The sequence below is a fragment of the Schistocerca nitens genome, chromosome 6 (assembly GCF_023898315.1).
Source record: "Schistocerca nitens isolate TAMUIC-IGC-003100 chromosome 6, iqSchNite1.1, whole genome shotgun sequence".
Taxonomy (NCBI): Eukaryota; Metazoa; Arthropoda; class Insecta; order Orthoptera; family Acrididae; genus Schistocerca; species Schistocerca nitens.
The window spans coordinates 600656225-600800403 of NC_064619.1; the positions used below are offsets into that span (position 1 = coordinate 600656225).

Sequence of the window (144179 nt, forward strand, 5' to 3'; positions counted from 1 at the left end):
ATCCATTGAGAAGAAATAAAAACTTTGAGGTTCGCCAATGACATTGTAATTTTGTCAGAGACAGCAAAGGACTTTGAAGAGCAGCTGAACGGAATGGACAGTGTCTTGAAAGGAGGGTATAAGATGAACATCAACAAAAGCAAAACGAGGATAATGGAATGTAGTCGAATTAAGTCGGGTGATGCTGAGGGAATTAGATTAGAAAATGAGGCACTTAAAGTAGTAAAGGAGATTTGCTATTTGGGGAGCAAAATAACTGATGATGGTCAAAGTAGAGAGGATATAAAATGTAGAATGGCAATGGCAAGGAAAGCGTTTCTGAAGAAGAGAAATTTGTTAACATCGAGTATAGATTTAAATGTCAGGAAGTCGTTTCTGAAATTATTTGTATGGAGTGTGGCTATGTATGGAAGTGAAACATGGACAATAAATAGTTTCGACAAGAAGAGAATAGAAGCTTTCGAAATGTGGTGCTACAGAAGAATGCTGAAGATTAGATGGGTAGATCACATAACTAATGAGGAGGTATTGAACAGAATTGCGGAGAAGAGGAGCTTGTGGCACAACTTGACTAGAAGAAGGGATCGGTTGGCAATGTTCTGAGACATCGAGGGATCACCAATTTAGTGTTGGAGGGTAGCGTGGAGGGTAAAAATCATTGAGGGAGACCAAGAGATGAATACACTAAGCAGATTCAGAAAGATGTAGGCTGCAGTAGGTACTGGGAGATGAAGCTTGCACAGGATAGAGTAGTATGGAGAGCTGCATCAAACCAGTCTCAGGACTGAAGACCACAACAACAACCCCTATCCTGTAAATGTTGATACAGAATCATCGTTTGACAATTTACAGATTCGTCTAGTACGAACACACATAGGTTTGTCAATAAAGAAATTTGTGGATTGGTCTGTCCTCGTAGCTGCCCAGGTCTGGTTGGTCATAAAGGTGCGGTAGGCGATTACGTCATGGGGTGGAAAGTTAAAATCCCTTTCGTAATCCGAATAAGTGAAATGTATTGAGCAGACATGAGCATTTTCAACTCAAAACAAATCTGCACGTTCACAACCATTTATTTATTTTCGTTTCGTCTCATTGTTTTTAGGAAATTATGAAACTTAATTCCTAAATTACCTAGTTGTCTACTGTGGCTAGTGCAACTGGCAATCGCGCAGCAAACCATTATTCGTCACTGAAAAACTTACTCTAAAAAATCCCTCAGCACACTGATAATTATGGCATAACTCTGAATTCAATTGGCAGTCAGTAACAAACTGGTAACTTCTGAGCACCGCCGGCTGTATTGCCTTTTCTTATTGGTGTTTGGTTGTGTATTTTAATGGCTTATATCCGATGGTTTGAATTTGTATGCTTGTAGTTGGGTTTTAAATAATGGGCCTTCAGCCTTTTTAAAATTTAAAATTTCTTACTTGTTAAATCTTGCATTGTTTGGGCCTTCAACCACATTTGAATTTTTTTCTGGATAAAGCTTTGGGCCTTCTGCCTTTGAAAATTTATAGCAGTTGTGTCTTCAGTCATGGGCTTTCAGCCATCTTAAAATTAAAATTCCTTACTTGTTAAGCCATAGAATGCATGGCCTTCAGCCATTTTAAAAGTAAAATTTCTTACTGTTAAGTCTTAGATTGTTTGGGCCTTCAGCCTCATTTGAAACATTATTTAAGGATAAAACCTTGCACTTTCTGCCTTTTGAAAATTTGTTGTAGTTGTGTTTAAAATCATGGGCTTCCAGCCGCTTTAAAAATTAAAGAGGTTGTGCCCTTAAGTCATAAGATTGTGTGACATATTCAGTCCATAGTTAAGCTTGGAAATTTGCGCTGTAATGTTTGGGCAACTAAATAAAGTTATATGTGTTCGAGTGTAACTGACAGCCGATCATTTTTGGCCCCTTTCCACAATTCCAATTACCTGTTCTGGCCTGCGGATTTAACCAGGCGTTTTAACCAGTTCACTGTCTAAGTAAGATGTTAATAACTGCTTATCTTCTCCACAAGGCAGAAACACTCTCCTAGCCTTCTTGACTGATTTATTAACTTTCGTAATTATAGTTGCTATAATGACATCATGATCACTAATACCCGTTTCTATGCGGACATTGTCGGTAAGGTCCAGCCTATTTGTAGCTAAAAGGTCTAAGATATCTCCATTGTGTGTCGGCTGTGAGCTAGCTGCTCAACACAATTTTCAGGAAATGCGTTCAAAAGTATTTCGCATGGCTGTCCGTCTGTACTCCACACAATGAATCCATAGACACTCCAGTCTATACGCTGCAGGTTAAAGTTGCCTCCAACTAGAACTGCATGGTCTGAGTATTTACGAGCTAATGACCGTAGACTTTCTTTGAATGACTCTAGAACTGCCACAGTGGAATCGGGTGGCCGGTAAAAACATCCAGCAATTAACTTAGTTTCACCCACACCTGTTATACGCGACCAGAGGACTTCACTGTCACTCAACTTCGACCTCGATAGAGACTTTTTTTTGTGACCTGCAACGACATCTCTCTCTCCTATGGCCTTTAATCTGTCTATCCGATATACGTTCCACAACTCGCTAAATATCTCATAGCTTTCCACTTCGGGTTTCAGCCAGTTCTCAGTCCGAAGAATAATTTGAGCGCGAGAATTTTCCTGGACGCCAGTAAATTCGGGAACTTTATTACGAATACTTCGACAGTTTACTGATAAAATTGTGGCAGTCTCTGTTCTGAATGCCGTTTGATTTCCCATGCTGTGAAACGACTGGCGAGTGCTCATCAGAGCACTTCAAACTACCGCCTACTCTAAAAAACCTCCATGTGCACTCAAAAAGTACTCTGGTACCCGAGAAGCTACATCCTTTGTGTAGTGCACCCCTGACCTATCAAGAGGAGTAATATTTAGTAGACCATTCTGAGAAGCAAAATTTTTCTAACAAACACTTTTGTTCAATCTACTATTGATACAGATTCCTGTGAAACCACGCAATACGTCACCATTCCGGTTATCTCTTTCAAACCAGATACGTATAATCATGACAACCTACAGTCAGAACCCAAAATTAACAGCTACAAGAAGACGATGTCTATTACTACAGAAAATAAAACACAGCAACTTCATGGAAGTCTCATTAAGAATTCCAGCACAGATGCAGATATTTTGAGCAAACAGAGTTTTATTATCGACGATAAACCAGCCCAGTCTGATGTCACAGCCCGTAAGAATGATGGTCACAACATTTCGAATTTATTTCAACAGCCTGCTTCTAATCACAACGAACAGCATATTCACTCTGATTACGTCAGAGAACTACAATTGACAGCAGCTTTCAAAAGAAAAATTATCTTCTGGCACAGTTGACCTTACACTGTCAAGCAACATTTCTGATATTTCGGATAAAATTTGTCAAACCACTCAGAGTAATACTTTTAGCACCTCTACAGAAAAGCCTAAGCCACAAAAAAAAAAAAAAAAAACTTATGGGACTTCACTGCTAAGGTCATCAGTCCCTAAGCGTACACACTACTTAACCTAAATTATCCTAAGGACAAACACACACACCCATGCCCGAGGGAGGACTCGAACCTCCACCGGGCTCAGCCGCACAGTCCATGACTGCAGCGCCTGAGACCGCTCGGCTAATCCCGCGCGGCTAAGCCACAAAAGCAACGTCGTAGGAAGCATGTTCAGAAGAGCAGTATAATTGCAGATGTCATTTAGTATGAACAGGATTTTATTGTCTATGATCAATCATTTCTATCTAACGAGGCAGCCCGTCAGCATAATGCCAAAAACAGTTCCAAATTATTTTCGCAACAGACTACCAAGAAGAAGAGAATATTTTATATTCATTTCACCGTTTATTTAATAAACACGAACACACAGATTCCGATACACCGACCCCGCACAGTTATCCTATGCAAACTGAAAACAGCTGTGATAAAACTGAGATTCCTCCAATGTCACAAAATTATTCAAGGTCAAGTTCAATCGGTAGTACAGCCTATTTTGAAGTAGAGAGGCCGTGGACAGAGTGTGATATCTGCAACAGTAAATGCCATGCCGTCCTTCAAAACAGCATCAGCGCCGTCAACAATACCATCGGGCCACACAGCTGTACGCCACAGCTTACTTCAAAGCAATGTAGCGCTACGCCGAAAAAAACAAAACTCTGTTCCGCATATATCAAGTCCACTGACGTCAAAGTTACTTCCTTTTACTCGCAAAGCCAAGGTGATTTAACAGCAGTGTACAGATCCTATGAAATTAATCGCAAAGTCATCAACAACGAATCAGTCCACAATAAAATAACCAGAGCTGAATATCACCAGCGCCAAACTGTCAAGCACATTTATTGGAAAACGTCGATTTCCAAAACTAGGAACATTTACATTCATCTCAAAAATATTATGCAAAGCCAAACATAGAACTGGATCACTTTCACTGCGCTATGTAAATACAACTTAGCAGATTCTGCCATCACATAAATTACTTTTTATACGATTCTGCTTTCCCGGACTGCAACGTCACACACGATTTTGACACCGATTCACCGAATTTGTCCATTTTTTTACGTCTTTTGTCGCTATGCAACACCTGAATGATATACACTGAACTTCCATTTCCATCGTATAGCAATGATGAGAAATTACTGAAATACAATAAGGTAAGTTTTAGTGCCAAGAATACGACTGCTATTATGAACGAAATTATACGCACGATTAGTTCAGCAGCAAGAGTTTGAAAAGAAAATTTTATGGCATTTATTCTACGAAATTTTTATGTAACCAGCTACTTTATTTACACTACCGATATGCACCAATCTTGTCGACATAAATTATTTCATCATTTCGACGTCTTGTATTCTGAAGACATTACACTACTGCTATTCATTTATTTTTTCGACTTTTAGCTTTGTATAAATTTCTTGCTGTTTTTCAGGAACGATGCTAATTTCCAATTTTTTTTACAGATGTATGTATTTATATTGCCAGCTTTTATATATGCTTATTCTGATTTACATACTGTATGAGCGTTCATAATAATATGACAAAACACAGATCATTTTACCAGATGCATTTCCCATGCTTATGCAAATTCTATTGGTACCTTGTTTTCACGGTCCCTTGATTATGCAGCTGTAAATAAAGACAACAACTGAAAGAGACAACATTTATTTTTACACGTGTCCAACGGATCAACTACCTTGAACGTGGTGTTATAGTTGGCGCACGAGCGATGGACACAGCATCTCCTAGGTAACGATGGAGCTGGGATTTTCCCATACGACCATTACACGACTATACCATGAACATCAGGAATCCGGCAAAACATCAGTTCTCCGACATCGCTGCGGCAGGAAAAAGATCCTGCTAGTACAGGACCTACGGCGACTTAAGAGAATCGTTCAACGTGACAGAAGTGCAACCCTTCCTCAAATTGCTGCAGATTTCACTGCTTGGCCACCAACATGTGTCAGCGTGCAAACCATTCAGCGAAACACCATCTATACGGCTTTCAGAGCCGAAGGCCCACTCGTGTACCCTTGATGAGGGTGGCATTCTGTGACGTTGTAGACATCATTACACTTCACATGTACCCTTGATCAGGGTATACGAGTGGGAGGAAAATTTCGAGAAATCCTTGAGCTGAGAAATGAGTGAGAAGGCCGTCCTCCTTCCCCTTAACACCTAGTCAAATCGTCCCTGAGATTTGTAATTTTTCTTGTGTGTGTGTGTGTGTGTGTGTGTGTGTGTAAGTTGCTGAAATAAATACAGTAATTTCATGTTTTATTCATCCAAACAAACTCGTGCATTCGTTTATTAAACCACTAATCTCATAATCTTTTGAGTCTGGTTTCATTTAATTACTGATGTCAATTATTGGCTCCTAATGCGGGGCAATCTAATTAGCCCTTTACGTGTCTTTTCATGTCAGAGAGCAGAAAAGAATTTTCAGTTCACTACAATATCAATGGACGCCACAACACTAATAATCATGCTGACATTCTGTGGCGTTGTAGACATCATTACACTTCACGTGTGGGTATTTGTCTTGCTGTAGATTCTTGACTCAAGCAAGGCTGAGCGAAAAAGTGTGCATCCTGACCTATATTAGTCACGTGGAATCTTGAGATACTGAAATATGCTGAGCATTATTTTGTACTAAAGACTCCACGAGCGCGTGACAGTCATGTGAGCCCAAACAAAGCAGTCTTGGTAAGTCATGATATTGCAGCTGTCACATTTCAACATGTGCTGGTACGAGTTTCTCCTCCTTAGACGAGACGTAACACAACTGCCTTGCCAACAACCAAAAATCAAATGCTATTTCTGAATAGAAAACATGCTGTACAGTTTTTTCCGTATTTACAGGGTGTAGATGACGTTACTCCTACTTACTTAGTGCAGTTTTACTGAAATGCTAATCATATGCATATGCACGTATATAGCACACTTAACGGATAGTCTGGAAAGAACATATTGAATTGTTGCAAATGGTTCAAATGGCTCTGAGCACTATGGGACTTAACATCTGAGGTCATCAGTCCCCTAGAACGTAGAACGACTTAAACCTAACTAACCTAAGGACATCACATACATCCATGCCCGAGGCAGCATTCGAACCTGCGACCGTGGTGGTCGCACGGTTCCGGACTGGAGCGCCTAGAACCGCTCAGCCACATTGTAATTCTTGCCAAAAAAATGTTTTTGCTTAAATATATGCATTCGTATATACACTGTGTGAAAGCATTTTGTGGAATTCGAAAGCAAAATGTAGAAAAAAATATAATTAGTTCAATCCAGTGTCTATGGAAGCAGATAAATTGTGCAGAAAGAGTGTGCAAATCACATTGCGAAAGAATTTGGGACAGGATTGAGAAATGTAGTGAAGGAAAGTCAGGCACAAAACGTGACTATCAGTGGGAAACCACATGGGAGTTTGAAAGAAGAAGCAATTCTAAAGCTGACTCATTATTAAAGCAGAACCGTTTCTGACTGTGCTCCAGATACTACGGCAATAAAGAGTGCAGTCTACGCAATATCGGACCATTGCATGAGCACTGATGAGGAATGGCAACACATCCAAGTGTCCAAGAGTGACAATTCTTGAAGTTTCTTTAATCGTACCCTTGCCAAAAGAGAACAAGCAGAATCACATAAAACTGCTATCCATACTGCTCTGAGACCATCTGTTGTTGTTAGAAAATGGTGCCTGTTTATCAGAGGCTAGCATCTAATACAATGCTCTCCAGATGCTCTACTGGAAAGACTCAAAATGCAAACGTGTGTGTACATAGTACACTCTGATCAAAATGCCCAAAGGATGTATTTGTATTCAAAAGAAAAACAGAACCAGCTGTGACAGAAGCTGCTTCACAGTTCAATCAAGCGTTCTATCTGGTAGAAGCAACAAGAACAACAGAGACCACTCCAATGTCAGCAATAAGGACATGAAGGAGCAAAGTTGGATATGAGCGAAGAAGGAAGAAAAAGGTCAGACAGTGCCTATAATTTGAAAAACGCAGACGACATGCATCCAGATTGATGGCCATACATGCTCAGCCCAGAAGAAAGCAGAAAAAGCAACGTACAGCCCAGGTGGATTTTAGAGCAAGGACCGGAGAGTTATTGTGTTGTGTAATTTTGACTGTGTTTCTCTCTAATTTGGGAAATTTAGTAAATATTCCCTAAATTGGATGAAACTTTTATAGAAAACTCTTCCTATCAGTGCTAACATTCCTGAGTATAATTTTTTAAAAAATTAGAAAAGACAAAATTGATATGTGAATGCTTTATTTCAATAAAAAGATTCAGAACATCGAAAATTAATTTTAAGGTCGCCATAAAGATACACAAAAATGCTTGTATTATCAAATACATTCTTCAGTTTTTCAAGAACATTAAAATAAATTTCCTGTACGAAAGAAAATTTCAAAAAATCCTTCAAAACAAAATAAAATAATTTCTCAAACACTGTGGGATGGATCGACTTGTAACTCTGTAGTTATATGTATCAATCTGGAGAAATTGTATGTTTAAAATTTGAGACCAACTGATTCATTATGGATAAAGTTCCTTTTTCTACTAGACAATCCCCTTAATGCGAATTTGATGATTTTTGATTGCCGCCTTTATGGTGTCGCAAGGTTAATGGCCACCTGCGAAAGAGAGAGAGAGAGACAGACAGAGAGACAGAGTGCAAGTGCATGTGTTTTTCTCAGGATCAATTAAATGTGTTTCATGAGAAGGTAACATACACTAACACAAAAAAAGAACGACGCATCAGGAAGGAACTAACTAAAAGGGATGGAAATCGGTAGAGGTGATGTCCATGTACACACAAAGAAATAATTACATCAACATCTACGTGATTGCTCTGCTGTTCAAAATAATTGCCTGGCAGAGGGTTCAATTAACCACCTTCAAGCTGTCTCTCTACGTTTCCACTCTCCAACGGCGCGCGGGAAAACCGAGCATTTACTACATTTTTCTGAGCGAGCCCTGATTTCTCTTATTTTATCATGATCATTTCTCCCTATGTAGGTGGGTGCCAACAGAATTTTTTCTCAATCGGAGGAGAAAACTGGTGATTGAAATTTCATGAGAAGATCCCGTCGCAACGAAAAACGCCTTTGTTTTCATCATTGCCACTCCACGTCTCATGTCTGTGGCACTATCTCCCCTACCTCGCGATAATACAAAAACGAGTTGCCCTTCGTTGTACTTTTTCAATGTCATCCGTCAGTCGCATCTCATGGGGATCCCACACCGCACAGCAATACTTCAGAACAGGGAGGACAAGCGTGGTGTAAGGAGTCTCTTTAGTAGACCTGTTGCACCTTCTAAGTGTTCTGCCAATGAATCGCAATCTTTGGTTGGCTCTACCCACAACATTATCTATGTGATCGTTCCAATTTAGGGTATTTGTAATTGTAACCCCTAAATATTTAGTTGAATTTACAGCCTTCAGATTTGCGTGACTTATTGTGTAATCGAAATTTAGTGGATTTCTTTTAGTAATCGTGTGAATAACTTCACACTTTTCTTTATTCGGGGTCAAAAAAAAAAATTCAAATGGCTCTGAGCACTATGGGACTCAACATTTTAGGTCATAAGTCCCCTAGAACTTAGAACTACTTAAACCTAACTAACCTAAGGACATCACACACACCCATGCCCGAGGCAGGATTCGAACCTGCGACCGTAGCAGTCCCGCGGTTCCGGACTGCAGCGCCATATTCGGGGTCAACTTCCACTTTTCGCACCTTACAGATATCTTATCTAAATCTTTTTGCAATCCGTTTTGGTCATCTGATGACTTTACAAGACGGTAAATGACAGCAGCATCTGAAAACAATCTAAGACGGCTACTGAGATTGTCTCCTGTGTCATTTATATAGATCTGGTACAATAGAAGGCCTATAACACTTCCTTGGGGAACGCCGGATATTACTTCTGTTTTACTCGATGACTTTCCGTCTATTACTACGAACTGTGACCTTTCTGACAGGAAATCACGAATCCAGTCTCACAACTGAGGCGATATTCCATGGGCACATAGTTTGGTTAGAAGACGCTTGTGAGGAACGGTGTCGAAAGCCTTCTGGAAATTTACAGATATGGAATCAATTTGACATTCCCTGTCGATAGCACTCATTACTTCATGAGTATAAAGAGCTAGTTGTGTTTCGCAAGAACGATATTGTCTGAATCCGTGCTGACTACGTGTCAATAAATCGTTTTCTTCGAGCTACTTCATAATTTTCGAATACAGTATATGTTCCAAAACCCTACTGCAAATGGGCGTTAGTGATTCTTCAGAAAAATTTGAAGATTTATTCAAGAGAGAGAGTTTCTCAAATAGCTAAGTCAGTAACGCGTTGGTCCACCTCTGGCCCTTATTCAAGCAGTTATTCGGCTTAGAATTGATTGATAGAGTTGGTGGACGTCCTCCTTAGGATATCGTGCGGAATTCTGTCCAATCGGCGCATCAGGTCGTTAAAATACCGAGCTGGTTCGAGGGTCCTGCCCATAGTGCTCCAAACGTTCTCAATTGGGAAAGGATATGGCGACCCTGCCGACCAAAGTGGGATTTGGCAAGTATTAACACCAGCAGTAGAAACTCTTGCCGTGTGCAGGCAGGCATTGTCTTACTGAAATGTAAGTCCAGCATGGTTTGCTATGAAAGGGAACAAAATGGAGCGTCGAATACCATCGACGTTCCGCCGTGCTGTGAGGGTGACAACCAAAGGAATCTCGCCATGAAATGAAATGGCACCCCAAATCATCACTCCTGGTTGCAGGACATATGACGAACGACAATCAGGTTCATATCCCGCTGCTATCCGGGGTATCACCAGACACGTCTTCGCTGGTGATCAGGGCTCAGTTCGAAGCGACACTCATCACTGAAGCCAGTTCTACTCTAGTCAAAGAGAAACCACAATGAATGTGCCGACACCACTACAAACGGGCTTGTTGGTGTTCAGAGGTCAATGGTTGTCAGTGCAAGGGCCGCTTTCAGCTCAGCGCCTTTCTGTGAGCCGCCTATTGGTGGTTCTTGCCCTGAAGCACCAGTTGCACATCGGACTGGTAGTAATGTAAAATCCGGGACCCTGAGTGCCTCTCTGACGATTGTTCGATCCTCGCGCTCTGTAGCCTCTTACATCGACCGCTTCATTCTTGGCGCTGTGTTTGGCCATGGTTCACCCATTTCTGCCAACATCGTCGAGTAATGGTATTGTTCCTACTCAAATTTCGAGTGATTTGTTATTTCAATCTGCTTCTTTGCCAACTAAGTGTTCTCTCTCAAATGCTGACATCTGCATGTATATTCTTCACGTGCCGCTCTGTGCGGCATAGTTTCTCGCCAACTAAGAACACGAAATTAAATTCGCAAAGACTTCATGCACTGGTATCGGCACGTCCCTTGTTTACTACTTTTGTCAGCCGTATGGTGAAGCTGCGTTGCGGCATCAAATATATATCCATCGGCAGTCAAAGTTTACAGTTTTACATTTTCGTAGATACTCTTATGAATAACAGTTTGTGGCCAATTTGCATAAGTCCTTCGTGGCACGCCGATTTTTTATCTTAAAATATGTATATCCATGATAAAGGGCAGAAGACAGAGCTGGTATGAATTTCTGTAGATTTTCATGGAAATGGTAACAGAAATGTAAGATTCAAAAGACTTGTTAGCTTGCTGAAGTGAATGATTTACTCATCATGAACATCGTTTTTAAGGGGACCCGTTCGTGAGCGAATTTTCTGCTGTTGACAGTACTAACGCTTTCACACTTTTCTAAAATACTATTTGTTTGAATCGAACCAAATCTGAATCATGCATAACCTACCCTATTTTCTTTTACATGTATGATAGTAGCATTCTTATCACAGAAGAAACCCCAAAGCAAGTATGTGACTTAAAAAATTGGCATTTAAAAAATTTCTTAACATTTGTCAAATTTTGCCATAATTCTAGTACATTTTAATGAAAGTGATGTAATTACCTCTGTGCCAAGTTTCATTGATTTAGATGTATTTATTTCAGAAAAAAATTACATGAAGCTAAAAATTACATACTTTCGGGAAAATGCATTTAAAGATTTTAATACAGTGTCTTCAACTTACATTCAAAGCTGAAACTCGTCAGGGCCATAGCTGTTCTGTTTCCTCCAGATTATCTTTAGAGGCCTTCTTTTGAATTCTGGTTCATTTTGCCATTTCTAAGATACTTTTCTCAGCCTCCAGCACTATTAGCTGGTCAATTGACAAAAGCGTATTCTTTACGTTCACTCCAGATTCTAAGCCCATATCACTGAAAAGTTTCTGCTTGCTGTCTGATCCATCACTGAAACACAACAATTCTTCCATGATACCAGTTTTTAGGGGTTTGAGGCCCACAAAGACTGTATTAGCAACCGTTGACACTTTCGCTGTGATCTTGAGTTCTTCCATGGTTACATTTAACAATGATTTTGTTAGCTATATCTTTATAGATGAATTTTATAATTTCTGCTTTTGGCATAGACTGGGGATGGCTACATCTACACTCCTGGAAATTGAAATAAGAACACCGTGAATTCATTGTCCCAGGAAGGGGAAACTTTATTGACACATTCCTGGGGTCAGATACATCACATGATCACACTGGCAGAACCACAGGCACATAGACACAGGCAACAGAGCATGCACAATGTCGGCACTAGTACAGTGTATATCCACCTTTCGCAGCAATGCAGGCTGCTATTCTCCCATGGAGACGATCGTAGAGATGCTGGATGTAGTCCTGTGGAACGGCTTGCCATGCCATTTCCACCTGGCGCCTCAGTTGGACAAGCGTTCGTGCTGGACGTGCAGACCGCGTGAGACGACGCTTCATCCAGTCCCAAACATGCTCAATGGGGGACAGATCCGGAGATCTTGCTGGCCAGGGTAGTTGACTTACACCTTCTAGAGCACGTTGGGTGGCACGGGATACATGCGGACGTGCATTGTCCTGTTGGAACAGCAAGTTCGCTTGCCGGTCTAGGAATGGTAGAACAATGGGTTCGATGACGGTTTGGATGTACCGTGCACTATTCAGTGTCCCCTCGACGATCACCAGTGGTGTACGGCCAGTGTAGGAGATCGCTCCCCACACCATGATGCCGGGTGTTGGCCCTGTGTGCCTCGGTCGTATGCAGTCCTGATTGTGGCGCTCACCTGCACGGCGCCAAACACGCATACGACCATCATTGGCACCAAGGCAGAAGCGACTCTCATCGCTGAAGACGACACGTCTCCATTCGTCCCTCCATTCACGCCTGTCGCGACACCACTGGAGGCGGGCTGCACGATTTTGGGGCGTGAGCGGAAGACGGCCTAACGGTGTGCGGGACCGTAGCCCAGCTTCATGGAGACGGTTGCGAATGGTCCTAGCCGATACCCCAGGAGCAACAGTGTCCCTAATTTGCTGGGAAGTGGCGGTGCGGTCCCCTACGGCACTGCGTAGGATCCTACGGTCTTGGCGTGCATCCGTGCGTCGCTGCGATCCGGTCCCAGGTCGACGGGCACGTGCACCTTCCGCCGACCACTGGCGACAACATCGATGTACTGTGGAGACCTCACGCCCCACGTGTTGAGCAATTCGGCGGTACGTCCACCCGGCCTCCCGCATGCCCACTATACGCCCTCGCTCAAAGTCCGTCAACTGCACATACGGTTCACGTCCACGCTGTCGCGGCATGCTACCAGTGTTAAAGACTGCGATGGAGCTCCGTATGCCACGGCAAACTGGCTGACACTGACGGCGGCGGCGCACAAATGCTGCGCAGCTAGCGCCATTCGACGGCCAACACCGCGGTTCCTGGTGTGTCCGCTGTGCCGTGCGTGTGATCATTGCTTGTACAGCCCTCTCGCAGTGTCCGGAGCAAGTATGGTGGGTCTGACACACCGGTGTCAATGTGTTCTTTTTTCCATTTCCAGGAGTGTATATTCATAACCAGTTACATTAGCCCTATAATATTTACACTGTGGCTCGGGGCCCTTTGGGCAGAAAGAATGAAATTTCGCCTCTGTTCCTACATCTAAATTTCCTTATTCTGCCTATACTTTCGATCTGCGTGAATAAAATATAGCTAGAAACAGAATAAGATTACTTCCCAAAATCAATCACTATTTCAGATCACTGCGATGAGTAAATCGAAAAAAGGATTCTGAAATGATATTCAGCTATTACCTACACTCTCTTAGCACCAGGTTGACCAATTTCAAAAGCAGTGGTCAAAGAATAAGTAGCGTAAAGACAAAAAAAAAGTCTACTGCAGCTGGGATAAAGACATCTCAATTGACAGCAGATGGAGGGGGGCGTGTCGTTGTTTAAAAAAATTTTCTTCTTTCCTATTAATATGTACTAAACACGCTAAAAGCTGTACAAATTCTGATACAGCAAGTATTTGGGTATAACTTACCAGAATTTAAAAAAAAGTCGTATTTCAACGGTTCCTCTCTTCCTGGTTTGCTGAAAAAAAACTGTAACAGAAGTGGACTAGGAGAAGCTCAAATCCCCAAGACTCTGAGTGGAACAGATTTTATTTTTACAAATTAAAACAAATCAATCAAGGATGTTTCGGTTTCAAACTAATTTAATATTGTTAGCGACCACAGACTGATACGAGCGAATTTAGACATGAAGATTCAAAAAGTAGGACAATAATATCCCTGAAAAAGAAACTGTTAACATAGATTAATATATTCACTTTCTATAATGATGTTTTCTATTTTTCTGCTTGTGATGTATGTATAGATTGTGTTTGGCCCAGTTTTGGAGTACTTCTTCTTCCAATGTTGCGAACTATTTCTGTTCTATTAGCTAACTCTCGCATAGAACATGTATCTTTGTGCTATAGAGGTATGCTATCCCTAACTTTAATCACGCTTCACAGTCACCATTATCAAGTGTGATGCCTAGGTGAATTAAACCTGCAGTGGGCGAACAGTTTGATGCTTTCGGTAACAGCCAGGAAAGTGAGCTGGTGTAGTCGGTTACTCAGTTTTATATCATGCCAGCCGTCAACACAGGACCCATTTACACTGTTACTCAACGAGCTTGGCATGAGGCATATTGTTGCATACATGTAGGACAGAGGTCTGTAGGGCACACCTAGTTGTATACCATCCTTAGCAATATTAATCACTTATAGGTGGTTTATTCTTCCTATACCTACTCCGACATTTATTTTATTTGGACAGTTCTTTCAGTATGTTGGCAGTTATACAGATGTTAGTGCGTATTTCTTTAATTTTATCGTTGAACACCGCCCTTGCTATGCTCTTGGTTATCTGCAGCACAACCTCTGCATCATCGCGTACTGCTGCATCCCAACCAGCTGTGTCCATCACCTGGAAGATGTGTGTCCTGATGAAATCAACACAGGTTCTCTTCAATGAGGAGCAGGAGTGCTTGATGGCGACCACGGCCAAGAGCATTGCACTGTCAATAGTAATTTTGTGTTCCAACTGCTCTTCACAGTACTCCTTCAGGCCACAAAGTGCATAGTTGTCGGACAGCACCAGGAGCTTATCTGTGACGCTAGCTGGCGGCGGCTGCTGGTCGCTGTACATGTAGAGCAGGACTTGACGCAGTTCCTCCTCTCGCACCCCATCCACCCGCAGGGTGCCACCTGGGCTGTCCTTGAGCAGCTCGGCTAAGATGGGGCTACGCGCTGCCAGCACTGCCCTATGAGCTGCCAGTGAGGCCCCACCCACCATGAGCGTCACGTCGCTGCCCTCGCCAGACTCCAGCAGCACCAGCAGGTCGCTGACCAGTCTGCCCTCGACATCTTCCACCGCTGCTGATCTTTCACTCTCTTTCTCGCTGTGGAAATGAAGCGCAGTCTTTAAATACAACGCTACTGAGAACATAATAGACAAAGTACACTCATGCTGATAAATTAAGGATAATGCTGATACATGGTGAAACAACGCTCTGGTGGGCGGTTTGTGGGCTTAAATCACCTCGGGGTATGACCATGCGGTGCATTTGACCTGCGTTCGTCGCATGGTGGCGCTGGCAGCAGCCCACATACGCAGACGTGTGTTGGTGCATGTCAGAGTACGGTGCAGTGAATAAGTGTACAGAAGTTTTCAGACGTGCTAATGGTGACTGTGTGTTGAAAATGACTCAAAGAACACACATTGATGACGTTATGAGGGGTAGAATACTAGGGTGACTGGAGGCTGGTCAAACACAGCAGGCTGTAGCACGAGCCCTCCATGAGCCACAAAGTGCAATCTCAAGATTATGGCAACGATTCAAGCAGACAGGATACAGTACGGGACGTCCATAGTGTACAACAACACAAGAAGACCGATATCTCACTATCAGTGCCCACAGACGGCCACGGAATACTGCAGGTAGCCTTGCTCGGGACCTTACCACAGCCATTGGAACAGTTGTCTCGAGACACACAGTCTACAGATCACTGAATAGACTTGGTTTAGTCGCCTGGAGACCTGCAAGGTACAGTCGTGGACAAAACGAGCGAGACCCCTCGCCTTCTCGTTATGCTGATCCGCACAGCTTTAAAGTCTGCTACACAGCATAGCAGGCAAGGAGACGAAGTGCTACCAACATACTATGCACAGGTGTGAAATTGAAAAACCATCCGAACTACGTGAGACTGTTTTCAATCAAGTGTAAGACTATATTAAAGCTGATTAGTGTGTGAAACACAACACGTAAACAAAAGATATAAATGAAAGAAGAAACCCTAATTAGTATGAACTGTACTAATAAAAATGAATTTCAGCTTATCGAAATAACATAACTGTTTTAGTAATACAAAGTACCCCAGATCGTTACGAATTAGCAAAATAACATGCGCATTCGGCCGCGAAACGGTCTGTGTCAATGTTCAGACCAGTCATACTGGAGTACCATTGCTGACCTACCATGAAAGTGTGCAAATTTAGCAATGCGTGAAGATTCATAACGAAATTCAGTTAAAAATCATTCAGTGCCACACTTAATTCAGTTATTGACAGAAGAGGGAAAAGTAGGCGGTAACAAGTATGAAATTCTACGAGAGTTTCATATTGACATCCACAGGGCGCACGTACAGAACAGGTAGCAATGAAACGTATTGAATTTTTTAAAATTGCTTTACTGATAGTCTAAGAGTGGGACGGTAGAGAAATAGTCCGAAGTTGGTTCGATGAACCCTTTGCCAGTCTGTATGGCAAAGAAATCCTGTAGATGTAGTCATGTAGATGTAAAAACGAAATATGTTGTAATTGCGACATATGAGCTAAATTTGATTTGAACATCGAAGTTGTTTGCTGTTTATTTATTTTTTGTTCATTATTTTCAGCCATAGACAAACACCTACGAAATTGCCGACTTATTCATGTCTGGGGTAATAATAGAGGGCTATTTGCCTGGGTTGTCTGCTAGCGCAGTGAAAGGTGTTTGTTACTGCAAGGGAGGTCTGGTTTGTTTTCGGTTCTAATCTCGATGGAGGCAGATAGACTATCAGTAAAGCAATTTTAAGAAACTGTCGCACCCCCAATATGTTTTATTGCTACCTTTATTCTGTACCAGCGCCCTGTGGATGTCAATATGAGTTGACTTAAGTGTGGCACTGAATGATTTTTAACTGAATTTCGTTATGAATGTTCACGCATTGCTAAATTTGCACACTTTCATGGTAGGTCAGCAATGGTACTCCAGTATGACTGGTCTTAACGTTGACGCACACCGTTTCGCGGCCGAATGCGCATGTTATTTTGCTAATTCGTAACGATCTGGGATACTTTGTATTACTAAAACAGTTACGTTATCTCCATAAGCTAAAATTCATTTTTATTAGTACAGTTCATACTACTTTGCGTTTCTTCTTTCATTTATATCTTTTGTTTACGTGTTGTGTTTCACACACTAATCCGCTTTAATATAGTCTTACACATGAGTGAAAACAGTCTGACATAGTTCGGATGGTTTTTCAATTTCACGCCTGTGCATAGTATGTTGGTAACACTTCGTCTCCTTGCCCGTTATGCTGTGTAGCAGACTTTAAAGCTGTGCGGATCAGCATAACGAAAAGGTGAGGGGTCTCGCTCGTTTTGTCCACGACTGTACATTCCACTGATCCCTGGTCACAGGAGAGCCCGTAAAGCCTGGTGTCAACAACACAGTACATAGTCATTGGAACAGTGGTCCCAGGATATGTTCACGGACGAGTCCAGGTATAGTCTGAACAGTGATTCTCGCCGGGTTTTCATCTGGCGTGAACCAGGAACTAGATACCAACCCCTTAATGTCCTTGAAAGGGACCTGTATGGAGGCCGTGGTTTGATGGTGTGGGGTGGGATTATGATTGATGCACGTACACCCCTGCATGTCTTTGACAGGGGAACTGTAACAGGTAAGATGTATTGCACGTCATTTTGCACCAGGATGTCTGCCTTTTCAGGGGTGCAGTGGGTCCCACCTTGCTCCTGGTGGATGATAACGCACAGCCCCACTGAGTTGCCATCGTGTAGGAGTACCTTGAAACAGAAGATATCAGGCGAATGGAGTGGCCTGCCTGTTCTCCAGACCTAAACCCCATCGAGCACGTCTGGGATGCTCTCAGTCGACGTATCGCTGCACATCTTCAAACCCCTATGACACTTCAGTAGCTCCGACAGTCACTGGTGCAAGAATAGGGGGTTAGACCCCAGCAGCTGCTCGAAAACCGGATCCAGAGTATGCCAACCCGTTGTGCGGCCTGTGTATGTGTGCAAGGTGGTCAAATCCCATACTGATGTCGGGGTACATGAGCAGGAAACAGTGGCGTTTTGTAGCACATGTTTTTCGGGACAGTTTTCTCAACTTATCACCAATACCGTGGACTTACAATCTGTGTCGTGTGTATTCCCTATATGCCTATGCTATTAGCACCAGTTTTGTGTAGTGCCACATTGTGTGGCAGCGCATTCTGCAATTATCCTTAATTTATGAACATGAGTGTAGTTATAACCTGCGCCTGCACTAATATGCAAATGCTAAACATTGTCATGATTGACAGCAAATTCCAATAATAGGATTTTATATCGGTTACACAGCACAGTAAAGCTATTATGACATGATATTTGGTATACACCAATGTCCAGACAGTGTCCAGACAGTGTCCAAACCCATCATTAATTCTGAAATAGAAGAAATATATCCCAGACTAAAAATTGCAAGACAGGAAAATCTCTTCTAGAACACTAACATCTTATTACAGCCACCTGAATCACAGGTCACTTAGCCACTTACAACGTGGCTCAAGTGATGCATTGGCAGCAGCTCTTTTCCTGCAAAGGAACTGTGTGGCGCTATGGAAGAGTCTTTGCTAGTTATGATAGACAATAAATCATCTTCCCATTGCATCCTAGACTTAGTACTCTGGTTGATGTTATTACCTCCCAGGTCTTGCGGTGTATATCTTGCCTTCTTGTAATTCATTTCGAAAATCGATGTAGACAAATCATAAAAGTTATTTCTCTGACACAGGCTGGCCCCATGCCCCCCTCTCACACCTGCACACATAGCTCTAACTAACAAACTGGTCTCTCCACATGATGTTCCTCCGACTGCTTCACAACCCTTCAGATGAATATGCAACAAGGACCATCCCATAAACTGAAGTGGAAGTCATCTGTTTGAAGTACATTATCCATTTGTTCATCTCCCAACTCTGGACACTGGACTCGCATTCGCGAGGACGACGGTTAAAACCCATGTCGGGCCGTCCTGATTTAGTTTTCCGAGATTTCCCTAAATCGCTTCAGGCAAATGCTGGGATGGTTCCTTTGAAAGGGCACAACCGACTTACTTCCCCCTCCTTCCCAAATCGAATGGGGCCAGTGACGTCGCTGTTTGGTCCCTTCTCCCAAATCAACCAACCATTCAATTGAACTCTGACATTGTGGATTCCAATTAAACTGGCACGTTTTGGTAACACTGTAAACAGGATGTCACTGCCTGATAACAGCTCACGGACCATCTATCCTCGGGCTTCTGATACAGAAGCTTCTGGAGAGTTGTAATTTTGTCATGTGCTTAAGCGCAGACACTTGTTCTGTTGTGGAATAGATACTCTAGACCACATACATTGCCCGACAAAAAAAGTGAAGCACCTAGAAGACATGGTCAGCTGGCAGTGAACCATTATATAAACACAGACCATCGGTGGGTACGTAAATGATACGAGTTACAATTCTGTGACAAAATGGCCACAATAGTACATTAGTGTTGCTTCTATTTAGTGTTGTTATCAGGTCTGGCAGGGGATATAAGGGGCTTGAACAGGTTCAGATGCTGAATGATCACTCAAGGACATGGAGATGCTGCATGTTCGTAAGTGTTACAGCGGATCCCAAGGACGCACACAGGAGCTCCCGTTTTCAAACCTTTCCAGCCATTAGCAGTGGTGATGTTAGTTCAGACAAAGTGAAAAAGCTTAAACAAGGCTTCTTGCTGCCAGGTAAACGGCAAGGTTTGCCTGCCACCAACATACACATCGCATCTGCAGGCATAGAATGCAAAGGGTGTCACGGCGAGGATGTACCCTGAAATAAAATATTTCTGCCTAAAATTCTTTCATATTTAGTGCAACACAATCTAGTACCGCTTCATTAATTTCACAGCTACCAAACAGAGAGCGTCGATGATTGAATCCATAGAGACTTAGAATGTTTTTCTACGACGCCATCTTTCAAGGTGTACTAATTTTCTTTCTGGCATTCTATATATACAGTCTATTATAGCGTCGAGCGCCATGATCTGGCATACTAAACAGTTTTAATGTGACAAGCAACAAACAATTTTGCACTTAAATTAAGCCAGGATACGTAATTTGCTGCGGTTGTACAAGTTATTGAGTCAGAGCACCGTATCCACATCCATTACCTGTTTTCTCTCTTACGTCAGTGATTCCACGATATTCAGCGTTTTAATAGTTATATTATACTTATTTGAATCAGTCGTTAATAAAAGATTTTGACATGTGAGTAAGCTGCATGTGTTGTAAGGTTTCGGTGCACGATATGAAACGTCCTCAAAAGAGGTTTCGGAATAACTGGCTACTTATGTTCTTAAGTTAACATATTTTCTTTGTGTAAACCAATTTTGCAAATAGGTTTCAATATCTATTTTGTCAATAACAAGCGAACTAATAAACATATAATGCAGTTTGTAGGTGGTAAATAATCCCAAGAAGGAGTATATAAGTGTATTGTTTATGTTTTATTTGCAAAATTTGAACAGTGGTCATAAGAAATATTTTCGCTGTAACGAACCAGGCAGCTTGACGTCAGCTACACAAATGAGAGGTGCCAATGTGCGAGGTCTTCACTGCCTCAGTCGTAGTCGCTGTGTCTGTCTCGGCGGCAAGATCGGTAATACGCAGCTGTAAGAGATTTTGTGCGGCATATCGGCCGCGTCGAGCGCCAAAGACTTCAAACTTCCCGCTATGTGTTGAACTCCATCTTAATTCAACATTCGCGGGTGATACCGCGAGAACTAACTTTCTAAGGGTGTTAGGTAGTGGAGCGATCTGAAATATTCGTTTTACAGTGTGTTACAATGTGCCGCAATGAACTAAAACCTGTTTACATTAATTGCTCGCTAACTATATATTACTGGACAGATTTATTACCGCATTCAGTGACTACAGAATCATTCAATGACCTTTAATTTCCGATTTTCATGCAGTCAGAGCACCTTCGGAATGTGAGCCCCCAACTGTGACAGATGCTTGGTATGAGACTTCACTGTGTTCAGATCTTATGTCCTGTTAGCTTTACCGATCGACATAAACCCTGTTGACGAATTGGTCTCATGTATGTGTCCACCATTCGCACGTGAATTCACTTTTATTTAATAAAAAACTTTGTTCAGTTTCAATCAAAAATACTTGTCAGTTACTTAATTATCCTATTTTATTAATTTTATTGGCAAAACTTTCCATATTTTGCAATTTTCGTCAAGCGCTAGGCAACTCACAAAGAAATCCAACAATTCTACAGCCAAGCTGGACGAAGGGTAATAAGTGGAGCGATATGCAACCATCGGCACTGACAGGTATACGAGCCACAATCTCTACTAGGTTGCAGATTTAGCTGACTCTCCACTGATCAAACCACACATTTTAACACTAATTTCATTAGGCCAAAGAGAATGGGGAGCTCACATGTGAGAGACCGTTATCATAACCTAATGCGCCTGTGAATTTCCATTTGGTCAGCTGGTCGAACGGTGCAGTATTCAGATTTGTGTGGCATTTTTATGTGACAGTGGTTCAATGTTGGACTCCATATGAATGTGAAGGCAGACATACTCGTCGTCAAGGTTCCTGACGATCATATCTAACCACCACCAAGAAGGATCGCTGTCTTGTGCACCGGGCACATTGTAACCCCTTTACATCTGCATCTCCCATCTAAGAACAAGTAATGGACACCGTTGGCCAGAGACTAGCAGCCGAACTACCTCGTGTGTAGGCTGTCATTAGGACTACAATACAAACGACTTGCGTTTGGGATGTTGCCGTGACACGGAATCGCTGACTGCTGATGAACGGCGTCACATTATGATTGGTTGGTTGATTTGGGGAGGGACCAAACAACGAGGTCATCGGCCCTGACGGACTGGGGAAGGATAGGGAAAGAATCGGCCATGCCCTTTCAAAGAAACCATCCCGGCGCTTGCCCGGAAAACCTAAATCAGGATGGCCAACGCGGGTTTGAACCGTCGTCCTCCTGAAAGCGAATCCAGTGTGCTAATCACTGCGCTCTCGGTCTCGCATTATGTTCAGTAATGAATCGCAATTCTGCACAAGCCTGGATGACCATCGTCGTCGAGTACAGCGACAACCTGGGGAGAGGTTTCATTCTTCCAATTTTTTGGAGAGGGACAGCGGTGTCACTGCTGGTGTCGTGGTGTGGTAAAAGAACTGGTACGACCTATGGTCACGCCTGGTAGTGATTGAAGGATCTATGATGGCATAACGGTACGTCACGGACATCATGTGCACGACACACTCGCTCATCTGAATGAACCAACTGCCATCCCTGCATCCCCGTTATGGATTATCTGTAACACAACTGTATATCTAACATCGTAATGGTTCCACACTGACTAAGACTTTTGAAGAATAACCCTAATAAAAATGTCGTAGGTGACATGCTTCGATGATAAATTACAATTCAGTTCTGTTTATCACTGTATCGTCTGTGTAGATCCTCAGGTAACTAGTAATGTCAAGTACTAGGTCATTTGTACATATAATCGTTGTAAATCTCTTAGATTGGTGTAATAATTTACGAAGTATATAATAGTGATTTAGTTCAAATAAATCAAGAAATAAGATTTGTGACTCGTCACGAGCAGCTTCATTATGGGTTACAACTTAATACACTGGCTAGTAAGACACTTAACTGTAGTACATTAACAAACTGACATACCTGACGTTAGAATTTAAACACACGTCATTTCAAGCTGTACAAGTGTTAGAATTTCGTAACATAATGAGGCACAATAGGAAGTTCAATATCAAAATTCAGTGCTCCCCAGTTGGGTTCCGAAAGAAAGGAAATCCTGATATAGCTAACAAAAAAAATAATGGAAATAAAGTCCCATGCTTCTTTACAGAGGGTAGGGGAACGATGCGGGAGACCCGCACCGCCTTACTAGGCAAGGTCCTAGTGGAGGTGGTTTGCCATTGCCTTCCTCCAATCGTAATGGGGATGAATGATGATGATGACACAACAACACCCAATCATCTCGAGGCAGGGAAAATCCCTGGCCCCGCCGGGAATCGAACCCGGGACCCCGTGCTCTGGAAGCGAGAATGCTACCGCGAGACCACGAGCAGCGGACAAAAACGAATAAATGTTAAGAAAGGTAAAGCTGTTGCACATCTACAATGCACGCGATCTTGTACACACTTTTCACATGTATTACATCATAGACACAGTAGAGCATACAGTGAAGTGCGACCAAAAGTATGTAAGCTCCTTTCCCAAAATTTTCAGTATACAGCAGACAGACATGGATATTGGATGATGGTTAAAAGAGAGAGAACACACTTCGTCGCTAAATAAATAGAACCCTTTTACCAAATAAGAAACCGTGTCTCTTTACATCGTGAATATCAAAGTTTCGCAAATTTAAGTGGAAAACCAGGCTTCTTAAGGGTAACTGTACTTAATTTACTGATTTTTGCAAGTAATAAACTTCCTCACAATGCGTAAACACATTCATGCTCGTATTAATGGTTAATTTTAGTACTCTTCCACACTGAACTTTGCCATCGCTGTATTGCTCCTACAAAATGATTTTTCACACTGTATCTGCCCACAGTATCCTTTTTATGACTGTTCACACGATATGTTCCGGCAATGGATGCTACTGACTATGAATGACTATATCGTTTTTTCCCCTAAGCTGATGTGTAATTAGGCGCACCTGAGGGAAGGGGCTTCGAAAGTTCCAAAGAACCAGACATGAATGACAGCTGAGATTTACTACTTCAAATCACTGTCTATAGTACAACTTAGTAGTAGGGCAGAGAGAGGATGGCCCCACATTGCATTGTTGCCAAATTTATTCAATATGGCTGATCCAAGATGGCGGGGATAGACGCGGCAATGTCTGAGTGACATCATGGCAGGAAGTTCAAGTTTTGGCGGGAAAATAGGTCAACTGGGTTACCTCCACTAACCTAAGAAAATGGCAGGGAAATTTTGGCGGGAAAAGCGCTCAGTCTGTGCTGGGCAGCTGGAGAGGATGGGCATAAGTCTTTATTTTGCCTGCAGTGTTTAAAGAATTTCAGTTGTCATTAGGCAGTAGCTCCAACCGGTGAGTTCACCATGATGTCTGGAGTCCAGCTGATCAAGTACACAGTACCATTACCAGAGGGCGCTGTTCTCCCTCCCATGATATAATCCAAGATGGCGCTCTGGGGAAAAAAGTGGGAAAAAGACTCAATCTGTGTGCAGCTGCGGGAGAGGAAGCTATGTACTTTATTTATTTTCAGTGGGAAGTTGGAACAATTTATTTAGGGGTGGATTTCACATTGTTTATTTATTACACTGATACAGAACCCTTACCCTGACATGCTACAGTACAGTACACTGATGTACAAACATGCAAACAACTCATAAATTGCCAAAATAATGCATGTAAAACGCTCTGCAAACATGCCCACTAATTGTAAACGTCGAAATAACGCATTGGATTGCCTACAGACATGTTCACAAAATAACGCAGTACACTGATGCACAGACATGTTCAGTACTCGTAAAATTGTAAAAAATAATGCATGTATAACACTCTGCAAACACACTCACAATGCTTCAGCAATCGAAATAATGCAGTGCACAATCACTCATTGCATTTAAAACGCTTTCGAACAATCATTAAGAAATTCGACCCCCACATATCAGCAAATTGTTCCATACAGATGCCCTCAGGTGCGCACGCCAGGGCCGCATGTGCGCGCTGGTCCAGGCTGCCCCACTTGGGAGACACGTCTGGCTGTGGACATGTTTACCTGCCCAGTATGGCTGACGCACAGCTGCGAGATGTTTACCTCGTGACTCACGCTTGTAGGCACAGCTAAAACGTTGTCATTGTTATACTGACATCTAATGTCTATGTAAATAACATACAAGTCTCCTTCTGGATGTGCTATAGAAATATTTTGGAATGCTTCCCAGAATATCGCTGGATGCATTCTTCATAGTGATCCTAATAAGTGCCACAGAAATAGTTAATGGTTGCTTTTGTTGTTGTAGGAGCTTTCATTACGTCTCAGCTTGTCTACATGGATATTCTTGTCCTAACAGAACCTGTTTACGAAAATATCCCAGAATAACGCCGAATGCATTCCTCCTGATGGTCCTAAAGAAGCACCCTGTCCATCACATGTTACCATTCCCGGAAATTATAACATCCTGCTTTCCCCATATGTCTTAGAAATGGTAAACGTTTCGTTCATGTTCTCACCGCTAAAAGCCTTTGTCTGTGTATGCTTGTGAAAACACCGTTAATCAGAAAACATTTCTTGTTGTTTGGAAAGAGAGCACAGTCTAACCACAGATAGGAAAATCAGAACATTTACGCAGTCATACAGAAGAGAAAACTGTAAGTTTCGGTTCCTACAGCTACTCTTCTGGAGATGTCCTAATGCCACAATGGTGGATGAGGGACAGCATCCCGCCAGAGATGGATGGTCCACTTCAACGTTTTTTGAACACTAGAACAACTAAGACATCACATTACCCTCAAAAATTTCCATAGATACCGTGCCCCCCATCGTGTTCGAACCAGTCTGTAGAAGCTGCTATGTCCCAGCACAAACGATGTCTTGTGAATGAATGGAGCAATCTGATTGGCTCTTACTGAATTTACCCACGAAATTACTGATGCTGCCAGTGCAGGAGGGCAGTCGCCTTTTTTTTCTGCAGATGAGACTTTCAGCGGCAATCCTACTTTCTACAGATCGCCATATTGCACTGACAGTTAAACCCTGCAGAAGTTGTCTACAGATCGTCAAATACAGAAAGACACGTCCTCAATTACAGTGCTTGGCGCCGGCCGAAGTGGCCGTGCGGTTAAAGGCGCTGCAGTCTGGAACCGCAAGACCGCTACGGTCGCAGGTTCGAATCCTGCCTCGGGCATGGATGTTTGTGATGTCCTTAGGTTAGTTAGGTTTAACTAGTTCTAAGTTCTAGGGGACTAATGACCTCAGCAGTTGAGTCCCATAGTGCTCAGAGCCATTTGAACCATTTGAACAGTGCTTGGCCACTAAAGATGGATGCTTGAATATTTCAGCGTGAAACCGATCTCCAAACTGGCTATATATAACCAAATGCTCAATCGACGTAGTGAACACAAAATTTGTATCCTGCGACATACAAAATCACCACTTCTGCATCCTACATATAGCTACCGACCATCAGACCCTCGTACGTATACCACGAAGATAGACGGTATAGGCACACGGATCTTACATATAGCCCTCGCAGCACTAAATATTTCCCATGAGCTCGGTAGCTCATACACTGCAGCCGACGGTCACAAGTAATCTGCCCCCGCACACACTGGCCTGACGCATGACCAAAGCACCCTCAACGCACCGAGGTCACTCTCTAAACTGATGTACAAAGGCTGGGTCAGAACTGTCGGCACAGAGGCGACCTGCTTGCTTGCTTTCTACAACCATCTCTAGACTCCTGTATTACAAGAACATATGTATTTTCACATGGTTTGCCTGAATATCATACCATTTTCGCGATATTTCTCGATATCAAGTATGTAGCAAAATCGCTTCCGAAAATATAGAGTGGAAATTACTTCTCTAGAAACCCAAAACCGTAGCGAGGTGGAGCGTGCTGTAAACCACTGAGTAACTGGAAACTTATCTCGTCAGCGAAGACCTTTACATGAAAACTCGAAAAAAAATAGAGGAAACTGATATTTCCACTTACGAATACCGATGTTGGTGATGTAGCAGATTTCAAATCATCCTTATAATTTACGCAGATTTCAAATCATCCTTATAATTTACAAAGTCATCTAACGTGTTTCTCATGCTTAGAGAACCATCAAATGTGTCTTCCACCCATCTTTCCCCTGCTAGATGCACACAATACACTGTCAACTTTTTGGCTGTGCTTACAAGGGTGAGTCGCGAGGTAAACATCTCGCAGCTATCCATCAGCCATGCTGGGCAGGTAAACGTGTGTGCGGCCACATGCATCTTGCATGTGGAGCAGCCTGGACAGGCGTGCACGCGCCGCCCCAGCGAGCGCGACTATTGGCCTCTGTAGGGAACAGTTCGCTGATATGTGGGGGGGTCGAATTTCTTAATCATGGTTCGAAAGCGTTTTTACGTGCAATGAGTGTTTGTGCATTGCATTATTTTGACTATTAAGGCGTTGTGAGTGTGTTTGCAGAGTGTTATACACGTATTATTTTTTTACAATTTCACGCGTAGTGAATGTGTCTTTGCATCAGTGTACTGCGTTATTTTGTGAACATGTGTGTAGGATGTGCAATGCAATATTTCGACATTTACAATTAGTGTTTGCTTAGCGTTTTACATGTATTATTGTGATAATTTACAAGTTGTTTGCATGTTTGTACATCAATGTGCTGCATTATTTCGGTAATAGAAAAGCAACTGGAATCACTCAACAGAGGAAAGTCCACTGGACCTGACGGGATACCAATTCGATTCTACACAGAGTACGCGAAAGAACTTGCCCCCCTTCTAACAGCCGTGTACCGCAAGTCTCTAGAGGATCGGAAGGTTCCAAATGATTGGAAAAGAGCACAGGTAGTCCCAGTCTTCAAGAAGGGTCGTCGAGCAGATGCGCAAAACTATAGACCTACACTCCTGGAAATGGAAAAAAGAACACATTGACACCGGTGTGTCAGACCCACCATACTTGCTCCGGACACTGCGGGAGGGCTGTACAAGCAATTATCACACGCGCGGCACAGCGGACACACCAGGAACCGCGGTGTTGGCCGTCGAATGGCGCTAGCTGCGCAGCATTTGTGCACCGCCGCCGTCAGTGTCAGCCAGTTTGCCGTGGCATACGGAGCTCCATCGCAGTCTTTAACACTGGTAGCATGCCGCGACAGCGTGGACGTGAACCGTATGTGCAGTTGACGGACTTTGAGCGAGGGCGTATAGTGGGCATGCGGGAGGCCGGGTGGACGTACCGCCGAATTGCTCAACACGTGGGGCGTGAGGTCTCCACAGTACATCGATGTTGTCGCCAGTGGTCGGCGGAAGGTGCACGTGCCCGTCGACCTGGGACCGGACCGCAGCGACGCACGGATGCACGCCAAGACCGTAGGATCCTATGCAGTGCCGTAGGGGACCGCACCGCCACTTCCCAGCAAATTAGGGACACTGTTGCTCCTGGGGTATCGGCGAGGACCATTCGCAACCGTCTCCATGAAGCTGGGCTACGGTCCCGCACACCGTTAGGCCGTCTTCCGCTCACGCCCCAACATCGTGCAGCCCGCCTCCAGTGGTGTCGCGACAGGCGTGAATGGAGGGACGAATGGAGACGTGTCGTCTTCAGCGATGAGAGTCGCTTCTGCCTTGGTGCCAATGATGGTCGTATGCGTGTTTGGCGCCGTGCAGGTGAGCGCCACAATCAGGACTGCATACGACCGAGGCACACAGGGCCAACACCCGGCATCATGGTGTGGGGAGCGATCGCCTACACTGGCCGTACACCACTGGTGATCGTCGAGGGGACACTGAATAGTGCACGGTACATCCAAACCGTCATCGAACCCATCGTTCTACCATTCCTAGACCGGCAAGGGAACTTGCTGTTCCAACAGGACAATGCACGTTCGCATGTATCCCGTGCCACCCAACGTGCTCTAGAAGGTGTAAGTCAACTACCCTGGCCAGCAAGATCTCCGGATCTGTCCCCCATTGAGCATGTTTGGGACTGGATGAAGCGTCGTCTCACGCGGTCTGCACGTCCAGCACGAACGCTGGTCCAACTGAGGCGCCAGGTGGAAATGGCATGGCAAGCCGTTCCACAGGACTACATCCAGCATCTCTACGATCGTCTCCATGGGAGAATAGCAGCCTGCATTGCTGCGAAAGGTGGATATACACTGTACTAGTGCCGACATTGTGCATGCTCTGTTGCCTGTGTCTATGTGCCTGTGGTTCTGTCAGTGTGATCATGTGATGTATCTGACCCCAGGAATGTGTCAATAAAGTTTCCCCTTCCTGGGACAATGAATTCACGGTGTTCTTATTTCAATTTCCAGGAGTGTATATCTCTGACGTCGATCTGTTGTAGAATTTTAGAACATGTTTTTTACTCGCGTATCATGTCGTTTTTGGAAACCCAGAATCTACTCTGTAGGAATCCGCATGGATTCCGGAAACAGTGATCGTGTGAGACCCAACTCGCTTTATTTGTTCATGAGACCCAGAAAATATTAGATACAGGCTCCCAGGTAGATGCCATTTTCCTTGACTTCCGGAAGGCGTTCAATACAATTCCGCACTGTCGCCTGATAAACAAAGTAAGAGCCTACGGAATATCAGACCAGCTGTGTGGCTGGATTGAAGAATTTTTAGCAAACAGAACACAGCATGTTGTTATCAATGGAGAGACGTCTACGGACGTTAAAGTAACCTCTGGCGTGCCACAGGGGAGTGTTATGGGACCATTGCTTTTCACAATATATATAAATGACCTAGTAGATAGTGTCGGAAGTTCCATGCGGTTTTTCGCGGATGATGCTGTAGTATACAGAGAAGTTGCAGCATTAGAACATTGTGGCGATATGCAGGAAGATCTGCAACGGATAGGCACTTGGTGCAGGGAGTGGCAACTGACCCTTAACATAGACAAATGTAGACCTATACTTGAGTATTGCTCATCAGGGTGCGATCCGTACCAGATCGGGTTGACGGAGGAGATACAGAAGATCCAAAGAAGAGCGGCGCGTTTCGTCACAGGGTTATTTGGTAACCGTGATAGCGTTACGGAAATGTTTAATACACTCAAGTGGCAGACTCTGCAAGAGAGGCGCTCTGCATCGCGGTGTAGCTTGCTCGCCAGGTTTCGAGAGGGTGCGTTTCTGGATGAGGTATAAAATATATTGCTTCCCCCTACTTATACCTCCCGAGGAGATCACGAATGTAAAATTAGAGAGATTCGAGCGCGCATGGAGGCTTTCAGACAGTCGTTCTTCCCGCGAACCATACGCGACTGGAACAGAAAAGGGAGGTAATGACAGTGGCACGTAAAGTGCCCTCCGCCACACACCGTTGGGTGGCTTGCGGAGTATAAATTTAGATGTAGATGTAATTTACGAGCAGTTTGCAGGTCTGTAGGATATTTATTGTGACCCCATGCACGTTAGGGCGAGTGTTTTGTATTAGTGTAATAAATAAACTGTGTGAAATCCATCTCTAAATAAACTGTTCCAACTTTGCACTGAAAATAAAGTACACTGAACCTCTCCAGCAGCTGTACGCAGACTGAGTCCTCTTCCCGCCATTTTCCCCCAGACCACCATCTTCGATTACGTCATGGAAGGGGCGACAGCACTATCTGGTGGCGGTACTGTGTACTAGGTCAGCTGGACTTCGGATGTCACAGTGAACACACTGGTTGGAGCTACTGCCTATGACAACTGAAACTGCATAAATAAACACTGCATGCAAAATAAAGAATTCTGTCCATCCTATCCAGCAGCCCAGCACAAACTAAGTCCTTTTCCCACCAAAATTTCCTTGCCATTTTCTTAGGTTAGTGGAGGTAGCCCAATTGACCTTTCCCTTCTAGATATAGCGCTATCATTCGAGAAAATACCACGTTTTTCCAGTAGTATGGGACTGGGACAATTTAGGCAGCGCCATGCAGAGGGATAGGACAGTTCCCACTTGAATAGCGATCTGATAAGAGGATTCTTCCTAAACATAATATGAACAACGAGTGCAAGTCAGTAATGTTTGAGATGTTTACTGCGGTTATATAGGGCGTGAAGTGTATAGCGACGTGTACTTCGATGACTAAAATGTTACTGTCGACTGTTTACCTTCTAATAAACTTACCATAGCTTATGAAAATGCATAACGATTTAAAGAGAAAATATGACTTTTTCGGATGATTATACAAAGGAGCGGTCTCTTGTCAAGAAAAGGAGTACGCATCAGGAAGTGTTGTGTGAAATTTGTAGCTGTTTCATCTCAATAACTCACGGAGAAAGGTAGATGTGAGACAATACAATTACTACGATGAATCATACAAATAGCTTCGCGATGGCATCGACATCAAAGCCTATTTCTTCTTTTATGATTAAAGAAGATATCCAGGAAGAAATGCTCGTTTCTGCTGCAGAACTAACAACAGCTTTGTGAAGTTGTCAAGCATCATCAGTCCTTCAATTCTTTTAACTGTACCATAAAACTGAATGCTGGTATGTATCCTGACTCCAAAGTCGTCGCAAAGTAGTCTACAGCCAGCATCAAAGTTACAGTGATTGTTAAAAATATTCTCGCACCATACTCGGTGTCCGAATGCGTAAAAGAATTGCAAGAAGTTGCATTTCATGGCATAGACATCGACGCATCGACCCACAAGGCTGAAAAGATGTTTCCTTTAGTTGTTCAATACTTTACTGAAACTGATGGAATCCAACAGAAGCTGTCGTAGTATGATTCGCTGAATAACGAAACATCTGAGAAAATTGCAAATTCTGTCTAGACACTTCAAGAGATAACTGCAAATTCGATTAGATAAAGTGATCGCAATTTGCGGAGACAATATCAATACCAACTTCGGAGGGCTTCATCGACGCGGCCAGCGGAATCCGTTTCACAAAATTAAAGAAGAACCAGGAAAAAATGTAGAAGGAATTGGACGCCCTGTGCATATTCTCCACAATGCTATATTCAGCGCTGCTGGAGTCTTAACTATCGACATTTAAATAATCGTCATGAAAACATTTAATTATTTGTCAATTTACACGGTAAAGACAGAAGCAAATAATTCTTTTTATACCTTGATGTCAATCATCAGGCTCTTCTATTTCGCTCAAAAACAAGATGACTGTCGCTAATGCCGGCAGTTGAGAGAATTCGTAAGCTCTGGACTCCATTAAAAAATTTTTTTGACACCGAAGACAGGCTACCTTAAATAATTTCATATTTTTTCCATAGTCCGATCAGTGAAATTTACTTCATGTTTCTGCAGTCAAACTTGGCTCTGTTTGAAAAAATATATAAAAAACAAGGAGAAGAATAAAGTTTCGATAATTGAAATAAGAACATCTACATCTACATCTACATTTATACTCCGCAAGCCACCCAACGGTGTGTGGCGGAGGGCACTTTACGTGCCACTGTCATTACCTCCCTTTCCTGTTCCAGTCGCGTATGGTTCGCGGGAAGAACGACTGTCTGAAAGCCTCCGTGCGCGCTCTAATCTCTCTAATTTTACATTCGTGATCTCCTCGGGAGGTATAAGTAGGGGGAAGCAATATATTCGATACCTCATCCAGAAACGCACCCTCTCGAAACCTGGCGAGCAAGCTACACCGCGATGCAGAACGCCTCTCTTGCAGAGTCTGCCACTTGAGTGTATTAAACATCTCCGTAACGCCATCACGGTTACCAAATAACCCTGTGACGAAACGCGCCGCTCTTCTTTGGATCTTCTGTATCTCCTCCGTCAACCCGATCTGGTACAGATCCCACACTGATGAGCAATACTCAAGTATAGGTCGAACGAGTGTTTTGTAAGCCACCTCCTTTGTTGATGGACTACATTTTCTAAGCACTCTCCCAATGAATCTCAACCTGGTACCCGCCTTACCAACAATTAATTTTATATGATCATTCCACTTCAAATCGTTCCGCACGCATACTCCCAGATATTTTACAGAAGTAACATATTAATCGACACTCAAAGATGCTACGGTCGCTGGTTCGAATCCTGCCTCGGGCATGAATGTGTGTTATGTCCTTAGGTTAGTTAGGTTTAAGTAGTTCTAAGTTCTAGGGGACTGATGACCACAGATGTCAAGTCCCATAGTGCTCAGAGCCATTTGAACCATTTGACACTCAAAGATGTCTCAATGAAAGGAAAATTGTCAGTTTTATTGGCATGAAAACTAAGATGAATTTGAACAAATTAAAGAATGAGAACCCTAACCAAGAAATAATTATAATTTGTTTTCGAAATCGGAGCTAGAGCGATTGTCTTTCTATACCATATTATAATTTGGTTTCGAAGTCGGAGGAAGAGAGACTGTCTTTCTACACCATATCATTTGATTTCTTTGAGAAATGGGCTATTTCTTTTAATAAATATCACGTATTTGATTGGATGACGCTATCTGAAACCCGGGAATGAGTGATGATTGAAAAACTATTATACACCAGAGTAAAAATGGCGTGAAGATTTCATGTGAAAATTGTTTTCTGGAATATATGTATTTGCAGAGCTTTTTACAAACGAAGCGTGACTCGGCAGAATGGAAGAAAGGTGGATTTACTTTCTTAAGGAAACCGAAAATCCTAAATGCAAAAGCCAACTGCTAAAATTATGCGAATATTTGGTTGCTACAGACGCACACAACGCCACAGTGGAAAGAGTATTTTTTCTGAAGTCGGCCCGGTGGGGTGGTCAAAGAAATAGACTGCTTCCAGGGACTGTGGGAACCATCTCACAGTGCCAGTTTAACTACGAGCTGACTTGCAGGGAGTTTTGTAAATACGCAAAAGGGAAAACTGACTTAATGACAAAGGTGAAATATTACGAAAAATATGGTGTACCAACTAGTTCCGCCGCAACAAGTTTCACGTAATTGTGTTCTAAATAAAAAGTAATTACATTAAATTACTTCATTTCTACACCTACATCTCACCATGTCCCGTCAGCTCAGTACTTCTATTTACAGGGAAGAAAAAATTTACTGTCTATTGTACATCTAACGGCACACAAATAAAAATGAAGATACGTACCATATATTTTATGTGACCAGTGTTGAAGTCTGCTAACTTGAGTGACGTTAAGGGATAGATTTAAGTTTATTTTCGTGTAAATATTGTAAAACAGGAAGCAAAAACATGTTGTTTGCAGTTGATAAACATTTGAATGTAAGGTAATAGAGGTTGCGATTATTGTGTCCACATATATATATAAGAAATCACGCTTCAGTTTAAAGCAAGACAGCACCATCACCTGTGGGGGTGCTCATCAAGTAAGACTGAGCATGTAGAACGTCAAAGTGCTTACTCAAGAGGTTAACTGAAAATCGGGGTAACCACACGTTGCCTCCCTCAGTAACTTGGTTTTTCCCGATGTATCCGTGCGGCATCTACATCTACATCTACATCCATACTCCGCAAGCCACCTGACGGTGTGCGGCGGAGGGTACTTTTGAGTACCTCTATCGGTTCTCCCTTCTATTCCAGTCTCGTACTGTTCGTGGAAAGAAAGATTGTCGGTATGCCTCTGTGTGGGCTCTAATCTCTCTGATTTCATCCTCATGGTATCTTCGCGAGATATACGTAGGAGGGACCAATATACTGCTTGACTCCTCGGTGAAGGTATGTTCACGAAACTTCAACAAAAGCCCATACCGAGCTACTGAGCGTCTCTGCTGCAGAGTCTTCCACTGCAGTTAATCTATCATCTCCGTAACGCTTTCGCGATTACTAAATGATCCTGCAACGAAGGGTGCTGCTCTGTTGGATCTGCTCTATCTCTTCTATCAACCCCATTTGGTAAGGATCCCACACTGCTGAGCAGTATTCAAGCAGTGGGCGTCTTCTATCAACCCCATTTGGTAAGGATCCCACACTGCTGAGCAGTATTCAAGCAGTGGGCGAACAAGTGTACTATAACCTACTTCCTTTGTTTTCGGATTGTATTTCCTTAGGATTCTTCCAATGAATCTCAGTCTGGCATCTGCTTTACCGACGATTAATATTATTTGGTCATTCAAATGGCTCTGAGCACTATGGGACTTAACTTCTAGGGTCATCAGTCCCCTAGAACTTAGAACTACTTAAACCTAACTAACCTAAGGACATCACACACATCCATGCCCGAGGCAGGATTCGAACCTGCGACCGTAGTGGTGGCAAGGTTCCAGACTGTAGCGCCTAGAACCGCTCGACCGCCCCGGCCTGCTATGGTCATTCCATTTTAAATCACTCCTAATGCCTACTCCCAGATAATTTATGGAATTAACTGCTTCCAGTTGCTGACCTGCTATATTGTAGCTAAATGATAAACGATCTTTCTTTCTATGTATTCGCAGCACATTACACTTGTCTACACTGAGATTCAGTTGCCATTCCCTGCGCCGGCCGAAGTGGCCGTGCGGTTAAAGGCGCTGCAGTCTGGAACCACAAGACCGCTCCGGTCGCAGGTTCGAATCCTGCCTCGGGCATGGATGTTTGTGATGTCCTTAGGTTAGTTAGGTTTAACTAGTTCTAAGTTCTAGGGGACTAATGACCTCAGCAGTTGAGTCCCATAGTGCTCAGAGCCATTTGAACCACCATTCCCTGCACCATGCGTCAATTCGTTGCAGATCCTCCTGCATTTCAGTACAATTTTCCATTGTTACAACCTCTCGATATACTACAGCATCATTCGCAAAAAGTGAACTTCCGATGTTATCCACAAGGTCATTTATGTATACTGTTAATAGTAACGGTCCTATGACACTCCCCTGCGGCACATCTGAAATCACTCTTACGTCGGAAGACTTCTCTCCATTGAGAGGAACTCTTCAATCCAATCACACAATTGGTCTGATAGTCCATATGCTCTTACTTTGTTCATTAAACGACTGTGGGGAACTGTATCAAACCCCTTGCGGAAGTTAAGAAACACGGCATCTACCTGGGAAGCAGTGTCTATGGCCCTCTGAGTCTCGTGGACGAATAGCGCGAGCTGGGTTTCACACGATCGTCTTTTTGGAAACCCATGCTGATTCCTACGGAGTAGATTTCTAGTCTCCAGAAAAGTCATTATACTCGAACATAATAAGTTCAAAAAATGGCTCTGAGCACTATGGGACTCAACTGCTGAGGTCATTAGTCCCCTAGAACTTAGAACTAGTTAAACCTAACTAACCTAAGGACATCACAAACATCCATGCCCGAGGCAGGATTCGAACCTGCGACCATAGCGGTCTCGCGGTTCCAGACTGCAGCGCCTTTAACCGCACGGCCACTTCGGCCGGCAACATAATAAGTGTTCCAAAATTCTACAACTGATTGACGTTAGAGATATAGGTCTATAGTTCTGCACATCTGTTCGACGTCCCTTCTTGAAAACGGGGATGACCTGTGCCCTTTTCCAATCCTTTGGAACGCTACGCTCTTCTAGAGACCTACGGTACACCCGCTGCATGAAGGGGACAAGTTCCTTCGCGTACTCTGTGTAAAATAGAACTGGTATCCCATCAGGTCCAGCAGCCGTTCCTCTTTTGAGCGATTTCAATTGTTTTTCTATCCCTCTGTCGTCTATTTCGATATCTACCATTTTGCCATCTGTGCGACAATCTAGAGAAGAAACTATAGTGCAGTCTTCCTCTGTGAAACAGCTTTGGAAAAAGACATTTAGTATTTCGGCCTTTAGTCTGTCATCCTTTGTTTTAGTACCATTTTGGTCACTGAATGTCTGGACATTTTGTTTTGATCCGCCTACCGCTTTGACATTACACCAAAATTTCTTAGGATTTTCTGCCAAATCAGTACATATAACTTTACTTTCGAATTCATTAAACGCCTCACGCATAGGCCTCCTCACACTACGTTTCGCTTTGTGTAATTTTTGTTTGTCTGCAAGGCTTTGGCTATGTTTATGTTTTCTGTGAAGTTCCCTTTGCTTCCGCAGCAGTTTTGTAACTCGGTTGTTGTACCACGGTGTCTCTTTTCCTTCTCTATCTTGATTGGAACATACTCATCTAATGCATATTGTACGATGGTTTTGAACTTTGTCCACTGATCCTCTACACTGTCTGTACTTGAGACAAAACTTTTGTGTTGAGCTGTCAAGTTCTCTGACATCTGCTTTTTGTCACTTTTGCTAAACAGAAAAATCTTCCTACCTTTTTTAATATTTCTATTTACAGCTGAATGCAGTAACTGCTTTATGATCGCTGATTCCCTGTTCTGCGTTAACTGTTTCAAATAGTTCGGGTCTGTTTGTCAGCAGAAGATCTAACATGTTATCGGCACGAGTCGGTTCTCTGTTTAACTGCTCAAGATAGTTTTCAGGTAATGCACTTAAAAAAAAGTTTACTGCCTACTGTCCGTCTAAGGGCACACAAAGAAAAATATCAGTATCACTGCTCATGGGCGAGGCGTCTGCTTCTAATCTTACGGGAAACGTGTGAGAGAGATGATAAGGATTTTTATCAGACTCTATAACAATTTTTTTTCACTCTAGAATTTTAAATGTGTACTGTACACGTAAATTTATGCTTTGGAACTTATGGAAGGTGGCCTGTAATGCGATAAATTAATATTAAATAGAAACCATATGGACCTTCCCATTGTGGGGTGGCTTGCGTGTCTCAGTGATGTAGATAGCGGCACCGTAGGTCCAACCACAGTGTAGGGGTACCTGTTGAGAGGCCAGACAAACGTGTGGTTCCTAAAGAGCAGCCTTTTTAGTAGTTTTTGGGGGAACAGTCTAGATGATTGACTGGCGTGGCCTTGTAACACCAAACAAAACGGCCTTGCTGTACTTTTACTGTGAACGGCTGAAAGCAAGGGGAAACTACAGCCGTAATTTTTCCCCAGGGTATGCAGCTCTACTGTATGGTTAAATGATGATGGCACTGTCTTGGGTAGTATATTTCAGAGGTAAAATAATCCCCCATTCGGGTCTCCAGGTGGAGACTACTCACGAGGGTGTCGTCATCTGGAGAAACAAAGCTGACGTTCTACACATAGGACTGTGGAATGTTAGATCCCTGAAGCGGGCAGGTACGTTACAAAGATGGATAGGTTGCATATAGTGGGAGTTAGTAAAGTTCGGTGGCAGGAGAAACAGGACTTCTGGTCAGGTGAACACAGGCTTATAAATACAAGGGGTAATACAGGAGTATGTTTAATGATCAGTAATAAAATAGGAATGTGAGTAAGATACTCTGAACAGCCTAGCGAACTCATTGCCGCAGCCAAGATAGGCACTGAGCCCATACCAGCCACAGTAGTACAAGTTTATATGCCAACTAGCTCCACCGATTATGAAAAGATTGAAGAAACGTATGGTGATATGAAAGAAATAGTTCAGATCGTTAAGGGAGACGAAAATTTAATTGTGATGGGGGACTGGAATTCGACGGTAGGAAAAGGAAGAGAAGGAAAAATAGTATGTGAATGTGGAGTGAGTGAGAGGAATAGAAGAGGAAGCAGCCTGGCAGAATTTTGCACAGAGCATTATTTAATCATCGCTAACATTTGGTTTAAGACACATGAAAGGAAGTTGTATATATGAAGAGACCTAGAGACACTGGAAGATTTCAGATTGATTGTATGATGGTAAAACAGGTTTCGGAACCCGATTTTAAATTGTAAGACATTTCCATGGGTAGATGTGGACACTGACCCTAATTTATGGTTATGAACTGTAGATTAAAACTGAAGATATTACAAAAAGATAGATTAGGGAAATGGGAGCTGGATAAATTGAAAGAACCACAGGTTGTTGAGAGTTTCAGAAGGAGCTTTAGGCAAAGATGAATGGGTAGCTCTGAGACATGAAAAAGCGAAGGTACTAGAGGATCCAGTAGGTAAAAAGACGAGTCCGACATGAGATCCTTGGATATCACAGGAGATACTGAATTTAAATGATGAAAGGAGAAAATATAAAAAAAGCGAGCCGAATTCTCCGACTGTTATTACCGTGACAAGGCACAAGGCAAAATGGCTCTAAACACTATGGGACTTAACATCTGACGTCATCAGACCCCTAGATTTAGAAACTACTTAAACCTAACTAACCTAAGGACATCACACACAACAATGCCCGAGGCAGGATTCGAATCTGCGACTGTAGCAGCAGCGCGCTTCCGGACTGACGTGGTTCAAATGGTTCAAATGGCTCTGAGCACTATGGGACTTAACATCTGTGGTCATCAGTCCCCTAGAACTTAGAACTACTTAAACCTAACTAAGGCCATCACACACATCCATGCCCGAGGCAGGATTCGAACCTTCGACCGTAGCAGTCGCGCGGTTCCGGACTGAGCGCCTAGAACCGCGAGACCACCGCGGCCGGCGGACTGACGTGTCTAGAACCCCACGGCCATGGCGGCCAGCCGCACAAATAGAAGTGATTTGTTTTAAATGGCTAAATTTTAACAGCGAAAAGAAACCCACTGCAATGAAAATCGAATAGTTCCTCACGACAGTCCAAAATTGAAACGAGTTCATTGATAGGTCGTGTGTGTGTGTGTGTGTGTGTGTGTGTGTGTGAGAGAGAGAGAGAGAGAGAGAGAGAGAGAGAGAGAGCTAAATCACACAGGAAACCATACCATTCTAACTCGAGACGTTCTGCCTCCCCCAGTAAGCGGCAGATCTTCACAGTGTCTTCAGTGTGTTGCCTCATGGCGTTAGCCCACCTATCTGTAGCCATAACTTCTTTGCAGTGGGAACTAATGAAGCTGATAGCTGCCGCCTTCAGCTTCTCACATGAGTACACCATTGCAAGGACAGCGCAGTCTGCTGCGTTCTCCATGCATAAGTCTTGAATCAGTTGCTGCTCGCACTGCTGCTTCAGCCTCGGGACATTGTACTTGTCCGCCGCAGCGAGCAGTTCTGCTCCAAAACATTCCAACAGAGGCGCTTCGTCTGTGTACATGAAATGCAGCATCTGACGCATCACCTCCTGGTTGATATCTGTGATGCTGACACTGTTGTTAGAAGCTTCCAGCAGGTCGTGCCGGAACATAGCAGCGAAAACAGGGCTGCGGGCCGCCATTATAACCCTGTGAGCCGGCAGCCAGACACTGCCTGCCATGATGGTGACATCAGCCGCAACCCCGGATGACAGCAGAGCTCCAAGATCGTCCCTCAGGGTCCCTCTGCTCTTCCCTCCCTCTTCCATTGCTGCTGCTCCTGGAAGATATGGATACAGCAGCCTTAGCGGCTTAGTGGGCAGACTGAGGATTCAAAAAATTTTCAGCTGCAATCTTGAAAGGTATATACATAGAGTAAACTAATTCAAATTACATAGGAAAATTTTGTATTGAACCAGAAATGGTCAAATGTTGTATCGATTGTGCAGTAGCATCGCTGCTCAACAGCGATCGCTGATTCAAGATGTTATGGGTAATGTGTCAGAGTAACTTTAGATAGAGAGATGTACGAAGGACTCTCAAGTGTAAAGACGTGTTGTAACTGATGTGTGCTGGAGACATACTTACTCTCTACAGGCAGTAATGATCTATTAATTGCAAGATATTACACGGGATATAATAAGGTAAAGGAAGTTGTTTTGTTATTAATCTAAGGCGCATATTCATAAGTGATAATTGAGACAAGGTATAGCACTCACATCCAATGAATTTGTAGAGCTAATTGTTAATGTGTAACCAGTTTAATGTGTGTATTAATTGTGAGCATTATTAATTTTCAAATAGTCAAAATGAAAGTTTTAAAGTTAGTGCCATATTGCTGCTTACACCAAGTCAGTACCAGCTCCCAGATCCACGTCGTTTTTGATAAACCATTTTTCTCAAGGAGTTATTGCCTCAGGCATAATCGATTTAATTAAAATGTATGCTAAGCAACAGCTGTGCACGATAGCTGTTTGCTAACTATACAGTTTAAAGTACGAACAGAGAGCAGTGCGAAGGGCGTCATCATTGCGCAGATAAAGGCAAGAAATTTTATTATTTCAGAGATAGTATCCCAGATCACGTAAGAAACAGATTGACCGTCCTTACGGCAGAACAGGCAACCGAAAAAATAGTTTTCCCGTCGGTCAACAGATGTCGCAGGCGACGCTACAATGCTAACTGACCTGTCCATGTCGCGGAATTGGCAACGCTGTATCTTCGGTGACGTGAATGACGCTGATTTGCGTTCGGCTAGAGCGATGCGCGCGAAATGCATTCGTCACTCAGCTGACTGTAGTAGCTCATGATCGGCTGTGGTTTTTCCCGAGTTTTCTATCTAAGAATGTAGATTAGCTCCTGTAATTCTACAAACCAAGTTTATTTCTCACAATCATATGCGAAATGAAATAAATGAAACGTAACACACAAACATTTCTCGCGAGTTACTGTTTAAATGCAGACTGTATTGCAGTCACATAGGTTTTACACTCGCCTTCCATGCCGTCTATTTCCTCTTTGCTATACAGCTCGTCTCATACGGATTATGGTGGTAAAAAAGATCTCCACGTGCAGGTTAACACTAGAAAGTTTTCAAAATCCGCACTCCGTTATGATGCGAATTAATGCTGGACATATTTCAGTGACAAGTCATTTCAAATTTAAATTCTTTTACTTTGCATGTAACTTATCGTAAATGATATAAGAGTGGCACAAAACGATGAATTTTGGATTGTTGTTGAAAGGGGGCTGCAAACGCGGTAATATACAAGTGGAAGCGTGTTTTTCGAGCATATTTTGGCGGTGTCAACTTTGAAGAGCCACAGACGGCAAACCATAATTATGTTAAAAATTTACTTTGTACAGTTTAAAGATAACCCGCAAATATTCGCAACAGAGGTACGCTTTTATCTGCAACACAGTTATTACTGGGGATATCAGCACTCACGCAGACCTGTTACTATAATTAGTGTTGTTTTCGAGTGAAAGCTGTGGGAGGATTATTAGCGCACAGATAAAAAAAATTAAAATAGGCAGCGTCTATAGTTTGCATGTTATGCTCGTTCTCTTCTATTCTCCTCCCTTCATTCCAGTATAAACGCTTTTTCACAAGTATAAACGAATGGCAGTGAAAATTGGCGAATTATCTATGAATACTCGTTTGCTGCAGTGTAAACGAGGTTTTACACTCGTTCACTTCGTTCGTTCTAGTATATACCAGGATTTAGAGGGACCGATGACCTAGCAGTTAGATGACGGCTATTATTCATTTATTTCACTGTAGCGATTTCAGTTCTAGAGCCATTTTCAAGTACCAAGGGAAAGGTCTTGTAAGGTAATGCTTCTTAAATTGTTTACCAAATGTTACCATACTATGCTTTGCATTTTGTTATCCATATCTTATATTGGTTTCAGTTTTCACATTGCACACAATAATGCCTCTACAGCCAAAATTACAATAGTGCAGTGAATAAACAGTTTAAAAAAGTCAAAATCGCAGCAAAGATTTCATTTAAAAATTGTATGCTATGATTCTTGTACAGGAAGGGCTGCCACGTTATATCAGAATATAAGATCGACAAAATTTAGATAGGATCGAATGCTTAGGGCTCTTTATTAATTGTTACTCGTAACTAATTTATTGATTTATCTGAATTTAAAATCCACTCCCGTAACCTTGCTTTATCTTTGACGGGAAATCTGAACATTTTTAGTTCAGGATTTGTCCGTCTACTCCTTCCACAGTTGATATACTCGCACGCCCTCGACATGACGACTCGATCCACTACCACCGGTATGTCAGAAACAGCTGTACTTCAGACGCCAAATGGTGGAAAGCTGCATGCGTTCGGACGATGTTGCCACATATTTCACAGAACGGAGTGCCATCTACTGGTTGGTGCCACAAGTAAGGGTGTGACGCTGTTGCCGCCTGGTGGCTGTTCCCTGACAAGGGTTGCCTGCTAGACCAAGCGATTGGGCAATCTGTTTCTTACGTGATCTGAGATAGTATTCATTAAGCACAGGGACCATTATTTTCAAATTGACCATCTGTTTCTTACGTGATCTGGGATAGTATTCATTAAGCACAGGGACCATTATTTTCAAATTGACCAAGTTTTGTTTTATTATCAGGGCCAATATCAAACCAATAGTGTTGCATCAGATTCAGTATTTTGCTTTACGTAAATTCATATCGTTTTGGTTTGGTTTAAAGTTCTTGAGAGTTTACATTCTCGTAGTCAGAAAAGTACAATACACGGCAAAGCGCATATGCGACGAGATAAAATACACGTTCACATGGCACTCCCATTCTAATAGTCGTGTTTCAGACTACTGTCAGTTACTTAATTTCAATAATATTTCACACGTATAAAGTTCAGTCATATTTCAAACGTACATGTTTCAGCCTACAACTCCTTTCTCCTCAATAAAGTTGGTTGGTGTGAAAAATAAAAAGTTGAATTTTGGTCCCAGGTTCATCTGTTACTGATTAAATAAGCCAGTTCAAAGGTTGGCGGGAGGCAAGGCCCAAAAGGACAATGGCTTCTCCGTATTTTTTAATTTATTTACATAATCAATAATGAAAATCATCACCGAAAGGATCAAAATTATTGGCAAAGAAATACATTATGTTCTAATGGTGGTGATACAGTAGTCAGAAAATTCTGCGAAGGACATGAAGTGTATCTTAAAGAATTATTTTAATCATGGAGCAACGAAAAATTTCGTCTTATTCAACCGAATGTCTTATAGAATCCTTGCATGACAGTTCACGGTACCAATATGTTCCAAAAAGCCGCTCGCGGAAATACGATTTTTCAGGGGATGATATCTTAGGCTTTGTTGATCACACAGGTAAGGGGGTCAAATTTATTTTGGATAGCCCTTGGCCTAGCGACTATTTTTATGACTATCGGAAGAACGGGTATAATGTAGTTATCCTACACTACAGAGCTAAAATTTAAACATTACACACTTCTTCCAGCTCAGGCAAATTGAGAAATCGGTTGATTCTTTTGCATTAGCTGTGGTCTAGGGTGAACCTTAGACGGTTTAAACGCAGTCTAGTGAGATTAATGTGACCACCGCCTGCGTTCGACGTCAACGTGCAATAATACTCTCAGCTGGCAGGTTGCAGCACTAGAAATGAAATGAAATGTCGTGTGACGAGGGCCTCTAGTTGGGTAGACCGTTCGCCTGGTGCAAGTCTTTCGACTTGACGCCACTTTTTTTTTTTTTAATCTCATTTTTTGTTCGTTATTGTTCGTTTCAATTGTTCGTGGCGGACGTCACCTGACGCCCGTTGAAGTTCGTTATTGATCCATTCACTCAGTTTTTTTTATTACAGGGGGCAGCTAACCCTCTGACCGAGCACGCTGAGCTACCGTGCCGGCGTCGAACCCGGGCCCTTTGGATTGACAGTCTGTCGCGCTGACCACTCAGCTACCGGGGGCGGACCTGCAGCACTAGAAGGGTAAATAAAGCGTGTCGGTGGGACGCGGAACACCATGCAGTCGTCGTCGTAACGCGGAAACAGAATGTTGTGTACATAGTTCCGCGTAGTCAGCGCGTACACAACTTTCCCACTAGAGCGCGCCCCGCTAAGCACAACAGCGCAGGCGCAGCGCTCGTCCGTCTCCGCACTACGAGATGGCGCTGTCTTATAGATGGACCAAATTCTGCTTCCGCCGATCTGCGTATTAATACGTAACGCAGCCAATGAGATTGCTGCTAACGTACAACTTTTTCTCCTCGCGGATCACACTCGCGCAGTGATACCTGAACGCTCGAGATATTATAACGAGTGTACAGTCAGTCTGCATTAGTCTATAGTCAAGTTTCATTCTGCGCCTAATAAGATTATCATATTCTTGTACATAGCCATGAAGAGAAATGTATAGACACTCTGTCAATTATCAGAGATATGTGAGAATAAGATTAACGCACCAAGACCAAAGGAACTTCAGATTGTCAATTGTAAACAGCATCCAGAATCAAGTTAAGTAATTTCTATGCTTTTTATTATTTTAATAAATGTGTGTGAAAATTAATCAACTTCTGTTTAAAGTTGGTCATCGTCAATCTGCTACTCTAAGCGTGCAAGTGGCATTTCTATCGTCTGACCTAACGGCAGAAGATAAACACGCCACGATAGGACCACGAGACATATTGCTGACACTCGCCTACTTCGTTAGAGCGAGAAGTCAAATAATCTGATGGTGTGTGTACCGAAAGTCTTACAGTATGCACACCACACAGAACAAAAGTGCATGATCACTGGCTGTCAGGGCCAAGAATGGAAGCATTTCCGAGACAGCTAAGTTTGTAAACTGTACGCGTGACGTCACGGTTAAAGTATATCGTGGATGGCAAATTCGTGCTATACATCCGGCCAGTGTGGCCGAGCGGTTCTAGGCGCTTCAGTCTACCTTCTAGGGGACTGATGACTTCAGATGTTAAGTCCCATAGTGTTCAGAGCCATTTGAACCTTTTGGTGCTACACAAAACTAGCGTCATAGAAGGCAGGGCTGAACGACGGCTACGGGGAAACGAAGGCTGGGATTTGCATGACAGTAACGCAACTGGATGTCCATTGAGTGTCCATCGGACAGATGGCCGTTGGCGTGTACTATGTGGAATCAACAATCTGCTGCAACAATCGTCGGAATGGTTCAAGCCGGACGGCATTCCCTGGGTTACCTCATCATTCTGGAAGGCACAGTGGATCAATATAAGAATGCATCCATCCTTGGGGACCATTTCAGCCCCTACATACTGTCTGTTTTTCCTCGGCACAATGACATCTACCAGCAGGGCAATGCAACATGTTACACAACTCGCAGTATATGTGCGTGGTTTGGAGAACACCAGGATGAGTTTACAGTTTTACCCTGGCCTCCAAACACACCGGATTTAAGCCCAATAGAGACTCTGCGGGACCTCTTCGCTCAGGTTGTTCACGCCATGGATCCTCAATCGAGAAACCTAGCGCAGTTGGCCACGCCGCTGGAATCTGCATGGCTCCACATCTTCGTCGATAACTTCCAGAACATCATTGACTGTCTTCCCGCACGTCTTGCAGCGTTCTGTGTTGCAAAAAGGTGGTTATTCAGCTATTGGCAGGTGGTAACATTGATGTTGAATATGGATTGGGGGTAAGAAATGAAAGAGGAAGCCGTCTGGTAGAATTTTGCACAGAGCATAACTTAATCATAGCTAACACTTGGTTCAAGAATCATAAGAAGGATCCTGGATACACTAGAAGGCATCAGATAGATTATATAATGGTACGACAGAGATTTAGGAACCAGGTTTTAAATTGTAAGACATTTCCAGGGGCAGATGTGGACTCTGACCACAATCTATTGGTTATGGACTGTAGATTAAAACTGAAGAAACTGCAAAAAGGTGTGAATTTAAGAAGATGGGACCTGGATAAACTGACTAAACCAGAGGTAGTACAGAGTTTCAGGGAGAGCATAAGGGAACAATTGACAGGGATGGGAGAAGGAAATACAGTAGAAGAATGGGTAGCTGTGAGGGATGAAGTAGTGAAGGCAGCAGAGGATCAAGTAGGTAAAAAGACGAGGGTCAGTAGAAATCCTTGGGTAACATAAGAAATATTGAATTTAATTGATGAAAAGACAAAATATAAAAATGCAGTAAATGAAGCAGGCAAAAAGGAATACAAACGTTACAAAAATGAGATCGACAGGAAGTGCAAAATGGCTAAGCAGGGATGACTAGAGGACAAATGTAAGGATGTAGAGGCTTATCTCACTAGGGGTAAGATAGATACTGCCTACAGGAAAATTAAAAACACCTTTGGAGAAAAGAGAGCCACTTGTATGAACATCAAGAGCTCAGATGGAAACCTAGTTCTAAGCAAAGAAGGGAAAGCAGAAAGGTGGAAGGAGTATATAGAGGGTCTATACAAGGGCGATGTACTTGAGGACAATATTATGGAAATGGAAGAGGATGTAGATGAAGATGAAATGGGAGATACGATACTGCGTGAAGAGTTTGACAGAGCACTGAAAGACCTGAGTCGAAACAAGGCCCCGGGAGTACACAACATTCCATTAGAACTACTGACGGCCTTGAGAGAGCCAGTCCTGACAAAACTCTACCATCTCGTGAGCAAGATGTATGAGACAGGCGAAATACCCTCAGACTTCAAGAAGAATATAATTCCAATCCCAAAGAAAGCAGGTGCTGACAGATGTGAAAATTACCAAACTAGCAGTTTAGTAAGCCACAGATGCAAAATACTAACGCCAATTCTTTACAGACGAATGGAAAAACTGGTAGAAGCGGATCTCGGGGAAGATCAGTTTGGATTCCGTAGAAATGTTGGAACACGTGAGGCAATACTGACCTTATGACTTATCTTAGAAGAAAGATTAAGAAAAGGCAAAGTTACGTTTCTAGCATTTGTAGACTTAGAAAAAGCTTTTGACAATATTGACTGGAATACTCTCTTTCAAATTCTAAAGATGGCAGGGATAAAATACAAGGAGCGAAAGGCTATTTATAATTTGCACAGAAACCAGAAGGCAGTTATAAGAGTCGAGGGGCATGAAAGGGAAGCAGTGGTTGGGAAGGGAGTGAGACAGGGTTGTAGCCTCTCCCTGATGTTATTCAGTCTATATTGAGCAAGCAGTAAAGGGAACAAAAGGAAAATCCGGAGTAGGTATTAAAATCCATGGAGAAGAAATAAAAACTATGAGGTTCGCCGATGACATTGTAATTCTGTCAGAGGCAGCAAAGGACTTGGAAGAGCAGTTGAACGGGATGGACAGTGTCTTGGAAGGAGGATATAAGATGAACATCAACAAAAGAAAAACGAGGATAATGGAATGTAGTCGGATTAAGTCGCGTGATGCTGCGGGAGTTGGATTGGGAAATGAGACACTTAAAGTAGTAAAGGAGTTTTGCTATTTGGGGAGCAAAATAACTGATCATGGTCGAAGTAGAGAAGATATAAAATGTAGACTGGCAATGGCAAGGAAAGCGTTTCTGAAGAAGAGAAATTTGTTAACATCGAGTATAGGTTTAAGTATGAGGAAGTCGTTTCTAAAAGTATTTGTATGGAGTGTAGCCATGTATGGAAGTGAAACATGGACGATAAATAGTTTGGACAAGAAGAGAACATAAGCTTTCGAAATGTGGAGCAACAGAAGAATCCTGAAGATTAGATGGATAGATCACATAACTAAGGATGAGGTATTGAATAGAATTGGGGAGAAGAGGAGTTCGTGGCACAACTTGACAAGAAGAAGGGACCGGTTGGTAGCACATGTTCTGAGGTATCAAGGGATTACAAATTTAGCATTGGATGGCAGTGTGGAGGGTAAAAATCGTAGAGGAAGAAATGAATACACTAAGCATATTGAACAGCATGTAGGTTGCAGTAAGTACTGGGAGATGAAGAAGCTTGCACAGGATAGAGTAGCATGGAGGGCTGCATCAAACCAATCACAGGACTGAAGACCACAACAACAACAACAACATTAATGTGACTGGACAGTGGGTGGTTCCTGAGAAAATCCAGAAAAACCATGATTTATGGGTTTCAAAAGTACCATTTGTGGGTATCCTGTCTGACAAGTCGTAAATGCAGTTTTAACTACTGAAGTTCTAGCGTGACTCTTTCGTATATAACACATGTATTTTATAATATACACTCCTGGAAATTGAAATAAGAACACCGTGAATTCATTGTCCCAGGAAGGGGAAACTTTATTGACACATTCCTGGGGTCAGATACATCACATGATCACACTGACAGAACCACAGGCAAATAGACACAGGCAACAGAGCATGCACAATGTCGGCACTAGTACAGTGTATATCCACCTTTCGCAGCAATGCAGGCTGCTATTCTCCCATGGAGACGATCGTAGAGATGCTGGATGTAGTCCTGTGGAACGGCTTGCCATGCCATTTCCACCTGGCGCCTCAGTTGGACCAGCGTTCGTGCTGGACGTGCAGACCGCGTGAGACGACGCTTCATCCAGTCCCAAACATGCTCAATGGGGGACAGATCCGGAGATCTTGCTGGCCAGGGTAGTTGACTTACACCTTCTAGAGCACGTTGGGTGGAACGGGATACATGCGGACGTGCATTGTCCTGTTGGAACAGCAAGTTCCCTTGCCGGTCTAGGAATGGTAGAACGATGGGTTCGATGACGGTTTGGATGTACCGTGCACTATTCAGTGTCCCCTCGACGATCACCAGTGGTGTACGGCCAGTGTAGGAGATTGCTCCCCACACCATGATGCCGGGTGTTGGCCCTGTGTGCCTCGGTCGTATGCAGTCCTGATTGTGGCGCTCACCTGCATGGCGCCAAACACGCATACGACCATCATTGGCACCAAGGCAGAAGCGACTCTCATCGCTGAAGACGACACGTCTCCATTCGTCCCTCCATTCACGCCTGTCGCGACACCACTGGAGGCGGGCTGCACGATGTCGGGGCGTGAGCGGAAGACGGCCTAACGGTGTGCGGGACCGTAGCCCAGCTTCATGGAGACGGTTGCGAATGGTCCTCGCCGATACCCCAGGAGCAACAGTGTCCCTAATTTGCTGGGAAGTGGCGGTGCGGTCCCCTACGGCACTGCGTAGGATCCTACGGTCTTGGCGTGCATCCGTGCGTCGCTGCGGTCTGGTCCCAGGTCGACGGGCACGTGCACCTTCCGCCGACCACTGGCGACAACATCGATGTACTGTGGAGACCTCACGCCCCACGTGTTGAGCAATTCGGCGGTACGTCCACCCGGCCTCCCGCATGCCCACTATACGCCCTCGCTCAAAGTCCGTCAACTGCACATACGGTTCACGTCCACGCTGTCGCGGCATGCTACCAGTGTTAAAGACTGCGATGGAGCTCCGTATGCCACGGCAAACTGGCTGACACTGACGGCGGCGGTGCACAAATGCTGCGCAGCTAGCGCCATTCGACGGCCAACACCGCGGTTCCTGGTGTGTCCGCTGTGCCGTGCGTGTGATCATTGCTTGTACAGCCCTCTCGCAGTGTCCGGAGCAAGTATGGTGGGTCTGACACACCGGTGTCAATGTGTTCTTTTTTTCCATTTCCAGGAGTGTAAATATCATACCGCAGTAATCAACGTAATTAACCCAGAGAGATAATAGAAAGGCATAGTAGTTACATGTAACTAAACCACGACAAATAATCTCCGTTTTTCTCTATAAAACCGATAACATTATCAATATTGAGCTCTTTCACTCAGTGTAGCTACTTAGACGCTTGTATTGTCTTGGCTGTCATCTTTTGTGTGATTAGTATTATTCGAATAACAATTGATTTTTGAAAAATGTGTGTCGTGTTACTGATTTAAAGTTATCCTCCCCGTCAGTACAATGATTTCTTGAATAAATGTAAATTTAGCCGTCTTTCATAAAAGGTATTAATTTCTAATTTTAATGAAGTCATTGTTGACCACCATTTTGCTCAATTTTAATTTTCTTAGTATTTCCGAAACAGAACCTTCCATATTTTGTAAAATAAGTCCGATCGTCTTTCTTATTACATTCATTTCCACAGCTTATCATGCAGTAATAGCTTGTGTACGCAATTCCAGAATGAATCGATACCAAACAGATGATGATAGTCGCTATGAATTTGAATATTCACTAAACAGAATATCAAGTAAATAAAGACTTTATTAAAGTAATTAAAAGCTTGTACAAGCCATTGCACATCGGGTTGCAGCAAAAGCGGATGGGAAAATTATGTTATGTATCTACTGCTGACTGACTGCATTAATGAGAAATCAATTAGAAAAGGGCGAGAACTACAGATCTTGTGACATACAAGCCAAACGACAGAATGGCTACGAAATGACGGGACGTACTAAGCTTTAAGTGAAAGGTAATTTTACGTCATTTTACTAAAAGAAATCCGATAAATTTCGGGTATGCTATACATTATACAAATCTAAGGGCTGTCAATGCCACTAAATACCTAGAAATTACCATTGCGAGCAACTTAAATTGGAAAGACCACATAGTTATATTGTGGGGCTGGCGAAAGACAGCGCTTTGTTCGCAGAACACTTAGAAGATGCGACAAATCCACTAAAGAGACAGCCTACATTACACTTGTACATCCTCTGCTGAAATATTGCTGCGCGGTGTGGGATCCTTACCACGCAGGACTGACGGAGGACATCGAAAAAGTGCAAAGAATGACAGCACGTTTCGTGTTATCGCGCAATAGGGGTGAGTGTGTCACTGACATGAAACGCGAGTTGGGGTGGCAGTCACTGAAACAAAGGCGGTTTTCTTTGCGGCGAGATTTATTCACGAAATTTCAATCACCAACTTTCTCTTCCGGATTCGGAAATATTTTGTTGACACCAACCTACGTAGGGAGAATTGATAATCATAATAAAATAAGAGAAATCAGGGCTCGAACGGAAAGATTTAGGTGTTCCTTTTTCCCACGCACCATTCGAGAGTGGGATGGTAGAGAAGTAGTATGAAAATGGTCCGATGAACCCTGTGCCAGGCACTACGAACAAAGTGTGTTCAAAAATGGTTCCAAAGTGTCTCACAATTGAAGAGAAGGAACGACGAAGAATGATTTGTTCTGACATCCTGGAAAACATTGAAAGTGATCCCACCTTCTTACAAAATGTTATTACTTGCGATGAATCGTGGTTTTTTACTTACGATCCCGAAACTAAACGCCAATCGATGCATTGGAAAACTCCTGGTTCTCCACGACAAAAAAAAAAGCACGAATGTCAAAATCGAAATTCAAGGCAATGATGATTGTTTTTTTTTTTTGACATCAAAGGGATTGTGCACATTGATTGGGTACCAGAGGGACAAACAGTGAATCAGCATTACTACATTAGCGTCCTGGCTACCCTACGTGAGCGAGTACGGAGAAAACGGAACGATTTGTGGAGAAAAAAGTCATGGATCCTTCACCAAGACAATGCCCCAGCTCACAGTGCGTTCTCAGTGAAGACGTTTTTGGCAAAACACAACATTCCCATCTTAGATCATACACCCTACTCCCCTGATTTGGCCCCCTGTGACTTTTTTCTTTTCCCTAAAGTCAAGTCAGCTTTGAAAGGAACTAGATTTGAGACTGTTGAAGCAGTAAAAGAAAAAGCGACGGAAGTAATGTATGGACTTACCGAAAATGATCTGCAGCATTGCTATGAACAGTGGAAAATTCGTATGGAGCGGTGTAGAGACCGAGGAGGAGAGTACATTGAAGGAGGTAACATGAAATTGTAAATAATTGTAAATAAATGTTTTTTCCAGCATCAATCCGGTTTTTTTCTAGCCGCACCTCGTAGATGTTATATTGCTGTGTACTTAAAAGTGGTGTTTTCTTTTCTATGCACAACAATCCATGAGAGAGTGTGTAACAACATATAAAGAACGAAAAGGCAGATAAAATGCAGAAACCAACTAAAAAGAGAACAACATTTTCGAAAATTTTGTAAAGTATGAATCACACGCTGCTGGACTGCCGTAATGAAAGGTAAGGAAGTCACCGTTTTCACTTATCTTTTTTCAAAGATAAGTGAGTGTAAAGTGAAGAATCGCAACCCACATTTGCGACGATCAGTTTTTCAAAAAAATTTGAACCAATAACAGATAGGAATTATCCGCCAGAATCAAAGTCGGCAATATGGTCGAATAGTATCACAAATAACGCGGCGCTGCTTGATTGTTTTATAATACATTGTGCGCTAGTAAATATTAAATCAAGACAGATCATAAATCTTACATTAGCAGGACAGTTAGAGCATAAATATTCAGTATCAATAAGGTCTATCTGTTTAACCATAAATGGGAAAAATAGGAAAACTAAAAGAAACAGCTACGCCGGACAAGACCGATGTTGAATCGGAGATTGATGAGCAAGAAATAATTGGCATAGCAGTGGAAAATCTGGATTCTGTCGTTAAGTGGAAAAGAGATGTCGGCAGAATCTCAGCAAACCGCTCAAATGGTACCCAGACCGTTTACTGATTTTCATAAATTTTTTAAAGAGATCGCTCTAAACCAAACCGAAGCAACTGAACACAAATTTTGAACGTGAGGCATCTGAATTTTATACTAAAGTAACTGCACAGCTAAATTCAGATATGAATAGGAACTTTGAATGTATCGCATCTGAATTAGAAACAAGAATTAATTCTCAGTAAAGACAAAACTTTCAGTGTATCAGGACGGAACTTACCGAACTGAAGAAAGCATACAAAGATTTGTCGGCGACTGTGCATAAATTGTCTCGGTAGGTCGAAAAAATCAAAACTGCGCAGGGAACAATAGAAGACAATGATCAGCAGCTTGCTCGCCACCTACTAAACCTTGCCGTAGAGCAAGACAAACATACACAAGAGAAATTTAAAAACAAAAGTAAGACGATTACCTTTGACTTTGTCCACTGGTTGAAACAGAAGGACGATCAGCTGAAGGAGCTAACTTGCTACAAACTAAGCTTTGGTAGCCCGTAGTGGAACTAACAAAGCTGATAGCAAACATCGCAGTGGCATGACGAGGTAATTGAAGAAGTGGAGAAAATCATAAAGGAAAGTTCGTCAACCAGTCACTTAGCTTGTGACGTGGGGCAGCAAATAATCTTTCCTCTATACTTGGCGAGGAGAGCCTTCTAAAATTAGACAATTTCCAACATTCACTTTGGACAAAAAAAAGCCCGCACACAGTGATTTTTATAAAAAGTTTTCGGAGTGAGATTCCTAAAGCGTGGACAGACATGCAAAAACCTCATTCGTGTCCACACATATCTCAGGGGATGGTGCATTGTGGACAAATGACCTGGCAGATTACCGTCAAACATATGCGCAACTCGAAAGAGCATTTCTGCGTAAATATTGATCACATACATTTCAAGAACGTGTGCAACCCTGAACCATACAATAGGAAATAGGAAGCCCTCCGAAAATACTTGGAAAAATATGTTAACAAAACCCGGTATGAGTCCATGTCGCAAGGAGAAATTAACTGCCCCTTAAAATCCAAATTACGAATACATTTTAAAGAGAAATTTATGCAGGTACCTGACTCTGACGTAAAGCTTTTTATGTCAACTCTTGACGCAACTGATCTACTTCATGAAGAAACGAATAGCCTAATGTAAACAGCAGTGGTGGGCATGTTACGAACAGTAACAACCAATATAATAATTACAGTGGTAATGGTAATGGAAAGAACAACAACGCGTCACCACAGTATCATAATGGAGCAAATAACAGAGTACGAGATGGCGGAAGTTTGTCATTGTTAGTAAACGCAGGCGACAAGAAACTAGATACAATTCTGGCTATTTCCACTACGGAAATAATCATCAAAACCATTGGCAAATTGTAAGCGAAAGAACTGGCATCAATGCGTTGGGAATACACTCACGTCAGCTGGTAATGCGAATGGGCAGAAAAACGCGCCTGCATCCAACAATACAAGGGAGCATAATTAGCGATGACACTCCACCTGTCAGACTGATCCACAACCGGTGCGACAAAGTAAGTGCGACCACAGCGTGCAACCTACAGCGACAGAATGGATACCAGAGAAGAATTTTGTAACGAATCTAAACAATGCAAAAGACCGAATACTGAAGTGATACAAGCTGCATTTTATGCTACAGTGGAAGGCATACCAACTGGTGTCATTACAGAACCCGAAACCGCCACGAATGTCATGTCCTTGGAACCAGATAAAATGATTTATGAAACATCCACACCATATACCCTTTCTGTCCAAAACCCTAAAATAGTTGGTACCTTGGGTAATAAGTCTAAAAATGTTCTTGTGCAGACTCAAGTTTAAGTCGATGCAGATAATGGAGCGATAACAAGTACGTTTCTCGTCAATGAGACTTTATTAGTGAGGTGCATATGGGGGAGAGATTTTTTGCAGGAGAGGTATGTATTGGTCGCTCTCCCTTGTGACAAGTGTTGCTTTATGTAGATGGGAAAGAAATAACCTTACCACTTATGAAGAGTAAGACGGGATGCAGTAGGTTATGTCAGGGTGTCAGGATTGGATTCCTAGGTACTGAGGTAATGTCTAAAGACAACAAGTTTCCTTGCACTTCAAGTACATGAGTTCAGATAAGAAAAATGTGATGTGAAGGTTCGGAAGAATCAGATTAAAGAAAAAACTGCAGACTCCAAATATTTGAGCAACAAAATGAATTAAAAGATCTGCTCTATAGCTATATTGAAGTATTCAACGAAAAACCTGGTAACATAAATGGCTATATACGCAAAATGAAATACCACGCAAGTTACAAGGTTGGTGGAAACATCCTACTTCAAATGGTTCAAATGGCTCTGAGCACTATGGGACTCAACTTCTGCGGTAATCAGTCCCCTAGAACGTAGAACTACTTAAACCTAGAACATCACAAACATCCATGCCCGAGGCAGGATTCGAACCTGCGACCATAGCGGTCGCGCAGTTCCAGATTGTAGCGCCTAGAACCGCTTTTTTGTTCTTTTTCGTTCGTTGTATCTGCTCGGGGCGAACGTCGCAAGACATCCGTTTCAGTTCTTTGTTGATCGATTAGCTCAGTTTTTTTTTATTACAGAGGGCAGCTAACCCTCTGACCGAACACGCTGAGCTACAGTGCCGGCAAACTGCTCGGCCACCCCGGCCGGCGCATCCTACTTCGAACGCTCCCTAATCCTACCTTGCTGAAGAAGACAAATCGTAAATGGCAAATGCTATTTACAGGATCCAACAAGATTATAATACTCCCTTATGAAGTTAGTTATCTAGTTGTACAGCCTGAGTCGCACTGTGTTAAAGAATTATATCCCCATCGGTATATAAAGAAATATATTCTTGACAAAATATGCTTCTTATTCTCAAATACATTTTTATTTTTGTGTTTAGTAATTGTGTAGTTTCACGTCTATATGTGTGCTATTACTAAGTTGATATCAAAGGAAGTGCTTTGTGAGAAACTGTGATACATCATTTACCCAAAGGCTGATGTTGAAAGGAATTAATTTCCATTGTAAGTAGCAAAACATTAGTAGTCTACCAAGTCAATATTGCAAAGAATTTTTTCTGAGTACAGTACTTCCCTAATGTAATTTAAAGTAATTGGAAGAATTTATGAAAACTAAAGTTTAATGAAGAATAAATATTAAATTATTACATTCTTTAGAGTAATATACGAGTACAAATGACACATACGCTCTTTTATAAATGTAGCGTAAGAGCAGTAACGAGTCAGTTTTCGTATTGGTAAATTTATAACCCCTTACGTAAGCCTAGCTTACACGACGACACTAGGTAGTAGGCAAATGCGCTACCGGCCACTGCGCATGCGCGCCTCGCGTTTGCGCAACTCGTCGGTGAAACTAAACACTTTCGCCGTGTTCCAACTTTGGCGACACTAGTTGCATGAGTTTTGAGGTTATGTGTGTCCGTAGAGTGTAGACAAACTGAAATATGAATTGAGGCACGGAGAATAATATTCGCTTTTTATATATCTATGCTTTGCATGGGTGTTTGTGGGATTTCAGTGATGCTGATTACAAAAACATATTGCTGCTCCTGAGACCGTCACGTGCGATCAGAACATAGATAGTTTGACAATACAGGGTGTATACATGGACAAGGAAAAAAATTTTTCGGATTTTTCCCGGACTTACCGGTTGTTGAAAATACACTTTCTCCCAGGTGAAAATACAGTTTTTCCGTGTTAAATGACAATATATTTTTCCTGAGCAGTGTAAAACTTATCAATCCTGTGAATGTTTATGGTTTTAAACACCGACATAGAATTTCCCGACACTTTAGAAAACGAAACTCAGGGGGAGAAAAGCACATTTTGGAAAGATCTTTGATGTGCAGCAACATGTACGCTGCAGATTTTCGTGTTACGAATGTATAAATTCGAATACCACCAAACACCGCATATTAGTGTCCGAAGCATTGAAATCGAGATTGCGACGCGCTTTTGTAAGCCAGTCATAGCTCATGTAACGTGATCTCGCCAGCTGATGATAGCACAGGACACGTGATGTAGTCAGCCAATAGCAACATAACTCTTAAGTAGCGCGAACAAAAAAAATAAGAAAAGTTAATGGTTTGAATTAATATACATAGTGTTGCTACAAGAAACGAAAAGCTTTCACATATAAGTAATAAGCTGCAAGAGAAGCTAAGCTTCCACATATAATGTTGATCTTTCTTGCGTGTGTTACACTTTAAGATTCATCACACAAATGTGCCAGTAAAATTTTTAAGATCGACGTAAATGTCTGATCTTCTGGGCGCGAAATTCTTCTGGACGGTCGTCCTCAAAGAGTTGATTTTTAAATGAGAGTCAAGCGCTCTGTGATTTAAGAAATTCATCTTACATTTTCGCACGTAGTTCATCTTGCGTAAAAGGAAATTTACTTTGAAAGTAACGCTTTTCAAACCACCATTCGCAATATTTTCCCGTGACCTATTAGAAATTGGTTCGTTCTGCCAGAGAGCGCCAGATAACAGGCGTCACTACTTGCGCAGCTACGATGACACAGGAAGCCCATATGTTCGTACGTGTAAAAAATTAAAAGTTCTTGCATTATGACATAAAAAAAAGACATCAGAGGATACTACAAGAGCATCGGAATTACGTGAACCATTCTGAGCCGGCCGGAGTGGCCGAGCGGTTCTAGGCGCTACAGTCTGGAACCGTGCGACCGCTACGGTCGCAGGTTCGAATCCTGCCTCGGGCATGGATGTGTGTGATGTCCTTAAGTTAGTTAGGTTTAAATAGTTCTAAGTTCTAGGGGACTGATGACCACAGAAGTTAAGTCCCATTGTGCTCAGAGCCATTTTTGAACCATTCTGAAATGCAAAATTCGGCTTAAAGTGAACATTCGTATGTCCAGATTCGGATGTAAATTTTCTTGAATTGTCTCATGTTTGGTTCTTTATTATGGCATAATGCCATACGAGGTATAAGATGGAAAACGTGCACTTGAAATGCAGCGAACAGTTGAAACTAGCCGCCAGTGTGAAATTAAACACTTCGTTTCAAATAAATTGACTGCCTCAGCGGAAAAGATTAATAAAAGCCAAATCTCTTTAGCAAACCGACAAAAATAACTTCATTGTTTTGCAAGGCGATTAACGCTTAACTGTCAGAAAGGTTGAAATAAAACCTGAAACTAATAACATATTTTAGCCTTCCGTAAAAATCGGAGTTGGAGTGTTGGAGGGAAGAGACCAAACAGCGAGACCATCGGTCTCATCGGCTTAGGGAAGGACGGGCGAGGAAGCCGGCCGTGCCCTTTCAAAGGAACCATCCCGGCATTTGCCTGGAGCGATTTAGGACGTAATTATCCCAACGTATATTAATTCATTTGATAGCTCCCGGCCACAGAAATCCGTTTTCTTTTCATTTAATTGGAGAGCAAAAAATGAAGAGGAAACAGCAAAATCACTAAACTTAAACACAGGTCGGCTACGTGGAGTCTACCCACCTCCCTCCCCACTATAACTCAGACTGCTCTGTGCATCAGCTCCGGATCTACAATATTTCCGAACCGGGGCAATACTAGATACAGGCGCCCAGCCACACATCTGTAGCCAGAAGCGGGAGAAGGTACTACTCACACGCGACTGCACATGCACAAGAGCCCGCCCGCAATTGCTCAAAGGAATCTAATGTAAAGAGCTGTCACGTCACGCTCATCGGAGGCAATTTGTTGTTAGCAAGCATTGCATAGTCTTCCTAAAGCCTTTTACACACTTTGCGGTTGGCAGACGCTTGTATTAGCACTGTTTTTTTTTTTTTTTTTTTTTTTTGTATATGGCGCATTTCCTTTGATTCTAGGCGCTCAGTCCGGAACCGCGCGACTGTTACGGTCGCAAGTTCGAATCCTGCCTCGGGCATGGATGTGTGTGATGTCCTTAGATTAGTTAGGTTCAAGTAGTTCTAAGTTCTAGGGGACTGATGACCACAGATGTTAAGTCCCATAGTGCTCAGAGCCATTTGAATCATTTCCTTTGAAACTTAAGTTTTCTTTTCTTTTTTTCTCTCGTTCATGTTTTGTTGCTGCAGTATTATTCTACAGATGCGGGATACAGTAATATCCTCTTTGGAGTATTGGTTCTTACCACTCAAAATCACAAAAATTTAACTGAAAACTAAAACAATGAAAAATTCCCGGAATTCTAAAAAATTACCGGGTTTTTTTCCCGCTTTTCTCCCGTATGAAAAAATTCTCGGGTTTTTTTCCGGATCTCCCGGTTCGTATACACCCTGCAATATCTGAGCTGCAGGGTAAAATTTATTGAATTTGGAGCACGTATACAACTGAATTAAGAAAAATACAGGCAAATGTAATTATATCTGTGGAAATGCTCTCGTCTACAAGACTAAAATCCAATCGTCGGCGTTGGCCGACTCTTTTTTTATGCATCTATTGAAAACGTCGCAGCAGTGCTCCCCATTCACATTAAGTTTGAATCTGGAAATATTGTCACTGTACAGATCCATCTTCAACAGAGTAGTTTGCAAACCATTCTCGTCTTAATGCGGCCTGCTTCGAATAACTACTGCTGTTAATGTTAATAATTATATAGTTAATAATTGTTGGTGTTAATGAAAAAAGTTCATCAACAACTAAATCCGCATCTTATAACATGCCTAGTGTTCTCGATTGTAATGCACGCAATGTGATAAGTAATTTCAGTTCTGGCGGCAGTGCTTCATGCATCGCAGTATCTTTATTCCTTATCGCATAATTAACTCTATTTAGAAGAAAATTGAACAGTTTTGGTGACACTCTAAGATAATTAAAAAGCTTATTGGGTCTTCCATTATAAACTGTTTCAGCAAGGATGCTGAGCAACGGAGCTGACGTCTGTTCTTCATCCAGTCACGAATTGAAACACGCTTCTCTTTTTTTTTTCCCCCTTATGCAGCGATTCCACGCAACAAGCTTTAACTCCATCACAACTCGTGCGACATGCAGCTGTCAAAACTTTCGTTTCACACACGCCTCAGGAACCCACAAAACGACGAAACTGAAGTGTATACTGGTTTCGCTGTGTCTACAGTCAAATATGAAACCATTTGCGTGCAACTCATTCCACGCAACGAGTGGCGCAACCCAATGTCGTCGTGTAAACTTGGCTTTAGATTAGGAAGTGCTAAAGTGGGTCATGGTTTTTTGATTAATATGACACAAAGAATTAGTTCGGTGTTAGACGAGGCAAGGTTGTGCCTCGTGCAGACTTCACTTAATACACGCAAGGATTTTCATTAGTCAGAAAGAAAAAGTGATTTCTTTATCTTTCATATAGATTACAAAACACTACATAGACACTCATGTACATACATGTAAGTCTAGGTCTCATGATCTTACACTACGTTGGCGAAAGGAAGAAACCTAGTCAATAAAGGAATTGAGCAACTATTGCGTAAAATACAACACTTGTAAACAACAAATTTATTTGCTCAATTTTAACGATATAGAGCACAAGTTGTGGGTCAAAGTCAAATATTGACTAGGGATGACACCAATAATAACAGTAAAAAAAATGTGTTATTCACAGTGACACTACGGAATAGAGCAAAGCGAGTATGTGTTATCTAGAACTCTTGACGAGTGGCAATGCAAAATCTCGCGATACGAAGAGCCAGAAACCATGATGGTAGTGCATCAAAATGGACGGCGAATCTAGTGTAAAATATGGAAGTAGCAATTCTCTTAACTTACCTTATCTGCAGAGATGGTACGATGTATCCGGCTGCGGTGGCGTAAGAAAGACACGCAATACAGACAAACCGTGTCTCGCGCATAAAGCTGTATTGCCTTGCAGTGACTTCTGAAGCCGACTGTGCCAGCGCAATGTGGCAATACTCAACGCTTACTTCTTGATTGTTGTCACGCTATGCTATCTGCGCGGCGATTTAAAAATTCTAAGCTTCACGAAAATCTGGATAGGTGTTGATCAATACATATTATGTGAGTAAGAACAAAAAATGAAGACCCAGTTCACTAATATGCAAATCATGTTCAACATTGCTGTTTAAATCAACAACGCAAACATAAAAATCAATAACCCACAGCCACAATGAACAATAAACAATTGTACTGTATAATACTACGTATCTGTGAATGTATATGTGTGAACTAATAATATTCTCTCTAGGTCCAACAAGATCAAAAAACCGAATATTCTGTAGTACTGGCACAAATGTACAGATGTTTCATGTCAATCCCGGTACGGTGAGCTGCTTGGTAAGGGAACTTCATGTATCTTGAGACCTGCTGTCACCTGACAACGCCCCGGCTTGCACACAACGATGCTTGTCCGAATCGGAAGGTCCTGCCTTCAGCCGACGACACCGCCTTTGACCTGGAGCCTACTCATCTCATTAGCGACAACTACCAGCACGTCAGCACACACCGCGCAATAATATAAACGGTTATATCAAGGTAGTTTGAATGAAAAAAAGCTGAGAACAATATTAAAATATTAATTAAAATCTAACTAGACTCGAACGTAACGCGTCTTCAGTGTATAAATGCAAAAAGGACTCTCGCCTGTAATAACAAAAGTAAACCCACAAGACTTTCCAAAATACATGTAGAAATGTAAATGAAAGAATCAATACAGTTAGTGGTACATATACTTGTGTACACCAGTGAGTATTTGACCAGCAAAAGAGTTAATATTTTTGTCGAAGCTTAAATATTTCGATGTATTTCAAGATTGTCTTGCAGATGTCATTAATATAGAATAAAGTTAAAAGTCTGAAGTCTTTCCTGCGGTTTTTGTTGAGTTTCCCGTGGGACCGCGCCAGTATGGGAAGGCAACCCGAATGCAAGCTAAATTTCAGACTTCAGTCAAACAAACGACACACCCGTAATTATTATGTATAAAGGTACCATGAAATAACCAGGTAACTTTAATAACGGGACAACTAAAAGTGTCAAACATTTGGGAGTTAAAATGAACTGACAAAGCATGAGAACCTGAAGAACTATGTAGAAGTATGTTGTCACTATGGTTGAATTTTTTGAATGAGATAAGTAAGCACTCCTATTCAAAAATTCAAGGGGGCATTCTAGCGTCCCTTTTTCGTATATAACCCATATATTTTATAATATAAATACCATACGTCAGTAATCAGTTTAACAAACCTAAAACGACGACATAAAAGCAAAGTACATGCAACTAAACCACGACAAACGATCTTTGTTTTTGATGTATAAATTGTCAATGTGGGCCTCTCTGTGACTCAGTGAATCTCATTACACTCATATATTGTCTTGGGTGTCAACCTTTTTGTGATTAATATTATTCGAATAATAACTGATTTTTTTAAAATACGTGTCTTGCTGGTGATTTAAAGATATCCTACACGTGAGTGGAACGATTTTCTGGAGAATTTTAATTGTGACCGTCTTTCATAAATGGTACATAGTTATAATTCTAACGAAGTCACTGTTGAGCGCCATTTTTCTCCATTTTAATTTTCTTTGCATTTCTGAAATAGAACCTTCCATATTTTGTAAAAAAAAAGTCCGGTTGCCTTTCAGAATATATTCATTTCCACAGATTATCATATAGTAATCGCGTGTGTGTGCAATTTCAAAAGGAATCGACACCTGTAAGGTGATAAGCGTAGCTATGAATATGGATATAATAAAGGCTTTATTAAAATAATTAAAAGTATCTACAAGCCACTGCGCATCGGAGAGTAGCAAACACAGAGGGAAACATTATTGGCCGCGGTGGTCTCGCGGTTCTAGGCGCGCAGTCCGGAACCGTGGGACTGCTACGGCCGCAGGTTCGAATCCTGCCTCGGGCATGGATGTGTGTGATGTCCTTAGGTTAGTTAGGTTTAAGTAGTTCTAAGTTCTAGGGGACTGATAACCACAGCAGTTGAGTCCCATAGTGCTCAGAGCCATTTGAAACATTATTGTTTTATTTATTGTTGGCTAACCATCTCAACGTTAATCTCAATTAGAAAAGGGTAGGAACTACAGATCTTGTTGCATACGAGCTAAACAATAGGAAGCGAACACATGGCAAGGGTTCTGAGGTCACTACGCTATGTTTTTACTCGCCACTTTTTGACCATAAAACATCACGACGTGCTGTTTGTGTGTAATGTGCACGACACGCCAATAACGGCTGTCTTGACCTGGAAATTGCTCGATTGTGCCACTTGGCGGCGTAAGCATCTTACAAAAATTTCTTTATCTCACATACGAAATTCTTCGTACTTGCAAATCAAATACCGCGTTTTTTGTATACTATGGTGTAGCCTAAAAATATCGTGCTTTTTTATTCAATGTAGTGTACAGTGAACTTGTTTTGGATGGGAGACGAGTTTGTTTTAATCTTATATTGTGCGTATTTACGTATTTGTTGTTTTTACACTGAAGAGCCGAAGAAAGTGGTACAGCTGCCTAATATCGTGTAGGGCCCCCGTGAGCACGCGTTAAGTGCTGCAACACGACGTGGCATGGACTCGACTAACATCTGTAGTACTGCTGACACCATAAATCCTGCACGGCTGTCCATAAATTCGTAAGAGTACGAGGGAATGGAGTTCTCTTCTGAACAGCACGTTGCAAGGCATTCCAGCTATGCTCAATAATATTCAACTTTGGGGAGTTTGGTGGGCAGCAGAATTGTTTCAACTCATAAAACTGTTCCTGGAGCCACCCTGCAGCGATTCTGGACGTGTGGAGTGTCGCATTGTCCTGCTGGAATCGCCCAATCCGTCGGAATGCACAATGTATATTAATGGATGCAGGTGATCAAACAGGATGCTTACGTGCGTGGCACCTGTCACAGTCTATCTACACGTATCAGAGGTCCCATAACACTCAAAGTGCACAAGCCCCACACCATTACAGAACCTCCACCAGCTTGCACAGTTCCCTGCTGACATGCAGGGTCTACGGATTCGTGAGGTTGTCTCCATACCCGTACACGTCCATCCGTTCGAAACAATTTGAAACGAGGCTCATCCGACCAGGCAACATGTTTCCGGCCTTCGGCTCCGAAAGCCCATATCTTTGATGTTTCGTTGAATAGTTCGCACGCTGACACTTGTTGATGGCCCAGCATTGAAATCTGCAACAGTTTGCGGAAGTGTTGCACTTCTGTCACGCTGAACGATTCTCTTCAGTTGTCGTTGGTCCCGTTCTTGCAGGATCCTTTTCCGGCCGCAGCGATGTCGATGATTTAATGTTTTACCGGATTCCTTATAGGGTTGTTTTAAAAATCTGCCTTACACAAACACAGTTAGTATACAGGGTGAGTCACCTAACGTTACCGCTGGATATATTTCGTAAACCACATCAAATACTGACGAATCGATTCCACAGGCCGAACGTGAGGAGAGGGGATAGTGTAATTGGTTAATACAAACCATAAAAAAATGCACGGAAGTATGTTTTTAACACAAACCTACGTTTTTTTAAATGGAACCCCATTAGTTTTGTTAGCACATCTGAACATATAAACAAATACGTAATCAGTGCCGTTCGTTGCATTGTAAAATGTTAATTACATCCGGAGATATTGTAACCTAAAGTTGACGCTTGAGTACCACTCCTCCGCTGTTCGATCGTGTGTATCGGAGAGCACCGAATTACGTAGGGATCCAAAGGGAACGGTGATGGACCATAGGTACAGAAGAGACTGGAACAGCACATTACGTCCACATGCTAACACCTTTTTACTGGTCTTTTTCACTGACGCACATGTACAATACTATTAGGGGTGCGGTAAACGTACACACGTGGTTTCCGTTCTCAATTACGAAGTGGAATAGAGTGTGTCCCACTGGAAACGCGTCGACGTATGTGGTATCAGCATGATGGTGCACCTGCACATTCCGCAATTAACACTAGGCTGACCCTTGACAGGATGTTCGACGGGTGTTTCGTAGGACGTGGAGAACGCATAAATTGGCCAGCCCGTTCTCCTGATCTTGCACCTCTGGACTTCTTTCTGTGGGGTACGTTAAAGGAGAATGTGTACCGTGATGTGCCTGCAGCCCCAGAGGATATGAAACAACGTATTGTGGCAGCCTGCGACGACATTACACCAGATGTACTGCGGCGTGTACGACATTCATTACGCCAGAGATTGCAATTGTGTGCAGCAAATGATGGCCACCACATTGAACATCTATTGGCCTGACATGTCGGGACACACTCTATTCCACTCCGTAATTGAAAACGGAAACCACGTGTGTACGTGTACCTCACCCCTCATGGTAATGTACATGTGCGTCAGTGAAAAAGACCAATAAAAAGGTATTAGCATGTGGACGTAATGTGCTGTTCCAGTCTCTTCTGTACCTAAGGTCCATCACCGTTCTCTTAGGATGCCAACGTAATTCGGTGCTCTCCGATACATACGATCGAACAGCGGAGGAGTGGTACTCAAGCGTCAACTTTAGGTTACAATATCTCCGGATGTAATTAACATTTTACAATGCAACAAACGGCACTGATTACGTATTTGTTTATATGTTCAGATGTGCTAACAAAACTAATGGGGTTCCATTTAAAAAAACGTAGGTTTGTGTTAAAAAACATATTTCCGTGCATTTTTTTATGGTTTGTATTAACCAATTACACTATCCCCTCTCCTCACGTTCGGTCTGTGGAATCGATTCGTCAGTATTTGATGTGGTTTACGAAATATATCCAGCGGTAATGTTAGGTGACTCACCCTATATATATATATATATATATATATATATATATATATATATATATATATATAGGGCCCCCGTGAGCACGCGTTAAGTGCTGTAACACGACGTGGCATGGACTCCACTAACATCTGTAGTACTGCTGACACCATGAATCCTGCAGGGCTGTCCATAAATTCGTAAGAGTACGAGGGGATCGAGTTCTCTTCTGAACAGCACGTTGCAAGGCATTCCAGCTATGCTCAATCATATTCAACTTTGGGGAGTTTGGTGGTACAGAAATAAAAATTTGAACTATATATATATATAGTTCAAATTTTTATTTCTGTAAAGTACAATATCAAATTTATAATAATTTAATTGTTGTAGGACTAAGAATTAAAATATAAGCAATTTTCTTTGTTTTCTTTAGACTCTCACCTTAATATTACATTGCTAAATGAACTGCATTATTATACACCGGTTTTTCGTCGTTTTTTCGAGAGCTTGTCATTCGCAAACTAGCCATGAGGAAAATTATTGCGTGTTTGCCAAGAACTGTTTGTGGGCAGAGGTTACTTGCGTTTACATTTTCTTGATATTCACGGTACAGTCGTGAAATGGTCGTATGGGAAAATCTCCACTTCATAGTTCCCCCGGAGATGCTGTGTCCCATAGCGCGTGCGCCGACTGTAACACCACGTTCAAATGCACTAAATCTTGATAACCTATTGTAGCAGCAACTACCCCAGCCCCTTGTCTTACACAGGCGTTGCCGACAGCACCGCTGTATTCTGCCAGTTTACACATCTCTGTATTTGAATACGCATGCCTATACCAGTTTCTTTGGCGCTTCGTTGTATGTGTTGAATGTGCGCAAATGTGTCGAAGTATATAAATAAGTTGTCAAAACTTAAATGACTCACAGTATTCGTCTCATATTAGCAGCACACCCTTCTGTAACGAGGAACAGAAGGAAACCAGCTGAAAAATGCTCCTGTCGCAGCACAAAAAAAGTGTATGTTCATCTTTAAAAGACTGACGGGAAATTTAGTAACCAACTGTCTCAATCCTCATTCCGCCTTAAGTTTGGCTTGGAAACGTATTCGCTCTTTTCTGTGGTGAAAGGGAGTGGCAGAGAGACAGTGGGAGAGAATGAAGTCTTGTCTGCTCGAGCGGCTGTAAGACATTTACGTTCGTGATCGAAAACATTCTGTACTAAATTTTTATAGAGCATTTCGCCTGAATACTGAAGTCGTGAATGTAGTAGTGGCACAGCTACAACGTGTTTCCCTTTCTGACCCACCGGTAATAACGGTTCCGTCCGATAACAAATTTGTGGCTGTTTCCTTGGAAGACTGTCTGCCTGTGACCGCCGCATACGGCTCTCCGGTGTCCGTACGCAGGAAACCGGAAGCGGTTCCGTCCACAGCGCAGCGCTCCCTCGTCTCCTGTCGAAAGCGTGAGCTGCCGCTCATTACTGTGGGTAGTAGAAGATGCTTTACTGTTGTTGAGCGATGCACCACAAGAAATGTCTACTATTTTCTTTTCACACTGAGGCAGACAACCTTTTTCCAATATGATCAGCATTGTGTAACGCTAATGACTTCGACGACCAATCAACCTGTCATGAAATATGCTAATCAATACCGCTTCAACCGCACGCAAGCTATGTGCCGGACATCCATCATGTTGGAAGTACATCGCCATTCTGTCATGCAGTGAAACATCTTGTAGTAACATCGATAGAACATTACGTAGAAAATCAGCATACGTTGCAACATTTAGATTGCCATCGATAAAATGGGGGCAAACTATCCTTCTCCCATAATGCCGCACCATACATTAACCCGCCAAGGTCGCTGATGTTCCACTTGTCGCAGCCATCGTCGCCATGCAATTCCTGGTGCATAGAAATATGGTATGGGTGCAATCGATGTTGATGTAGCATTCTCAACATCGACGTTTTTGAGATTCCCGATTCTCACGCAATTTGTTTCCCACTGATGTGCGGATTAGCCGCGACAGCAGCTAAAACACCTACTTGGGCATCATTTGTTGCAGGTCGTGGCTGACGTTTCACATGTGGCTGAACACTTCCTGTTTCCTTAAATAACGTAACTACCCATCGAAAGGTCCGGACACTTGGATGATGTCGTCCAGGATACCGAGCAGCATACATAGCTCACGCCCGTTGGGCATTTTGATCACAATAGCCATACATCAACACGATATCGACCTTTTCCGCAATTGGTAAATGGTCCATTACAACACGAGTAATGTATCACGAAGCAAATATAGTCCGCACTGGCGGAATGTTACGTGATACCACGTGCTTATACGTTTGTGACTATTACAGCGCCATCTACTACAAAGCGAAAAAAGTGGTCCAACTAAAACATTCCTATTTCTCTACGTAATACACGAACATATTAAAAAAAAAAACGCAGTTGATATCCGTTTGACCTATGACAGCGCCATCTAGCGGGCCAACCATAGCGCCATCAGGTTTCCCCTTTCAAGCTAGACGAGTTTCGTTCTTTGTAGTTTTTTCATTTGATGCTTATTTCGTGAGATATTTGGCACGGTCAGTATCAATGGACCACCCTGTATGTCTCGTTTATTTTCTTTCTAGAAGCGATGCTTCATGATTTTTTTCCCTCAAGAATTCGTATCTTTCCGTGAAGCAATATCGAGTAACTGCAGTGTAATGTGTTTTACTGTCCTTGTTCGATTTCTTACGATAAATGTATGCAGCAAACTGTGAACACCTTGCCGTGCATGCTTTATGGCAACGCATTTTGAGGTCATAAATGGATTGACGGGGAACATAACGCTGATCGAAATCAATATTGAAGGTATTCAATTAGATTTCAACAAACAAAATTACCGATTTTTGAAGCTACCCACAGTGGAAGGAATTTGCTAACGCTGGTGTCAGCAGAAGTCCGCAGGTGTGTCTGATTACTGTTAGTGAGGGACTATGATCTACATGGATACTTTGCAAATCGCACTTAAGTGGCAGGCAGACGGTTCATCGAACCAACTTCACAATAATTCTCTGTTATTACACTCTCAAACAGCGCGCGGAAAAGATGAACACCTATATCTTTCTGCGCGAGCTCTGATTTCCATAAATTTATTGGCGTCAACATAATATTTTCCCAGTCGGAGGAGAAAGTTAGTGATTGAAATTTCGTGAGGAGATCCCGCCGCAACGAGAAGCGCCTTTCTTTTAATTACGTCCACACCAAATCCTATATCATACCGGCGACACTCTCTCCCCTATTTGTCGATAGTAAAGGACGTGCTGCCCTTCTTTGAGCTTTCTAGATGTACTCCGTTAACCCTATCCGTTGAGGATCGCACACAGCGCATCAGTACTCCAAAAGAGGACGGACACATGTAGTGTAGGCAGTCTCCAGTCTCTTTAGTAGATCTGTTGCGTCAGCTAAGCGTTTTGCCAATAAAACAAACTTTGGCTTGCCTCCCCACAACATTTTCTGTGTGGTCTTTCCAATGCAAGTTGTTCGTAGTTTAATTCCTAGGTATTTAGCTGAATTTAACGGATTCGTTGTGGCACTCACGTGGATGACCTCACACTTTTCATTATACCAATTGCCAATTTTCACACCTTACAGGTATCTTTTCTAAATCGTTGATCTTCTGATGACTTTACTAGGCGGTAAACGATAGCGTTATCTGCAAATAACATAAGACCGCTGCTCAGATTGTCTCCTAAATCTTTTATATAGATAAGGAATAGCAGAGGGCCTGTAACACTACCTTGGGGAGCGCCGGAAATCACGATATTCCATAAGCACGCAATTTGATCACAAGCTGCTTGTAAGCTACGGTGTTGAGAGCCACCTTGAGATCTAGAAAAAATGGAATCAGTTTGCAATTCCCTGACGAAAGCACTCGACACTTCGTGTAAGTGTGTTTCACAAGAACGATGTTTTCTCACATCCATGTTGACTGTGTGTCAATAGACCGCCCTTTTCTACGTAATTCATAATGTTCGAACACAATATTGTTCCAAAATCTTGCTGCATATCGACGTTGATGACATGAGCCTGTAATCTTGTGGATTACTCCTGTTGCCTTTCTTGACTCTTGGTGTGACCTGTGCAGCTTTTCTGTCTTTGGGTAGGGATCTTTCGTCAAGCGAGCGGTCGTACAGGGTGTTTCAAAAATGACCGGTATATTTGAAACGGCAATAAAAACTAAACGAGCAGCGATAGAAATACACCGTTTGTTGCAATATGCTTGGGGCAACAGTACATTTCCAGGCGGACAAACTTTCGAAATTACAGTAGTTACAATTTTCAACAACAGATGGCGCTGCAAGTGATGTGAAAGATATAGAAGACAACGCAGTCTGTGGGTGCGCCATTCTGTACGTCGTCTTTCTGCTGTAAGCGTGTGCTGTTCACAACGTGCAAGTGTGCTGTAGACAACATGGTTTATTCCTTAGAACAGAGGATTTTTCTGGTGTTGGAATTCCACCGCCTAGAACACAGTGTTGTTGCAACAAGACGAAGTTTTCAACGGAGGTTTAATGTAACCAAAGGACCGAAAAGCGATACAATAAAGGATCTGTTTGAAAAATTTCAACGGACTGGGAACGTGACGGATGAACGTGCTGGAAAGGTAGGGCGACCGCGTACGGCAACCACAGAGGGCAACGCGCAGCTAGTGCAGCAGGTGATCCAACAGTGGCCTCGGGTTTCCGTTCGCAGTGTTGTAGCTGCGGTCCAAATGACGCCAACGTCCACGTATCGTCTCATGCGCCAGAGTTTACACCTCTATCCATACAAAATTCAAACGCGGCAACCCCTCAGCGCCGCTACCATTGCTGCACGAGAGACATTAGCTAACGATATAGTGCACAGGATTGATGACGGCGATATGCTTGTGGGCAGCATTTGGCTTACTGACGAAGCTTATTTTTACCTGGACGGCTTCGTCAATAAACAGAACTGGCGCATATGGGGAACCGAAAAGCCCCATGTTGCAGTCCCATCGTCCCTGCATCCTCAAAAAGTACTGGTCTGGGCCGCCATGTCTTCCAAAGGAATCATTGGCCCATTTTTCAGATCCGAAACGATTACTGCATCACGCTATCTGGACATTCTTCGTGAATTTGTGGCGGTACAAACTGCCTTAGACGACACTGCGAACAACTCGTGGTTTATGCAAGATAGTGCCCGGCCACATCGCACGGCCGACGTCTTTAATTTCCTGAATGAATATTTCGATGATCGTGTGATTGCTTTGGGCTATCCGAAACATACAGGAGGCGGCGTGGATTGGCCTCCCTATTCGCCAGACATGAACCCCTGTGACTTCTTTCTGTGGGGACACTTGAAAGACCAGGTGTACCGCCAGAATCCAGAAACAATTGAACAGCTGAAGCAGTACATCTCATCTGCATGTGAAGCCATTCCGCCAGACACGTTGTCAAAGGTTTCGGGTAATTTCATTCAGAGACTACGCCATATTATTGCTACGCATGGTGGATATGTGGAAAATATCGTACTATAGAGTTTCCCAGACCGCAGCGCCATCTGTTGTTGAAAATTGTAACTACTGTAATTTCGAAAGTTTGTCTGCCTGAAAATGTACTGTGGTCCCAAGCATATTGCAACAAACGATGTATTTCTATCGCTGCTCGTTTAGTTTTTATTGCCGTTTCAAATATACCGGTCATTTTTGAAACACCCTGTATATGGTTGTTAAGTATGGAGCTACTGCATCAGCGTACTCAGAATGAAACGTAACTGGTATACGGTCTGCACCGGAAGACTTGTGTTTATTAAGTGATTTAAGTTGTTTCACTACTCCAAGGATATCTACTCCTAAGTTACTCATGTTGGCAGCTGTTCTTGATTCGAATTCTGGAATATTTACTTCGTCTTCTTCGGTGATGAATTATTGGGAGGTTTTGATTAGGAACTCTGCCGCTTCAGCACCACTGCCATTGACAGTATTTCCATTCCTATGGCGCAGAGAAGGCACTGACTGTGTCTTGCAGTTAGCATACGAATTTTAAATACGACAAGAATCTCTTTGGATTCTCTGCCTATTATAAGGATCTCGCATTGATAGGTATGTTCAGTTCTTAACTATTCATCCTGTTATATGGGTCCTGTGGAACGAACGAAACTCAAATTCAAAGCCGGCCGAAGTGGCCGTGCGGTTAAAGGCGCTGCAGTCTGGAACCGCAAGACCGCTACGGTCGCAGGTTCGACTCCTGCCTCGGGCATGGTTGTTTGTGATGCCCTTAGGTTAGTTAGGTTTAACTAGTTCTAAGTTCTAGGGGACTAATGACCTCAGCAGTTGAGTCCCATAGTGCTCAGAGCCATTTGAACCATTTCAAATTCAAATCGTTGACGGTCGAGTCGATGTATAGTGATGTAGATCGGTAGTCGTAAAACGGACATATATGACCTTTAACACAGATTACTGCGCCAGGCTTGTAAGAAATCTTAACATGCAAAGGTTTCCTTCAGATTTTGTTAAAGAATTTCTTCTAATTATTTGCAGCTACATTAAATAAAACGTAAAATAAGAACCTTGAGAGTCCTGGTCTGAAACTCGATTGCAACTAACATCTCACAACGTGCTTGCATCGTAAGACAAGTGCCATTAATGTCATTACATCCTTGCTTGCACCTTCTAGAAGCTCATTGATGAATATCTCATTACTCCATTACTAATCACAATCTTGTCAGTTCTCTCTCAGCATTCCAAAGACATACGAGTAAAATACAGAACCGAACAAGCAGCACACAAATAACAGCCACATAGAGACTGGGCAGCGCACGTGTAGAGTCCGTGCAAAATACCGTGGCTGGTAGATGAGCAGTCGGCAGGGCATGCGTGGGGAGAGCGGTAATGGTAGGGGTTACGAGCAGGCAGTGTAGGGGAAATGCGGAGCGCTGGAGGGGAAATGCCATTCTAAACTGAAGCTGAATTTTCTTTTATAGATATTAACTGGAGCCCTTCCACACCTACACTTGGATGGTGACTATTCAAAAAGATCTGTCTCCTCTGTTTCGGTTAGTATCTAGAAAATATTACGCTGAGAATGCAGCGCTTTATTTTCGCTTGGCTTCTTAACCATTTGTCACTTTCTGAGAAGCGCTATGAATGGGAAGTTTTGAATAAAATCCACACATTCTCTCGTTTCCGTATTAAAATTTGCTTCTTTTGCCGAAACACAGCCGAGTTTACAAAATGTCACCTCACTAACATTTTGTGCAGAGACAATTGCGAGAGAATTCTGAGACAGTGGCTTATTAAGTTTGTTAAGTGAGGACCTGAGGAAAAATAAGTTCAGTAGCTTATGAAAAAGCACATCTTCGGTACAAAAATAAACGTGTGATGTCTTCACTTACTTTATTCCAAAATCCATAGCGTTTCTCGTTTCACCACCTATCGATTGCCCATAAAAATTAAATTCTTTCATTAAAAAAGTCTGTGGTTAGTGGAACAATACAGCAAATAATGAAGTTTTACATAACAACGATACGCAAAATTCTCTCCTCCTTGTGCGCTATCATATGCTAAAATCTCTTTTCGATATCTCAAATCGTTTATAAAATATGAGGAATGTTGCGGATATTTCACTCTGGTTTGATCGCTGGTGTGGTGCCATCGTAAATGAATGTGCTACATCAGATCAATTTTCTCGAGATTGGTGACAGATTGAGACCCTGAACCAAGTCTAAGAAAAAGTTCGGTATGTTAGCTAAATTTCATATGCAGCAATATATTATGAAATATGCACCAACCGCAAAATCACAGCGATCCTTATTTTTCATTGCAAACGTTTTCGACTTACTCTCCTTGTAAATATCACAATAACTATGACCATTAACGAAATGACGGTCACATCATCATGAACCTGATATATAAAGCTATAAGCAATGCAAAAATGAATTTTTTTCACCAACTAGTTTCTGTAAAGTCGTTTGAGAAAGACTGCAGGGCGCCGATCGGCCGAAAGGGGGCAAACACAGTGGGCCTCCCCTTCTTGAACAAATGAGTAAACTCACCCAGAGCTTTGGGCAGAATTGGTCACTGCGCATCGGCCACAGTAACCTGTGCAGATTTCTAGCAGATTTCACCCATCGCAATAGTGCCGCTGAACCTCATAACGCCACGTTAGAGATAAAAAAGTCATTACTTATGTGAAGCATGGCATTCCTGGAGCCCAAACAGAAAATTTTCTTTCTCTGTTTTTCATCTTACATGAGGGTTTTATACCATGTCATCGATGTGGAAATGAAATACCAAGTGAATTTAGAGCAACAATTCAGGACACACACACACAGAAGTAAATGCACTATCAGAGAATTGCCAAATATTTACAATGATGTTGCGAATTCTTACATGTGCTAATGGCAGCTATGTAAGGAAATGTCTGTCATGCTTGTCTTATATGGACTCTCAGATTTCTATTCAGCAGTACCTCCTGATACTTTCTAATGTCGTCTTTCAGGCTATCTATATTTAAGGCATTCAATTAGATTTAATCTAGAATTCTTCAGTTTTTAAGCTATCTGGTGTGAAAGGGTAAGAGAGGACAAGTTACTCCCTCACCTATTTTTCGTATATGAAAAATTATTAAAGATTTTATTACAACCTGATACACCTCGACCAAGACTCTAGAAAGTTAATGGCTTGGGCACATGTTGATGGAGCCTGGTAGGGCGCTAAAAGTATGAGGTATTTTTGTGGTTCTTAGCTTGTAGAAGTGGCATGTTGGGAGTTGGAAGCAATTGGCGGCGAGCCCATCGTTCATGTAAATCTTACTGGACGGGCCCACAGCCATACAGGGCAGACAGAGCAACCCCTTGTCAAGACAGGTCTCCAGCAGAACAATGTTGCTATACCTGCATTGGCGCCTGCCAAAGGCTGGGCTGGGGGCGACGGACTGAAGGGACACGTCTACAAAGTGGTGTCATAAACTGGGCATTGTGTGCAGAGCCATGTGTAATAAAAATTCACAAGTTTTCGTGTTCATTGATACTGCAAATAGGTCTGTGACCCACTTCCATCGGCTGCCTCGGTTGTATAAGAAACTCCGGCATCTGAGAAGTGTTTAGAGACATAATCTTTATTACACCTCATAGCTAGGACTATCAGTCTGAAGGGCACAGAGGATTTACATAAATATCTTAAAGATTGTATCTGTTCGCTTTTTGCCATGAGAAACGATGCGACTTTGGAGAAAAACATCTTGCCCCTCCGTGAAAACTTAAAAAAAGCCAGTAATTGGCGGTTTCTTCTTTTTCCAGAGACACTGGTTTTCAGCTCTTCCTCTGGTTCAACATGAGTTTGTGCTGTCGTGTGGGAGGGGAGATTTAGCGCCTCCGAAGCCCTATGATCGGCTTAAGATGGCGAGAAGGCGGTGCCGTTCGTGCACTTCGTGGGAAAGAGGATTTTTTTCTGAAGAGGTGTGAGGCTCTTGGGTACTGGATTTCGGTCTGGTGAGGGGACTTCTGGTCGATGCTCTGGCATGCATGGTTGGTGCTTGGGACCTGTCCTGAGACTGACTTCACTTGTGAGTGGTTTAGACTGAGGAGCCTGTGGTGAAGTTCTTATTGTACAGACAGTGTGCTGGCCGGGGTGGCGGAGCGGTTCTAGGCGCTACACCTCATAGCTAGGACTAGCAGTCTGAAGGGCGCAGGGGATTTAGATAAAGATCTTAAAGATTGTGTCTGTTCGCTTGTTGTTAGTTAGGTTTAAGTAGTTCTAAGTTCCAGGGGACTGATGACCTCAGAAGTTAAGTCCAATAGTGCTCAGAGCCATTTGAACCATTTTACAGACAGCGTTACTTCAAACATCTCGGACTACTCGTTTGCCGAGGGCACAGGTATTCATTTTTGGTCTACCAATCTTGGCATTTGGTGTACTTGTGCGCTCTGTCGTGAAAGTGATCCAAATTGGTCCTTGGAATGGGTGTGTCACAGACTGAAATCTACCATGATTTCAGGGCTCTGGTAGAGAGTTCATTGCGATCCGTCTGCCTGATCACTAGACCGTGAGATTTTTGATTTCTTTCGTGGCTGCGATCGATTCACAGGTGCTGCCTCCACGTCTCGCCTCCGCCGCACACATCTCGCCAGCTGCAAGCTACATCGCCGCACGAAGCAAACTGGGTAACGTGCTGCCGCTCCGGCCTTGTCAGAGTGTACAGATCTCAATCGCCAATTGCTCTCAGCTGCATCAATATTGAGAAAATTCCGTAGATTCTCAAAGCCTGGTCAGCGTCAGATCAATTCAGATTGCGTTAACCACATTTTTAGGGCCAGAGTACTTGACTCACTTCTGCCACCGAGGATCCTTGTCCGCTGCGGTTTTCAAGAAGGGTCATAAATCAGATGCGAATAATTATAGGCCTATTTCGCTTACGTCAATCTGTTGTAGAATAATGGAACATGTTTTGTGTTCTCGTATTATGACGTTCTTAGATAATACAAATCTCCTTCATCATAACCAACATGGATTCCGCAAACAGAGATCATGTGAAACTCAGCTCGCCCTATTTGTCCAAGAAATTCACAGTGCCGTAGACACTGGCGAGCAGATTGATGCCGTATTCCTGGACTTCAGGAAGGCATTTGATACGGTTCCGCACTTACGTTTAGTGAAAAAAATACGAGCTTACGGAATATCGGACCAGGTTTGTGATTGGATTCAGGATTTCCTAGAAGAAAGAACACAACATGTCATTCTTAACGGTTCAAAATCTGCAGATGTAGAGGTAATTTCGGGAGTACCGCAAGGAAGCGTGATAGGACCTTTATTGTTTACAATATACATAAATGACTTATTTGACAACATCGGTAGCTCCGTGAGGCTATTTGCAGATGACACGGTTGTCTACAAGAAAGTAGCAACATCAGAAGACTCGTACGTACTCCAGGAAGACCTGCAGATGATTAATGAATGGTGCGACAGCTGGCAGCTTTCCCTAAACGTAGATAAATGTAATATAATGCGCATACATAGGGGCAGAAATCCATTCCAGTACGATTATGCCATAGGTGGTAAATCATTGGAAGCGGTAACGACCGTAAAATACTTAGGAGTTACTATCCGGAGCGATCTGAAGTGGAATGATCACATAAAACAAATAGTGGGAAAAGCAGGCGCCAGGTTGAGATTCATAGGAAGAATTCTAAGAAAATGTGACTCATCGACGAAAGAAGTAACTTACAAAACGCTTGTTCGTCCGATTCTTGAGTATTGCTCATCAGTATGGGACCCTTACCAGGTTGGATTAATAGAAGAGATAGACATGATCCAGCGAAAAGCAGCGCGATTCGTCATGGGGACATTTAGTCAGCGCGAGAGCGTTACGGAGATGCTGAACAAGCTCCAGTGGCGGACACTTCAAGAAAGGCGTTACGCAATACGGAGAGGTTTATTATCGAAATTACGAGAGAGCACATTCCGGGAAGAGATGGGCAACATATTACTACCGCCCACATATATCTCGCGTAATGATCACAACGAAAAGATCCGAGAAATTAGAGCAAATACGGAGACTTACAAGCAGTCGTTCTTCCCACGCACAATTCGTGAATGGAACAGGGAAGGGGGGATCAGATAGTGGTACAATAAGTACCCTCCGCCACACACCGTAAGGTGGCTCGCGGAGTATAGATGTAGATGTAGATGTAGAAACCAACTGTTAGTTGTTTATGGCTTACAATCAAAAGTTGCTTACATTATTTATGTCTGTCTTTGTTTTGGGAAAATAAATGTTGTTAGAAAGCTAAATTTTGCATGCATTCTCAATCATTTTTATATAGTCCAAACAGTGTTATCTTTCAAGAGGGCTTTTAATGTCGTTGTTATATGACTTCAGCACAGCTGTAGAAAAGCTAGTATTATTAGCTTCCACTCAGGATGCATATGGCATGCGATATATTGAGATATACAATTTTCCATCACGATTACAGTTTCCCCAAAATACAAATGAAGAAGACACTTACATTGACAGTTTACACCGAAAGTTTATTTCATTGACATAAAAAGTGATTGGAAATCAACCTTGCTCCACAAGTCACGAAACACTAAGGTATCAAACACTTTGCACCTCGAAATCGTCTGTGTCTACGTGCTGTCTTGTGCCACATACAAACAGAATTTCATGATTACCATGCAAATGCTGAAGAGTGTCGATGTGGGCGGAATTAACTAATTATTCGATACCACAAAGTAGTCAATTCTTTTGAGAATTCATAAGAGTAAAGAACTGAAAATTATGTTCATTAGGATAAAAACTTAACTGTAGATGTGGGCAATTTGCAATTCTGCGCCTTCATACGCTTTTCACCTTGAGATCTATATAGACAATGCATGCTAACCAGCTGGTCGTTGCTTTTGTAATGTTCCCTTCTTGTTTGGATCGTACATGATCAAAAGAAACCTAATCCATGCCACTGATGGTTCCTTAGAATCTTTCCAGCGACTTTTTTGTGTTTTGCTGCTTGATATTCGTAAATCAGGCCAATATTCCTGCTTCCACGGACTGTTGGATCGACGTTTCCAAAAAGCTCATGAATTGTATTCGAAATCGAAGGTCACAAGTGAAACATGGGCTTGATTATCCGAGATTTCCATGGTAGTTTATGTAGCAATGTAAAAAAAGCAAGAAGAAACCCCTAATTAATCCTGTGGAATAACTCCAGCAGAACGAAATTATCAAACATAGCCTTCCATTTACAGCTATAACCAGCAGCTGGTCACATATTCGTAGCTGTCTGCAGCTGTGGCAGAGTCCATACATGCATCTTCGTTTCTTGAGTAATATACTACGAAGTGAATTCATATGTTGTCACGATGTTAAATCAACAGAAATTGTTGCACAGTTCTGCCTGTGTCATCGGCCTCCTCTTGTCTTTTCTTATTTGTTTTGTTCTATTGCCCTGAAAACGGGGACGCCCAGGTAAATGTGCGTTTCTGAGTGCCGACAAATTCAGGATTCCATTCTTCCAGAAATACTGGTCGTGTGCACCGGTAGCAAACGTTCTGAAGCGGACACAAAACAGAAAAAAATATGCAAATTTGCATTTGTGGACTGTCGTATGTTTTTCACCTCCAGATCTACCATAGGTAATGCGTATTAACATAATCTTTCCCGTTTTGTTTGATCCCCAGATGATGAACAAAATTCAGATTCGTGCCACTGGCAGTTGGTTCGAACCTGGTCAGAGACTTTATCTTGTTTTGTTGTTGATGTGTGTTGGTATTCGCGAAGGAGGCGACTACGACTACTTCTGCTAGGCTGCCAACAGACATATAATAAGGAGAACTACGATTCATTTACTTATGACAATGAGCAATACCGTTTTAAAAAATGAACACTTTACAACTATGCAGGCAAGGCATTGCAGCAGTGAACACCCGTTCATTGCCACAATCGAAGCTGAGATAAATAACTCGCAGTGGGAAAGATGAGAGTAGACATAGCTTATGAATAAAACGACCTATTTGGAATCATTGCTAACTCAATGTGATATCTTAAAGGAATTATTCTCAATATTTCATGGAGTAGACAAGAAACAGTCAAGTGAATTTAACAGGTTAAATGTCCCACACTCACAAATCACTGTCATGATAACAGAGTTGCCATACAGTACCTGCGCTAGTAACAGGAGAATACGTTTTCACAGCTGGAATTTCTTATATAATTAGATGGTTTTAGTTGCAAGCTGCTCCGTCCGGCGAATCGAAAATAAAGAATATATGAAATTTGGAGAGCACATTGCCTCACACTGTGCTAAGCGTCCACTTCCAAACATGAAGGATTCCAGCTACACTCTTCCAGGTACTTCCAGCTGCACTCTTCTTGTCAGTAGCATAGTCGAGACTTTGCAACGTCATAGGCATTGTTTGGCAACCCTTTTGTCATAACAGATTTGTGGGTGGGGGACTGCTTCATGATGCTAAATTCACTTTACTTTTTCTTGTCGTTTCGATGAAATACCCTGAATAATTGCCGTTAACATATAATACTGAGCTAGTAAAGTAATTTTTTTTTTTATTCCAAGAATGTCTTTCCATGCCCACCGCTACTCCTAGCTTTCACGTTGCGAACTATCTACTTCAGCTATTATTAAGGCAATGACAGAGCGTTTACTGTAAAAATGCCTTGCCCGCATGGTTATAAAGTGCTCAGTTTCTAAAATGGTAGCTTCTTTCGAAATCAGTTCCAATTTTGCTGTAAAAGCTAAACGTTATCACTTCATTTCGCTGCTACACTAATTGAACTGCTGACTGCCATACGTAAATGACGAATCGTAGCCCTCCGTGTTATACGTCTGCTGGCAACGTCGCAGAAGTAGCCACATTCGTCTGCTTCTCAAATATCATGTTACATAACCAATAAAGTAAGATAAAGTCACTGAACAGATTCGAACCAACTGTCAGTGGCACGAATCTGAAATGTGTTCATCATCTGGGCATCAGACGAGACAGAAAAAAATTATGGTAGTAATGAACAAGGTTGTTAGTAAGTATTACCACTGATCCGCATGCCTCGACGTTTTTATATAAAATTTTTTATTTGGAAATGTGTTAATGTTTTGCCAAACAACGTCTGCACATTTAAAAATGCTTCAAATGTTCCGAGCAGTTCACTCTCACGAAAATCACGCATTTTTTCAAAGATGTGACCATCTGTTTTTTACAAATGCGCTTATAAACTATAATATGAAATGAATTACACAGCATTTCAATGTTTTTAATTGTTTTTGTCTCGTTTCAGCGTAAATAGTTGTGTTTTCCATGTTAACTAGCCTCATTCAAATATCAACCCAAAACTTGCTTTTATATTTCGAGAGCCTCTTAGCTGTGATGTCACCTTGCAGTTGCTTGGTCTAGACTCTAGATGGTGTTGGTTTGAGTGCCTTTACTCGGTGTGTGACAACCGACTGAAACCTGTCTCCATCGGTTGCGACCGTTATATGAATGTTTCCACTCACTCACTTGAGTGATTTTACTTACATCTTTTTCAGCCTTTTCGGTTATACATGAACCGTGACTAGGCTTGATAACTTTTTAGAGACAAATAAAGTATATTATTTCAAAAGATTTGAATGAAAAGTATGTTTCTAAAACTAAATTATATTCAAAATGTGTACTTACAGTTTTTTGTTGGTTTTAAAAGTTTAATATCTGGTGCTGCACTGTAGATTTGTGCATTTATAAATAAATAATCACTTTTGAACATATTTACCTTAGGTCGGTTTTCTTGTATGTTTTTTTTTTTTCGGTAGAAATTTTGCAAGCGATTTCGAACTACCTTCCTGATAAGCTAGAGGCTTGAAACTTTCAGCATACCTCAGAACTGGATGACACTGTAATATTAACTCGCTTTCGAGTTTGATGTGTGGTGGAGGGAACTTTGTTTTTCGGTCTGTCTGTCCGTTTGTTCGGTACAATTTTTGCAGTTGGTTTTAAACTAGCTACCCTATAAGCTAAAGACTTGAAGTTTTCAACTTAACCCACAACTGGATGATAATGCAATATGTAGTCACTTTCTATTCTGGTGTGTGGCGGAGAGTAGGTAATTTGTGTAAGAGTTGGATGAGACTGCAATATTAACTCGCTTTCGAGTCTGATGTGTGGTAGAGGGTCTAACTGTTCGTTACAAACGTTGCAATTGATTTTAAACTAACTTCTCGATTAGCTATAGAGTTGAAACTGTCAATTTAACTCAGAACTGGATGACATGCCATGTTAGCTCTCCTTCTCTTCTGGTGTGTGGCCGAGAGTAAGTACCTGGTGTACCAATGCTATTCCCCTGTTTTCTTGTACCAGTAGCGAATGTTTCCCAGTTAAGAACGCTTGCTGGTAAATGTGCTCGATTTTCTCTAATTTTTGAATTCGCAGCTTTTTCGCGAGGTATGCCTATGAGGAAACAATACATTGGTTAACTCAGTTGAAGAGAATTGAAATAATCCTGAAATTTACACAAATCTCTGTTGTAATCTCATCAAAATGTTTTAAATCAGTTGAGAAATTTCACACACGCAAGACTAAAAAGCAGAACATAACTATTTAAATAGATAAATCTTCTAATATAAAATGGTTTTACAATGGACAAATAAATATTAAATAATTTCTCCTAGGCCCATATAGATTCCTAACATCATACAGACGGTTCTGAAAATTTGTGCTTGTCAACTTTTAATAGCTATGACACTTCCTGTAAAACTGTAAACGTTGGAGGCACGTATGGAGCTGGTGACCTAATCTTCAGAACAAAATATTTACCTTCCACACAAATAAATAGCTGAACAAAATGGTTCAAATGTCTTTGAGCACTATGGGACTTAACTTCTGAGGTCATCAGTCCCCTGGAACTTAGAACCACTTAAACCTAACTAACCTAAGGACATCACACACCCGAGCTGTTTGCATCTAGTGTAAGCCATGGAATAGTGCGAACTTTTTCAAATGTCTGAGTCGTGCAACTGAGGTGTAACGTGGAGACCACCCCAGTATTCATCTAGCGGGATGTGGGAAACTGCCTAAAAACCACATCCAGGCTGGCTGACATACTGGCCCTTGTTGTCAGTCCGCTGGGCGGATTCGATACGGGGCCGGCCCGCCTACCCGAATCCAGGAAGCAGCGCATTAGCATTCTCAGCTACCCTGGCGGCTGCATCTCTGAGTGAATAGTAGCCGAGAGAAACATGTCAGCGGACAGGTTTGCACCTGTACACAAAACTCTGACGCCATTAAGCCTGCCCGGTTATCCAGAGCCTTGGATTTCCTCCCCCACTATTCCAGGTTGGCCACCTTGCATTACCATGTTGTAATCTGACGCCATAGCAAGACCGCGCCAGTAATTCCAGTCTTGGGTTATGACGTCATACTAAGACTGCACCAGAATTTCAGGTCGGCCATCTTGTATCCGCCATATTTTATCCATGTCGGCCACCCTGCGTCGCCATCTTGTATCCTTACGTCATAGCAAGACTACACTGTTATTCCATAGTTACAGATTTTCTGTCCCAGTGAATAAGTTAACCAGCATGGAAGCGCACCATTTTTAATTTCCCAACAGTTCATACTTAGGACAGCAACCCTACATCCACACCAGTGCAGTCAGGCTATTTTTTCTCATTTTCCACCAATATTTCAACTTAAGCTATTTTGTACATGGGGCAATTGACCTTTGCCAGAGCAAAAGTGGTTGAAGTGGGGTGGGGAAAACTCATTGATGACGTCATCGACGACGTCATAGGTGACATACACTATCCGAGAACCGGGCCAGCTGTAGTATTTCCCAGCTCGAGCTCTAGTCTAGCAACAGCAGAGTGTAATAATGTGGCGAAGTCCGCCCCTGGTAGCTGAGTGGTCAGCGCGAGAGAATGTTATACCAAACGGCCCGGGTTCGATTCCCGGCTGAGTCGGTGATTTTCTCCGCCCAGGAACTGGGTGTTGTGATGTCCTTATCATCATTTCATCCCCATCGACACGCAAGTCGCCGAAGAAGTGGCGTCAACTGGAAAGACTTGCACCAGGTGAACGGTCTACCCGACGGGAGGCCCTAAGCACACGGCAATGTGGTGGACAGTGTCGAAAATAGTGCAGTTTGTGATTTATCTGACTCCAGCGTTTCCCATGTCAGAAACTCTAATAACGGTGTGGAAACAATCGTTTCAGTTGACCCAAGCCGGCCGAAGTGGCCGAGCGGTTCAGGTGCTTCAGTCTGGAACCGCGCGACCGCTACGGTCGCAGGTTCGAATCCTGCCTCGGGCATGGATGTGTGTGATGTCCGTAGGTTAGTTAGGTTTAAGTAGTTCTAAGTTCTAGGGGACTGATGACCTCAGCTGTTAAGTCCCATAGTGCTCAGAGCCATTAGTTGACCCAAATGACGCATATAAAGCGAATGATACAGTTTCCGCCGGTCCTGCGAACTGGGTAATAAAACAGTTCCTTCGTGATCATATCGCTGAAAAAAGTCATGTGGCACAGGATATGGCTTGTGATATCAGTAATTCATGCAGCCAGTATACGGATATTGGAGAGTAGTTAAATAAAGGTTTGCTTTTCAGAACCATGAGCAATGGTTGTAGAGGGGAGACAATACAAGAATACAGCAAATGAGGAAGGGGAAAATGGAACACAGACGTCTAAAAAATGAGACTGATAGAAAGTGCAAAACGTTTAAGCAGGAACAGCCTGAGTATAACCGCGAAGCTGTAGAAGCATGCGTGCTATGGGTCAAATAATTGTCGTGTATAGGAAAATTAAAGAGACAATGGAAGAAAAGAACCTGTGTTAATATATCGAGCTCAGTTGTCAAGTCAGTACTAAGCAAAGAGGGAAAGACTGAAAGGTGCAAGAAATTTATAGAAAAACCATACCTAGGAAACGCCCTTAAAGACAATATTGTAGAAAGGGAATACAAGGTGAATGAAGATAAGACTTCGAGAAAAAAATTTTGACAGAGCACTGAAGGACTCAAGTGAGATAAGACCCTGAAGTAGAAGACATTCGCTAGGTGTTATGGAGGTCCTTGTGAGAGTAATTTTGAATTGACTATTGTCAATTTATAAACAAGGCTGAGCAACAAACATTTTGTACAGATGAATTTCGCTGAAACTAATTCTTAACTTGCCACTCAAAAGCATTGTAACAAAACGGGAAGCACCACGAAACTCCAAGAAGGTCGTGAATTAATAATGAAATACCTGAGTGACTGCAGGAAATTGTGCCCCTATACGACAGGCTGTGGCCAGTCCGGTATAAACGTGTGAAACCACCGCGGTCGCTGTGTCTTTGCTGCGTAAGAGAAGCACAATTGCGTTTACTGTTTGCAGACAACCAAAAAATACGAAACTGTTCCGTCACAGAGAGCTGCAGTGCCCACTGATTTCGTTACCGTTAGATGCAGACAAATGCTTCGTCCATAATGGAATGCTTTTGGGAGCTGCAAGTGATTGGATAATGCCGAAGTAACATCGATTATACGCCTAACATCGTGGAATCCAGAACATCCTTTGATCCCAATTTTTTTTCATTAAATGACCGGTTTCGATCAGTCAGACCATCACGAAATTCGTCTGTCACCTTAAACTAGTAAACAAAACAAATGAAACCCTTACCCAGGGTTGCTACCGTCACGAGATATAACAACATGTTTATATTGTGATAAAAAGACATGCCGCCACGAACCAAGGACCTTGCTGACGTCGGGTAGCTTTTATGCCTCTGCCTCTCTCAGTGGCATCCATATCAGACCAGTATCTTTGAAGAGACCAGACAAACATATGGTTCCTGAGGGGGCAGTAGTCTTTTCTGTTGCCAGGGCAACAGTCTAGATGATTGATCTGGCGTTGTAACATTATCCTCCCATGGTCTTACCATGTTGACACCGGGAATGGCTGAAAGCTAGAGGAAACTGGAGTCATTATATTTCCCGCGGACGTGCAGCTCTACGGTGTGGTTTAATGATGATGGGATCCTCCTGGGTAAAATATCCCGGAGGTAAAGGAGTCCCCCACTCGGATCTCCGGGAAGGGACTACTCAAGAGGATGTTGTCGTCAGGGGATAAAAAACTAGCGTTCTTCGGGTCGGGACGTAGAATATTATATACCGTAACTGGCTGGGTAGCGGAGAGAATTTAGAAGGAGAGATGAATAGGTTAAGATTAGATGTAGTAGGAATTAGTGATGTGTGGTGGCAGTGTGAGCAGAACTTGTGGTCAACTGAGGGCAAGATTACCAACACAAAATCAAATAAGGGTAACGCAGGAGTAGGGCTGATAATAAGTAAGGAAACAGGAATGCGATTAAGCTCCTACGAACAGCACAGTGAACGCATTATCGTAACCAAGGCAGATACAGAGCCACCATCCATTATGATGATAAGTTTGTTTGCGTGGCCGCCATCCGCAGCAAGCACAGAAATATTTGTTTTGTAAACAGCAACCGCCTTTTCTTGGTGCAATGCTGGGGGCTGGCACTCTATAGTGGGGTAAGGACGAAAAGGAGAACTTGGACTGGGGGAGCAGGATTAAAGGTCAAGCCAGCTGGCAGAATTCTGCAGAGCATAATTTAATCATTGTGAATACTAGGTTTAAGAACCACGAAAGAAGTAGAAGTAAAAGGAAGAGACCTGAAGACACCGGAAAGTTCTACACAGATTATATACTGTTCAAATGACTTATCGGAAGACGTTTGTCAACGTGAATCTGACCTGGAGACACCGGAAAGTTTCAGATAGATCATACACTGTCCAAAAGAATTAAGGAAACACGTGTACCAGCGTAAAATCTCTTTTGACTCAGGTGTGGTCTTATTGCATGGCTTGAGATCTTCGCTTTCAATGTAGGTAACAATTAAAATCATTCACCATCTATTGGCTGTGTTACGCATTATAATGTCAGGTGACCACTGAGAAGGGAGTGAGTACTAGTGTCTCGGTGTTTTCTAACAAGGCACACAGATGGCTGTTGTCATTTGTGGACGTGAAATTCAACCATATACATGCAATGCGAATATTAATGCAGTGCAAGTTGCAAGGGCAGCCTGTTTGATCCTAAAAGCATGGACTTTCGCTCGTGTTACTGCAGGTGCCAATGCCTCTCCGTGTGTCATCCTTAGGTTGTGGACTCGCTTTGCGTTGTGGACTCGCTACAGGGAGACAGGTCAGTACAGAAGGTGAGTTGTACAAAGTCACCGACGCATTAAAACCCCACGTGAAGACCAGTATTTAGCCATCTCCGCGTTGCGGTCTCATACTGATACCGCCAGAGCATTGCAAGAAGATCTCACAAGGGCCACTGCAGCCGCTGTGTCCGATTAGGTAATGAACAGGTTGCAGGTTACGAGAAACGACCTTACGACCCAGACGTCCTTTTCGAGTACCCCGCTTGATGCGACAACAACGCTCGCCTTTAGGTCTTCCGTTCCCACGTCAACTGGCAACTTCGTCACTGGCGAAAAGTGTTATTCACAGACTAGTACCGATATCCTCTGACGCAAGGTGATGGCCAAGTTTGTGTGAGGAGAGCAGGATGAGCGGTACCTGCCAAACGTTGTTCGGAATGTTGACAGATTTTCATCGTTCTGTAATGTTGTGGGAAGGCTTTAATTTTGACAGCCATAGGATCTTGTCATTGTTCATGGTCGCCTTTCCGCCAGCCAGCACATCCAAGTGGACCATGTCATTGCTGCTGCATACGATGCTGTCCCTGAACTCCTAAAGCCAGGGCCTATGTCTTGCGAAGCCTGAACATTGAAATAATGGAACGGCCAGCGGAGAGTCCACACCTAAAGTCCATCATGCTTATGTGGGACATGCCTGACAGACGTGCTCGTCGTTGTCCCTTTCCACCACGGACTCTCCAAGATCTCTCATGGACTCTCATTCAGGAACGTGAATGGATACTACCGGCTGACCTCGGTAGACTTATACAGAGGGTGCCACGTAGATGTCGTGCAGTAATGAACGCCCACGGAAGTCATATTCGTTACTGGATCTTTCAAAGTCCAAGCACCCAGGATGACGGGATTAACGATTGCTTCCAACTGTCGTACATTTCAGTTCGCTTTACCTAAACAATCGAGGGTGTACTGAAAGCTTGTTGTGTACTTAATTTGTGAAAGATAAAGGTGTAATTCGGCAGCATGACCCGTCCTCAATTATTGCTCAATCGAATATGGCAGACGCCCAAACTCATGTTCTCCTAATTCTTTTGAGCAATGTATAATGGTAAGACAGCCATTTCGAAATCAGACTTTAAAATTGTAAGACAGTTCCAGGAGCAGATGTTGGCTGTGACTATAATTTATTGGCTATAAGCTGTAGTTTAAAACAAGAAATTGTAGAAAGGTAGGAAATTTAGCAGATGAGATCCGGATAAATTGAAATAGCCGGAAATTGTTGAGATTTTCCAGAGGAACAGTCGGAAAAAGTTGGATGAAACAAGGGAAAATCAATACAATTGGAATCGGATAGTTAGCTTTAATAAGTGAAATAGTGAAGCCAGCAGACGATCAAATAGGCAGAAAGACGAGACCCAGTAGATAGCCTTGCATAAGAGGGTAAGTATTAAATCCAAGTGACGAAATTGTTTACAGAGTACTACAGCGGTGTAGGGGAAGTTGAGAAGGACAATTTGATACAAGACACTTGTGGTCTGTCAAGCCAGGAACCAACCTCAAATTGTTGTGTTGTGGTTTTCAGTCCTGAGACTGGTTTGATGCAGCTCTCCATGCTACTCTATCCTGTGCAAGCTTCTTCATCTCCCAGTACCTACTGCAGCGTACATCCTTCTGAGTCTGCTTAGTGTCTCCCTCTACGATTTTTACCTTCCACGCTGCCCTCCAATACTAAATTGGTGATCCCTCGATGTCTCAGAACATGTCCTACCAACCGATCCCTTCTTCTAGTCAAGTTGTGCCACAAGCTCCTCTTCTCCCCAATTCTATTCAATACCTCCTCATTAGTTATGTGATCTACCCATCTAATCTTCAGCATTCTCAAATTAGTATACAAAATCCATCTAAACTGCAGCCGGCGTCTGTGGACGAGTGGTTCTAGGTGCTTCAGTCCGGAACCGCGCTGCTGCTGCGGTCGCAGGTTCGAATCCTGCCTCGGGCATGGATGTGTGTGATGTCCTTGGGTTAGTTAGGTTTAAGTAGTTCTAAGTCTAGGGGACTGATGACCTCAGACGTTAAGTCCCATAGTGCTTAGAGCCATTTGAACGATTCTGAACCTAAACTGCAGCGCATGCGCGCATTTTTACGTCACTGGTCTAGTCGTGCACTTACAAATTGTGAAATGAGTGTTTGTGTAAATCCTACCTCACAGTTTGGTGACTTTCAGCATAAAAAATTAACCCTCAAATTTTATTTCTCTGGCCTTATTACGATTGCTTGTGCTGATAAGGCTTAATTTTATATCGGATTGTAAGTGTAATTTGTTTTTGCATAATGTCATCAAGGGTCTTTTCCATTCATTACCCTCACGGGAGAGGTTAACGTATTAACCTTAACGAAAGCTGATGTCATAAGAGGGTGAGAAGATCTTAAAAATAGCGTAGGTAACTTTTGTGGATCACTTCGAGGTTAATGTAGGTCTTTGTAAGAATCAACCTACATTAATTGTACACAGCCACCGTCTCACCATGTCAGTTTTAGATAAAATAACACTTCGAGGTTGTTTCCCTGCTTGATAAACTACAAGTGTCTTATGTCAAATAGTTTGTCTCGACATCCCCTACACCACTGTGGTAGGTTTACATCCTCTATAGAGACCATATAATAAGGGAAACAAACTTGAAGACAAAGTTATAGAATTGGAAGAGGAAGTAGATGAGAATAAGATGGGAAATTGATACTGGCAGAAGAAGTTGCCAGGACACTGAAAAAGCTAATTCGAAACAAGGGCCCGGGAGTTGACGACATTCCCTTAGAATTATGACATCCTTGACATCCTGTGACAAAACTATTGCACCTGTTACACAAAACAAATGAGGCAGGAGAAGTCCCCTTGACTTCAAGAACAATGTCATGATTCCTGACAGGTGCTGAGAGGTCTTAATACTAACTACCCAATAGTTTAATAAGTCATAGTTGCAAAATACTGACGCAAATTAGTTACATAAAAATGAGAAAAATGATATAAGCCGAACTGAGAAGATGAGTTTGGGTTTCGGAGAAATGTAGGAATTCACGACCCAATACAGACCCTATGACTTATCTTAGAAGATAGGCTGAACAAAGGCAAATCTACGTGTATAACCTTAGTAGATTTAGAGAAAGTTTTTGACGATGTTAGTTGGAATACAAGCTTTGAAATTCTGAAGATAGCATGAGTGAAAAACAGGGATCGGCAAGTTAAAGCTTGTGTAGAAACCAGACAGCAGTTGTAAGAGTCGAAGGGCATGAAAGGAAGGCGGTAACTGACAAGATAGTGAGACAGGGTTGTGGCCTATCCCCACTTATGTAATCTGTGCACTGAGCGAATTGAGAAGGAAGCTAAGGAGAAATTTGAAACGAGAACTAATGTTCAGAGAGAAGAAATAAAAACTTTGTAATTTTCCGACGACATTGTAATTCTGCCGGAGACAGAAAACGACTTGTAGAGTTGTTGAAGGGGATGGATGGTTTCATGTCGTTAGTTTGAATATCGAAGCACATATTTGACTTAAGTATAAAAATGATGTCATTGTGCCTGTATCTGCGTTGCTGCACTTCAAAAAATTAATTTGCCTCTTCGTCGTACCGTCTCATAAACTTAGCAAAGTGGTAGCTGCATTTTAGAAAGTGCCTAATCTGCAATTAAAATAGTGGATAAAATAACTACATACTGAGTATTAGAATGGTGCTTACTTGTCTGGCGTTGAGAACTGACTGGAACTGCGGACGCCGACAGCTTCCGATGCGGTGGAACTTCAGCGGGACAGCCAACTGATAACGCTAAATGTCACTGAGCGATAAACAACAAATACTACGTGGACTCAACTACGATTCCAGTGTCGAATAAACGGCGCATTTCCTTAAAGAAAAACGGACGCGAAATATACAGGCACTTGGACCCAGGAGACGAAGGTCGAGCGTGCCGGGAACGTAGCTTCAGCTACAGCCACTTGTAGTATCAGTGTGGGCAGCACTCCGCTGTAGCTTTGCGTCTGTTCTGCTGCAGATGATTATCTCAGTCGTCGGTGTCGTCATCGCTCCAGGTCCCCCCCCCCCCCCCCCCCCGTACTGCCGTGGCAGGAACGGTGTTATCGTATCAGCTCAAGATCTCGTTTACTCTACAATACATCCTAGTATTACTCGACGAAGCGAAACGTAGACCCCAGCCGCAACAGGAGTTAACTCTGTTCCATGACTGGGCACAGCTACGTTCCAGGTCAAAGTGCTCCGTGTTCTACATCTTCATCTATACTCAGGAAGCCATCTTATGGTGTGTTCTAGAGGGTACTTTGCGTACTCCTTTCCTGTTCCAGTCGCGAATGGTGCGCAGAAGGAAAATTTGTTGTTAATTCTGTGAACGGGCGCGAATCTATCTATTAAACTTCACGGTCTCTTCTCTAGATATATTTAACTGGAAGCACACTATTGCTTGCTACTTAAAAAACTGTCTTGATGGCAAATTTCTTTCAATCGGAATGACCAGTTTCAATCCTGAAGGATCATCTTCGGACTCTAGACTTCCATGGAGCAAGCTACGCCGACCCACGACGCTGAACTGACTTGAGCAGTCACTCCAATCAAAAGAAATTTGCGATCAAGACTGTTTTTAATTATCATATTAATATAAGATCGCTGATAATGCTTTCAAAATATTTTGTTATTGGTTGAGGCTACGAACTATTTAGCTAGGAACGTATGCTCTCGGAACTTTACGACTCCTCCCTTGTCGAGTCCGCCGTTCGAGTTGGACGAGTATCTCTGTCATGCTTCCGTGCTTAGTAAAAGAACCTATAGCGGTTCTAGGTGCTTCAGTCCGGAACCGCGCTGCTTCTACGGTCGCAGGTTCGAATCTTGCCTCTGGCATGGATGTGCGTGATGTCCTTAGGTTAGTTAGGTTAAAGTAGTTCTAAGTCTAGACCAGTGATTTCAGATGTTAAGTTCCATAGTACTTAGATCCATTTGAACCATTTTTGAAAAGAACCTATGACGTAACGCGCTGCTGTTTTCTCCATTTCGTATTTCTTCAAAAAAATAATAAATAAATAAAAACGGCTCTAAGCACTACGGTACTTAACATCTGAGGTCAGCAGTCCCTAGACTTAGAACTACTTAAACCTAACTAACATACGGACATCACACACATCCATGCCCGAGGCAGGATTCGAACCTGCGACCGCAGCAGCAGCGCGGTTCCAGACCGAAGCGCATAGAACCGCTCGGCCACAGCGCAGGCCATATTTCTTCGAACAGCTTTTTCTGATACAGGTCCTAGGCAGTCGTGAAATATGCAAGTGTCGATCGGACAAGGATTTCGTATGCTACTCCTTTCTGGGGTGGACCACACTTTCTGAGAATTCTTCCAGTGACTCTCAGTCCGGAATCTGCTTTACTCGCCGATAGTTTTATGTTGTCATTCCATTTCAGATCGCTCCGTATGCATACTTCCATTTGGAAGCGACTGTTTTGAAACCGTATAATCATACAACAATCGCTCTTTCTCTTGCTGTTGAGGGTCAGCTGCCAACCCCTCCAGCTCTTCCTACATTTCGTTGCAGTTGTAGCGTATTTGTCATCTCGCACTGTTTGTGTGCAAAGTGATGGCGTGAGATGCCTTTTGGGCAACCGCAACTAATTGTTGTTAACTTCATTAAATTTATTGAAGATGATATGGAGAGAGGAGAAAAACTGCCAACGGAAAAGATAACGGAACGTCCAGGCAAAATGTTGAAGTTAAGTAAACGATTGGTGTGCAAATTAAGGGAGAAACGACCTGCTCTACTCGTTTATCTATATAAATGCTGCGCAAGTCACTGTACGATGTACGGCGGAGGGTACCTATAAGCCTCCGTAAGAGTCCTTATCTCTGTCGTCGTGTCTTATGCTAAACGTATGATGGCAACAGTGGGGTCGTTCCGTAGCCGGTCTCAAGCGCAGTTCTCTAAATTTCCTCAATAGCGCCCCCTGAAAAGAACATCGTCTTCACTCCAGGGAGTATCATTTGTGTTTACGAAGATTTCCATAATACTTGCATGCTAATCGAACATACGGGTAACAAATCTTCAGTCGACGCCACATTGGGCGACTTGCGTGCCGGTGATGAGAATGAAATGATTATGAGGACAACACACCACCCAGTCCCCGAGGGGAGATAATCTCCAACCCGGCCGGAAATCGAATCCGGGTCAGCTTGAATGGGAGGCGAGCACGTTACCACCCAGCTAAGCAGGCAGGCTACTAATGAGGTACCCGAACGTTGCAAGAGTGTTTTTTCTATTCATCTCAAGAAGAAAATACCTAGAAAAAAATGTATATCTTCCAAGGTGAGATTTTCACTCTGCAGCGGAGTGTGCGCTGATACGAAACTTCCTGGCAGATTAAAACTGTGTGCCGGACCGAGACGGTACCGAGCGAGGTGGCGCAGTGGCTATCACACTGGACTCGCATTCGGGAGGACGACGGTTCAATCCCGCGTCCGGCCATCCTGATTTAGGTTTTCCGTGATTTCCCTAAATCGCTCTAGGCAAATGCCGGAATGGTTCCTTTGAAAGGGCACGGCCGACTTCCTTCCCCAATCCGATGAGACCGATGACCTCGCTGTCTGGTCTCCTCCCCCAAACAATCCAATCCAATCCAATCCGGACCGAGACTCGAACTCGGGTCTTTGCCTTACGCGGGCAAGTGCTCTACCAACTGAGCTACCCAAGCACGACTCACGCCCCATCCCCACAGCTTCACTTCTGCCAGTACCTCATCTCCTATCTTCCAAACTTTACAGAAGCTCTCCTGCGAACCTTGCAGAACTAGCACTCCTGAAAGAAAGGATATTGCGGAGACATGGCTTAGCCACAGCCTGGGGGATGTTCCAGAATGAGATTTTCACTCTGCAGCGGAGTGTGCGCTGATATGAAACTTTCTGGCAGATTAAAACTGTGTGCCGGACCGAGACTCGAACTCGGGTCTTTGCCTTACGCGGGCAAGTGCTCTACCAACTGAGCTACCCAAGCAAAGATCCGAGTTCGAGTCTCGGTCCGGCACACAGTTTTAATCTGCCAGAAAGTTTCATGTATATCTTATCTGAACGAGACGACATAATTTCAAAAACGGCGTACAATATAAACTTTTTACCAAAAAATTAAAGCGTTACAAAGGTTCTAAATCTCTCTCTCTCTCTGCTTCTAAAACTGATCAATCATCACATTTGTTTCCTGACTGTTGGGGAAAGTTTCATGATGAAAGTTCGTGGAGCCTGTAAACAGCTGACGTGCTTTACAATGTGCTGTCACTTTAGTCACCGAATATGTACGTAGTCTATACTCATCCGACACTGAATATAAACTTGGATTCCTACAATATACTATACTGTCATAAACATGTAATAGCTCAGCACATAATACATACACCACAACATTTGGCTGGCTAAATGTTACTATAGATGTCACGCACCTTCTGTCAAAATCGATTAAGTGGAGAAAGCTTCGAACCTGAGCGAATGTACATAGCTATGCAAGTATCTGGCAGCTTGCTTTTCTCCTTACACCTAACTTAACTGACCCATGCCACACACCGATATTCCCATAGTGGCGCTTGCTCATGCATACCATGAAAATACATAAGTAGATATGAATGAACAACTTCTGTAAATGCTGCTGCAGTGGTGATTATTGATGTGTAGTTGCTAGCTAGACATAGTTCTTGTATGGAGAAGTAATGCTAATAGGTAAATGTTATTCACATAGTAGCTAAGGGAATGGAATGTACATATTTGCTGATATGCGTTAACAGATTCGTGTCGTAAGAACTCAGACCGACTGTAGTAACAAAAGTTAATTGTTCCTTGGGCTGGACACACTGGACTCGCATTCGGGAGGACGACGGTTCAATCCCGTCACTGGCCATCCTGATTTAGGTTTTCCGTGATTTCCCTAAATCGCTTCAGGCAAATGCCGGGATGGTTCCTTTGAAAGGGCAAGGCCGATTTCCTTCCCCATCCTTCCCTCCCCCGAGCTTGCGCTCCGTCTCTAATGACCTCGTTGTCGACGGGACGTGAAACACTAATCTCCTCCTCCTCCTCCTTGGGCTGGAAGTAAGTAGCAGTATAAACTGGAAGAAGAATTAAGTCAGTTGTAAAACTGACTATTACTTGTGTAAATAAGGAATAAACTACATCAATGTGCACTTTTAATTTGAAGTAGCTGACAACTAAACGCAAAGGTAAGTTATATTTCAAAATAACTGTGTTTTAAAGTCGGGAATTTCTGTAAATTAACACAGTTGTTATAGCTTTAAGGAATGTGCACATTGTTTAACTGTATAGCCCTCCCCAGCCTGATTTCAGGCGAATAGATTTGTTTTTCTGTGACCCAGTAATACCAATGCCGGCGGATAGTTGGTAGCTGCATTAAGAGATATCACTTTATTTTTTTTTTTTGTCTTTAGTTATACACCATAGTCATTCTGCATAATAATAAATACTTTGTACACTCAACATTCGCTTCTTTTGGTGTAGGTTACCCTTTAATGCTAATTATAGTTTAACACCAACCTTTATATTTTGATATGACTATTGCATGTAAATTCGATTTTGCGGTTGTATGTCATTATGTTAGGTTCATATAACAAAGACTTAACCGACATTGGTTGTGCTATTTTATTCTTAATGACATATAATAAAAACCTGTTCGTTACTTCTTGACATTACCGGTAATGAAATAATATTTGCCGGCCGCGGTGGTCTAGCGGTTCTAGGCGCGCAGTCCGGAACCGCGCGACTGCTACGGTCGCAGGTTCGAATCCTGCCTCGGGCATGGATGTGTGTGATGTCCTTAGGTTAGGTTTAAGTAGTTCTAAGTTCTAGGGGACTGATGACCACAGCTGCTAAGTCCCATAATGCTCAGAGCCATTTGAACCATTTGAAATAATATTTGATTCGTATCTCCAAGAGTAGTACCATCACACTCTTAGGCACGTGTCTGGTTTATACGGAATCGACGTAAGTGCTCTGGGAACGTCCGGCGGATGAGTCTTATTCTGCTTTATGTAGATATCACTTGTCGGGGTCCACAAACGTTCTCCAACGAAGGTCTTTTTGGAATTCTTGGTTGCATTTGTACTTTGTCACGTCCTCTGTGCAGTGCTCTCTGCGTCCATTCATCCTGCCAGGAGTCGAACACTCTTCTGAGAATGAGCTGTCCATATCAAGCGAAGGGGAGCTTTATGTATAGAGTTGTCCCGTTGCTTCCAATCTGCTGTGACGTTAACCTGCTTTTTCAGGGCGTGGGATTTCATTCACGTAGATGTAATTTTTTTCTGCTTTCTCAACCATTCATGGTACCAACAAAAATTGGGCAAGTGCGGTTAGGAATCGCCCACTAAGGATTCCGTAAAAACTTAATTATGCATATAGACAGTTCATCCGTTCAGTGAGTCGAGAAAATCGGCCATATTTGCCTGTTATCGACATTGATGCTGACAACTGTCGGTCTCGGGATTCTAAAATTTTCTGGAACGTTTTAATTTCAGTGAAATAAATGTGACAAAGTCATGCGGGAGTCAGACGACCTTTTGGTAAAAGTCAGACATCAGGCATGGAATGACTTTAATGCTCATATGGCGCGTTTCGGAATTTATCTATCATCATATATCCAGAAGCGTTTACTGCACGTAGACAAGGCGTTTCATGTAGCCCGCGAATGTTTGTTTCACGTCTCCCATGATCAGATATCCAGGAGCGACTATTGCACGCCGGCCGGGATGGCCGATCGGTTCTAGGTGCTACAGTCTGGAACCGCGCGACCGCTACGGTCGCAGGTTCGAATCCTGCTTCGGGCATGGGTGTGTGTGATGTCCTTAGGTTAGTTAGGTTTAAGTCGTTCTAAGTTCTAGGGGACTGATGACCTCAGAAGTTAAGTCCCATAGTGTTCAGAGCTATTTGAACCATTTTTTGACTATTGCACGCGGATATGGCGTTTCAACCATTAGCAGAGTAGTATCCGAATGAAATTTTCACTCTGCAGCGGAGTGTGCGTTGATATGAAAGTTCCTGGCATATTAAAACTGTGTGCCGGACCGAGACTCGAACTCTGGTCCTTTGCCTTTCGCGGGCAAGTCTCCAACCGTCTGAGCTACCCAAGCACGACTTACGACCCGTCCCCACAGCTTCAATTCTGCCAGTTCCTCGTCTCCTACCTTCCAAACTTCACAGAAGCTCTTCTACGAAACTTGCAGAACTAGCACTCCTGGTAGAAAGGATATTGAGGAGACATGGTTGAGCCACAGCATGGGGGATGTTCGAGACTCGGTCCGGCACACAGTTTTAATCTGCCAGGAAGTTTCATAGTCTCCGAATATTTGTTTCACGAGCAATTTGAAACGCCATAGCCACGCGCAGTAATGACCCATGGCTATCTGATGACGGACAAATTTAGAAACGTGTCATATGAGCGATAAAGTCATTCCTTGCCTGATGTTTGACAAACCACTGCGACTCAGTCAGCCTGAATACAGAACTACCGGTTGTTTAAAATCCAAGTTTGACGTCGGATATCAAATGACAAAAGAAATATTTTTCCGTGTGATGTAAATAAAAACTTACAGTTTTTGGATTTTTTCCTTTGGTTGTACTGCGAAACCTTCCTTTTTATCACATTCCATGATTCCAGGCTGACTGTAAGTATCCTGTAGGTATTGATGAGTGAGTCTGTGAGTATTACAATCTGTGACAAATGGCCGTATCGTTTGATTGCATTGACTTAGAAGCTTCAATTTTTTTACACAACAGTGAAACCATAGACGTTAGTATGTGACACAAATTTCAATATGATACGTGTACCCATTCCTGAGGAAAAGGTTTTTAAAGTGAGACAGATACATGAACGGACAACAAAGCAAGACTATAAGGGTTCTGATTTTACCTAGTGAGGCACGGATCCCTGAAAGAGAATTTGCAGTAGGTCTTCATTGGTGATTTTTGTTCTTTTTGCGTTGGATATCGCTTGTAGTACACGCTTAGAGTCTGATACTATTGCAAAAGGCTAGTACTTCTGATTCATAAAATATTGTAACGCCTTTGAAACAGGAATGGTTTCAGCTAAACAGAGGTATTTATCAGTAATTTAAATGTTTGCATTATCTCCAGTTGTGGACTGAACAGAGCGCATCTTGTGTTGGTTTCTCCTGACTTCTCTGAATCGTCTGTGTATACGTAGATTGCCCAGTTTCCTGCACCCTCCATTTGCCTTTGCAATGCACTCCAAAAGTTAACACTTTCTCTCTATCGTTTGGAATGAGATGTGCACCCTGAGGGTGAAATAGTCACACTGACAGATAGGCCACTGTATATTCGAGACGATATTTTCACTCATAACTCCCAAATCATTATGTGCCGAAATGAAATCATATGGCGTTTTGTCTCTATTTCCTGTGGGTGGACGGGAGAAATGCAGAAATTGTTTTTGTTCTTTGGAGCCCGGAGTCCAAAATATGTCTTTTAGTGACATGATTATTATGAATAATATCCAGCCACACTGCTCCGTAAATTATTTTCATTATATATTATTCACGATGAATCCATTTCGCCATATTGCCATCATCAGGTGCTCTGTAAAAACATAAGTAAGCGATGGTCTTAATATAATTGTCTGTAAGTATGATCAGAAAAGCTATAATACATCGTTGGGTGTTTTTCCCTTACATGTAACATCGTTGTTGCCATGTCCTGTCTTTTTTAGAATTAGTACTTTCTCCTAATTGTACACTGCAGAAGTGCAGCTAATTTTACGTGCTTTCCATGTATGCTGCTTTCCCAACAGTTTGGATGGCAGTGGATAAGCAATATTATATGTTTACATAGTTACCATTACAAATAAATGATATGTGAAATTCATTTGTTTTTATTATTTTTATAGGTTCGGTTCTAAGCATGTTTTTGGCTGGAGCTTTAGTTTTATTTGAGACTTTTATCTCACATTTGAGACTTTTATCTCACATTTTTTTAATAATTTTGTTATTGTCTATGGTTTATGTTGGTGTTATGCTGTTTTAAGCTTTTCATCTTGTTATCGCTGCTACTATGGATTTCTTTATTTAGGGTCTCTTATTTATTACTTTATCCGTTTTCTTTATTTATAATGTGAACAAAGTTTTCTATGTACTGTTTGTATTTTAGGTCGGTTTGTTCGTTCTGTAAATTTGTTGCTGTATGCATGTGAATATATCCCTATTTTCTCAAGGACGTCCTTGAATGTTACCTTCTCCATAATATGGAGGATTTCTAGTGCTTCGTTTATAGGCTTTACGCTGTGTTTTTCTGTTTGTAGATGCTGAAAAATGTGGATATTTGTTTTCACTTTCTCTATTATGCTCTTTAAATCTAATTTTGAAGTTTCTACCGGTTTTTCGTATGTAGAATTTGTGGCATGTGTTACACGAAATTTTGTAAATGCCTTGGTTGTTGTGTATGGGAATTTTCGAGCTGCATTTGTGAATTTTGTGTTTGAGGCTTTGTGTGTTTTGATATGCAAAGGTGATGCCGGTTTTGTTGAATAATTTTTTAATTTTGTTCGAGATGTTTCCTAGATAGGTTGTGGTTATTTTGTTTTTTTCTTTTACGTTATGTGTATGTTCAGAGTTATTTCTTTATGCTGTTGTTGTTGTTGTTGTGGTCTTCAGTCCTGAGACTGGTTTGATACAGCTCTCCATACTACGCTATCCTGTGCAAGCTTCTTCATCTCCCAGTACCTACTGCAACCTACATCCTTCTGAATCTGTTTAGTGTATTCATCTCTTGGTCTCCCTCTGCGATTGTTACCCTCCACGCTACCCTCCAATATTAAATTGGTAATCCCATTATGCCTCAGAAAATGTCCTACCAACCAATCCCTTCTTCTAGTCAAGTTGTGCCACAAACTTCTCTTCTCCCCAATCCTATTCAATACCTCCTCAATAGTTATATGATCTACCCATCTAATCTTCAGCATTCTTCTGCAGCACCACATTTCGAAAGCTTCTATTCTCTTCTTGTCCAAATTAGTTATCGTCCATGTTTCACTTCCATACATGGCTACACTCCATACAAATACTTTCAGAGACGACTTCCTGGCACTTAAATCTATACTCGATGTTAACAAATTTCTCTTCTTCAGAAACGCTTTCCTTGCCATTTTTGCCAGTCTACATTTTATATCCTCTCTACTTCGACCATCATCAGTCATTTTGCTCCCCAAATAGCAAAACTCCTTTACTACTTTAAGTGTCTCATTTCCTAATCTAATTCCCTCAGCATCACCCGACTTCATTCGACTACATTCCATTATCCTCGTTTTGCTTTTGTTGATGTTCACCTTATACCCTCCTTTCATGACACTGTCCATTCCGTTCAACTGCTCTTCCAAGTCCTTTGCTGTCTCTGACAGAATTACAGTGTCATCGGCAAACCTTAAAGTTTTTATTTCTTCTCCATGGATTTTAATACCTACTCCGAATTTTTCTTTCGTTTCCTTTACTGCTTGCTTAATATACGGATTGAATAACATCGGGGATAGGCTACACCCTGTCTCACTCCCTTCCCAACCACTGCTTCCCTTTCATGTCCCTCGACTCTTATAACTCCCATCTGCTTTCTGTACAAATTGTAAATAGCCTTTCGCTCCCTGTACTTTACCCCTTCCACCTTCAGAATTTGAAAGAGAGTATTCCAGTCAACATTATCAAAAGCTTTCTCTGTCTACAAATGCTAGAAACGTAGGTTTGCCTTTCCTTAATCCAGATTCTAAGATAAGTCGTAGGGTCAGTATTGCCTCACGTGTTCCAATATTTCTACAGAATCCAAACTGATCTTCCCCGAGGTCGGCTTCTACCAGTTTTTTCATTCGTCTGTAAAGAATTCGCGTTAGTATTTTGCATCCGTGACTTATTAAACTGTTTGTACGGTAATTTTCACATCTGTCAACACCTGCTTTCTTTGGGATTGGAATTATTACATTCTTCTTTAAGTCTGAGGGTATTTCGCCTGTCTCATACATCTTGCTCACCAGATGGTAGAGTTTTGTCAGGACTGGCTCTCCCAAGGCCGTCATTAGTTCTAATGGAATGTTGTCTACTCCCGGGGCCTTGTTTCGACTCAGGTCTTTCAGTGCTCTGTCAAACTCTTCACGCAGTATCGTATCTCCCATTTCATCTTCACCTACATCTATATCCTCCTCCATTTCCATAATATTGTCCTGAAGTACATCGCCCTTGTATAGACCCTCTATATACTCCTTCCACCTTTTTGCTTTCCCTTCTTTGGTTAGAACTGGGTTTCCATCTCAGCTCTTGATATTCATGCAAGTGGTTCTCTTTTCTCCAAAGGTCTCTTTAATTTTCCTGCAGGCAGTATCTATCTTACCCCTAGTGAGATAAACCTCTACATCCTTACATTTGTCCTCTAGCCATCCCTGCTTAGCCATTTTGCACTTCCTGGCGATCACATTTTTGAGACGTTTGTATTCCTTTTTGCCTGCTTCATTTACTGCATTTTTATATTTTCTCCTTTCATCAATTAAATTCAATATTTCTTCTGTTACCCAAGGATTTCTATTAGCCCTCGTCTTATCACCTACTAGATCCTCTGCTGCCTTCACTACTTCATCTCTGAAAGCTACCCATTCTTCTTCTACTGTATTGCTTTCCCCCATTCCTGTCAATTGTTCCCTTATGCTCTCCCTGAAACTCTGTACAACCTCTTTATGTATATTGTGCCTTTCTTCTTGTGCTTTACTGCAGTATAATTGTGTTACAATTTTGGGATGATAATCGTTTTGCTGGGCTGTGTATTCTAAGATTTTTATTTCCGTCTGAACTGGTTCGACTTCTGATGGTAATTTTATTGATCTGTTAAGCATTGTGTGGAAGAGTGCGAGTTTGTGGGCATTGGGATGACATGAGTGTGCGCTGGTAATACAGTCTGTTGCGGTAGGCTTTCAGTGGATTTCGAAGCAATGTTTGTTGTTAGTGTTCTTAATAGTTAGGTCGAGAAAGTTATTGCTTTGTTAGTTTCGTATTCTATGGTAAATTTCATTTTGGGGTGTAACTGATTAATGTGTTTCGCCTATGTCAGTAAGGTTACGTTCTATCAGCATTAAAGTGTCTATATATATCTGTAATTTTACATGATTTGTTTGATTAGTTACGTTTTTGTTTCAAAATATTTTTCTTCCTAGCTCTTAAGGAATATGTCAGCTATTGTCCCAGCAATGCTACATCCCATCGCGACTCCATCTTTTGTGTACTTATTTTACTATCAAACTCTAATTTTAGTGTAAGACAAGTTCTGCTAGTTGCAAAATTTCTGCAGTGCCTTATATTGAGATTTTTCTCTGAGTAAGGTTTGTTCTATGATACCTGTTTCCTCGATTGGGGTGTTCTTGTATAGGTTAGTAATGTAGAAAGATACGAATCTTGCACTTGGGGCTATTTTTATGTATTTTCAGTTAATGTTCTAGAATTCCTTATTGTATGTTTTTTTGTATGTGTAAAATTTATTTAGGAGGTTGTTTAATTTCTTGCTTATGTAGTATGTGGGACTATTAACATTGTCTGCTGCAGGATGTATAGGGACAAATCGTAGGGTGCCCGTGGAGGTTTGGTGTTCTAGGGTTCATGGGTACAAATGTGCTTTTTTCATATTCTGTAACCATTGTATGACATGCTTTTATGGTTTTCTTGGTTTGGGCTACAAATTTCTTTGTGGGTTTTCTATTGATTTGTGTGATACACTTGCTACTGAAGAAATCGTTAACTTTTTGTGTGTAGTCATTTTTGACTATGTTAACTAGACTATTGTCTGATTTATTTGATAGGGCACTGCTGTTCGTTAATTTTTCATTAATTTGGCGTAGTCTTATCTGAATAGGTATTATAGTTTTTCTTTATTCTGACCTCTTTATGTTGCGTTTGCTGTTTTGATAGTGACTTCATTCTGCTGTTTTATAGGTAGGTTTGCTAAGTCTAGTGCTACTTTTGCAGATGTTATTAGTTGTTTTGTACAGTATTGTGAAATCAAGGTTCCATAGTACGCTTTAATCCCTTATCCAATAATTATTGCTCTTTGTCATTGAAAGTAATTCAGTGATGTTTCTGTGTCGACCTGATATGGATGCTGACGTTATGCACATAGATATTTATGAAATGTGACATGGTGTCAAAAATGAACGTGATAGTTTCTTTACTACGTATCATAACATGAGCATCTTCCTCCTTGTACGAAGGGGTAGCCCTTGCCCTTTCACCAGCATTGCATCTGTTGATGTGGATTTCATCACTCCTCATCAGGTGCGTATACAGTGGTATTGAAATCTGTACAACTTCTCTAACGGCTTGCTGTTGGTGTATTATTAGTGTACCCATCTGTTCTGTATTGGTGCAACGTGCTACAATGGCAGCAACCTGACACGCTGACGGCAAGGCTACGGCCACCCGTGCGTTTTTTTCACGCGCGTTTCTGCCGGCGTTCACGCCGACATTATAGGACCACTGCGTGTTGAATGGGGCTGGCCACACGAGGCGTTTTCGCACGCCGCGGGCCCGCAAACTTCGGCGTAAACGCTGAGCGAACACTCTCGGGTGCATTCGTTCTGCGTGTTTTTCACGCTGGGCGCTGGCCACACGGGCGGGAGACACGCTGCGGCAGATTCCGGAACCTCAGCCCTTTCCTCCGACGCTTGCCGACAATTACCGAACTGAAATCGTAGCGATGCCAACATATGCAACAATGCGTGGAGCGGTATTATTTCAATAGGTTGGTTGGTTGGTTGTTTTGGGGAAGGAGACCAGACAGCGCGGTCATCGGTCTCATCGGATTAGGGAAGGAAGTCGGCCGTGTCCTTTCAGAGGAACCATCCCGGCATTTGCCTGGAATGATTTAGGGAAATCACGGAAAACCTAAATCAGGATGGCCGGACGCGGGATTGAACCGTCGTCCTCCCGAATGCGAGTCCAGTGTCTAACCACTGCGCCACCTCGATCGGTATTTCAATAGGTATTTCATAATAAAGAACATATGCAGTCTAACAATGCGTGGTGCGATATTATAAAAAGCAGGTATTTCATAATGAATTAGCCACACATGTCTTACTTTTGGTTTTATAACATGTCAAATGCATGATAAATGTACGTGGTTTGAAAGCCAAAGTACGAGATTTTAGTTGTTTATGTACGAGGAAAACAGTTCTACGGTTGGCAACCCTGCTCGGCAGCTCGCTGTTCAGTTTACGGACAGACTTTGCCGTCCTCGCTTCGTTGTCATTGCAGCAGTCTTCTTGTATTTTATAAAGTGCCAGAATGGGGCGTCTGGACAGTGAAATCATTATTATGTAAGTGCAGAAACATCCATGTCTGTACAATACAAGGGATCCTGAATACAAAATTAGAGAAAGAAAAATAGAATCGTGGCGAGCAGTTACAGCGACCGTTCTGGGAGAAAAATGGGATGGAATGGATAACAAGCAAAAATCAGATCTAGGTAGTTACAGACAGTAAATATTTTATTAATTGCTATAAACAGTGTACAATGAAATTTATACATGAATAAAATGTTAACAAGCCAATACAAAAATTAGTCTTCATCTGAAGAAGTTTGCATAATGATCTTGCTATGGTACAGATCGTTGAGGGGAACAGAAGTAATCAGCAAAATGATCTCTGATACTTTTGCCGCTGACAGTTCCTTTTGTCCCATGTGCCGGAATACTCTCCATTGTGCAAGTCAGTGTATCTTCAAAATTGTAACCATCATTTTGTCTCACAAAATTGTGAAGTACACAACGTGCTTGAACAATAATATCCGCCACATCCACGTTAACATCGATTGGACGATGGAAAATTCTCCATTTATTGGATAAAATGCCAAATGCATGCCGCGTGAGAGAGGCGGCCATGTGGCCGCGCGTGTTGCGTGAATTCTGGCAGAAACGCGCGTGGAAAAAACGCTCGTGTGGCCGTAGCCTAAGAAATTCTTCTGACCGCCCGTCCACACCATACATACTCTCCTAGTTGTGGGCCGAGTATTCGTTCAGCTCTCTTTAAAAGTGCCATGTACAAGATCTTTTATGTCACTGGTAAGAGGGATATCCTTCTACAATTGTTAGGTTCAGTTTTACTTTGAAACACGTATGTATTCATTACCAGCGATGGCGAGGCATGACAGAATCTCTGACCAGAGAGTATTTTATTGTTGCTAGTCTGCGCTTGACAGCGCGAGTCGAGAGTTGGATAGTAGTAGCAGTCTGGTGCAGTTGCGTGTAGCGAGTCGGAAGGAACAGTAGTTGCACTCTGTCTGCAGTATTAGTAGTCGGTCGGCAGTAGTTGTAGCGAGTGGATGGTTGTACTGAGCAGGCGTCGCCAGGCGTCGACGGCGTGCTGTTCTTCCGAATCTGGTCAGGATTGTGGTGGACGATGACTATTGTTGTAAAAGGTAATGAAGCAGCATTGCGTACATCTAGTAATGTATGGTAATTGTAATTAATTTGTTCAAAAAAATGATGCCCCAATAATAACCTTTTATAAAGTAACTCTTTTGAAGAAAAAGCATTCATTTCAATTTAAAGAATAATTCCTATGCATTTCCTCCAAGAATCAGAATTAAATATAGGCCAGCATTGCACGGAGCTGTGCCGAAAAATGAGAGCAGATATAGATGCATTTTTACTGAGGTAAGAATTTTCGTTTTTCTATTCAGGTTTAATTATTTCACAGGGCCGAAGGTCAGCGCTGCTGCCCTTATAAAATTTATCAGGTTTAATTATTTGTGTTGAGATGTTACATTCAGTTCATGGTTCATTATTTAATTAATATCATTGTGGGTTTATGGGTCATTATTATTCTTTAATTTTGCAGGGAGGTTACATTTGGCTCCATTTTGCATTTTTATTCTTTCAAATTTTCTTGCGGGGAGGTTACATTTGGCGACATCCGGACCAGGATCGTATTTCTTTGTGAATCTTCTGATAAGTAGTCACATATCTGCTCTTATTTACTTAATATAATTAGCATTTGGCGCAACGCTTTTACTAACTTTGTCACTTTCTTCCACAGATCATCGGCAATTCGTTGCTCTTTGTTGTATTTGTGTTTGTTGGATTGTGCATTGGCTTTGTTTCATTTGTGAATAATTGTGATTTGTGTAAAAATGCCGCGAAAGACTGTTAACAGTACATCGCGAAGTATAATGAGTGAAATAGCCGACTTAAACAACTTGACCGATAGTACTTGCGACACGCAGTGTAATGATGACAATCCTCCATTTACGGACAATCAGTGCGTATCGACCACTCATAATGATTATTATCTTGATGATGAACAAACGAATTCAACTGTGTCCTCTGTTAATTTGACGACAATTGATCACGAGGGGCGTTCTGTTGCAATGAGCGCTGCCCAGCTTAACACGCCCGGTTTGTAGAATTTACGTGACGAACGGACAGATTTTTCTAATGAATATGAGCAGTGTAATCAGAGTACGACAAATTTATTTGATTCTGGTGTAGTGACTGGCAGTGCACATCCGATTGGCAAACATTTTCAAGAATCGCAGAATATCCAAATGGATACACAAAACGTGACATTGCAGATACACCATGACACTGTACAGAGAATAGAGTAGGTAATGTTACTTTGGATCAAATTATGGCATTATTTCAACAAAATAACGAAAATGTTAAACAACTACTTAATGAACATTCCAAACAACAGAATGAAAATTTCAAACAACAGAATGAAAGACAAGACAATAATCACAAACAACTTAGTGAAGATCTCAAACAACACTTTAATGAAAAACTAGACAACAATTCCAAACAGCTTAGTGAACAGATCAAACAACTTAATGAAAAACATGACAACCTTAATGAAAAATTAGACAACAATTCCAGAGAGCTTAGTGAACAGATTACAGCCGTTGCCGCGCAGTGTCATGATACTAAGGAACAATTACGTGTGGAAATTGAGGCTTGTGCTAGGAAAAGTGGTGAGGAAATTAGATCTGTTGCTCAAGAATTAAGGGATATGCAAACAGCTACAACAGAATCACTTAGAGACGAAATTAGTGCAGTCGGTAAACAATGCTCTGAAAAAGCAACACGGTTACGCGACGAGTTTAAATTGATGACAGCAGAACTTTCGCGCACACTGGATACAAAAATAGACGCGAAATTCGACCAACAGAACACCCAAATTGACGAACGCTTTAATCACCACCTAAAAAACAGTGAAACGCGTTTCCGTAAATTCATACAGGAACAAAATAAAGTAAAACGACAAGTCATGGAAACAATCACCGCACAGAGACAGGAAGACAAACGTAAATTGTTTGCGAAAGCAAAAACATACGTAGACAACAATATTGCTACAGTGTCAGACGAAATTAATACCATCAAACAGTTGAACACCGAATTGCGTGATGAAATTTCCGATCTTAAATTGAAAACAGACACGCACACAGCAGACTTTCAGACAGTGACAGACAGACTCGAACAATTAGAACTAACACGGGATTCCGATGTCATCAAAGCCAACGTTAAAAAATTGAACGAAACCACAAGTAAATTACAAAAACAGATTAATGCTTCTGACACTAAAAACGATGATCAGGTAAAAATACTGACTGAAAAATATGATGAATTGGCCAGTCGTATTGATGTTATTGAAAGTAATAATGACAGCAAATCAGATGATACTGCACCGATTTTGTTTAATCAAACACCTGAATTTCAAAATTTACAGCAGACAATCAATGAATCGATTCGTCTAATAACACATTACGTAGAAAGTTGTCAACCTTACAGCAAGAAGTAACACAGATGAAAAATATTTCAACGTTTAACACGTCACAAGGTACAGCACATTCCGAACATTTCTCACAATCACATAGCCAGTATAATTTCGGTAACCTACAGAGAGTACGTGAGTTAGATTCCGAACAGTCACAGTCAAATAGATTCCCATACAATCCTGAACCTGTTCCGTCATACAGAGACGATAATTTTGATTATAAGCATTTTCTATCCGTGAGAAAATTTAAAGTATTTAATAATGACAGAGCACAGATACACGATTTGAACTGTATACGACAATTTATTTTTGTACTTTCAATAGCATTGCCTGTAATGAAGAAACAACAATTAGCATGGATACAGCAATTTATTTCTGAATTTTTACCGCCATTGCCTGTAACACAAAAGCTGAAATATATTTGCAGCGCATAATAGACCTCAGGGGATTCATTACGCTTTAATGAATATGTGCCATAGCGTGCATAGGGCCCCGAGCTGTAGTAGTGCTGTTTCATCTTTAGTTTTCTGCACTGGTGCCTTCTCTTCTACTATCCTTTATATCTATCAAAACAGCTCTTTAACTATTGCTCTACCTAGAATTAAGAAAAATGACTAAAGAAAACCCGATAAGACAAGTTTTTACCGAAAGTGACAGTTTTCATTAAACGCTCCAGAAATGACAACTACGAAAATTTTAATATCAGAGAAAATTTTAATCATCAATATGTACAAAATTTTAAGCAACAGCAAACGCATTTTTGTAACAATAGAGGTTTTTCTCCGCAACAGCATGAAAGTTAGCCAGTTAGCATACCTAACCAGCAATGTAATGCACAAGGTCAACCAAACTTTAATGTTTCGCCGCGTGCACGTATAGTCCCAGTTACAATAAATAGTAACGAACGCCAGCAAGGAAATAACTACGTACAGAAAACACAATATTTCAATTCCTATCGGAATGCACCATATAGAAATGACTATCACGACAGACGTAAAATTAATGAGCACAATTTTCAACGTACATTTAATAACAGTCGATCTTACGAACAGCAAAATCATCCACAGGAACATATTATCATGAATGAACCAGACAGTAGGTATCATCCAGAGCGTAATACGTCTGGAAGAAATAACAGAACAGTTCAAATAGTGGAAATGCCACAGCACCCTCCCGAAAATAATAGCACGTCAGATAGAATTTGACTAGATACTGTACAAGTCGCATCTTCCAGTAACACAAGCACTACCTTTGACACGCGGAATGTTGTTTACGAAAATGTTATTACTTTTGACGACATCCGAGACACTCTTTTGCAGGAAAGACCAGTTGTTCAAAAAAACCATTTCACACCCTGTCATCGAAATTAAAATTGGTTCATCGAAATTTTCAGCAGTAATCGATTCTGGATCACCTATGTCAGTAATAAATGAAGAAACTTTCAACGAGTGTAACAAAGAAAATACCTATCCTACATTACCATTAGGCAAAACGAAAGTGAAAGGAGCAGTATCGAGTAAAGGAGTAGAAGTTAAATTACAGACACATTTATCATTTTGCATTGCAGGTCACACATTTCACTCAAATTTTTGGATTGTTCCTTTATTGACAACAGACGTTATTTTAGGTACTAATTTTCTCGTACAACACGATGCAGTTATTGATTTTCAAAATTCCTATTTAATGTTGAAGGATGAAAATGTACAATTGGCTTTAGAATTTCAGCACTCTTTTATCTGCGGAAGAACAAACAATTAACTGTAGTCCAGACGAAGCCGAGTATGACGTTATACAGACGATTTCTGATAAAGTTAAACAAAGCAGTTCAAATACAGACGACGAACACACGCAACTACACAAAATTCTTTTACAGCAAGCTCCAGTTTTCGACAACATTCCTGGTACTATGTCCGGCTTTATGTATGAATTTCAAGTCAAACAGCACGACATATTTCAAGCCAAGCATTATCCCATTCCGTCTGTTATACTGAAAAACGTTGAAACACCTAAAAAAATTAAAGAATTAGTAACATTTCCTACATCTCGTCGACTACGACACCATGAAATAATTGACATTGCGCTGAACAACATCAAACGTGCCGCAGAGCGCCGGAGACGACAGCAAAAACAGGTTTGTATACGCCGTGACTGTCACGTTGGACAGAAGATATTAATACATACACACTATTTATCCAACAAAATAAAAGGTAGGTGCAGTAAATTTGAACTTCTATACGCAGGTCCATATCGGATTCGCAGTATTCCTCGCCCCAATGTTGTACACGTCGAACATTAAACCTTTTATTGAATGAAGATACTTTATGATTTAACATGCTGTAGTGCCATTTCCTAATTTTTATGACCACTTATGCAATTATATTCATGTGAATACTTACTGATGATTGTCGTATTTTTCTTGGCAAGTGCCCGGCAAGGTAAAGTTAGCAGGTCGCTCTTCTTGTTGTTACACATCAGACTGTGCACATTTTTCCAGATAAACTTACGTATCTTATGAATAATTATGCAATTTTATCTAATGAAATATTAATTTTATTAAATTCTCTCTCCATTAAAGTCTTTAATTCTCGCCTCTATTAACTACACAACATACAAGCTGAACACAAAGAAAGTCACATTTCTTGTCATCATTTTTTATGTATGTACGATTGTTTTCCTGTTTTGTTTGTATGCACTATGAAATAGTTAAGATATAGCAAACACCAGTTGACTGTGACATTTTTGCCTTATGATATCTCAACATCGTGACTATTTTACATTTTGTGCTGCTGCATTGTGATATTCTGTGTACATTTTTTGCATCTGAACACTGTCTATGTTTTTTGACATATTACGTTTTCTGTCATGGTAATGCTGTATGCTCAATTATGTTACTATAAACCAGTTTTTATTTAATGGGTATATGATTTAAATGCAAGACATTAATCTTTGTTCATCATTTTCAGAAAGAAATAACGTGTAAAGGAAATAAACAGAAATGGAATTTCACCTACGGAATAAACGAAAGAAGATGCAAAAACCTTATGAGGAAGAGTAAATGGATCAGGATTAACAAGCATTAACAAGAATATACTATACACATCGTAGAATAGCAGTCTTAACTAATTTTTTCTTTCAGAATACGAAGCGATTGATGCAGGCTGTCAGACAGAACTTCACATCTTAGTTTTAGTGATGAAATATGATAGAAATAAGGAATAATTGTATAATGAATAATGAAGTGACTTTTTTGCAGATGATAATGAATGATGATGAATAATGATGAAGAATATGCTACTATGAATAATGAAGTTTTTTCTTTACAGGTGATGATAATAATGGAGTTATGATAATATGGATAATGAAGTGATGGATAATGAAGTTTTTTTCTTTACAGATGAGGATGATGTTGAAGTTTATATATTTATGCTATGTAGTTATTTAAGTATTTGTTGCAGTTCGTTTTGACAGTATGTATTATATTGCATAGTAGGATGACTGAAGGTTTTGGAAAGGACAGCTAGGGAACACACATATTTTTTATACACATTCACTTCCTGTTAATTCGAAGTTCACTACTTTTCAGCATAAAATGCGTTTCTTCTTTCAGTTTAATAATCCATTTTTGTATATTTTGCAGGGGAAATCATTTATGAAATTAATGTGCTAGAAGCAGTAGTTCATTAAACCCATGTCATTTATGAATGTGATTACATATACTCTACTTGTTTCATAATCTTGATACAGTTGACTCAAGACGAATGATGTTACACATCTTCATTTGCAGCAATAATTTAAAAGCAAATATTTTCATTCCCCAGTAATTACCTAACGCAATGAACTGCTAGCAAAAAAAAAAAAGAATGGCAATGATTACTTTAATTAGATTAATTATGTGCATTATTCTGTAATACTATGATGACTTCTGATGGTTTGTAATTAGGCAATGAGTGCTAATGTTCTCTGTAAATGACTTCTGATAGTTTGCAATTATGGTTTGCAATTAGGCAATGAGTGCCAATGTTCTCTGTAAAAACAATTCGTGAATATTATTATGTAAACATTATTCAGTAATACTATGATGACTTCTGATGGTTTGTAATTAGGCAATGAGTGCCAATGTTCTCTGTAAATGACTTCTGATGGTTTGCAATTAGACAATGAGTGCCAATGTTCTCTGTAAAAACAATTAATTAATATTATTATGTAAATATTATTCTGTAATACTATGATGACTTCTGATGGTTTGTAATTAGACAATGAGTGCCAATGTTCTCTGTAAATGACTTCTGATGGTTTGCAATTAGGCAATGAGTGCCTATGTTCTCTGTAAAGTTACTCATGAACATTATTCTGTCATACTACATACATGGTACAGAAATGTTCAATAACTGGGCAATGAGTGCCACCCATTACTAGTGTAATTCTCAATGAAGACTAGTATGTGACTTAATGTCCTTCACCTTCTAACCTAATTACCTGGAATTACTGCAATATCCGTTTGTCATGTATATCCACATGATCATGGAGCACTATATTTGGTTTTTGCACTAATTCTACGTTGTTGTAACAGACAAGAACGTGGTGTTGACACGACATGCTGTCCACCACCATGAGCGATGAAGATGCTATTATGGTCCCACTGTTTGGTGTACCTAATGTACTACCAAAAGGATAACATGGAATATTACTACGGCATTTCAGTGTTTTGGCTACGCTGATTAATACTTCTGGGAAAAGAACTTTAGATTGCCTCACTTGGTGTTGTGCTTCTGTAGAAAGATATGGACTTTCAGTGCAGCTGCTTGCAGCCTAAAGTGCTACAACCATGACGCAGTCCTTCCCTTTCCTATCCTAATTCTTGTGACATAAAAAAAAATCATTTTGTTATCATGATTTGTATTAATGGTCTATGCAGTTTTGTGATTTGCAAATATGTTCTGATCTACAGTGCATGTGCACTTTTGTCATTTTGTTAACATGATTTCTACTCATTGCATATACATTTTTTGTGATTTGCTGATATGTTCTGTACTCATTGTATATATATTTTGTCATTACCTGATATGTTCTGTACTCAGTGCATGTGCACTATATTTACTTCATGTTCTACACCTATATATCTGTGTATTCTGTGATTGTAAAGTTAGTTAGTTAAGAAAAAATTTGTTGCTCATGGCAAGTCCAAATGACTCACCATCGCTGCCAAATTTTTGCCCCCCCCCCAGTGGAGGGCTATGAAACACGTATGTATTCATTACCAGCGATGGCGAGGCATGACAGAATCTCTGACCAGAGAGTATTTTATCATTGCTAGTCTGCGCTTGACCGCGCGAGTCGACAGTTGGATAGTAGTAGCAGTCTGGTGCAGTTGCGTGTAGCGAGTCGGCAGGAACAGTAGTTGCACTCTGTCTGCAGTATTAGTAGTCGGTCGGCAGTAGTTGTAGCGAGTGGATGGTTGTACTGAGCAGGCGTCGCCAGGCGTCGACAGCGTGCTGTTCTTCCGAATCTGGTCAGGATTGTGGTGGACGATAAGTATTGTTATAGAAGGTAATGAAGCAGCATTGCATACATCTAGTAATGTATGGTAATTGTAATTAATTTGTTCAAAAAAATGATGCCCCAATAATAACCTTTTATAAAGTAAATCTTTTGAAGAAAAAGCATTCATTTCAATTTAAAGAATAATTCCTATGCATTTCCTCCAAGAATCAGAATTAAATATAGGCCAGCATTGCACGGAGCTGTGCCGAAAAATGAGAGCAGATATAGATGCATTTTTACTGAGGTAAGAATTTTCGTTTTTCTATTCAGGTTTAATTATTTCACAGGGCCGAAGGTCAGCGCTGCTGCCCTTATAAAATTTATCAGGTTTAATTATTTGTGTTGAGATGTTACATTCAGTTCATGGTTCATTATTTAATTAATATCATTGTGGGTTTATGGGTCATTATTATTCTTTAATTTTGCAGGGAGGTTACATTTGGCTCCATTTTGCATTTTTATTCTTTCAAATTTTCTTGCGGGGAGGTTACAACTTGCATTTTTATACAGTGGATAGAGGAGACTAGCCGTGACCGTCAAGCAGCGCGCACGCATCTGTAACTGTCTCACAATCTAGTGTCTAAATACAGCCCACTTTTACCAGTCACGTACTTTCATTTTCATCCGCCTTTCCTTTGCAACGAGTGTATGCATTCGTTTGGACTGTGGAAAAAGCGAGGCAGCGCAGAATTACCGAGCGTTTTGCGGCTGCCTATAACATTCGTAATCCAGTCTGGATCTAATGAGCACAGGGAGAAGACGATATAATTGCTGATTTATGGAAACACTGGTGACAACACTTTTCTATACGTAATAGAAATTATTAACGAAATTTGAACAAGAAACAGCTTACCATCAGAATAGACACCGACATTAATACATTCACTGCACAAAAATGCAAGTAAAACGGAACCAAACAATTATGGAAGGATCTCCCCCTTACCAGTGACATAAGATCTTGTACATGGCACTTTTAAAGAGAGCTGAAGGAATACTCGACCCACAACTAGAAGAGTATTACGAAGGTAAGGTCATTTGCAGAGGAAATACTAAACTAAAGAACATAATAAATGATGAAAATCAGAAACTTGAAATACGTGATAACTTTTGTAGACTTTAAAAAAAGCTTATGTCGCAATAGGTAGGAATGCACTAATCAACATTTTAAAGGAAGTAGGACTCTACAACAAAACAGAAATAATTAAAGGAACTTTAACGAAATGGCTCTGAGCACTATGGGACTTAACTGCTGAGGTCATGAGTTCCCTAGAACTTAGAACTAATTAAACCTAAGTAATCTAAGGACATCACACACATCCATGCCCGAGGCAGGATTCGAACCTGCGACCGTAGCGGTCGCGCGGTTCCAGACTGTAGCGCCTAGAACCGCTCGGCCACTTCGGCCGGCGAACTTTAACAAACACAATATCGAAAGTAAACTTTATGAGGGAACTGTCAAAACCTTTTGAAATAAAATTAGGTGTACGACAGGGAGATGGATTAACACTCCTTTTAACTGCGCGTTAGAGAAAGTAGTGGAAGAATGGGGAAAATCCATCAATAAAAGGGTGTTAAGCTAGGAAAAAAACAATCAAATAGTGTCTAGTTTTTGCAGATGACATGCCATTAATTGCTGGCTCACTGGATGGTTACAAAGAACAAATCACGGAACTACAGAAACAAGTAGACAAAATAGGACTAAAGATATCGTGCAGAAAAACATTTCATGATAAATATCCATGATTCCCCACCAAATCTTAACATAATATCTAAAACAAACCGTTTTAAATACCTAGGAGAATGGATAAAAACACCAAAGGAAAGATAGCCATAGAAGAGAGCACCTAAAATGGAACGAGCACTCCAAATGACAAAAAACATATGTAACAAGAAAACTTTGTTCTGAAACACCAAGCTAAGAAAGGCACTATTAAACAGCGGTAAGACCTGAAACACTGTATACAACCTAAACACATACTTAAAAATATTTGGGGATCTTGGAAAACTGGGAAAAGTTTAAAGAAGAGTTCTAAGGAAAATATTGAGACCTTGAAATAATAGTAATGTTGAATACAAATTAAAATCAAACACAGCTCTATTTGAAAATGGAGAACTTAACTGACGTAATGAGGAAAAGAAGACTGCCGTTTTATGGCCATATATTCGAGTGGATAAAAACATACTGGCCAGGCAGATCTTCAACTTACTAAACAGCTACAAATCCAAACCCACGTGGTTCATCGAAATTGACGAAGATATGAAAAACACAGGAATCAGAATGGACGTAATAGATAATAGAATACTCTTTAGATAAGCAACACAAAAGGCAGATTTCAGGAAAGAAAGAGGTTTGCAAAAGGCAGAAAGTGAACCCAGGAGGAAGAGGAAAGACTCTTGAAGAATGGAGTCTGGGAGCAACGAAAATATAAACACAAAAAAGCAAAACCAAAGTTGATTTATCGCACCCTCCAAAAGGGTTATTCGAATAAATAAAAACAATTCTTGGTTCGCCGCTCTTCCTTGTAAATACGACTACCTAAGGTTTCTTCTCTGCCATCATCAGGCCATTCCCATAGAGCTATTGACTTAAGTCCTTTATCTTTGAAATACATTTGTTTATCTCCTTCTGTAGTATGGCGTAGAAACCAAACACACACGTCATCTACGAACTGAATTATACTAACTTTTTGGGTTAATACTCTTTACATGTCTTAGGTGGATTGAGGACCCATTCTTGTGGCACGCCACAGTCCACCGAATGCGGACCCTTGAGTCCATTATCCTTTCTAATATCTAGAGTTCGTTTACTGATTAATCCCGACATTCCTTCTACAAACTGAGATGGTGCACCTAATTGCAGTAACTTGTCTAATACGGTTTTTATTTGAACATAATCATGTTGTTGTCTTCAGACCCAAGACTGGTTTGGTGCAGCTCTCCGTGCTACTCTATCCTGTGAAAGGATCATCATCTGCAAATAACTACTGCAACTTACATCCCTTTGAATCTGCTTACTGCATTCATCTTTGATCTCCCTCTAAGCTATCTTCTTGTAAGAGAAGTCGTAGGATAAGTATTGCCTCCTGTGTTCCTACATTTCTCCGGAATCCAAACTGATCTTCCCCGAGGTCGGCTTCTACCACTTTTTGCTTTCTTCTGTAAGGAATTCGTGTTAGTATTTTGGAACCATGACTAATTAAACTCATAATTTGGTAATATTCACGCCTGTCAGCACCTGCTTTCTTTGGAATTGTTACATTATTCTTGATGTCTGAGGGTATTTCGACTCTTGTATCCCGCCTGGGAGGCGGCGCGTGGGTAGGAACGGGAAAAGGTAATACAAGTCGGTACTGCAAGAAAATGGTTTACTGGTGCAAAAACAATGTGCTAAACGATTACATAACCTTGTACGTAGGAGCGATGCTGAAGCGAAGTGTCCTGGCTGGCTGCACATGATGAAATCGGCAGAATCTGTAGCGTAGCTCGTAGAGCTGCACAGCACCAGCTAGAGAGTGCTGCCGTCGATGTCTCGTGGTAGTGCCAACCTTTGAAACTATGTGGCATCGTTGCTATCGATACCACAGACTCTTTCATATATCTTGCACACAGGATGGAACAGTTTTGTATCTCTCAAGATCACCAGTAGCACTGTCTGAAGCCATCTACTCCAGGGGCCTTGTTTCGACTTAGGTCTTTCACTGTTCTCTCAAATCTTTATCGCAGTATCAAATCTTCCATCTCTTTTTGGTCTACGTTCTTTTCCCATTCTATAATATCGCCTTGCAGTTCATCTCCCTATTATAGGTCGTCTATATACTCCTTACAACTTTCAGCTGTCTCTTCTTTGCTTAATAAAGCTTTTCCATCTGAGCTCCTGATATTCATACAGATGCTTGTCTTCTCTCCAACGGCCTCTTTAATTTTCCTGTCTGCTATAATCGTGGGCTTTTGAAATATCCGAAAACAGAGCTGCTGCATGTCTGCTCTCAACTAATATAGGAATGAATGCTTCTACCTCTATGGAACAGAACTGCGAGCCAGCTAAAAAGAACGAAGTCCTTACCCATCATTCCAAGCGTCTTTTTACTATTTTTCCCATTGTTTTAGCAACACACGATGGCAGCACAACCGATGTGTAAGATGTGCTTGACAATGGATGTTTCTCCTTTTTGTATATTGGGGCTATGATCTGCGTCTTCCATTCCAGGAATTCTTGATGCATCCAGATTCCATTTTATATTTGGGGAACTCGTTCTAAGGCATTCCCATGCATCATGGTATGAATGATCTTATCCTTTTCTGGGGCTGTGTTGGAGCTGTCTTTGATGACTGATCTGAGCTCGTCGATATGGAACGGTACATTTAGCACATGTTGAGTTGCTAGTGTTTACCTTTGCCTTATGGGGGCTTGCTGCGAAAGCCTGCTGGAGCAATAAGGCCGCAGAATTCTACTATCCACCGATATGACTTTAAGCGATTGGATGTAGCACCAGTATATCTGAATCTGTTAACCTTGTGCGATATCTTTGACAATTTAGTATTCTTGGTTAGACTGTTACCGTATTTCATCCAGCTGCTGTTCTTGACTGGTTTCAGCACCTTCTTGGTTTTAGAGGCTACTTGTTTGTACATCAAAAAGCTGTTCATATTAGGTTGCTTAACATATTCACTTCATACTTCCATTCTTTCTTGTGTTTCTTTAGAGCAGTCTTCTTTTCACCAGGGACTGCCCGGTCTTCTTGCTTTTATTATTAAAGCTCTTTTCGGGTAGATTCACTTGCGCTATGGTAGATACTATTCTGCAGCTGTGTATAAGCTCTGCGAGGAGGTTGTTTTCCTTTTATTGATTTTAGGCACTATCTGCCTTTCCCCTCGTGATGTATGCTGCTATATCCTTACATTTGTCCTCTGGCGATACCTGCATACCAATTTTGCAATTTCTGTCAATCGCATTTTTAGACGTTTCTGTTCCCTTTTGATTGCTTCATTTTTATATTTTCTCCTTTCATCAAGTCCGCCTGCTTAGCTGCGTGGTAACGTGCTTGCCTAGCATGCAGCGGGCCTGAGTTCGATTCCCGGCGGAGTTGGAGATTTTCTTCATACGTGGACTGGGTGTTGTGTTGTCCTCATCATCATTTCATCCTCATCACCGGCGCGCGAGTCGCCCAATGTGGCGTCACCTGAAATAATACTTGCACTCGGGGGACTCCCGGCCAACAATGCCACACGCTCATTTCATTTTTTCCTTTCATCAGTTAAATTCAATATCTTCTTCGATATCCAAGGATTTCTACTAGGCTATGTCGTTTTACCTGCTTTAGTCTCAGCTGCCTTCACTATTTTATCTATCAAAGCTTCCCATTCATATTCTTTCGTATTCCTTTACCCTGTATGAGTCAATCACTGCAAGGTCTCTTGCCAGAACACTAATTGCGGAGACAGCTTATAGACTGCGGCACAACCAGTGGTGAGGGCTGGAGGTAGGGATCGATCTTCGACAGCCGTGACGTTTCCATGTCACTGTCGGAGTCTGTTAATACAAAAGCTTCTTTCTGATTCTTAAACCAATTCTTCATGACCACTAAGTTATTCTCTGTGCAAAATTTTACCAGGCGCCTTCCTCTTGCATTCCTTTCCCACAGCCCATATTCACCGAGTATTTTTCCTTCTCTTCCCTCCCCTACTATCGAATTCCACTCACCTATTACAAATAAATTTTCCTCTCCCTTCACTTTGTCAGTATCTTGGCTACGATAATGCATTCACCATGCTGCTTATAATAGCTTACGCACATTGCTATTTTTCAGTTTATTATTACACCTATCCCTTCATTACCTGCATTATATACATTAGAGAACAAAGTTTTGGGGGGCATGGAACTGCATAATACCCCTTTCCAAAGAAGAAATAAATGGAGAAAACTGAAAGAAACACTGTACTTTCTGTAATACAAAAATTGTCCACTGGTGTAGACATCGTGTTATAGTTTTTCATAGTGAATCTGTTGAGAAACTGCTCAGCGTAGTATGTCTGGTTTCTCCACAAAGAACCACCTTTATGCCTTCTAGTAATATGAATACCGAAAAGTTAGTAAATTCACCAAAATTTTCAGCTTCAATTTTTCTCTTTGTTTGTTCACGAAAACATCATTCTCTTCGGAATTGTTACTAAAAATTAGCGTTCTAGCCACATAAACAGCAACTATAAAAAAGTTTGAACCTTGATTTTTGTAACAAACACAAGGGTCAATTGCTGACATTTGGAAGTTTAGATTTGACAGTGTACTGTCTAATTTCAAGATCCAGTAGTGACCATGTTGTTCTAACCCATACACTGTCGGTTTTACTCTTTTAATAACAATATCTTTCACTGTCTTTGTAACTGGGTCTACTTCTCGAACTTTCACATAAATCTCTTCATGCAAGTCACCTTGTAAGAAAGCTGTGACAGCATCTAGGTGATCACTGTCAAGATCATCTTTAGCAAACATAAAAAGGAAATACAAATTATACCTTATAACTGGCGCAAATGTTTCATCGTAGTCCAGTCCTTGCTTCTAAGCACCACCTTCTACGTATTACTAGCCGTGCTTTATAGTGTACAATGTGACCTTTCAAATCTATTTATTATCAAACACCTATTTTGCATTTATTGGCGTCTTATGTAAAGGTAAGACAGCAGACTCACAAGTGTGGTTCTCTTTGTCAGTTTGTAACTCTTCTTGTATTGCCTTCAACCAGTCTTCAGCATTGCCTGACAACATTGCTTCTTCCGGTTACAAAGGATCAAAGCCAGTAGACTGTTTAGACTGGTCAAGTTGCGAAGTCATTCAGCTTCTTTGGCTTTGGAATTCTAGACGACTTTCATATTGGCTGACATCGCTGTGTTCAATCATTGCCGTTATTTGCATTGTTTCGACTGGATTTCTCATTGCAGCTAGTATACATCGAACTACTACTAGTCTCAAGTTTTGGTTCAGTTTCTTATAATTCAGTTGTTCTTGGCTCACTCTGCATCTGTTCTGTCAGTGGGATGAACAGTAGACTTGATACCTGTGGCTCAGTTTCTTCGTTACCCATTTAGAACTACCTTCGTCAAAAACAACATCCCCTGATTTTATGGTTGTCCGGGAATTAAGTTCATCTTTACGGTATCTTACCAACACAGAGTCACTACTCTCTTATCCCATTTTTGTCATTTGGCTCTCAGAATGTGAACTTAACTTTGCTTCTAAATATTTTGAGATGTCGACTATCTTACTTCTTCAGAATGAGATTTTCACTCTGCAGCGGAGTGTGCGCCGGTATGAAACATCCTGGCAGATCGAAATTGTGTGCCGGACGGAAACTCGAACTCGGGACCTTTGCCTCTCGCGGCCAAGTGCTCTACGAGCTACCCACGCACGACTCACGGCCGCTCCTCACAGCTTTACTTCCGCCAGCACCTCGTCTCCTACTTTTCAAATTTCACAGAAGCTCTCCTGCGAACCTTGCAGAACTAGTACTCCCGGAAGAAAGGAGAGCTTCTGTGAAGTTTGGAAAGTAGGACATGAGGTACTGGCGGAAGTAAAGCTGTGAGGACGCGGCCTGAGTCGTGCTTGGGTAGCTCAGATGGTAGAGCACTTGCCTGGGAAAGGCAAAGGTCCCGAGTTCGAGTTTTGGTCCGGCATACAAATTTGATCTGCCAGGAAGTTTCATATCCTACCTCTTGTCCGTCAAACCTTCTTCTGGATTCTTGTTTTTTATTGCCTTAGCCAGAGATCTGTTAATTAAGTAGACAGCAGCGGAGACTGCCTCTGCCCAGAATTTATTTCCCAAATTTGCTTTGAGGAGCAGGCATCTTGCTTTTTCTACTAGTGCGCGATTATAATATTCAGCTACTCCATTTTGTTCTTGTGTATGAGATGCTGTAGTCTGATGTCGGATCCCTTCTTATGAAACGTCCCCTTTGAACAGTTATACAAGACTGTGCTTAAACTGACACACACTATATTTAGCGCAATGCAATCTGACTTTCAGAAATCCCTACAAAAGAATGGCCCTGACTAACATTAACCTATACGTTTCACAAATCACTTACCTCACAAAAATTTTCGTTACTCGAACTACTGCAATACAGCGAGCGCCACTACTGGCAGCTAAATAAAATATTCAAACTACTGAAGGCACTAACTACTGATAGGTATAGTTAGCAAATGAAAGATTTTGATAGAGAACAAACAATGTATTTACCTTAATAGTCTTCAAAAGTCATATTATATGTATCAGTTCATGACATCCAGTCTTACAAATTTACTCTTTCTTAATGAGACACGTCCAGATCTTTCGCTTTCAAAATTCCGCCATCTCTCTCCCCACATCCACCACTGCTGGCAGCTCACCTCCAACTGCGCAACGCTACGCGCTGTTAACATCCAGCTGCCCAACACTACAATGGCAGACAACAATGCAAACTAGCCACAGACTGCACACAGCACAGCCAGTGATTTTCATACAGAGCGCTACGTGGCATTACCAATAAGAAAACCTAAACAGCCTACATACATAGCCCCCATGCTCCCCACAAAAAAATTTTACAAATTGTTTTGGGCACTGGCCAATACATATTTGTTAAAAATTTTTTCACAATTACAATAACAAAGAAATCATATGCACACACTTATTGATACAATGTTGGTCAAAAGCTAAAATTTTCTCACAGTCCATAAAGACAGTCCTGATCATTCATCACAGTAAAATTGCAGTTCTTTTTTCTCAAAATGTGAGCAGTAAAAGACAATCCACACAGAACTAGTGGATTTCAATGCAGTCTTGAAGAAGTAGTGTTGTCCTTCCAAGAGAAAGACAGTGCTGACTCTTGACATGCAGACAGGTGATGGGCCACAACAGAGCAAACCCACCGCAGAGTCCGTCGAAGTTTTGAAGAATGTTGGTAGGTAGGTCATCAAAGAGAAAACCCACTGTAGTCCTGGTAGAGTTTACGGTATTGGTGGGCCACCAGAGGTGCAGACCCACTGCAGTCCTTGTAGAAATAAAAGGTATTGGTGGGTCATCAAAGGTGCAGACCCACTGTAGTCCTTGTAGTGACGGCCAGCAGCCATCTGTTGCAACTGTGCAGGTGCACAATCACCATCGAAGAGTCTTGCGGACAATATAGCAAGTCTATAAACCACCACTTGTGTGCTCACAAAGTTTTTGGAGTTGACTTTAGAACCAGCAATGCTGTTAACCAGTCCCATGCTGAATTATTAACACACGTCCAAACACTAACAGTCCTCTTTTTTTTCACATATTGTGCATATACTATGACAACAGAAATATGTCCAGTGAAATGAGTGCTTACAGTTACTTAATTTGATGAACTGGTCTCAATTACATTTTTATAACATGAGAATACAATAACAAAGGTACAAAATACATCATTAAAGAACATAACAATACAGATAACATTTGTAGTAATACAGGCTTTACAAAAGAATAGAAATAAACATATACATCAGTGTCACAGGAATTATGACATAAGGAAATATATAAAATAATGAGAATAGTTTTTGAAACATTAATTTGACATATGAGCATTGAAACAGAACAGAATTAATAATGTCTAAACATCTTTACAAAGTAAATAACATATTATTAATGCAAATTATATTTGAAGATAACAGTATTCCTCATCAATGTGAATGTAGCTTAGTACTAGAAAAATTCTACAACATAAATCTTAGTAGCTAAACACATAAAGACAGGAAAAACACAAATACAGAAGAATACACAAACACATAGCAGAATAACACAGGAGGAAAGGACAGGGTTTGTTTTCAGTGTAACATTTGGTACTGCAGTCCAACCCAAAACTTCATTCCACAGATCTTTCGTCTTATTTCAACATTTGTTTCCACCAAAAAAATCCTATCCAAGCATGCTTTCTGTATTTATATGTTCACATATTTCTTACCTCATTATTTATTTTCCATTATCTTACCTCATCATTTATTTCCAAGAAAATCCTACCTATACCTGCTTTCTGTACTTTTTTCTTATAACTTCTCAATGCATTTCTTCCAATTCATCACAACTCATTCTCTTATATAGTCTACCCCCTCTTAAGCTAACTTAAATCTACTGAACTCAGATGCTAGACTAAGGGATGAGGCAATGCAGCAGCACAAAACAATTAATACAAACAGCAATGAAAAAAATGGAAATTGTCAAAGCAAGCAGCAGCAAATCTAAATTAGCAGAGCAAATGCAACATTACAACTAATATGAGCCAATGTGCAGCAACAAGAAAAATAAATCAGTAGTAAAACTGGCTTAACAGAGTAATACAAAGTGTCATTCAGTAGCACTATGCATGGCAAACAGCAGCAGCAAATGCTATAACTTATACCTAAACATGGCAAAGCTCAAGCAGAAAAAATATTACACTAAAGACAACAATGCAGATAAGGGAATGTCTATTCACATCTTAATGTCTATGTAATTAAAGTGGTGCACCACAACTTATTCTATGAGAAATATTACCAAGTAGTTGAAAAGAAAATTATGTATGCAAGTCATGTGAAAGGAAATGTCTTTTTGTGCTCCTTCGTTTTTTATGAAGTAGATCATAAGGTTATTATTTACTGGATCTGTAGGCATAAAATATCTATATTAGTACATCTATAAAATTTTATTTTAACCAATGCTGCAGTGCAGCTAGAAACTAGATATTAAACCAAATGAGCAAACTCTCAACTAGAAAGACAATAGATGTAAAATGTTTCTCATCATTTCATTAGGCATTTTAGTAAATATCATAAATTAAGAGCTCCACAGTATAATAATATGTTTTCAAGTTTGAGCGTGTCGTATTTGCGATGCTATCTACAAAGAAATGTCAATAGCGAGGATAATGGCCTCCTTTTTTCTCCACCTGTGCCTCTGAAAGGCACACACTAATGACTTTTTTCCAGGCGACTGTCACGCAGCTGGGTGCTTACAGTGACCAACCTTCCTTACCAAAATATTTATGGCATCAGTGTCCACTACAGTGACAGTTTGATACAAATAAAATTTCACAGGTCGAAATATTTGTGTTACAAATCTGTAGAAACAAAAACCTATAAATATAACAGCGTCCAAAAAATATTCGCCGGCATTGTGATACATTCATGCAGTTACACACGTTTCATAACTCTTAAAGTACGATTCTTGGTTTCCAACATTCTTTTTCAAAAGTCAGAGTCCCTAACCACTACTCATTATTCTTTACCTTATTACACATATACATATTCGTCGACACTTCTTCAATATTTCATCATAATAAATACGTTGCATAATCAGATTCCTCATATATCATCAGCTTATTGATCATAAACATACCTCAAGAGCATAATACACATTGTCATCATAATAATATAGTAACATCTCAGGCAATTCTCAAAATCGTCGTAGCTTCCTCCAATAATTTCAAAACCTAAAGAAAAAAATTCTCTGCACATTTCAATAGTGTCATCTACCTCAAACGTACTTTAAAAATCATGATCCCATACCAAATACATCATTCAAAGCTCTCATAGTATCACAATGATTCCGAAAAAATATGAACAGTTCACAAAGTACAGACAAAATACAATTTCATAAGTGTGAAGTTATCCAACTGTGTAATTATGTAAGCATCTGTCACTAAAGTAGTAAAAAAAATGTTTGTCTCTGTCAGTTAAATGATCAGATAGCTGTGTAATTTATGTGTTAGAGAAATATGGTACCGATGTGTAAAGTTGTAGAAGCAAATACCATATTAGCTAGGACTCCTTCTGCTTGACAAACACATGGTACACAAAGTAGGCGTGTACCCCCTGAGGATTAATGTAATTATACCCTCAGGTGTTACAGATTACAGCAATGGAATGAAATGCATCACGGAAAACCTTTGTGTCATTGTAATTCAAAAGTCTTTAAAAATAAATGTTTTAAGTACAAAATTAATCACTGAAATACGTGTACTGTACCGCTAAATTGTGCGTCTTGTTGTAAGATAATATCTGTGGAAGTGTCATAGTTATCGTCCTCCGAAAGCTAAGTTCTGCAGAAGTCAATGTACTTACCTCATGATAAACAAAAGAGAAATGCTTTGCGTATAGATATCTTACTTATTACGCTTATTGCCGTGATGAAGAAAGTACTGTGCTGTAACGTATTGTTGTGCTATGGAAAAGGCTGTCTCATTGTAGCTATATCACAAAAGTTACTACTAAAACATGTTTTACTTTCCAGAAGAATTCAGAAAAACTGTGCAGATATAAAACAGATACAGCGCAAAAGCAACATTGTAAATTGTCACTCATTAGTAGCGTCGTGATAAAATCGTGTAGCTGTCACAGAAACCAAATACTAAGTCATCTTTAATCTCACACAAACTACTTCAAATAAGGAATGTCTTTTCAAGTAAACCAAAATGTTGCATTTCAATCTCGTTAGCAGTACCGGTATATGTTCTAAGTATGTGAGTCTTATAGTCGTTACGTAATCATGCAATGAACAAGGAAGAATGTACACCCAATAACACTGTGTCGTCTGTTCACTATAAAAATGCATTCGTAATTACTGTCTAAATAAGTTGCCTAGGTTCTTGACTGGATAGTTAACTTTTAATCATTGTTGCATGTTAACAGTTTCTAAGTGTGACAAAGAGTACTAGTAACTTGAAGTGAAAAATTTTATAGCAAAGACTAAGTGAAAAAGCAGATTATCTTTCAATAAACGGTTTTACATGTGAAATGTGGTGCAATCTTTTACCCTTTCTGGTGCGCAGAGTTTCAGTTTCAACGCAATTATCATGTGATATGCGTCGGTAAGGAATATTGGAATTTTTCTCAAGGTTAGCTTATGTTATTTTTCTCAAGCACAGCCGGCGCACGTGGCTGCCTGCGGTGCGAGTCATTGTCTGTTTCTTTGTTGGCGCGCATCTTTATTAGGATTTGGAGACATAACGTCTACAAATTCACCTTGTCGAGAGGCCCTGCCCTGTTTTAATCCCGCCAGTTCTGATGAAATTCAGGTCTGTCGTTACGATCATATCGTCTGTCGTCATGTCGGTAGATTCCATAGTATCTTTCTTGTCGGTCACGTGGCATAGAATTTCTCCCTGAATCGTAACTGCACGCTGGACCGTTTCGTCTGAAGTTATTCTGTCTCCCGTGATAATAATAGTTCTGGTTGCCATATTGTCTGTTTCTATGATTGTCTGTGTCATATTCATTACTATGGAAATGCGATCTTTCTCTGTAATTATTACTACTCTGCCAACGGTTGTCATACGGGTGGTATCTGTTTTGGTCACGATTTGTGTTGTGAGAATAGCATTGTCGTGTCCATTTATTATTTCTGTCATCGCGGAATTGTGACGGATGTGACCTGTAATTGTTGTGTTCTGTTTTTGCGTCCCGCGATTGTCAGTGTCGATTTCCAATTCTTGTAAGAGTCCCTGAAAAGCTTCAATGTCGTCTTTGCAACGTCCTGCCAAAATAATATGTCGTAAATGTTCAGGTAATTTGATTAAGCAAATGCGGATGAGCTCTGAGGGGCTGTATGGGTTTGACAGGTACTGATTCTTGTGTAACATGTCTTCAAAATATTTCACAAGACTGGAAAATTCAGATTGTTCGAAATTTTTCATCATTATGATGCTATGTTTTACTCGGTCTTGTGTAGCTTGAGACCAATATGCTGAGAGGAAGGCATGATAAAATTCTCCTTCACTGTGACAATCGTGAATGACCGATCGCATTCTTTCAGCTGGTTCATTCTCTAATAAGCCACACATAAATTTTAATCTGTGCTCTAATGACCAGTTGGGAGGAAAACAATGAGAGAATTGATAGAGCCCCGCTTGTGGATAAATGTCGTTGCCGGAATTCTTAAATGTTTTTAATTTACATGTAGTAATAAACAGCTTATAGTCAAAATCATCATGTCGGCGAGTCGCATGTCGGTCATTGTTACGTCGTTTTGGCGGTTCCATCTCAAAATTCGGTGCACCTTGCCAATTTCTTTCATAATTTCCGAAACGCCCTGTGTTATTATTTTGTGGCTTTTCCGTATTTCTAAGTCCCTCTTCCCGTGTTGGAGCGCGAGTGTCCTCTGAAATATGTAATTTTTGTATAACTTGTGCCAACTTATCTTGTACTTCCCGGATTTCTCTTTTTTGTTGCGTATTAATTTGATTCTGATTTTGTTTGAATTTCTTAATTTGTTCATACTCTTCTGTGTCAGTGATGGCTACAGGTCTTGTGTCTTTCAGATCATCGTCTACCTTTGCAGATAAGTTAGTGAACTGATTCGAAATTTCGGCTACTTTCTCCGGTAGTGTACTTATTTCCTCAGTGTGTTTTTCTGAACCAAGTTTCAGAGTGTCCATTTGTGTTGAAATCGTATCTACTGTGTTCTTTTAAGTTTTCCTGAGTTTTTGCAAGTTGCGTAACCGAATCGGTAGATGCAACTGAGTCAATTTTAGCTTGCAATGTTTTATGATTTTCATGAACAATAGTTTGCAGTTCTTTTATGGCTGCTTCGTGATTCTGTAATGTATTTTCATGCCGCGAAAAAAATAGGTTCGGAAATGCTCACAAATTTGTGTTTTTACGTCATTACAGACTTTTTGACATTTCGATTCGATTTTATGTGACTCAGTAGTTAAATATTCGCGTGTTTGTTCAAGCGTATGTTTCACTGAGTCTAACTTTTGAAGCTTTTGTTCCATTGCGTCTAACTGTTGCTGTGTTTGTCTCTGGTGTTGTTCCATTGTGTCTAACTTTTGAAGATTTTGTTCCATTGTGTCTAACTTTTGTAGCCTTTGTCCCATTTGTTGCATTAACTGTAATAACAATGCAGTGGTGTCTGAAACATGTTCCTCAGTGCTTTTCGGCAGTGAAGTTGCACCGGCAACATTCACATTTTGACAAGCAGAAAATGTGTTTTGACATATTTGAGAAAACGGTGAGGACCCAAAATCTGACTCTGCAGTATTTGCAAGATTGTGTCCTGTCATTCCCGATTCGTGAGGCGGGCTGTTGCTGACCGATCGATCGATAATGCTTCCCTGTTCACTAATTGTTTCACTATCTACACCATTGTTTGCCGCCCGCTCCATTTCCCTATGTACAATTACCAAATTACTATGTTGAACATTAGTTAATTCATTACACGGTGGCGCTAACACACTGCTTTCGGCTTCACTGTCATTTCTCAGATTACTTTGGAGCCTAGTATTACCTTTTTCACACGCCATAATTGTCACAATATTTCACACGATAACACAGAAAAGCAAAATTTGAAGAGCAAAAATAAGAAAACACATTAACATAGCACTGAAAATAATATCTAGTTAATCGCAAGCGCAGTTGCGAAATACTTGGTGCAAATCTACATGCATGCCACAACTGTTTTACTGTACAACAATGAAAGACTGCAACTATAATGGAGATTCTCTCTACAATTACGCGCTAGCAATAAACAAAAGCTACACTAATTACACAAACTGCAAGAAAAAATCAGAAGATTCCAGTGAAGTATCCTCTGCTAAGGGTCGACATATGAAACGTCGCCTTAGATAAATTATACAAGACTGTGCTTAAACTGACACACAATATTTATAGCGCAACGCAATCTGACTTTCAGAAATCCCTACAAAAGAATGGCCCTGACTAACATTAACCTATACGTTTCACAAATCACTTACCTCACAAAAATCTTCGTTACTCGAACTACTGCAATACAGCGAGCGCCGCTACTGGCAGCTAAATAAAATATTCAAACTACTGAAGGCACTAACTACTGATAGGCATAGTTAGCAAATGAAAGATTTTGATAGAGAACAAACAATGTATTTACCTTAATAGTGTTCAAAAGTTATATTATATATATATATATCAGTTCATGACATCCAGTCTTACAAATTTACTCTTTCTTAATGAGACACGTCCAGATCGTCCGCTCTCAAAATTGCGCCATCTCTCTCCCCACATCCACCACTGCTGGCGGCTCACCTCCAACTGCGCAACGCTACGCGCTGTTAACATCCAGCTGCCCAACACTACAATGGCAGACAACAATGCAAACTAGCCACAGACTGCACACAGCACAGCCAGTGATTTTCATACAGAGCGCTACGTGGCATTACCAATAAGAAAACCTAAACAGCCTACTTACACTTGTTAGAAAAAAAATAGCAGTAATCATTCGTATATTCTGTGCCATTATCTGTACACAGAGTCCAGATCCTTCTTCCAGTTTGCATTTCAACTAGGCTCTTATTTTTTTTTTTTTGATCCTTCTTCCAGTTTGCATTTCAACTAGGCTCTTTTTTTATTTTTTTTTATTTTTTTTTTAATCAGCTGTGGTTCTTATATTTTACTTCTCAAAGAATGCACAGACGCTTTCCTGAAGTTATCATCAATAAAAATAAGGAAGTACTTGGCTCCTCTAATTGAATTAGTTTGTATCATACCACACAAATCAGAGCGAGCGAGCAAGCAAATTACACACGGAGTATCAGCTATTGCCTTATATGAAATGCCACTAGCCGGACGTTTGCATAATGCATAGCATACATATAGCTTCAGAATGCAGATGACTTAGGCTTTTATGCCACAAATCTGCACTATTTAGTAGCAATGCTAATTTTGCTTCAAATTTCCTAGCGTGCATTTGGTCTAGTCGGTACATTCCATTTATTAATGACGCACAAGTAACCACATTTTTGGATGTGTCGTAAATACCACAGCCTTGCCTCTGGCGAATGACTTTTTTCTACTATTTTATTAACAGAGGGTAGATTTGTGCTTAGTTCTGGTACGTACAGAATATCCTCTCCTTTAGTTCCACCTTTCGTTTTGCCCATGAGAACATTTGCAAATGAAGATATTCCTTTTATAGATAAGTTGTGACTTTTGGTATAATAACTTGCAAGTCTACTACTGTTTTAACAATATTTTCATGACATGGATATTTAGATATGCGTGCTAATGCGCCAGAGTCTGCAGTCAATTGTCATCGTTTATTTCTTGCAGTAATTTACTTTTTATGGAAACCCTTGTGACAGGCAAGATTAACTTTTTTAAACTCATGATCATATGTTTATATTCATCTGGTAGTTTTCAAAGCAGAACACGCCCAATCCAGTCTACTTTATCTCTTAAGCCCAAGCCATCTATTTTTTGTGATGTGGCAATTATCTTTGATACACTTTCTTCTATTGACGAACATTTTTCAGGTATGGTTGTCAGAAGTGTCTTCAGTAACCGTATTCATCGAAAGAGACCAGAACCTTTGTAGACATACGTTACCTTCTCCTACGCTTCTTTACCTACAGAGGTATCTTGCAAACGATCATACATTGACGGAGATTATAATTTTGGCTCTCGCTGCTGTGCACGCTCTATTTACGTCCGTTATTGTGCCACCGACGGAATCGTAGAACTGCTCGTATTCTAGATAAATTCGTGTAACGAACTGCCATATACTGTAGTTTCCTCTTATATTAGCTTCCAACCGGGGGCAATGAATTGGTGTTTAGAGAACCCATTGTTTTTTAGAATAAGCCGTTCCAAATCGCCGCACGATGCAGTTAATTTCTGCCTGCAAATGATCTTGTGTTTTTAGGATATTACGTCGAATTATAAAGCCTTGGTCCTTAACCTGTTACGAAAACCATTCTTAATTAGTGGTGACTTAAGTGCCCGTCACATAGCATGGAGGTGGCGTACGAATGATCATAACGTCTTTTACAGAAAATTACAACATGATTATATACAGTGATGAATCTACAAGTTTAAACCAAGGCCCATGGATGAGGCCAACTGCAGTCGATATAAAGTTAGCCTCTCCCAGTTTGAACCAAATTACAGAATGATCTATTCAGCACGACACCGTGGAATCTATTTCTCTCTTGCTATGAATATACGATGAGTTTGTATTAAAGAAACATACTTTTCTAACAAACTGATTTATAACGTGGACAAAGTTGATTGGCATAAATATCGCCAAACCACTGAATCGCAATCGGCTACCCCGCGCGGTCTAGGACGCCTTTCCACGGTTCCAGCGCTTCCCCCCTCCGAGGATTCGAGTCCTGCTTTGGGCATGGGTACGTGTGTGTTGTCCTTAGCGTAAGTTAGTTTAACTTAGATTAAGTAGTGTGTAAGCCTAGGGACCGATGACCCCAGCAGTTTGGTCCCATAGGAACTTACCACCACCACCACTAAATCAGACGTACAATCAATTAAAAACGCGAGCCTCTGTACACAGTTTATTCACAGCTTCTAAACAGCATATATCATGTGGCAGGTGAATCCATCGCAACAAGATTTTTAGCAGTAAAAGAGAGACGTTAAGAGGCGATGTTAAACAACCTAACACAAACAACTTCCTGATTTATAAACATCTACATCTACATCCATACTCCGCAAGCCACCTGACGGTGTGTGGCGGAGGGTACCTAGAGTACCTCTATCGGTTCTCCCTTCTTTTCCAGTCTCGTATTGTTCGTGGAAAGAAGGATTGTCGGTATGCTTCTGTGTGGGCCCTAATCTCTCTGATTTTATCCTCATGGTCTCTTCGCGAGATGTACGTAGGAGGGAGCAATATACTGCTTGACTCTTCGGTGAAGGTATGTTCTCGAAACTTTAACAAAAGCCCGTACCGAGCTACTGAGCGTCTCTCCTGCAGAGTCTTCCACTGGAGTTTATCTATCATCTCCGTAACGCTTTCGCGGTTACTAAATGATCCTGTAACGAAGCGCGCTGCTCTCCGTTGGATCTTCTCTATCTCTTCTATCAACCCTATCTGGTACGGATCCCACACTGCCGAGCAGTATTCAAACAGTGGGCGAACAAGCGTATTGTTACCTACTTCCTTTGTTTTCGGATTTCATTTCCTTAGGATTCTTCCAATGAATCTCAGTCTGGCATCTGCTTTACCGACGATCAACTTTATATGATCCTTCCATTTTAAATCACTCCTAATGCGTACTCCCAGATAATTTATGGAATTAACTGCTTCCAGTTGCTGACCTGCTATTTTGTAGCTAAATTATGAGGGATCTATCTTTCCATGTATTCGCAGCACATTAAACTTGTCTACATTGAGATTCAATTGCCATTCCCTGCACCATGCGTCAATTCGCTGCAGCTCCTCCTGCATTTCAGTACAATTTTCCATTGTTACAACCTCTCGATACACCACAGCATCATCCGCAAAAAGCCTCAGTGAACTTCCGATGTCATCCACAAGATCATTTATGTATATTGTGAATAGCAACGGTCCTATGACACTCCCCTGCGGCACAGCTGCAATCACTCTTACTTCGGAAGACCTCTCTCCATTGAGAATGACATGCTGCGTTCTGTTATCTAGGAACTCTTCAATCCAACCACGCAATTGGTCTGATAGTCCATATGCTCTTACTTTGTTTATTAAACGACTGTGGGGAACTGTATCGAACGCCTTGCGGAAGTCAAGAAACACGGCATCTACCTAGGAACCCGTGTCTATGGCCCTCTGAGTCTCGTGGACGAATAGCGCGAGCTGGGTTTCACACGATCGTCTTTTTCGAAACCGATGCTGATTCCTACAGAGTAGATTTCTAGTCTCCAGAAAAGTCATTATACTCGAACATAATACGTGTTCCAAAATTCTACAACTGATCGACGTTAGAGATATAGGTCTATAGTTCTGCACATCTGTTCGACGTCCTTTCTTGAAAACGGGGATGACCTGTGCCCTTTTCCAATCCTTTGGAACGCTACGCTCTTCTAGAGACCTACGGTACACCGCTGCAAGAAGGGGGGCAAGTTCCTTCGCGTACTCTGTGTAAAATCGAACTGGTATCTCATCAGGTCCAGCGGCCTTTCCAGCAACTAGACCCACGAAGATACGTAAATCAGCCAAGAGGATCAGCTGGATTAAATACTGTAACACTGATTCATTGGAGATATGGCACAAGGTCAACAGATTTAGAAATATCGCCCCTACATCCAGTCACATACCTACAATCATATGAATGGACAGAAGAATTCTGCAACAATACGGAGATATTTTGGTCGGATCGAGTTTGCTACGCATAGCTTCGCAGTTGTATCGTGGGGCCTCCATTTTCATTTTATACTGTAGCTATTCTATATGTTCATTATCTTAGTAAGTCAACTGAAATACACTCTTGGATGCTACAACGAGTTCTGTTAACATGTAACTTATGAAGTTAACAAAGCTTCAAACGACAAAAATACAATGAGTAATGTCTGACTCCAAAAAGAGTAAGTATAGCGCCAAACTCTGTTCCTTTCAAGGCTCACAAAAATACTCGTATACTGCACGGTTTACTCTCCCAACGGCGATTTCCACACAGCCCCTCTGCGATAGAGTGGAGCTCCGGGATTAGGACTGTTTATATTCTTAAAAATGTGGGGAATCCGATATATCGAGATTTTAAAATATGTCATTATCGGCGCTCGATATTTCGAAAAGTTTTTCGATATATCGACGCAAAAAATATCTCCGTAAAAAAAAAATCAACGTACAAGCCAAAAAAAGTAAATATACTGCTAGTTTTAGAGTTGTACATTGAAGAACTGATTTATTATTAAATATTCTGTACACCAACAAGGTAGCAACCTGCTTATCCCCCTCAGAGTAAGAATTGGAAGGAAGACGATGCACGTGCACCCTTGGCGATAACCATTTTGCTAACAATGGTAACTGCACGCAAGTGGCACCATAAAAGGTGTCCGATGCGTCCGTCGTTTGGTTTCGTCACATATCGGATTTATCTGGAACCCTTCATGTCGACTTCCCTGTTTTTTTATTTTTTTTTATTACTACAAATGCAAACGACCTAAAAGCTGTAATGTCAGAATTGCGTGGTGAAGTTGAAGGCTGCAGTTTCTGTTGGTAGAGCCGAGCGCCGATTACGTCAGCATTTCCACTGGCACGTCTCCGTCCACGGCAAAGACCAATCTTGCCATGTACTGCACACGTCGACTATCCATGTGTAAATTTCTGGAGTCTCTGCTGTCTCCTCTGGGCTTGCTTGTCGCGCTGATGGTTCCGTTTACTGTGCCTACTTTGTTCCTTCTTTCGTTCCGCCACTGTGGGCGTAGTTTCCCCCTACTTTTCATGAATCATTTCGTCGTCCGACGTTAGTACATATGCGGACTTCACTCGTTCCACGAAAACTGTCTCTTGCTTGCCGTTGCCCTATATTTGCACCGTATGCTCATCACACTTTAGGATTCTGTATGGACTAGCGTACAGTGGTTGTAGAGGGTGCCATACCGCACCTGTCCTCAGTGTTATTGCGAGAACACGCTCAGATCTTTGTACGAAAAACTTTCTTCCCCATGGGCCGGCCGGAGTGGCCGAGCGGTTCTAGGCGCTACAGTCTGGAACCGCACGACTGCTACGGTCGCAGGTTCGAATCCTGCCTCGGGCATGGATGTGTGTGATGTCCTTAGGTTAGTTAGGTTTAAGTAGTTCTAAGTTCTAGGGGACTGATGACCTCAGAAGTTAAGTCCCATAGTGCTGAGAGCCATTTGAACCATTTTCTTCTGACCGTAGGCGTGAGACCTCTGAGTATACTATCTCTGTTGCTGAAGATCTTATACCTCGTTTATATGCCGTACAGATGCCTAGCAATACCAGCGACAGTGTGAAGGTCCAACACTCTTTCTGACACATATGCAATTCAAAGAGTGCAATACGTACAAGAAGGTTGAAATCAGGAACATAACTTGCACTGGTTAAATGCCACTTGGTCGAAATTGCAGTATTAGGTTGTAGAAAAATAAATACATTTCACCACCAGACTACGAGACCCAAGCATGAAGTATACACGAAAAATATTATCATCTAGTACGGCACTTTTATTTCACAAAGCAAGAACACAGCTTATGGCGCCATATTGTCCTGAATTCAAAGTTAACTGCCAGGCCACTAAAGGTGCGTTCATGCCACTCGTGTGGCTCGTGTACTTCTGAGACTTGCGAACCTTACGAGTAATGTGGACGGAGATAGGTTCCGAGGGCTCGCCGCGAAATAATGCTTGCGAGCCGCCCGTGTATAAGGCTTGTCTGGCTCCGGCTGTTGTCGGTACATCAAAGGGACGCGCGGCGAGCTGCGCGATTGTTGTGGAAGGCAACAAGCATTGGCCAGTTGGCTCACTGTACTCGTACAGTTTGGTCTTGGTATTATTCTTTTTCTGTGTTGTGGACATGGGTTTTTCTTTTAAAATGGAGTGGACCGACGATTTTGCTATTAAATTCATAAATATTTATGAACAATATCCTGTGCTGTGGGATGCAGCTAACTCCCAATATAAAATAAAAATTAAAAAAAAAAGTGAAGCGTGGGATTCCATCACGACAGAACTCCAGGGGTATGAGCCGAATTTAAAAAAAAAGACCGGCTTATTAGCCACTTACAGGACAGTCCGCTAAAAGAAAAATGAGCCTATGAAGTCGGTTGCTGGGGTTGAGGAAATGAACTCTCCAAACTGTTTAGCTTTCAAATCGTTTGAATTTCTGCACTGCAAATATCATCCACGGAAGACAATCAACACAGATGTAAGTAAAAAATATTTATTTTTGGAAGTATGTAAAAACCTTATTTACAAACTTAATGGCGTTCGGTCCCTTTTGGGTTCTGTCACCGCGGCTACTTAACTTTTTGTCTTTCTCAGCTTATATTTCGGTCGCTGCTCATTTGTTATTTTTAAGTTTTTTGGTGTTATTTCCTTATATACTATTAATCATATCATACCTTATCTTAAGATACTTTTTTCTTATTTATTTTAGCTTACTACCATTTCTATTAGGAATACACCCAGTAATTGCTTATAGTTTGCAAATTTAAAAATTAAAAAAAAAGTTGTACTTGTGATAAAATTATAGAGTTTATGGCAAAATGAGTTCTGAACGTCACAGAGGGAAGAGGCGGAAAAGGACTAACAGGATTGGAATACATACTGGGGCAATGGTGCATACTCAGCTAGTACTAAATAAATAATAATGAATAACATTTATTTTTCTAACGCAATATATTTACACACATGTACATTTATATGTATTTTATTTGTATACTATGTTATTTGAAGAAATAAAAATAATGAAATAAGAATCAATTAAGGGAAAACTTCACAACCGTCTGAAATTCGACCTCGACAGTTGATATCAGAATACAACAAACAATAGTGAACATCCACTAGAGCTAAAAGAACAATGCTGAAAAACGTCTTATAATTGAAAAAATAATTTCCAGAATTAACTGGGCTTTAGACTGCGCAGTTTGCCTGCCATCCATTACACCGAGGCAGTGAGGAAAGTTCCATTTTCTCTCATATGCCTTTGCTACAAGCAACCACTCTTGTTGTGCCTGTGGCATCTGCAAAAGAAGTAAATAGAAAATGTGTTGTTGTTGTGGTCTTCAGTCCTGAGACTGGTTTGATGCAGCTCTCCATGCTACTCTATCCTGTGCAAGCTTCTTCACCTCCCAGTACCTACTGCAACCTACATCCTTCTGAATCTGCTTAGTGTATTCATCTCTTGGCCTCCCTCTACGATTTTTACCCTCCACGCTGCCCTCCAATACTAAATTGGTGATCCCTTTATGGCTCAGAATATGTCCTACTTCTACAGCACCACATTTCGAAAATTCTATTCTCTTCTTGTCCAAACTTTTTATCGTCCATGTTTCACTTGCATACATGGCTACACCCCATACAAATACTTTCAGAAACGACTTCCTGACACTTAAATCAATACTCGATGTTAACAAATTTCTCTTCTTCAGAAACGCTTTCCTTGCCATTGCCAGTCTAAATTTTTTATCCTCTCTACTTCGACCATCATCAGTTATTTTGCTCCCCAATATATATATATATATATATATATATATATATATATATATATATATATATATATATATATATATATTGACAATAATGGACATTCTAATAATTATGGTCATTAATAATAATTAAAATCAATAATCTTGCGTAATGGTAGGTAGGTAATCATTATGACGAATATTCTGCATTTCACTTATCAACTTGACATTGTTCCCAATTTTTTACGATAATTATCGTCTATCTCCCTATTCCTACATCCATTCCTTTATTGTTTATTTTACTTGCTTTGTTATTGTTTATATCAATCTATTGTCGTCGCTTTGTTTTAGGAGGAATTTAAGGAGGATTTGGAAGAACAGAGGGTTGCGGGCATGGATACAAACGAAGGTACAGCGAGCGCTTGCGAAGAAATTAGTAGTCAAGATGTCGATCATCAAGCAAAGCAAGGCAACAAACTACCACCCACACCAAACAAACGTACGAAGGTATTTGCTACACTTAGAAAAAATCAGAGAAAAAGGGCCGAAGATCCTCGTACAGGAGAGGCATAAATGCACTACAAACTGCTTTATCTAACACTAGAGACGCGTTTGACGCCTATGGAAAGTACATAGCGAACGTTCTACGGTTCATGGACAAAAGAACAAGTGCTTTTGTTAAAAAGAATTTTCCGACACGATTTTCAGAGCAGAAAGCGGCTGTTCCGAACAGTCTAGATATCAATTGCGACTACAATTACTCGTCACATTTACCGATTCCTTCATCTCAACATGATCATGCCCATGAGCAGATGCAAAGCAACTAGCAACAGACATCTGCTTCTACTCTTACTTCTGACGACACCGAACAAGGCTCTCCACATTTTCTGGATCTGCTTTATCTGTAATACTTAAAAATAATAATTTTGGAATTTAATTGTTTCTCATTCTTTAAATCTAAATATTTTTATTTCTTTTGCTTAGTAACTGATGAATAAATGTGCATTAATGAAAAATTTGTATAATTTATTATCTTACCTTTTACAAACTTCTTCAAGCTGCCAGTAAGAACTGCATATACTTCAGGAACAATGTTTGATATCACTTGCTTGGAGGATGGGAGGAAGTTAGTGCTTAACGTCCCGTCGACAACGAGGCCATTAGAGACGAAGCACAAGCTCGGATTAGGGGAGGATTGGGAAGGAAATCGGCCGTGCCCTTTCAAAGGAACCATCCCGGCATTTGCCTGAAGCGATTTAGTCTTGCTAGGAGACTTTAAGTAAAAAACTGAGGCTGCTGTAGGAATCGCCAGTTGCTAGGTATCTGAGCTTAAGTACCAACCGCTCAGTAAGTGGTATAGCCTTCCGAAATTTGCTGTCAGCCTTTGATATTTTCGGTCCAGCCAAATTTATCAGATATTCAAAATCTGACGCGGACATACGAAGTGTGGCTAGAAAAAAACCGGACTAGTACTGGTGAAACAATAAAACGAATGCAATAAGGCTGAAAGTCGCGTGGCCTGTCACGTGACTCTCGCTCCGCCTACTGCTCGAGTTTCATCTGCCTCCTGCACTCAGTCTGCCCGTGGCGTCTGTTTTAAGTAGTTGACGTTTTGTCTGTGCGTCGGAAAATGTTGAGTGTACAGAAAGAACAGCGTGTTAACATCAAATTTTGTTTCAAACTAGGAAAATGTGCAAGTGAAACGTTTGTAATGTTACAACAAGTGTACGGCGATGATTGTTTATCGCGAACACAAGTGTTTGAGTGGTTTAAACGATTTAAAGATGGCCGCGAAGACACCAGTGATGACACTCGCACTGGCAGACCATTGTCAGCAAAAACTGATGCAAACATTGAAAAAATCGGTAAACTTGTTCGACAAGATCGCCGTTTAACAATCAGAGCAGTGTCTGAGTTAACAGGAGTTGACAAGGAAAGTGTTAGGTAGATTCTTCATGAAAGTTTCAACATGAACAAAGTGTGTTCAAAAATGGTTCCAAAGTGTCTCACAATTGAACAGAAGGAACGCCGAAGAATGATTTGTTCTGACATCCTGGAAAACATTGAAAGTGATCCCACCCCGGCGATCTTGTCGAACAAGTTTACCGATTTTTTCAATGTTTGCATCAGTTTTTGCTGACAATGGTCTGCCAGTGCGAGTGTCATCACTGGTGTCTTCGCGGCCATCTTTAAATCGTTTAAACCACTCAAACACTTGTGTTCGCGATAAACAATCATCGCCGTACACTTGTTGTAACATTACAAACGTTTCACTTGCAGATTTTCCTAGTTTGAAACAAAATTTGATGTTAACACGCTGTTCTTTCTGTACACTCAACATTTTCCGACGCACAGACAAAACGTCAACTACTTAAAACAGACGCCATGGGCAGACTGAGTGCAGGAGGCAGATGAAACTCGAGCAGTAGGCGGAGCGAGAGTCACGTGACAGGCCACGCGACTTTCAGCCTTATTGCATTCGTTTTATTGTTTCACCAGTACTAGTCCGTTTTTTTTCTAGCCACACCTCGTACGGCAAAATGTCTTGAAATACATGTTTGCAACATGCAAGTCATCCATCAAATCACTTCCACTATATCTTTTTTCCGCTTCTGAAAACTGAGGTCATTCAGCACTTGCATTTCCTTGCGTCTTTGTAGCGTCTTCTTCTATCTTCATCCTCAGCTAAAAGGCGCATCAAAAGGAAGGTGGCACTTGCTACAGCCACTTCGTTCATTTTTAAATTAGGAAACTGGCACTGGTCACTACTGCGAGTACGGTGCGTATCCTCACGACCCAAAGCCTGGCAAACGTCTGGAGTAGTGTGGAAGAAGACAGGAAGCAGCACGAGCGCAAGTCAGACTAGTTTGAAAAGTCTCCTGACAGACGAGTATGACGAGCACAAGTCTGGCGAGCACGAGTATTGTGGACGCATCTTAAAGCCGCGTACACACCTAGCAACAAAAGTCGCGGAACACGTGTCCCGAGACAGGTCTCAGTGTTGTTCCGAGACATTTTCGTGTGTAGCGAGACTGTCGCTATACAAAAGTCTCGAGTCTTAGGTTCCCCGTCAAAACGGGGAACATGATGTAATGTCGCGCGACATTTCGCAGTCTGTACGTGTACTTGGACGTGTGTGCGTCATTTTGTACCTGTCCACAATGGAGACAACAATGAAAATAATTGAAGATTTTCAAGCTTGCCCTTGTCTTTGGGATGTGACATATGGGGAATATAAAAACAAAAATATATGAGGAGGGATGCTATGGAATCTCTAGCTAAAAAATACCAGATGCCACACTATGAAATGGAGAAAAAGATCCACAATTTAAAATCACAGTTTAGGCGCGAACATAAAAAGTCATCCGAGTCAAAAAAAAAAGTCGTTCGTTCCCCAAAAAGAGCAACTGGTTTGGGTACAAACCATTACTGTTTTTGTTACAAGGAACGAAATCCAGAGGAAGCCGGGACACTGATTATGATGAAGCGGAAGAAGAAACATATACCATACTAAATGAACTTTATTCAATTTAACAATGTACACAGTCATTTTTTACTCTTACCATAAGTATTTTGTATATTTGTATCTTTTATAGTATTTTAAAAGTAATTTACCAAAGCTTTTAAATTTATTTTCAACTTTATTAACATCAGATAATTATTTTCATTGGCAATGAAGGAAAAATAATTAAAAAATTAATTATCCAGCAAATATGTGCCATTGTCCCTATTGTTGATTGTTTTGCCAAGAAACCGCTCCTGCTGGAGATATAAAATAATCTCCGAATTCATCTCGAATTTCGTGCACATCGGTAGGTGCTCTTACAGGAATACTTTGCAATTTTATTAGAATATTTGGTGATTCAGATCTCCACTGCCCTTATATCAAACTTCCGTCAAGGTCTTCTAAATCAAACGATCCTGGAGGAGTATAAAACTTCCTTGATTCAGAATTTCTTCTTAGGTATATGTGCAGATAAATAGATGTCATAACCACAGATTCTACTTTATCGGGATCCAGTGCAATAGGTTTTAAGAGCACTCTGAATCTGGAACTTACAATGTCAAATATGTTTTCAATAATGCGTCGAACTCTACAGAGCCTGTAATTGAAAATCCTTTCTGCTGATGTTGAACACAATCGCTGGCCTGCATAAGGTTTCATCACATGGGTGGATAATGCAAACGCATCATCTGTTACAAATACATAAGGAACAGGGGTAGATCTGCCTGGAAATGCTTTATCTGGGGGGATATTTAGTTTCTTTTGCACCATTTTCTTGTACAAAGATGTAAATTTTAAGACACCACCATCCGATATTCGGCCCTGACATCCCACATCAGCATATATAAAGTTATAATTGGCATCACCTACTCCAAGAAGCACAATACTAAAGTTTCCTTTATAATTGAAATACATGCTGCCACTGTTTTATGGGGCCACTATCTGTATGTGTTTGCCGTCTATACTGCCTAAACACTGAGGAAAGTTCCATCTCGCTGCGAATTGTTCTGCTATTGCTGTCCATTCGGAGTTAGATTTTGGCACCTGAAATATTAAACAAAATACAATAACATTAAAGCAATAAGTACAAGTAACAGCTGTTGAACAAACTAAGTTCAATGAAATTGTTGGTTTTTCCCTTGGAGGATAACGACAACGGAACAGAAGAAGAGCGATATGATGAACGACAGTCTACTCTACCAAAAGAAGAATTCAGAAGGCCACCGATACCCAGAAGGAGGAAGAAAGCAGATCACGATGTTGATATTGCAAGGGATACAGTAAGCTGCATGAAATCTTTAACAGAGGCTGTTAGGAGCCGAGATGAATTTGCGGTTTACAGAGAGCATGTTGCTAATAAATTAAGAAACTGCGGTAGAAGTCGCATCGAAATTTTCTTAGCCCAGCGTGAAATTGATGACATATTCTTAAAATTGGAAATGGGAATGTACAGTACAATAGGATATTCACCCCAGGTCAGTTCAAACCAGTTAAGCCCACTTCAAACAATTCCACCTCCATTCCATTCTTCACCGTAGTACAGACGGCCAAAACTCATACTCTTCAGACTGTTCCTTTACACCCTCAACATATTCGCAAGATCTGGAACCTCCTTCTCAATATGAAGGGGCCAGAGAAGACCAAACCATAGAGGTTTTTTTTTTTTTGAAAATTTCAAATCATTGTAATTTAAAAAATGACAAAATTGTATACCTGTGTATACCTGTAATTAATTCATTCTTAAAATAAAAAATGTAATAAATAAAAATTGAGTTACTTCTTACCTTTACAAACCCTTTCAGCGAAGTAATTATGGCTTCACAAACTTCTGGAACTATACTTGAAATTGATTGTTTTGACACTCGAAAGGTGTACATCAAGCTGGAAAATGATTCGCCGCTAGCAAGAAACCGGAGGGTGATAGCTAGCCTGACTGAGGCTGGAATGGTTTCCATAAATATAGTGTTTTCTTTCGAAATCTTTTCTCCAACCATTTGCAGAAGGGTTTAGAAATCGGTAGGGCTCATCCTGAAAAAATTTCTGAAACCAGTGTCATCTTCTAGCTTCAGTTTTTCAAGAAGATTCAAAGCTATAGTAACTCCACCCGAAAATAAATTCCTCGTCCAGTACCGTTTAGGTTTACGCTTTTTGTTTCTTAACAACATTAAATTATTTAAACAGAGATAAACAGCACAAACAGCTATTTCTTGTGACATCGCGTTCTGATTTCTCTATCGCAACTGGCTTCGTACATGTGGGTGCGTGACATTGTTTAGCGACAGTCTCGAGACATTTGTATCACGACTATCCCCATACAAAGTCCCGCGACTTTGTTGTTAGGTGTGTACGCAGCTCAAAAGCCGACTTTGCTGTTAGGTGTGTACGCAGCTTAAAAGCCATACTGGCGTCTCTGTTGCACATCGTAACACAGGCTTTACACTGCTATTTTGTTGTTCCGTGGTGCTAAACCGGGTTTCTATATGCATTGATTAAATATGCAACTCCCCATCACTACGCTTGCACACACGTTCCACACGTCGAAGTTAGAAATGCTACTTACCCGATTTTCTATATGACGACAAATGGAATTATTCGTACAGGAGTTAAACAGTTTATAGAGACGTTGACGAACAAAAATCGGACAGACAAATGTTGAGTATGAAAGAGGACATCTCGTAGGAATCATTTGGGAATATCCAATAAGCTAGGAAGCGAGTTAACTGCCGAGAGCGACGTTCCTGTCGAAAATCGTTTTCGAATGAGCGAAGTCAATTTTGAAATCTTTCTGAGCCATATTTCTGGCTGTGCACAAAAATCTAATACACATATGCACTATTCCATTCATCTTGCATCAAATTACATGTAACATTGAAATATATGGTGTCACTATAGTATACAGAGGGTTCGGAAATTCCCGTTACATACTTCTAAGACTTGGAGAGGGGCGCACTGTTCATCAACAGTAATGTTTCTGGAAGGTATAAATGATGTTTGACATTGCACGGCAATTAAATCAAATATTTCCTGTACAGCTTCAGCCTTATTTCCAGTCCTCTCTTTCCTTTCAAGTCGTGTGATGCGGTCGTCAAAACGAAGTGAATGCAGAATGTCCTGATATCGCCTCCTCGACATAGTAGCACGGAATAGAGGAGTGCCATATTCAGAGTCCCAAAATTCGTCAATAGGTTTCCCCCGGCTCTTCTGTACGCCATACAGAATCAGCAAGCCTAAAAATGAAAGAAGCTCGCATCTGTCTGTATCACGCCAGTCAACTAATTTTCCAGACACTTTCAATTCATTTCCTCGTTGATTTGTGAACTGAACTATTATGTCCAGCAATTCATTAGTAATAAACTGCCTGAAACAGTCAACAGCTAAACTAACACTAACTGTACTAGGAATACCTGCTGAAAATCGTTGTATGTTGCGGATTGGAAATCTACGAATTGATGATTCTTTTGTACTCCATGCAATATCCTGACCCCTGCTTACCAGTACTGCACTTTCATCTTCTCCACTGTCATCATTTTCAGCAAGAATATCATTTTCTTCTAATTCATGTAAACAAATTTCATCACTTTGGTCTACCTGTGTCTCTGTTCCATCATCTTCGGCGTCACTACCTTCTGAATCACTACTGCTACGAAATAAGTCTGCCATAGCTTGTTCTACACTATAGCCAGGAGCAAAACGTATTCCATCCATGCTGAAATTACACTGCAACAACAAACGTACAACAAACGTACAAACGAACTTCCAGTTTGAGGTCAGTTCTGAATAACACCTGAATTCAGTGTTACCAACTCCAAAATACCTAAGAAAGAGATTGATAGTTGATAATCTATACATTCTATGAATGTTACATATAATCTATCTGGGGTCATAATTGACCCCAACAGTAGTTTTTGTTAGTTATTGATTTAAATGTTGCGTCAAGCGCTCTAAAAATTTTTGTGAGAGAACTACAATACTATGTGGTAAAAGTCATAAAATTCTGGATTTTTACAAGAAATAGAAATATTATTTTATCCATAGTAAAGATGATTGGGGTCACCTATGACCCCAGAGTGAGTTCTAGGGGTAATATGGAAATGGGCATCTTGTGGGAATCATTTTGGAACATCAAATACACTAATAATGGAGGTATCTGACAAGAATGACATTTTATTCAAAAATAATTTTCGAATGAGTAAAATCAACT

General features: G+C 41.4%; 1 protein-coding gene across 1 annotated transcript; it reads right to left on the reverse strand.

Annotated features, from left to right (window-relative positions):
• Nucleotides 1-14147: 14147 nt before the first annotated feature.
• LOC126262940 (BTB/POZ domain-containing protein 6-B-like) lies at nucleotides 14148-90217 on the reverse strand. Its single transcript, XM_049959875.1, has 3 exons — nucleotides 89966-90217; nucleotides 39579-40161; nucleotides 14148-15356 (listed from the first exon to the last, which is right to left on the reverse strand). The coding sequence occupies exons 2-3, from the start codon at nucleotides 40148-40150 to the stop codon at nucleotides 14720-14722; spliced, it is 1209 nt and encodes a 402-aa protein (XP_049815832.1). The 5' UTR covers nucleotides 40151-40161; nucleotides 89966-90217; the 3' UTR covers nucleotides 14148-14719.
• Nucleotides 90218-144179: the final 53962 nt, after the last annotated feature.

Excerpts from the sequence above, each read along its gene's own strand:
- LOC126262940 (XM_049959875.1), bottom strand. The coding sequence starts at position 40,150 with ATGGAAGAGGGAGGGAAGAGCAGAGGGACCCTGAGGGACGATCTTGGA. Across the intron at positions 15,357-39,578 it reads GAACGTCTCGAGTTAGAATG|CGAGAAAGAGAGTGAAAGAT; the intron begins GTATGGTTTCCT and ends TCATTTCCACAG.